The sequence below is a fragment of the Cnephaeus nilssonii genome (assembly GCF_951640355.1).
Source record: "Cnephaeus nilssonii genome assembly, chromosome: 6".
Taxonomy (NCBI): domain Eukaryota; kingdom Metazoa; phylum Chordata; class Mammalia; order Chiroptera; family Vespertilionidae; genus Cnephaeus; species Cnephaeus nilssonii.
Genome location: NC_137077.1, coordinates 58,358,516 through 58,480,411, shown reverse-complemented (window position 1 = coordinate 58,480,411; position 121,896 = coordinate 58,358,516). Strand labels below are relative to the sequence as shown.

General features: G+C 37.0%; 1 protein-coding gene across 5 annotated transcripts; it reads right to left on the bottom strand.

Annotated features, from left to right (window-relative positions):
* Positions 1 to 4,139: 4,139 nt before the first annotated feature.
* Positions 4,140 to 107,588, bottom strand: USP15 (ubiquitin specific peptidase 15). 5 transcript variants are annotated; one of them, XM_079775915.1, is made up of 21 exons: positions 107,214 to 107,588; positions 104,144 to 104,274; positions 85,963 to 86,089; positions 81,032 to 81,177; positions 79,224 to 79,285; positions 67,154 to 67,240; positions 59,219 to 59,363; positions 31,781 to 31,954; positions 30,562 to 30,720; positions 30,258 to 30,482; positions 26,041 to 26,124; positions 25,855 to 25,949; positions 25,567 to 25,758; positions 24,599 to 24,714; positions 24,145 to 24,417; positions 23,039 to 23,109; positions 22,573 to 22,688; positions 21,811 to 21,960; positions 19,482 to 19,585; positions 16,475 to 16,563; positions 4,141 to 13,257 (listed from the first exon to the last, which is right to left on the bottom strand). In XM_079775915.1, the coding sequence occupies exons 1-21, from the start codon at positions 107,266 to 107,268 to the stop codon at positions 13,075 to 13,077; spliced, it is 2,784 nt and encodes a 927-aa protein (XP_079632041.1). In that variant the 5' UTR covers positions 107,269 to 107,588; the 3' UTR covers positions 4,141 to 13,074. The 5 variants fall into 5 exon arrangements, with proteins under 5 accessions (XP_079632043.1, XP_079632045.1, XP_079632044.1 ...); XM_079775916.1 differs by lacking the exon at positions 67,154 to 67,240; XM_079775917.1 differs by lacking the exons at positions 67,154 to 67,240; positions 79,224 to 79,285; positions 81,032 to 81,177; ... (1 more) ...; positions 104,144 to 104,274; positions 107,214 to 107,588 and adding an exon at positions 55,231 to 55,330 and having other exon boundaries at positions 4,140 to 13,257; positions 59,219 to 59,350.
* Between the last annotated feature and the right edge of the window lie 14,308 nt (positions 107,589 to 121,896).

The following is a 121,896-nucleotide window of genomic DNA, read 5'->3' as shown; positions in this document are numbered from 1 at the left end:
GACTAGTTGATAAAGGTCAGAAAGTCCTGGAGAATATGCCCCCAAAAGTAATCTGAATTGTGTAATCTTTTTTTTTATGGTTCAGGGAAATCCTTTATCATATAAGGCAGGTTGAGACCAATGCTTAAAAATTACTTATGGAAGGACAATTGAGGTCCTTCAACTTTCCTTCCTTGAGGTCCAAGTACCAGGGCCAGGGTGTTGAGTAACTATAGAAAGCTGGGGAGCCAGGAAAGCAGGAATAGGTTTGGGGAAGGGTGGGGAGATAGAGGTGGGTCAGGACATGGTAGAAAGGGAGCCAGGAAGGAGTTTGGAGTTGCAGATGGAGGAGGGGAAAGGAGGCAGGTATGAATTTCTTGGAGGTTGGAATAGATGATGGAGTAATGATTGAGGACAAGTGGATCCTTGAGAGGTTAAATAGCTTCAGGTAAAGTAGACTGAGATTGTTGAATGGCCTGATAAAAGTAAGACCGAGTAAGCTACTTTTCAGCTTCTTCATAGCAAGAGTAGACCATCATGTAGAGGGGGTTTTAGATACTTGGATGCCAGGGCCTCCCACAGATGAACCAACCTGGGGAGATACCAAGAACCGCAGAGAGAGGTCACCGTAGCTGCAAACTACTCTTTGTAAACTTTTGACATTTTTGGAGATATTAGACTGTATTAGTGCCATAGTGGTGGAACATTTAATCAGGAGGAGAGGAGCCTGGTGGAGTGAGAATTACTCATGGAATTCGGCTCTTATTCAAATAAAGAAAAGAGACCTCACAAAAGATCTAGGAGGATTCCCACAACTCAACAGGAAAGAGCCAGGAAGATCCACTCAACAGAAAAAGGGATTGAATTCTCACTTAAAACAAACCAACAAAAATCAACCAAACGAATAAAAAAAAATCAAGATGACTTCCATTCAGGAAAATTCTCACTCAAACAGAGAAGAGCCAAGAAGAATTTCTCTCCAGGATTAAATCCATACTCAAAAAGTGCTGAGCTCAGCTGGTGTGGCTCAGTGGTTGAGCATCAACCCACGTACCAGGTTGTGGTTTGCTTCTCGGTCAGGGCCACATGCCTCCGTTGCTGGCTCCATCCCCAGTAGGGGATTGATGATGCAGCCGATTGATGATGTTTATTTCTCATTGATGTTACTTTCTCTCTATCCCTCTACTTTCCTCTCTCTCTAAAAATCAACAAAAACATATTTTTAAAAAGTGCTGAGATGTTTCTAAGGAAAGGTGTAGCAGTTCTTCAAAATATTAAAAATTAAATTACCATATAACCCAGCAATTCCACTTCTGGGCATATATCCAAAAGAACTGAAAGCAGGGTTTCAAAGAAATATTTGTACATCCATATTCATAGCAACATTATTTATAGTAACCAAAAAGGTGAAAGAAACCCAAGTATTTATTGACAAATGAATGAATAAACAAAAGGAGGTATGCACACACAATGGAATCTTATTAGCCTTAAGAAGGAAATTCTGACACAACATGGATGAACCTTGAGAACATTATGCTAAGTAAAGTAAGTCAATCATAAAAGACAAATACCACAATACTCCACTTACATGCGGTGTCTAGAGTAGTCAAACTCATAGAAACCTAAGTAGAATGGTAGTTGCCAGAGGCTGGCTGGGGAGCGAGTATGGGGAGTTATTGTTTAATTGGTACTGAGCTTCAGTTTTTCAAGATTGAAAAGTTCTGAAGATTGGTTGTACAACAATGTAAATATACTTAATACTACTGGACTATACACTTACAATGGTTAAATGGTAAATTTTATGTGATGTATATTTTACCACAATTATATTTCTTTTTAAATTTTTAAAAGGAGCCAACATAACTTTTGTCCAGGAAGATTCTTAACATGTTAAGCGCCAAGCCTGTTTTGTCTTCCTTTCCATTTAGCCCGCGATATCCGATTTCACCGATTTGCTGGTGGCCAGAGACTGACCAAACGGAAAGTATAGTGTCAGTTACCGGTGACTGACAAGGCGCTTAATGTGTTAATCAATCCGAAAAGAATCAGAAGAGCCCCATTCAATAGAATCAAAGTAATTAATTACTGTGTTACAAGAGACAAATGTCTGGGTGACCAAATTAGTTGTGACTTACCCTGTGTGTCATTGGGCTGAATAGTGTCCCCTCAGAATTCATATGTTGAAGTCCTAACCCTTAGTATCTCAGAATGTAATGATATGGAGATAGGGCCTTTAAAGAGGTAATTAAGGTAAAATAGTCACATAGGTGTGCCATAATCCAGTATGACTGGCATCCTTATAAAAAGAGTTTAAGACTCTAACACAACAGAGGGACAACCATTTCAGGACATAGTGAGGAGGCAACCATCTGTAGGCCTAGGATAGAGACCTCAGAAGAAACCAAACCTGTGGATACCTTGATCTGGACCTTCCCAGCCTCCAGAACTGTGAGAAAGTAAGTTTCTCTTGTGTAAGCACCCAGTTTGTATTATTTTGTATGGCAGCCCTAGCTGACTGTGGATCTCAATATCCTCAATAATACATCTTGGATCTCAAGTTCCCCAGCCAGAAAGGACACAAGGATTTGAGAAGCCAGCATGAATACCTGGCAAGAATAATTCTTCAAAGTCTTTCATTCATAGTATCATACTTTTTATTTTTTTTTACTTGTTGATCCATCTTCTTGTTGGGCATTGCCCTTTTTTTCCTTTTTTTGCTATAATTTTTTCTTCATTACGAGAGGCAACAGTTTCCAACTAAAAAAAACCTATAATTCATGTTCTGGAAGAACATTGCAAATTAGTAGCTGCCTCTTTTATTTTATTTTTTAAAATATATTTTATTGCCTCTTTTATATTTGCCATAACTTGGTGACCTTTTGGTTTTGAGGGGTGGGAGGGATGACTACCCTCCCTGAAGAATTTGCAAACTGACATGTGATAATTTTCTAGTATAGAATGCAATCTGGCTTTACATGTAGCTTTGCAATCTGTGTTTATATATAGTTGTTACCATTCACTACTTTAAAACCACCACGTCTACGTGTAACTGGACAAACCATTCTGAGGGCTAAGATTTATGTAATGTAAAATTAGGAGTACTGTGAGAGCTTTGTCAGTGGAGAAATTAAACCAAATTGACAAAATACATCATCTGCCAGATGTAAACCAGTTGTCTTTCATGGATAATTTGCCTTACAGCCAATTTTGTGCAGCGAAAATGCTTGTAGCAAAGATGTTTAAGGTGAAATTACCTAGAAGCCAGTCAACAACTCCTTTGTGGGTGCCCCCTAACACTATTGTATTTGACAATCTCTTGACAAGAGGTGCCATCATCACTGACTGCTCTGTCCTCTTCTTCCTCATTTTATTCTTTTCTCATTCCACCCTTATTTCACAGCACCCTCTGCCCTTACATCTTGGTTTTCATATCTAGCCTTAATCCTACCACCCCTCTGACCCTGGCCCCACATTCATACTCCCATTCTTCCTCCTCACATCCATAGTCTTATCTTCTCTTTTTCAGAGGTATCCCTTGCCTTGTAGCTCTGTTCATTTTCTACTTTTTAAAAAAATATGTTATTAATTTCAGAGAGGAAGGGAGAGGGAGAGAGAAAGAAACATCAATGATGAGAGAGAATCATTGATCAGCTGCCTCCTGCATGCCCCACACTGGGGATTGAGCCCACACCCATGCATGTGCCCTGACTGGGAATCTAACGGTGACCTGGTTCATAGGTCCACACTCAACCACTGAACCAAGCCTGCTGGGCTCTACTTTTTATTATCTTCTCTATCAGTTGTCATTTTTGCCACCAGAGTCCTCTTGGTCATTAGAGCCTGACTCTCCCCATCTTTCTCTTTCTCAAGCCCACGCTCCTCTCCATTGCCAGAGCATTTGTTGCTTCTGGGCGTGACCATGCCCTCACTTTCTGTTTTTATTCTTACCTCTGGGAACCTGTCTTATAGCAAAGTGCTTTCCCCACTGATTCCACTTTTGTAATGGACTTTCACTTACCTTCACAGCCTGCCTCTTCTCCTCTCCCATGAAGGCACACTCAGATTCTTGGCCCCTTCCCTTACTAGAACTCAGTTTGTCTGTGACCTACATCTTCTCACCTGATGACACCCTTTCTCAGAACATAAACACCTACCAATCATGGCCCAACCTGTGAATCTCATTGGTTCATTGATCTTTTCTTCCCCAATTACTGATCTTCTCTACACCATCACAAGCAGCCTCTATTTCTTTATCGTGACTCAGTCTGAATTAATCCTCCATATTAAATGGAGGTCAGCTTCACGCAATCTTCCTGACTGGCCTCTTCGCTCCCAGCCATCTCAGACACTGGGGGCTAAAGCCTGTCCCTTTCAGCCCCATGGTCAAGGGAAGCATTTCTATTGAGCTCAATTTTCATGTCTGGAAGAAGTTGGTGGAGATGGCTTTAAATATTTCTACCATGGTCAAAGCATCCAGGAAAACGTTGGGGAAAAGATCCCCATGCTTCTCAGCCACAATCATAAGGCATCCCAAGAGTTAATGAACGGGAAAACTCAGAGGAGGAGGAGGAGAAGAGAAAGAAGAAGGAGATGAGAAGTTTCCTGAGATATATATAGGGTGCAGAAAACTAAACTTAACCTCAAAGACTGTGGGCTTACTTCCATCCAGGAGAGCTGTTTCCATAAACATCTGAGTTTTTTTCTTTAGAGAAAAACATGTTAACAAGAAATTGAGGGATTTCAGGGGTCAAAGAGACCCAAGAAATAGGTCCAAATAGACCCTTGCTTCTCAACAACTCTCAGGAGACTTTGTAAGAACTAGTGACCTGGAAAATTATTGTATGGTAGATAGGCATCTATGTGGTTTAGGGGCTTCAGTAAGCAAGGAATTCCCCACACCACTAAGCAGGTTGACTGTCCAAGATCTAGATTCAGGATAGGCATGCTTTAAAGAGCAGCTTCCTGGAAACACTGGACACTCAGCCCAAGAACCAACCCAGGCCTATTTGATTGCATTGTCCATAGTTTCAGACAGTTTGACTTCTGGGTCTCTGACTGTCATCCCAGAGTGGGGCCAGTAGAGACCCAGCAGCTTCCCAGGTACTTGCCATTGATAAGGAGGCCAGAGAAAGCAATCTGTGCCTGTGGGAGCATGCTCAACTTTAGGCTACAAGAAAGAGCCAGAAAAAGAATGCAATCTCAATGACGGAGTGAAAACTAGGCGTCCCAAAGCAGGAGAGCATGCTGGGGGGTGGGATAGGACAGAAAGAAAGGAAGGATTCCCAAAGTCAGAGAGAACCAACCTGCCCAAGCAGTGAATTACCCGAGATTTGGTAAGACTCAGCCAGTTCTGCCACAGAACACAGGGTTCTTCCGAAGGAAAATGGGGAAAAACATAAGGAGCTATTTTCGGTGACAAACTGGAAGGGGCAGGAAGTCCCACTGCCAATAGCCAAGTCAGTACCAGCTTCTGTGCAGAGCCCAAGTTCAGATAAAAATAGAGTTGACCTTCTGGGCTTTCAAGATCCTGAAGCTCAAGAGGCACATGCAAGTCTTAGGGTTAAGTCATGGAAAGAAACAGGGTATTAGGCAGAGCTTTCCAGCATCTGAGAAGTCAGAACAAGGAGGAACTCCAGGTCTAGGCTTGGTTTTTCATGGGAAATCCCACATCTACAAGGCCCTTATCTATCCAGGTAAAAGGAAAGGGACAAGGGCTGTATCATGCAACTATCAAGCAAGCCCTGAGGATGGGAGTAGTCCTAGCAGACACAGGGGTGATGAGAACCCTGAGAGTCATTCTGACAAATATGTCAGATTTCCATGGTCAAACAGATAAATTTCCCTGGAAACATACAAGAAACACAACTTTTTATCACAGTTGAGTTGGGTCTGTCTTCTGGGAATGCATGGCCTGTTATAACAGTTGTGAGTGCAGGAAGTCAAGAACTCAGAGAGCAAAGTGATAGATACCCTTTGCCTAGGCCTTCAATATCAACTGGACATGCTCCCATAATGTCCACAACCCCTGAGGGTGTGGTTCCCTCGGTTGTCCAATATGACCTTTACTGGTCTTTTCAAACTTAAGCAAAAACTCAGGGATGTTAAATAATAAGCCCAAGGTTGCCCATTTGGTGAGGCCTGATGTCTTGAGAGTATATGGCTTTCATTCCTATTCCTAGTTGAGATTGTATGCTGAATGTAATGCTAGAAAATTTTGTTATTTGCAGTTCCAAGAAGCCAAATCTTTGTGGGAAAACAAAATGGAGTTGTATCAGTAGAAACTTATTCCAATTTACCTGTTTTTATTTTAAATATTTTTCTTTATTGATTTTTACAGAGATGAATGGATAGGGAGAAAGAGAAATACTGATTGGCTGCCTCCTGCATATCCCCTACCGGGGATCAAGCCTGCAACCTGGGCATGTGCTCTGACCTGGAATCATACCAGCAACCTTTTGGTGCATGGGATGACGCCCAACCAACTGAGCCACACCAGCTAGGGCCCAATTTACCTGTTTTAACATGACAGTACAAATATTCATTTTTATTATGCATCAGTTATAGAGCTTAAAAATTAAAAAGACTTCACACATCAAATTGAAAGCACTTCTTTAATGTGGGTCTTGGAAAAATCAAAATAAACTGCAGCATACAGCTGGACAATCCTCTCCCCTGCTGGCTAGAACTGACAGCAACCAGACTATCTCAGATTGTGCTAACATAATAATTCTTCAATTTTTTTTTTTAAAAATTGATTTCAGAGAGGGAGAGAAATAGAAACATCAATGATGAGAATCATTGATTGGCAGCCTCCTGCGCACCCCCCACTGGGGACCAAGCCCACAACAGGCATGTACCCTGACTAGGAATTAATCAAACCATGACCTCCTGGTTCATAGGTCAAGGCTCAACCACTGAGCCACACCAATCGGGCAGACTCAGATGATTTATGAAATTGGAGAAAAAAGACAACATAATCCATATCTGCTGAAGACAGAAAAAAGGCTTTAAGTGTAAGGCTGTGAAGTTATGCTCATAAACACATGTAAAAGTCCTATTTGTTAGTATATAACTGGATTCTAGTATCCAGTATGAAATTTTAATTTTCAAGCTTACCATCACACCAAGACTTCTGCTCCAAGTCTTTCATAGGAGCTAGGGAGAAAATGTACACAAATGAGCAAGTATTAATTTGACTTGTACTCCTCATTATTCTTTTGCTAAAAATATGTAAATATATACCTTATAATAACTTCAAAAGCTGAATTTGAACCTTTCATTGAAGAAGTATTTTATGGGCTTATAGAGCACTCTAGTTGTCCATACTAGAAAACACTACCTTATTTTGCAAAATCTGGAAGTTTATACCTCCACACCCATTAACTCACCGAATCCTTGCAAGGAAATGATATCATTTTATGGTTGAGAAAACTGAAATTCAGAAGCAAATGTCTTGTTTAGAGCTAAATGTGGTGACATGGTTCTAAATATGCTTCCTACCATATTTTAGTCTGCCAATATACTACTCAATTATCTATGATTATTGATGTTCACTGTTTGAATCTGCAGTATTACTTCAACTTATGCAAAAGACACATGGCTCAAAATTGAATGTAAATCTGAATTTTATAAATTGAAGTTTTATCTTATTAAAACCACTTAATACTTAGAAGTCCTATGAGAATTCCATTTCAAATTAAAGAGAATTGTAATTTCTCCATATTTACAAAAAAAAAAAAAAAGTTTTTCCCCTGAATGAGAGAAATTCTAAAATCCATATTAGTAGGTGGCTTTCGCTTAAGTAATTTTCAGGACACTGATAATTCACCACAGGAATGAAGGAATTCAGGGGATGAACAAAATACCTGAGTACCTTGAGCTTCCTGTGGGAAATGAGTTAAAAGGACATGATGCGATTAATGCTGATGAACTCAGAAAATTAAAAAAATACCCACTTGACATAATAGAAAGATGGTTCTCACTATAAAGAATTAAATACTTTCACTACTTACAGGGAGAACTCAAGGTCCGAAGCAAGCAGGCCCAGGTGAAAGAGTGAAGGCTCACAAGCAGAACACTTCAATACATGTCTAAGTTATTTAAAACCTAGTGTACCTAAGAATCAATACACAGAGGAACGATTACAATGTCTGTTAATGTACAATGTTCCTTTATGTTTTAAAAGAAAATAAATACTATAAAGAAGTTTTAAGGAGTGGCTTCTGTTTAAGGTGTTACAAAGTTTAAGAATCCTGAAAGATTTTAACTAAGAATTAAAAAGCAAGGAATATTCAAGGTTTAAAACAACAGTTTGGGAAATGTTAAGTATTTTCATTATTTAAAAAAATGTAAGAATAAACATGATGGGAAAAGGCTGTTGGGATGTTTCCGTATTTATTATTTTCTTTTGTGTAGACTTAATTCCATTGCTTCACCAAACTATATAGAACAAGCCAAAAGTTCCTGATATGAAGGAAAATTCTGAGCAAAATGAGCACCAACTTGAACCATGATTTTCTACAGTAAACATAGTTAATCAGTAATACAATTTAAACATTCAAAATATGATTTTGTGCATATTAAAAATATGCACTTATATTTACAGCATTTCCATTTAAAAGAACAATTTCCAGAGATAACTGTATTCTTAGCTGCTTTGTACGATCACATTTAATAGACATTTCTAGAAAAAAATGACATTAAAAACCCACTTGATTTTCCCCTTTGAAAGTCTAGTCTGAAATATTATGTCGTTTTAATTTTAACAATTTACACATTTTCTGGATTCCTTTAATAACCTTTTTTCTTTTCACAACCCTGGCTGTTTCCAGGCTCCCAAAGGCAGAGCTGGGATATAATTATACCATGGTAGAATGTGGGATGAGAATGCATATATTTGTTAAAAATAATTTTTGTACTGTCTGTTTTACATTACCAATTTTAAAATTCTTTACCCCATCATTAGTGCAAATAAAGCTTGATCAATATTTTAATTTTGCCATGTATATTTATCTTTCCAATTCTGATATTTAAAAACCTATCTATGTAGCTTATAAAAATTTGAATATACTAATTCAGTTTTAAATGAAAGTTTTGTTGCCTGAGCTTTTTGGAAATTCCTTTAATACATAGTAAATATCAATTAAGCACATGAAAAATATACAGATTGAATTGAAATGCCCCCCCAAACTAGAATAATGCTCATAAAAAATCATATGTATTTCTCATTAGAAAAGTCTGATAAAACAATATAGTATAGTTCTGCAACTTAATATATGTCAGCATGATGCAAACAAACTCTTTTTTCTTTATCCTCTGGTATTTGAAAGAATTATTTGGGAGTTATCAACAAAATTACATTTTGAAGACAAGCTGTTTAAAAACAAAAACAACTTTATTTTATTGTAGAGTAAAAAAATATTTTTTAAAATTTCCAGTTCACTTCTTTGGCTCCAAAAATGAAATTTTCCTTTCCTGCTCACTCTTCTGAGATTTTAGCAAACTTGTTTTTCCTTCCCCTAACGTAAAAGAATTCTTCACATTTCTACCTTAAAAAATAAACTGGGAGACATGTGTTCGTCTACACTATACAAGTAGGGAGGGTGGGAAGCAGGCAGTAATGAAATGCATTGTCTGTAAAGAACTTAATAAAACAGACTCAAAGTTAGCCTGCTTTTGATTATCATGATGCACCAGTGACAGTACATTCCTCCTCTCTGGGGTAGAAGGCTTCTACTGGTATGCCTCCCCCACCCTCTTTGGTAAGCCACTGAATGAGCCCCCTCTCCCCGCAATTTCTCTTCTGGTTTCTTATGTCTTCATCTCAATGAAATTACATACTTGATGAAAAAGCACTGTATCAATGGCTTTAGTACTTACTGATCTTCTTTATGCCCAAATCAATGGTTTTCATATCTAGTTGCTAGGAAAGCAAGAATAAAAGGACTACTGAAACCACACAGATTATAAATCAAAGTGAGACATTTAAAGAAAAGATCAGGCTACTGCTTTTTCATAGTTTAATTAAAGCTAAAGTATAGGTGAAGGAAAAGTCCTGAAAATAAGGGATGCATTTGGGAAAATATAAAAAGTACACTTAAGTTAGATGGACAAGATAAGAGGGAAACTGCCATATAACATTTAAATTTAGTAAAAATGGTAATAAATGTACATAAATTGAATTTCAAAAGGGAAAGGTTAATCAATATTCCAGCTGGTATCTTTCTTATTCAAAACTCAAATACTGAGCTGAAGGTACTTTGGAAGCAAAGTTATTAGACTGAAGAAATCAGTAATGAGTATACCACATAGTTCACAAAGTACCGTCCCATAAAATACATGAGCTCATGTGAGCACTCAACAATCTTGGGAGGCTCTAACAGTGGGAGGTAGTACATACATTTGAGGAAAAATTATTGACTCCACCACATCATAATCATGTGAACTTGGGAGTATTATTTAACTGCTTTGTACCTTGGTTTCTCCATATGAAAAATGGGATGACTGTCCCTACCTCATAGCTATTGTGGTAAATGAGAAAACAGATATAACACTTTAATATAAAAGCCGGTCCTTGGTGAGTACTCAATAAATGCTCCTGTTATCATTATTTTTACGGGTAAAAAAACATACTTGGAGAGATCAAAAGTCATATGATAGTAAATAGAAAAGCTAGAAGAAGAATTCTAGAATGGATATATCCCTACTACCCTATATTACCGATGAAGATGTAATTTTAGAGTATAGATTAGCCTTTTGCACATTTTTTACAGTTTATTTTTTGCAGTTGATCATGTCATTTGAATTTGACAAATTCCACTGAATTAACAACATCATTTCCAATGAAAAAACATACTTCTTTTAGTGGTAATAGTTAATTACAGGCATTAAAAAGAAATGGTCTCTATGGACAATTAGGGTGGAGACTGGAATCTAGGGCTAGAAAAAGTTAATTTTAGTGTTGTTTTTTTCAACCTCATAAAAATGGAAATATAGTCTATTGGTTGGTAGAGAGCAGAAAGACTGCAAGCTTTGTAACTGCAGGGATATTTGTTTACTCTCAAGACTCTAGAAGTGATTAGTAGGTACACAAACACTGGTTTAATGAATGTTTACATTTAAAAAACCAACTTAAAACATGTCCTTAAACAGTAGGATTCACTTTGCTCTGACATGCTTTCCTTTCCATCTTTAACTATATGGTAACTATAAAGTCTTGCATATAATCAGTCACCTACCCATAAAATAGGGGATTTTTTAAATCAAAAGATTCAAAGTAAGAAATAAAAGACTAAATAAGGCCTTGAATAGCTTTATTGAAATCTGTATAAATAAACATGCGCATTTCAAATGTAAACTCAAGTGAACTCAAGTGCAGACAAAATTTTAACCTCTGTCATGCAGGAGGTTAGTTTACATTTAAAAAAAGTAAAGAAAAAAGAAAAAGAAAAGAAAAAAAAAAAAAGAAAACCACCCCTCCCTCAAAAACAAAACAAAACAAAAAACAAAAAAACAAAGCAGCTTTTAAAATACCAGGATGTAAAACCAGCTTTAATATCAAGGTATAAAGCAAAGCCATGATCAACATACCTCATTTATTTTTCCTGGTCAAATGCATTTCTTAAAACTTTTAAATGCTAACATAAATAAATAATTTACCAAAATGTGCACTCACAGAGTGAACTTTTATTTACAATACACAATTTATAATCTATTGTATTTGATTAGTTCAAGTGAAGAACATTATACTTTTTGCTTTAATAACAGTAGGACACAAAGCAATTTCTCAGGTAGTCGATATGTGAAATGTGCCCCAGCATTTAGATTTTCTATTAAAGGCAGTATTGTATGCCAATTTACAATACATTCTTTTCAACTAGATCAAAGGGAAAGCAGCAAATGAAAAATGTTTCAAATGTTCACACATATTTTTGGCATCCTGGATCCTTAAATGTGGTGAACTAAAATCAAATTCAAGGTTTGTATGCTTTATATGCTGTACAGGTTCTGACTCTGGAACATGCAAATGCCAATTCTCTTATAGCAAGTTACCTTCTGAGAAAAGCTGTAAGGCTATGGTGAATTCCATCAGGAACACACAAAGAAAGTTAACAGACCTACCTTTAAAGCCAATTGTCCAATAATGATTTAAAGGCCAGTATATGAAAAAAATTTCTCATCCTAAGCTTGGTGTAATTATTACTATGGATACAGAATACTATCAAGTCTGTTCTTATATTACAATAATTGGGAGAGCTAAAAGTTGCCAAATGACCAAAATATGGGGTAGAGAAAAACAGACAGCAAAAATTTTAATTTGGGACCAACACCAGATTAAAAATATGCATTTTAATACTAAGCAAGTAAAAAAGAATTTGAATGTCTAAGGAATAGATCCCAATAGCTGCAAAAAACACATTTAACTGAACAATGACTTCAGATGGAGCATGAAATTTAGAACCTGTTTCCACAGTAGCAGTAAGATGATTTTAATGATACTACAAAAGGAAATAACTTTTTCAAGATAGTTTCTTTTATCGTGATTTGGTTTTTTAATAGGCCCACACTGATTACCAGGGATAGTTTGAAAATTTGGTTTTCCAAGGATACTACTGCAGTATTTATGCCACATTGATACTGCAGCTAAATATTATAGTAGTATATGTGGCAGCCTAATGCACATGAACTAGATTATTCAAAAACTAAGTTCAGCCATAGTTTTCTTGCAGTATTATTAGAGCAAACAATGACCAACATCCACAAATTTAACATTTGTCATCAATTAACTCACATCCAAAAAATTAAAGAAAACATAATTCATCAAAACAGCAGCAAACTTAAAAGGGATTTATTTGTGATTTCCTATATATATTTAGCTTGTAAATACAAGACTGTAAATGTATTAAGAGACAATTTCTGTTAAAGTTTTCATTGTGTTTCACTTCAAGTACTGCACAAGTTAAAATCTGATAAAGGATTTACATTCAGTTATCTGAAACTCCCCATCTCAGACGTTTGTTTAATGTGGTGGATAACTTCATTTCAATTGATACCACCAGCAAGAAAGTCTCTCTTTTATGGCTTCTAGGACTTTCATTAGTTAGTGTGCATACAATTTTCGTTTTCTATGTCATTGTCATTATCATTGCTATCTTCATCACTTTCTAACGGGATGCCTGCGGCAGCTGAAGCACCTTTAGTTTCTCGGTCAAGAGGGAAAAAGCCGGTTCCACTGAAAGTGTCTTGCCTCTGGTAGAAGAGTACGTATGCTGCTTTGGACTGTTAAAACAAGCAAAGGCTGTTAAAAAGGTCATGATTCTCAAAGGTCACATTACATATAGTATGAATTTTTACCTGGCAACCAATTTTGGTGATAGGGCATACATCAAATATAAAAAAACCACACAGTCAGATGGAAGTTACAAAAATTGATTAAACAGAAGATTACTTCTACTTATAAAAATAGAATGGTCACTGGAATTTTAACTTTTTTATTCTCTTCTAAGTTAGTTGGACAGGTGAATAAATACAACAATGTAACAGATTAACCTAGTTACTCTAATATGAAATAGAATTCTATGCCTTCTTCCCTCCTGTCTCTAAGGAGCTTCTTTCTAATACTAATCACATCATTCCATGTTCGCTATAGAGTCCAACTTCTGTCTTAAGGCTTTTGTTCCATCAACCATCACTGTGTATCCTGAAGGAGTCCTTATTTATCCGACTTCTTGACATTAAAATTCTTCCTCAGCCAGAATGGTAGTCTAATATTTATCATTTACTCTCCTGCACACTCAATTCACTATGACCTAACTGCTGCCCCAACCATTTTAATGAAATAGTTTTCACTTGGGTCAATAGCCTCCTATAAACAAATTAAATAAGTGCATTTTTTAGTTCTTTTAGTCAATCTCTCTGTAGCATTTTATGCTCTACTACTACTCTTCCCTCCATCCAACCATTTTTAGCTTCTGTGATACAACTTAGATTTTCTCTCTCTATGGTTTCTTTTGACTTTTCTGTGGGCTCATTAAATCCTGTCCTTTAAAAAGAAATTACGTTCTGTCCTAAGCCCATCACTCTTTCTCAATCTATATCTTCTCACAAGGTGACTCATTCAACATATGGCTTCAACTGCTACCTAAGACCCACAACTCAAGCTTATAACTTAAGCCAGTTCTTACCCCTGAACTCTAATCCAATTAGTCCAAATACCTAAAGAGTATTCCACATAGCTATCATACAGGCACCTCAAACTTCAATGCAAATTTTCTTTCTTTAGTTCCTATTTTGGTAAATAGTAATTTTTTCCTCTTTGCATCTCTATTCATATTTGTATCTTCATTTATATCTAATCTTAATCAAGTTCTTTTAACTCCATCTGGTAAATCTCATAAATCCATTCTCCCTTTGTCTATACAGTTACTACCACTAAAGTTGACACACACTATTATATTAGTTTGAGGTGGACAATACAGTAGATTTAGAAGCTTTTACTGCTTAAATTACATGACAGCCTCCCTTCTGCTGGAGGCAGAACATGGCCTTTCTGCTTTTTTCAGTGCCTTTCAATCTATCTTCTATAGTGTTCTCAGACAGATGTTAAGATGCAAATTTAATAATGTCCTATTACTTAACAATCACCCAATGCTTCTCACAGCCTTAAAAACAAAAGGGTCTAAATAAAAGAAAGTCACCTGTCTTAATCTGAGTTTCAAATTTAGCTAATTTCTGCCCCATATCCCTAACAAGAATCTTTTCTTTCAGTAATACTGAATTATTTGCTGTTTCCATCTTCTGTCATGCTTCCTTACTGTTGTAGGTACTGTTCTTTTTGCGTAGAATACTTTGTTTCTTTTGTCTAATTTACTCTTATTTGTACTTGCAGACTCAGGTTAAACACTACTTTCTCTAGGCAAACTTCTCTGCAGTGGTCCTGTCTCCTTTAACCCCAAATCACATAAGACAGCTGCCTCCTTTCAATGCAGTCAAAATATTTCATAGCAATTATCATATATAATTGTTAATTTACTTATCTGTCATCTCTAGATTGTAAACCTCTTGAAATGATATTTGTCTTTTAACCTAGCTTAAATAGTTTTAAATATAGAAGGTACTCAAATACTTGTTGACTAAATGAAGAACCATTATTATTAAGATGCAAGGAAACATCTAACGCATCTATTATATATAAACAAAATATTTATTTGAAGGCAAGATTAGAGCAGTGTTGTCAAAGACTTTGAAAAAGGATGTAAGCTATTTCAGGATTGAAAAGTGAGAGACATGACTTGAAATCAGAAGTCTAAATATGAACCGGAAGTACAGTCAATTTAGGCATATACACATTTTAAAAAATATTAGAGTTCAAGTCTGTTCTCTATTATAGCTATAAGGAGATAAGCAACAGTACATAATTTACATATATATATATATATATATATATATATATATATATATTTTACATATACATAAAAAATAAAACATTTGTAGGGAAACAATTCAAAATTATGTCTCACCTGTTCATCCAATGACAGGTTAAATCCATGTCAAATAAATGGGCCCAGAATTTTATTAGTTTACAAAGTTGAATAATTTAGGTTGAAGGATTTTAAAGTATTATAAACTAGAACAAATGCTAGTCTCTGCCCTCAAGGAATATATAATTTAAACTTAGAAAAAAAGGGAAAGCAGTCAGCACTTTACACATCAACAGAAAACTTCTGTATAGAAAATATCACATGAGTAAATACTATATTTCTCAATTTTTATAATATTGTGATCAATAAATAAAACTTATAGAAAGGCAAAATTCATAGAAAAATAAGCTTTTATCAAGCAAATCTTAACTTTCTTCTTAGAATATACAAGTCATCTTTTTATCAGTCAGTATCTGCTCTGATGGGAAGCAAAACAAATCCAGTATTTTGGCTCTGGCTATAACTGATAAACTGATGCAAGTGTGACTAGATGTAGCTTCCTAATTTTTCTGCTATTTAGAAAATATTAAAGTAACAAATACGTAGGGTTAATTTAAAATATATATATAAAACTTCTTTTACCTAATTATGTAATTTTGAGTTTAACTGTCATAAAGGATAAGATTTTACTTTTAAAATCATATATATAGGAAGACCCTTAAAGGACTTTTTTTTCCCTACTTTAACATTCTGACTTTAAGTAGTCTAGAAATGTCTGAGCCTATTTTCTAGAGAAAATTTCTTATTATAAAAAGAAGTTATTATTTTCCTTAGAAAACTCCAATTTTCATGTTGAAAACTACCAGGAAAATTTTCACGTTGCAATTTGTACTTTTAAATTTGTTAGTGGGCAAATTTAGAAAAGAAATTTTCACTTAGGGGACAATTTTACATTTCTTTAAATCAGAGCAAGTCTCTCTTAGCTATTAGACTTGCTAGAAGACAGACTACAGTATCCCATGGGCCTTTTAAAACAGTGGTTTTCTTGATTTTCAGAAAATAAAAGACATACTTACCACAATCTGGTCTTCAGATGCAGTTGAGACACTACTGTCATCAAAGTAGTACCATTTTCCATCATCTTTATTTTTTGCAAAAGCAGTATCTAATGAAAAAATATAACCACTTCCATAACTGAAATGATTTATGGTTTCCTGGGGGAACCATTTAAACCTTAAAATCATATGAGTGAGGAACAGCTATTAAAATCATATGATAATCATCTATGTAAGGCCTATCTGTTACACATTCAACTGATTTCATTGATTAAAAGTTTTTAGAATAATTTCCTAAAATCTACATGCCTATGATACTTTTCATAAGATGAATTTATAACTTTTTTTCATCTCAAGGACAAACAGAACAGATTTGTTATTTATTTTTTTTAGATTTGTTATTTTTTTTTAAATTCACAGAGTAACAATACTAATGACAACAAATGGTAATTAGCACTTATCACGTACCAGGCAGTGTGGCATGCACCTTTTATGAATTATTCATAAAGAAAGCATTGTCATTATTATTGTTCCAATTTCAGAGATGGAGAAAGGGAGGCATCTTGCCCAACAGTGTAGCTGTTAGGTAGCAGAGTTAGGATTCAAAGCCAGGTCTGTCTCTGACTTCAAAGTTTGAAACTTTAACTATAATTTAAATTTTCTATGACAAAATTTTCCAACAATACTAGCCCACTAATTTATAGTGGTTTTTACACTAGAATAATTTTCATTCTTTAATAAAAGTACAGAGCAAGAGAAAGGTAAAAAGTGGTTAATTTGCGTAAGTTTCAAAGTTTTGCTTCATCTTGAAGTTAAAAAAATTGCCCCTTCCCCATTCCATGTTTTGTATAAACTATTTAATAACTGAGGAAACAAAGTTGCAAAATGTGCCGAAAACAGTTATCTGCTGTCATAACTTCTAAAAAGTGACACTTTATAGGCCACAACTTCTAAATAATTCTGCCCATCACAAAACAAATGCATTGTTCTTCTGAGTGGAGCCTATTGTGGGCCATAAATTTGTCAATCTGAACTCACAACTGCTACCCTCAGAAATGAAAAGAAACATTGTTAGGCTCAATAAAAAGACAAAAATCTAACAATATAGTTTATAAGAGAGGCAAATCCTACAAAAAGGCACACAGAGTTTGCAAATTAAATGATAGGAAGCTAGATTAACTTTTATAATTCTGAGAAAAACAAAAGAAGCTCAAATCCTGGTAAAAGAAACAAAAGAGAAAGTAGAGCTACCCATTATTAACATAAATACAATTAATAATGTAAAACAACACTCTGTAGAAGTCCCGACAAATTCCTCTCAAAAACAGAATAAGCATAAAAAATGACCAGAAATAGTAATAATTTGAATACATTTGGTAAGCATAAATTATTAGAGAAGAACTCTATGTTTAGATAGAAAAATACCTATTTTTCAAGCACACAAACATTAAGGAACAGACCATTTATTAAGCCACATGAAAGCCTTAATAAACCCTCCTATGGATTAATATAATACAGACAATGCCTGTAACAAAATAAAATTCAGAACAAAAGAAGAGTTTTATAAAAACCATGCATTTAGAAAAGCATATAGCTGAAAATATGACATTCCAAACTTAATGGGATACAGATAAAAGCAGTATTTAAAGGGAAATTTAGAACTTTTATTATAGCCTTCAAGGGGGTTGGGGATGGGAGGTGGGGGGTATAGAAAGCTAAAAGCATTCAACTCAAAAAGCTGGGAAAGAACAACAGAGCAAACCCAAAGTAACAAGAAGAAAACTGTACTAAAGGGAAGAGAAGAAATCAATAAGATAAAACACATACATGTAATAGATAGAAAAATTAAATAAACTGTAAAGCTAATTCTTTGAACAGAGTAATAACAAAGACTTGAGAAGACCAATTAAAAAAAGAGAGAAAAGACAAAGGAAAAAAAAAGCTTAAGAGTACTATAAACAACTCTTCTCAAATAAATTGGAAAACATAGATATATTTTTAGAAAAATAGAAAATGCCACAATGTGCACTTTTTGGAAAAAGGAAACTGAATAGACTTCACAAAGCATGGCATAAATAAAAAGTTTAAGGCTGTAAAGCCCAGGTAAGAGAATTTTTACAGGTTAATTCTACTAGACTTACAGGAATAGTTAATTCCTATACAATGCTAGCTGCTTCAGGAAACAGATAAAGTATCCCAGCCTGTTTTATTAGGGTAGACATTTCATTTACACATTAATTATTACAGCATGCAGTTCCACAGTGTAGTGGTTAGCACAAATTAATTGTAACAATCCTAAATAAAATTAGTTAACCAAATCCAACAGGGTATATACAAAATACTAAAAGATAAGTTGGATTTTCCAGGAATGCAAAGATGGTTCAATGAAAACTCTATCAACTAAAGTGTGTAGACTGGTACAACCATCCTGGAGAGCCATCTGGAAGTACTTGAATACTCATGACCCAACAATCTCACTTCTGGGTATGTAGCTCAAAAAATTCTCACAAAGGGGAGCATAAACAATAATGTTTATCAGTCTTATGGTGTCAGAATGTTAAAAGGCAATTTGAATATCCATCATGAAGTAAGTAGAGAGATAAAATATGATACATGTAAGTTATGAGTGTTTAGGAGCAATGGACTACATGGACATTTCTTATGTTAAGAGAAAAAGATGAGATTTATAGCACAGTACCAATCATGTCATTTAATAATGATGCATGATCTACAGGAGCACATACATTAAACACATTAGAGAGGGAAGGGAAAGAAGAATGGGGAAGGATAGTAGCCCTGAATAGACAAGTATAAAAGTATGAACTGAGTATGAATAATTCAATCCTCTATCCTGATGTCAAAAAACATTCAAAAGCAGATTTGTTCATTAATCAATATTTATTGAACAACTACTACATGTAAGACACACCTCATATTTTCCCCTTAAGGAATAATAAATATCTTAAGGAAAAAAGTCTGGAGTTTTCAAACAACATAATTTTAGCAGAAAGGTAAACTGTCAACTTACAGTGTCCTCCTCCCATCCCTCCATAGTGGTTGGAAACAGCAATCAAATTATAGCGGCAAGGACCTGCATTTGGATTAATTAGGAATTCCGACATATCCAAGTCACTGTTTTAAAGACAGATCAAATTAGTCTTATGTTCTCCCGACATGTAATGAATTCTATTCCCCTCAGTCAGTGTTGTTTGACATACATATCTCTAAAGAAATTATTAAGAGACAAATCCTATCTAATAATAGAGTAACATGTAAATTATCATCACTCCGCTATGCCCACGATTGGGTGGCGGGAGGCTGGGGGGCGGGACTTGGGGTGGCCTATCCGGCCATTGAGAGGCACGGATCCGCTGCCACTGAGGGGGGCTACCCTGCTGTTGAGAGGCGCAGGGGGCGCGACTCCCGCCCCCTGTGCCTCTCAACGGCCAGATCCGCGGCCGCTGAGGGGGCCTGCCACGGACACCCAGCTGCGCCTCTCAACGGCAGGGCAGCCCCCCTCAGCGGCCATTGAGAGGCGCAGGGTAACCCCCCTCAGCAGCCGCGGACCATCAAAAGTGGGGGAGCTGGGTGCCTGTCTGCTCCGGCACCAGCGGACGGGCACCCAGCTCCACCGCGAAAAGCAAAAGCGTGTAGGGGACCCTACACGTGCATCATTCAATCATGCACTGGGCCTCTAGTAACTTTATAAAGCAAATCATGTATATACTCCCGAGATTTGAATGTTTTGGCAGAGATTTTCTTAGGGGATGAGAATTTAAAAATTCTCCAGTGATTGTTGTTATTCAGATTAATGTTTTTATGCTAATACATTTAATTTTTGGCACTAGGAAAAGTATTCATTGCTATTTACCTACCATCTGAGTCCTTTTTGTTTTTTGTATTTTTAAAGTCATTTTAAGAAATGAATTATTTAAAGAAAAATAAAGGGATAGCGAAAAACAACTTTCTTGGAAATATTATAATAATTTAAATATATCTAACCCCCAACATTTATTCTACATTTCCTGGTTCTGATAATCTGCATATCCCAAATGGTCAACATTCTGTGAGATGTAATCAGCTATTTATTATCTGCCACTCATGAAACTGGAACATGACCATGTTATAGCTTACCATTACTTCTGGTTACACTTTTTGTACGCGCCTCATTGAAAAACAATAATGATTCTAAACTTCTTTCTCTAATAGGTTCTAGATTATCATTACTTCTGGTTATGTTTCATTTTCCATTTTATTTATTGTTATTATTTTTAATCCTCACCCGAGAATATGTACCCATTGATTTTTGAGAAAGAGGAAAAGAGAAGGGGGGGGGAGGGAGAAGAGAGGGAGAGAGAGACAAGAGTGGGGGGAGGGGGGTAGAGAGACAGAGAGAGAGAGAGAGAGGTGAGAAACATTGATTGGTTGCTTCCTGTGCACTGTGTTTGAACCTGCAAACTGGGTATGTGCCTTGACAAGGAATCAAACCTGAGACCTTTCAGTGTATGGGATGATGCTCCAACCAACCGAACCACATCGGCCAGGGCAACATTTTAAATTTATAATCACCAATTAGAATAAGCAATCCACAGAATGTTTTTAATCCTTTATCATTTATTTCCTTCCAATCACCTTTATATACCTGCCTTAAACATTTGTCTAGTTATTAACTATATCAAGTAAATTTGGTGCAGAAATATCATGGAATGTATAAAAATACTATTAATGTTCTTTAGCAAAATGGAAAAGTATGAAGTTCTTGTTGCATAATTTTGTTTCATAAAGTCCTTCCTGGAGTACATGAATGAGATACAATATTCCCTTTTTGTCCTTCTGAATTCTCCAATTATATTCAGTGAAAGCTTAAAAAGAGAGGACTACAAAGATGCTATATATCCAGACCACTTCATACCTTTCTACGAATATGATATCATACTCTGGACAATACAATAAGAAAACTGAAGGTGGGTGACACAATAATACTACTGTGTTATCCTTCTAAACAATTTCATTATTGTTTTTATATATTATTTTAATCTTTTAAAAAAAGGATATTTAGGAATAATTGATGATTGATTCCTAGGAAAACAAAATCACCAAGGTCACATGAGTATCTTAGATTTATAAACAGGAACAATGAATCCATAATAATGTAATACAGAATGAGTTTTATTCTTTTTAAGTATATTTTTTTGTTCTCTGAAAAACTCTCTAAAGTAGGAATAAAAATTGTTATTGTTATGAACTGTTAGAACTACTCAAAAATACACTCAAAAACTGAGACTGTGTCCAATGCTACCTGATGCTTAAAAAAAGTTAGAGCTGTCTGATGTTTATGAAGCATAATCAAAACTTACGTGATAGGAAAATCAACTAAGGTATCCAACTTGTCTCTCATGTATCGACTATAAGAAAATCGCTTGAGATGTACCACAAGTACTGGAGGCAGGGACCATAAATCCAATTTCTTTGTGGCTTGCTGATGTTCTTTACAATTTGGGCAATACCTAAAAATGAAGGGAAACACTTAAAGCTTGATAGAGGCAATTAAAACAATATATATTAAAACAGTTGGAAAAGTTCTACATTTTTTTTAGTGAGCAGTTATTGTATGCCTAATATACACCAGACTGACAGAAATTCCCATTATTTTTATATTCAATACATATTCCAAATAGATTTAACTATTATTAACTAATATGTAAGTAAGTATTCAAATAAATGATGAAGGCTAGGTTATTTACATTTCAGTATGCTAACTCTACTGAAATATAGGTATTAAAAAAATCTAAAAATTTCTGGGCTATAATGAAATTAATAATACCACAAAACATATTACAATTTTCCTAAAACAGTTTCTCTCAAAATGGCAGCATTGCTAAAAATTCTCAAGAAAAAGTAACTATTATGAAAAATATAGCAGTGGAATTAAAGCTTAACATTATAATACTTTTAAAGACATATTCATCTCTCTTAATAAAATAATGTAATATAAATAAATACTTATTATTTAAAATCTCAAAGGGAATTTAGTTATCACCTTTATAACTTGATGTACCACATACCTCAGTATAAAGCCTTAAAAAAATTAGAAACAACTATTTAACTTTGTTTCTTACCAGGGATCTTCAGCACCTAGCTTTTCTTTTGTTGTAAAAAGCTCAATACAATCTTTTAATTTCACAAAGGGTTTTTTAGGCGGTTTATATTCCACACTTTCATGTTTTTCAAAATCCTAAAGAGAAGTATTTCTTGAGTTAAGAGAACAAATGAGACAAAACTCATTTTAGTGATACCATATTACTATGAATAGTAATGAAAAACTCGCAAACTTCCTCAAAAGAATCATAAAGCTTATTTCAGCTGAGATTTACACCACACTTCTAAATAAGTTCTATATACACACCTAAAAACAATTAAAAAGTATAAACAGAAAGCATGTTTAAAACCAATAAATATTTTCTAGTACATAACCAACCAATTTTATACTGGCAAAATAAACACATTTGGTAGAAGCAAAAAAAAAATGCAACAAAACAGTGTGATCAAGATGGAAAATATAAAAAAGTAAGAGTGATGACTTACCTCAGCGGCATTTTCATCAAAATATCTTTTTTTCAAATCAGGATCCCAATCCAAAGCAAGAAAAGATCTTTCTAAGGTGGAAAACATATTTTTTTTCTTAAAAATTTATATGCCTTAATGTTAAAATCCATGTATTTTAATGTTCAGACATATATGAGAATAAACAATCCTTTTTACTTTGATTAGGTGATCAGGGTAAATCACTGTTTCTAAGCCATTATAGTATTTTAGGAAAAAACCAAAACAAAACTTAAGCATAAGTCCAACCTCTATTTAATAAACATTAACATTTATTTTAGTACTAGAGGACTGGTGCACGAAATTCAGGCACGGGGCGGGGGATGGGGTTCTTTAGCCCAGTCTGTACCCTCGGACATCCCTGTTGCAATCCGGGATGCTACATGCACTAGTGACCATACTTTTCATACAGGCGCAAGGCATCTTGCTGTTGTATGGGCAGCTACATTTTTTTGCCCTGATTATAAAAAGTAGTACATCACATGATCCTTCTGAGGCAGTAGTACCATTTCCCCATCTTATGGGTGGGAAAACTGAAGCAGAGAGAAGTTAATTGGCTTTGTCACACAGTTATAAGTGTCAGAATCAGGCTGACCACAAAATGTGCAAGCCAGAGTCCATGTATGTCATCGCTGCATCTTCCTGTTTTTTCATGTTAGAGTAGCCTTGCCAGGTTTTAATTTTTAAATCTAAGAGACTGTTCCCAATATATAGGGTAGGGTCCCTAGGCCTGGCTGGCAATCAGGGCCGATCTATGGGGTGACTGGTGGTGGTGGTGGTGGTGGTGTGTGTATGTGTGTGTGTGGAGTGGGGGGGTCCCTTGCTGGCACCTGCCTTGACTGGCGGCCTGGCACTGCCCACTTACTGGCCCCGCCCCTCGCCACCACTGGTCACCTCCCTCTGTGGTCTATTTGCATATTAGGGTTTTATTATATAGGATACTTCGAAATTAAGGCTTTTCATTTAAGATTTTAGATAGGTAAGTAAATATCAAAATTAATGTGTTGAATTTTATAGTTTCCATCTAAAAAAATAACATGCTTTTTGCTAAAGTTTAGTTTTCAAGCCGTTTTTTCACAAATACTTACCATCTAGCCTAAGCTGCCTATCATCAAATCTTATATGCCTAGTATCGTCTTTGATGTAGTTGGTATCAGTATTGCCTAAGTTGTTAAACTGGAATGTAAACAATCGTTTTTTGTGTCCCGTGAGTTGACCTTTGCAAGTTTCTTCGGTACATAATCCATTTTCAGAATCATTATCTCCTCCAACTGAATCTTCAGACTGACTATTTTCATTCTCAGAGGGAAGTTCTTGATCTTGACTTGATTCATCATCTGGCTCATCAGTTTCCATTTCACCTAATTTTAGATATTAGAAATCTTTAAATAAACTCAATGTTGCATTTAAAAATTATTAACACTAACATTATGTTTCCTAGGCTTGCTTGCTATCTTTTAGTTCCTTAATCCCCATCCTCTTGACTTTTCTGAGGCAATAATCCAAGTGAAGAGTTTTCACAATTTAGTAGGAAAGTCTTACTTGGTGAGCCTTCTTCATGTATACCATTTGGGCCATTCCCATTAATATTTTGGTCCTTACAGCAATGTAGGGATCCTTCAGTGTCTTCAGTTTCAGTAGATATTTTGACATATCGGCTTAAATAAAATTAGAAATTAAACAAGTTCAGTCCTATAAAGGTAAAAACTTAAAGTTTTCTATTCTTTCAATAAAATAAAACAAAACTTTTAAAGGCAATAACTGGAATTCAACTCAAGATAAAGTTCCATATGTGCAACTGACTAATCATTTGTTTTGGCTGTCTTCATAAAAAGTTAATTTGTTCTTCTTGGGTTTTAACATATTTTTATATGTTAAAAGTGTGTGGTAAATAATTTCTCCACTTAAAAATTCTCAGTTAGGTTAAGTATATATATTATTGCTAAGATCATTTATAGATGTGTAACATGATCTTTATGTATGGGTTATGAGACCACAAGGATTAAAATAAGTATTTAAGAATACTAAATATGTCAGCGATAAAGGACAAAAGAAAGGGATCAAATGACATTCTTGATTACCTTAAAATTCAATTCAAGGTTTTAGGAAGACAAAGAGTGTTTGTCTTACAATACTACCAACCATGACAGTTTATCCTTTTAAATAAAACTATTTATTTGTATGAGTTCTTGAACTAGCAGTGTGTATAAAGAGATGAAACATCTGACATTCGTTATGATTTTAGAGTGTATATACATGATACATTTTTATTATTTTCTTCCAACTATTAACATTTGGTGAAAATGGCTAAAAGAATTCAAGCTTCCTGGGTGTGAAATTACCTCAGTAATGTTTTACATGATCAAGAAACTGGATTAGACTATACTTTGATTTTTAAATTGCTACCTACCTAAACAAACTAGAGATAATACAGACTTATCAAATGTACTATGAACCTTTTCTTTCTCTATTTATTTATTTTATCTAATGCAGAATTATCTGACACTTACCACATTCTCAAAAGTAGGAGATTGTAGAGTTTATCTTCAGTATTGTTTCGTGGTACAGCCATAAGAAAAGGCTGACCAAAAAGTGAAGAACCAGTATGGTGGGTATAACTTGAGTGTCTAAACTTTTCTCGTAGGCAAACAGGAATAATCACATGCTCTGTATCTTCTGTCCTATTAATGTTAATTTCAAACCTATAAAGACAAAGCTGAAAATAAATTCTGAAAACTTTTGTTATTCTTTTGAATATTTTCTCAAATGATATTTTGCAAAATGAATTTTATACTTACACATAAATATCATCTCGCTCCATAATACTACTAAGATTTTCATCTGTTGTGAATATTCTGTGAAATCTATGATTGTATATATCAGTAACTATCATCTAAAAAAAAAATAAATTTCTATTGAGCTGGTTTTACAACACTGCAAAAATAATCTCCAACTAACATTCTTCAAACCCAGAACCATCTTACCTTATCTGCAGGTACTCCTGATAAAGCAGACAATGCTGTACAAAGATCAAGTATGTTTCCAATTTTGGGGACAATCACTTTGTACTAAGAAATAAGAAAAATTTTAATGAATTTATTACTTTGCAAAAAATATTTAATAGGTAAGACCAATGTCATGTTTGCTTCCTCACATTCTCTTGGCATTTGGCTCACAGTGTCTCCAATATAACATCATCCCGGGTGACAATATCCATATGATATCTTAAAACTCTTAACAGGATACTGTCTAAGTATACTTACTTGTCGAACTGGAAACTCATTATTTCCTATTCTTGGCCTATTCTGAATTTTTCCCCAGTTTACTAGCTCCCTGTCTTCAGACCCTTCCATCTAGACCTCACATGATTCCTCACTTCAACTACTCCATTGCAAAACCTTTAGTTACTTGTTATTCAGTTTTATTCTTGCTATACTTTCTTAGAGAGCTGTTCACATAGACTGGAGAAAACTGCCCAGCTTTAAAGATTGGTACACTACAAATTCATTGCCCTATCTCAACTGGTTCCTCAGCGCTAGCCAGAAGTCTGTGTGTATCCCTTATTTACTTATTCTCTCAGTAACTACTTAAAATCTTCAGCATTCCTTAGGCTTCCTATTTCACCACTTCTCCCTTCATTATCTGGAGAAAATTAGATGCTACTGGAGAAGAAACCTCCAACTTTCTTTCCCCCTACAAACTTGAGTCCTTTTCTGTCTCACTCAACACATGGAAAGAGAATCAGGTATTGTTCTTCCAACTCAAGACTAACCCTACCTTCTATGCTCTGAATCCCATGCTCTGCTGCTTCCTCTGGAACCTAAGCTCAGCAATTTCCTTTATTTCATTTTATTGTGAGCAGTACACAAACACTGGACTATATACACATCTCTAAAAAAATCAGAACGAAATAGTCCCTCATTGTTTTCCCCAATTTTAAAAAAAACCAACCAAACAAAAAACCCAAAACCAAAAACACCTTGTTAAAAGCAATGTCTACACCAGTGATGGCGAACCTATGACACGCGTGTCAACACTGACACGTGTAGCCATTTCTGATGACACGCGGCCACTGAGGCGGCTGCATGCCGAGGATGAAACATTTGCTGCTCCTGAGGGTGAAACATTTGCGAAATAATGTTTTTTCCTCAAAATGACACACTACCCAAGTTATGCTCAGTTTTTTGGCGAAGTTTGACACACCAAGCTCAAAAGGTTGCCCATCACTGGTCTACACCGACTATCATAACATCCTCACCTCCCATTCACTTATCAACCAATCCACTGTAGCTTCTGTCTTCACCTCTTTTTTTTAATCCGGTTACAAATGTTGTCAATACTATCATACAACCAAGACTTTTTCAGTCCATATATTATTGACTTCCCTAGCATGACTGCTGAACACGCCCTCCATTAACTACTTTTCCCTACACTACTACTTTTTTTAAAACAATTTTATTGTTGAGATTATTACAGATGTCCCTCTTTTTTTCCCCCATTGCCCCCTCCAACTGGTCCCAGCCCTGCCCCAGGCCTTTGCCACCCTATTGTCTGTGTCCATAGGTAATGCATATATGCATAAAATATGTTTAACCTCTTCCGGCCCCCACCCCCCCTTCCCTCTGAGAATCATCAGGCTGTTCCATTTCCATGCCTCTGATTCTATTTTATTCACCAGTTTATTCTGTTCATCAGATCTCTTATTCGTTTATTTTGATTTTTAGATTTTATTGATAGGTATGTATTTGTTGCCATTTTATTGTTCATATTTTCTTTTATCTTCTTCCTCTTCTTACAGAATACCCTTCAGCATTTCATATAATACTGGTTTGGAAGTAATGAACTCCTTTAGCTTTTTCTTGTCTGTGAAGCTATCTGACCTCCAGTTTTAAATGACAGCTTTGCTGGGTAGAGTAAACTTGGTGGTAGGTCCTTGCTATTCATCACTTTGAATATTTTTTGCCACTCCCTTCTGGCCTGCATAGTTTCTAGTTAATAAATCAGCTGACAAATATGTGGGCATTCCCTTGTAGGTAATTAACTGCTTTTCTCTTGCTGCTTTTAAGATTCTTTGTCTTTAGCCCTTGGCATTTTAATTATGATGTGTCTTGGTGTGGTCCTCTTTGGATTCCTTTTGTTTGGGACTCTGTGCTTCCTGAACTTATAAGTCTATTTCTTCCACCAGGTAGGGGAAGTTTTCTGTCATTATTTCTTCAAATAGGTTTTCAGTATCTTCCTCTTTCTTCTTCTGGCACCCCCGAAACGCAGATGTTGGTACGCTTGAAGTTGCTCCAGAGGCTCCTTACACTATCTTCATATTTTTGGATACTTTTTTCTTTTTGCTCTTCTGGTTGGGTTTTTTGCTTCCTCAGATTTTAAATCGTTGACTTGATTATTAGAATCCTCTACTCTACTGTTGAATCCCTGTATATTATTCTTTATTTCAGTCAGTGTATGCTTAATTTCTGACTGGTCCTTTACATTTTTTTTGGAGGTTTCTAGAATATTTTTGAGTAATCTAATAACCATGGTTTTGAACTCTATATCCAGTATTTTGCCTTCTTCCACTTGTGACGTTTGTCTCCGCATTTTGGCTGCTTTCCTGTGTTTGTTTCTATGTATTGGATAGAGCTATGTCTCCTAGAATTGGTAGAGTGGCCTTGTGTAGTAGGTGTTCTATAGGGCCCAGTGGCTTAGCCAGTCTGAGCTGGGAGCTCTAGGTGCACCCCTTTGTGGGCTGTGAGCACAGTCTTATTGTAATTGAGACTTGTTGTTGGTGTCACTGGGAGGAATTGACCTCCAGGCCAATTGGCTATGAGGACCAGTTGTGACTACAGTGGGAGAGCTGCTGTGCAGGAGACACCTCTATAGAGCAGGACTTGCTTCAGTGGGGCTTTGGTGCTTACTGAGTCTGCCCCTTGAGTGTGTCGCTTATGGATATGTAGAGTTGTAATCTGGTATGGACTGACACTGAACACTGGCTCTTGGGTCTCCAGGGAGATACAAAGTCAGCCATTGTCTGGGGCTACCCACCAGGAGTTACAGAGAGATCTGCAGATTACTCCTCTTTGTATCAGGTTTGGAAGTACACAGATGAGGCCCATATATGAAGCAAAGCAGGCTGGTGTTGGTGCCGGATTTGGGGCATTTTATTGATAGGTTTGGGGCTCCCAGACCCAGCTGCAGCTTGTTTGAGAGATTTTAGCCTGAGCAAGGACAGGCTATTTATATGCAAAAGCTGCTGCACGCAGCTTGGGTGGGGTTGTAAATTGGATGAGGCAGGGTCTTAGAGAATCAGCAGGGTGGAGCACACAGAAATGGCTGCAACCAGGGAGGTCCCAGCATAGGAACAATGAACCCTGGGAGCACCTCCGTCTGGGAGAAAGCTGCCCTTGAGTTCCTGCCCCGATGCTATACAATCCAGTTCCGCCTCGTCCTGGTGCTGGAACTCAGAGGAAGCGGGACCTTGCAAGTTCAGTTCATGGTGCCAGCCTTTTAAGAGGAACAGCTGGGTCTCCAGCAGCTTCTGTGTCACTGAGCCCCAATTAGCACTGGTTTTTACAGTCCATAATTCTTACTGCTCATAGGGACTTCTTTTCCAAGATCTGCGACCCTGGGGTAGGGGTCTGGGACCCCTTGCTCCTTCAAGTGGCCTCCTCCGAGATGATCTCCCTTCTGATTAAAAAAGCGGCACACATGGGTGCTGGACCAGCTCGTTCCTCGCTTCTGCACCTCCTACCAGTCTCAGTGTACTTTCTTTTCTCTAGTTGTAGGTCTTCTATTCAGCCAACTTTCCAGCAGTTCTGAATAAAGGTTGTTCTGTATTTTAGTTGTAATTTTGATGTGGTTGTGGGAGGCGGTGAGCACAGGAGTTTACCTACGCCGCCATCTTCCCCCTCTCCTATACTACTACTTCTTATTCTTTTCTACTTCCCTGGTTACACCTTCTTTTGAGGCTCTCCTCTAATGTCCTTGGATAAGAAAAAGCCTTTGAGAATTTTGTTTTTACATGACAAATTATGATACTTTGCACATCCCTCATGCTTTCAAGTTTATAAAAAGTTGTACTAATTTTTAAAATATTTAGCTTATAAAATCTTACATAAACAAACTTATTATTATTAGATTGTTCTTGAGGCATAAGAACTCAATACTAATTTTTAATAAAAATAGCAAATGCAAAAAAAAATCCATTACTTACCTGAATAGGTTTGGTAAGTGGATCCATTCTAACTAAATAAACTTCCAAGGTACGTTCTTTTTTCATGGGCAATGGAAGTGTCAAGTAACAAAAAGGATCAAATGTTACTGAAATCTTATCACACTTAGGACAAACTAGAGTAGATTTGAAAAGGCCATGAAATATATCTACTATGATAGAATCATTTCTTTTTAAATGGTTTTCCCAGGCTTCTTCAGCAACTACCTATAAGAAAAACAGACACATATTACACCGAGATATTATATTATTAAAACAATGGTGACAATAACATAATTAAATTTACCTTATCTGCCCTTCCATCAGCATCTTTTAATTGTATATATGGTTTTTTCCTAATTCTATTCAAATCCTCATGTAGTCCATCTAACAGGAAAGCTAATAGTTCTTGACAGTCCTGCTGCTGGTATCCAGAGAACTGTGGTGCAAAACGTCCTACCTGAGTCTGTAAGAAAAGCAAAACTATAAAATCAGTTCTAGGGACAAGATTGATTAAAAAAATACATAGCTAATTCTTATTATTCATGGATTTCTACTTGTGAATTCATCCACTTGCAAAAATTTATTTAAACCCAAATCATCTATGGACACTTTTTATCATTTGCAAATATGGTAATTACACATAGAAATACATATAATTACATATCTAAAACATTTTAAAATAACTAGTCTGTAAAACAGAAATGTTGATCTGACGAAAGAACAAGGAGGAAATATGGTAAAGTTTTGTAAAAAGAATTACTAAAATTCAAGATTTCTGGGTCACTAGAAAAAATTACATAGTTCTCATTTTGTTTCTGTGTGTAAAAAGAGGATGAAATCTCATAGAGATAACAGGAATATGCATGTTCACATATAATGTTCCTATTCTTTGCAGTACTAAGTATTTCTTTGATGAGACTAAAAAGAAATGTGAAAAAAGAGTCAGATATAAAAAGCCTATTTACACAGCAATATTTAACAAAATGAAACTCATGAAACTAAACGTGGGAAAGGATTGGGAACTGGTTTGTCCAAGGTTTAGAAAGTTAAATGCCAGAGACTTTTTTATTGTTGTTTTTTAGTTTTAAAGAACTATTATACAGATAATAAAATGTTGCCTACATGTCCTATATAATTGTCATTCAAGATGTTTGTATAAAAATTGTTGAAAACTGTTTAATTAAAAAAAAATTTTAGTAACAAACTAAACTACTTTAGATTGTATTGATTCTAAGAAGTCACTACTTTATAAATTAGAATAAATTTAGAAGTTTAAGAATTACACATAAAATTTCATTTTATCATTACTTTCCTCCCCACTCCTCAGAGCCTTTAAAGACATTTTTAAATTAATCACTTGTCCCATCCCCCCAGCTGGAAAATTTAATACCAGAAACAATACTCTTTATTTATGGTGCTGTGTCCCTTTGCAAGGCTACAAACCATTGTAATAGCCATGAGAACCAATTTTGTCCTCTAGGAGTGGAGACAGCCCTCATTGAAAATGTATGTACTATACTAACCTTAAAAGCTCTTGGTGTGACATAGCTAAATTTTCCAGACCACATTTGCTTGATCAATTCAGCATAAGATTTAGCTATTTCACCTCTCATTCCTAAGGGATTGTCAAAATTCAATTCTTCTTGATACTTGTCATTGAGGAAATATTCAGTAAGCGGAGGTGTGTTGCTCAAACACTGCAAAGAATAAAATATATTTTCAAGTTAAAGTAACCACACATGTTAAACATATTAAACATGAAGAAAGAAACAAACTGATTTGCTACAACATATAGAGAAAATTTTAAATGATGGCCTCTTGCACCGATAAATAACTGGTTAAATACACACTCAAAATATGCACTCAAATATTCATTTCCCAAATTTCAAATCAATTTCTTATAATAAATGATAATGCTAATATTTGTTGCTGTAAAATCTGCATTAATTTTAACCACAGCAAACTACCTTGTTAACTGGGAGGGTAGCTCAGACTTTTCTTTCCTTCTTTTACTTGATTGGTAGATATTATGGCTTGTCTACTCATCCCAGGCACCTGCAAATTAGCCTGAGTAGGTAAAAACTGAGATAGAGTGCAAGCACAAAATTAACTTAAAAGAGTATTTACTGATTTCATTGTCAATTCCTTATCACGAAAGAGCAGGCTTTAAATTTTTCATTTGGTCAGACATTTTTAGCTGGAATAATACTGATTAAATGAGTCTGAAAAAAAAAAGTTATGTGAACTTTTTTTTTAGTTATGTGAACTTTGGCTAAGTGTGTTTTTACTTCTTCAAGCTCTTCTTCAATATCATAACAATCAAATTTTCCTCTATGGCAAGATTAAAAATATGAATAAGTTACTTCTCCAACTATTTTCTATTTTGAATTAAATAATCCAGGATTTAAAATAAAAAGCAGAAGTATAATTTTTGCACAATATTTTATCTCAAGATGGAATAATTTTAAGCTGATAATACCATATAATATGAACCCACTATAACTTTATTGATTAGAGGCCTAGAGTATTAAGAATATATAATGAATGACATAGACATATAGGTAACTTTTTTTTTTTTTCTGAAGGAAGATATTTTTCTTGGAGGAAAAGTGGCATAGTGCTTTAAGTGAAGCTGGTGGTATGTAAAGTAGTGGAAATCCACTCTTTTTAAAAAATATATATTTTATTGATTTTTTACAAAGAGGAAGGGAGAGGGAGAGTTAGAAACATTGATGAGAGAGAAAAACATCAATCAGCTGCCTCCTGCACACCTCCCACTGGGGATGTGCCCGCAATCAAGGTACATGCCCTTGACTGGAATTGAACCCGGGACCCTTGAGTCCACAGGCCGACGCTCTATCCACTGAGCCAAACTGGCTAGGGCTAGAAATCCACTCTTTTTTTTTTTTTTAAAGAAATCCACTCTTATGAGAACTTAGATTTATATGAATAGAAGTCAAAGTTTTTCAAAGCTTGCTCACCACTCATTTGGGTTAACTTAGTCTTGATAGCTATGAAAGGTCCAGACTACTGGATTCATGGTGATAACTTGGATGCTATAATCTATGACTATATACATGTACTGTTCAGCTAAAACCCCAAAATTAGGCATATTCAATTAAAAATAAATAAGTTATGGTATTCTACTTTGTGGTTTCAATTATAAATCAAATTATGTTTACTTAAGTAACCATAATATCTATGTTGGGAAGTTTTTTATATAATAAAGATAATACTGTCCAAATTGGTAGTCTAGCCCCCATGTCAAGGCAAAAGGAGTGACTGCCTATACCATCATGGAATTTGTTATATTAATTCTTAGGCAATGAAAACCATATAAACAGTTAAAAATATTTGGGGTTGGCTATATAAGCTTTAGAAACATTAATATGCCATTTTCAGCAGAAATTGTTTTTTATATGAGCAAAAAGATAGAGGTAGGTTACAATGCAAGAGGCAATTAGGGAAAGGATCCCTTTCTACCTTTCTGCTTAACTCTTTTTAAATGTCAACCTTTCATAATGTTACACACCTTCTGAGTTTCATTTTCTCTTTTCCTTTAGATGGTCCTTTTAATTATAAACCAAGCACTGGAGTTAGGGCGAGGCAACCAAGACTATACCATGGCTATACAGAATAAAGCCATCACTTAGTAGTATCATCTGAGTTAGTATAAATAGAATCAACACTAGTCATTGAGGCAAAGGGGAAGTCAGACAACATTTCCAGCAATTATCAATTAGTTTTCAATTCCTTATATCTGATCACAACTCAAGGTTGTACTAAGAATATTCCACTACTGTCTGTAGTACAGTTAGTTATACAAAGAACCTAATTTATAGCTTTATGAAACACCTCAAATAACCAAGTTGTGCAAACATAAATTTTTGAATATTGTTTGTACTTAATTATTCACATATATCCTTATCTTCCAAATATAACTGAAAATTTCTTAGTTTACTAATAGCATCAGAGTGATCTTCTATACATGTTCCTTGCTATAAATTCTTTAATAGCAATTTCAGATTAAAGTCTTAGATCTCTAAAAGAGTCTATCTTTTGCCCACCCATGTAGCCTCATCCCTTACCAATACCTTTTTTTAAAAAAACTCCATCCCAGCCTTACTTGATTACTTGTGGTTCCGTGACCTCCTTGCATTCTCTCTGTAAGTTTGCGACATTACTCCAGCTATGTAAAATGTTCCTTCTTTGCCTTACTTCTACTAAACCATCAAGATTCAAAAATCCTGCCCAAGTGGGTGGCTCAATGATTGAGCATCGACCTATGAACCAGGAGGTCACAGTTCAATTCCCAGTCAGGGCACATGTCTGGGTTGTGGGCTCGATGCCCAGTGTGGGGCATGCAGGAGGCAAGCAATCAATGATTCTGTCTCATCATTGATGTTTCTATCTTTCTCCCCCTCTCTTTTCCTCTCTGAAATTAAAGTATATTAAAAAAAAAAAAAGATTCAGGAATCCTGTCTGGGAAGCCTTCCCTGACTCCCTTACATTGTTTCCTCATAGATGTTTCCACAGTGCTTAGCACTCAGTTTTATTACTTCACTTATTTTATGACATATTGTACCTTTAATTTTTAGTTTGTCTGTCTTGCCGAATGGATTGAGACCTCCATGACAGGAGGAATCATGATACACTTCATATCTCCAGCACCGAGCACCCATGTCACTTGGCACTTAGCACGCCTACAATAAACGTATGCTTAATAAAAATGTTTTTGCCTAGCCCAGCCAGTGTTGCTCAATGGTTGAGCTTTGACCCATGAACCAGGAGGTCACAGTTTGATTCCCACTCAGGGTACAGGCCCAGGTTGTAGGCTTGATCCCCAGTAGGGGTGTTCAGGAGGCAGCTGATCAATGATTCTGTCTCATCATTGATGTCTCTCTCTCTCTCTTTCTCTGAAATTAATAAAAATACTTAAAAAAAAGTTTTTGCCTATGTTTACTAATGTATTTATGCTCTTTTAAGAAAAAACTCCTTTCACTGTTTGGCACAGAGTACTCAAATTTTTGTTGAAAAAAATTACTAATTGAGGCAAAAATATATTTGCTTATAATAAATAATACCAAATTTCTCCAAGCAATTGTACTTGAATACTAAAATCAAAAGAAGAACCACCACCTATTACACCCCTTTGTCTGACTTTCATTTAGTTCACTATCTGCAGTGTGTCTCTGAATGGATTTTTAAAAAGTCCCTGACACAGAGACCAGTGCTCATTTTCATAGTGACACATGTCAGTTTGTAACTGAATATAATTCAATGTCAACAAATTAAACAACAAACACAGTTTTAAAGATAAGTAACTGCCTGTCAAGATATCATAACCAATATATTTTGAGATAAACCTTATATTTAAACCATTAAGTCCTAAATGGCCCCCCAAAACATACTATTCGTTGAACATAATGTTTTAAGAAACTCACAAGCTAGATTTTCTAAAAATTTGTATAAACACATATATAAATACAGAAATTCAATAGCCAGTTTAATTGTTCTACTAATGCACATATAATAATAGTTTAAAAACTAAACTGATGCCAGACTTTTCTACCTTATCCTGAAAATACCATGCTTTTCTACTTGAAAATAACATTATTCTAGGAGTCACTATATTCTTGACATAGTATAAAAACCAATTAAAATATTATAACTTCTGATATAAATTTATAACTTCTGATATAAATTTATAACTTCTGATATCAATTATAACTTCTGATATAAATTTCAAGGCATAACTGTAATAGAGGTAAAACAATTAAAATATTTTCACACTCCAGATGATATCAGTATTAAGTGCCATCACTCTGATTGAAGAAAAAGACAGTTTCTTAAAGTTGGTCAGGCAGCTTGATTTGTGATTTATGCAACTCATTATTCAATATGAGGCTATTTTAGAAAAATAAACATCTTTGACAAATATAAGAAAATTTGATACATGGACTGGCACCAGTAAATATATTTTTAAAATAATTTTCATTAGTTCAATAATAAAAATCAAAACCAGAGTTCTGAAGCATCTCTCTCAAAAGTTCTACTACAAAAAAAAAATATATCACTTTCCTATCTGGTTAGGACTGTTCCTAAAACAATTCCTTTCTTAAGACACACATGTATTAAGATTCATACATGTGCTGACATAGGAAATTTCCTTCTTAACTTGAAAGATACTTTACTGAGTAATGTAATATGGACTAGAAGTCACACACAATGTATGTTGTGCCTATGTAGATATATCTCTTACTTTCAAGGATTCTTATACTGTAAAATAGAACAAACTCATCCTTCCATAATATACTTGGTTTTTCTTAGCAAAACATAGTATATGAATGTTTCATAAGAACAAAAGAAATTATATAGACAGTATTAATATGCTATTTTTGTGGTTATTTAGGAGTTTTATGACACTCTACCAGTCACTTGCCATTTTGAACTTTACCTCTCTTAATTTGATTTCAACTGTCTGACATTGACATATGCTAATACTTCAATATTTCAGGGAGAACTATCTCTTACAATTAATCACCAAAAAATGAGGTCCATATATGAAGTAATGTGCTTGATCATTCAATACATTACCTTAAGTCACATTTGTTTACATCATAAGTGTGCCTAGAGTTGGTCCTAAAATTGAGAATTTTGTCAAATACCATGTTAAAAATAAAGCAATAATGAGAAGAAAAATATTATGTACCAGTATTTACAATTCTTAATGCAAAAGAGAAAAGGTGAAAGATTTACATTAATGAAGAGTCAAATGCACTCATTAACTAGGCTAAATATTTCTATATTTAAATATATTTTATGATTCTTAGGCAAGTTAAAGTGTGCAAAATTGACAAGAGCATTTAAAGACCTAAGGATTAAAAAACTACATTTCATATTATTTGGTAGGCTTTGGGTATTCATTAATTTAGCCTTTGTGATATAATGACTAGCTGCCTAAATGGAAGGTTTTGAGACATAAGCTGTTATAAAAAGTTGTTGATTCATAAGGAATGATGAAAATGGCCGGTGTATGTGTAAGCCAATCATTTTGTGAGCAGACAGTACTGCTAAGTATTTATTCCTCAAAGTGGCTTTGTGGTTCTCTATTTATGCTTACATATGCATTTAAAATGGAAACTATGAGTAATAAGAGTATTCTTGAATGTAAATCTGAATTAGGATCTTAAGACATATTCTTAGGTTTAATGATTTAAACTGAGCCTTAGCATGTACTCCTCCCTTCTTAGAATATCCTTCTCCTGTAAGATTACTACTTATTCTTTAACACTCAGCACCTCTTACAAACATTACATCTTCCTTAGCACCTCAAGGAAGAACAATAATACTCTTTCCTCTGGACTAACTCTATACCTTGAACTCAATTATATTAAACTTGACAGCAGAGTCCATGCCTTATTCTCCTTTGTACCTCAGGGTCTAGCACAATGCCTGGCACATACCTCAATAAAGTGTACTGATTGAATGAAAACCTGTATGGTAGAAAGATTAGAAGCAGTCCTTACAGAGATTGAGAGTAGAAGGAAAACACTTGACTAAAGAAATCTGAATTGCACCCTGTTATATAATATAACCTGTCTAAAAGTCCTACAACTCAAAAATAAAGTCCAAATCCTGTAATGCCTAAAGAGACTTGCCTAATAAGGAAGTAACTATTGTGAATGCCCCAATAGCTATCAAGCTAAATACGTATAAGTAAAAGATAAATGAAGGAAAAATAGTTAGAAATATATTTTTATGAAGGCTTCTTTCCCCCAAATCTTCAACCTGTATTGTAATAAGATATAAAAATTCTAGAGAATTCTTCTAAATAATCAAATGTCTCATCAAGTAGACATTCTGCTATATGGTTCAATGTGTATAGACCTTTAACCACTGCCACAATGAAAAACTATTTAAAAAAAGAATGCATAAAGTTTTAATTCTCTATGAGAAACTCTCATTATAAATTTTCATCCTTAACCCAACTTCTTAAAATTAGAATACTATATAAAATAAACTTTATTTTTTTATTATTTGGAAAGACTACAATGCTTTGCACATAACTTTTCCTTATATACACATGCACAAATTCTATTGCTCTTACATTACTTTTAAAAAGTTCTCCTATTAAATATGTTCTCATTAATAAGATTGATGTTTCTAGAGCTCTCTGAAAAACTGACTCATAGGAGTCTAAATTTGTATTTCACTATAAAGTTCTACATAGTTTTAAAAAATTGTTGAAGTGAAATAAAGTTCGACTATATTACCAAATCTCAAGTCGGTAATCAACATGTTTTAGGAAATGAATAATTAGTAGCAATCCCAATAATTTGTAATGAATCTGGAATTTCCCCAGTACCTGGAAAATAGCCAAAGTAATCCCCTTCAAAAAGAGAAAGTTGTCTTTTGTAATGCTGATTATGAACCACTCCCTTTCTGTTCAGGTGCTCCAGAAGCCCAATTTTCAAGTGATCATGTATGCTCACTATTTTAGTAAACCGGTAACTAGAACAGGAAAGAAAACAAACTTAATTTTTGATTACCTAAAGCCTTTGAGTTGTATAACTCATTCTGTAACTGATCAAAATGTAAAGCCCCTCACAGTCCTTTAATAAAAAGTAGCTACACCTTCAAACCAATCAATACTAAAAATAAAAACTCAACCTAAAATGAGAAAACCATTTCATTATGATTGAAAAAATATGAAGTAATCCATGGTTCAAGTAACCTTAGAATACCCACCCCCACAATTTTTTTTCTTTTTGGATTTTAATATTAGATGGATAAAGAATTTTCATATTTGCCATGTTACTGTTTTTCAATTAGTCATGACAATAGTGAAAACATTCTAAAAAGGTACTGTATAATCCTGAAGCATTCTGTTAATACTGGAATACTGACTATAGTTGAGTAATTAAATAGATGAGACAGGAAACTGTAATAAATACTTTTACAATGAAGAACTACAAATATAAGCCTGCCCCTTCATCAAGTAGATTTAAATAATGAGGTATTTTTAAGACACCTGATATTTTATCTTTTCTCACTTTTTTCCCCTAGGAAAGGAAAATCTCATGTCAATTCTGAAGCTTTGCCACCTATTTTGGGAAAGCAAATACAATTATATAGCTTTTCCATTTTGCATTGCCATTCTCTCTTCAAGCTTTCTTTAAAGAACATATTTAAGTAAATGAGATATAAGGAGATATAACTTTCCTTTTTTTTTTTTTTTAAGTTTAAAAAACTTATTGAACTAGGTTCCCCCCACTCCCAACTAGTCAGTTAAGACTAGCATATACTCTACTTAAAACATTGGAATTTTATGGCAGCATTTTTGAACTGGACAGTAATGTTCTAGTATTTTAACATACATCATTATTATGTTATATATTAATAATATTATTATTAATACTAGAGGCCCATTGCAGGAAGATTCCTGCAAGAACAGGGCTCTGGCGGGCTTCTCTCCCGCCACCACCACCCCCCCGCGCTTTCCCTGCTGCCTCTGTCCCCCCCCCCCCCCGACGCTTTTCCTCCCGCCACCCCCCTGCACTTTCCCTCCCGCCGCCACCTGGTGCTTTCCCTTCCCTCCCACCGTCTCTGGCCCCCACCCCACGCTTTCCCTCCTGCAGCCGCTGTACCCCCTGCACTTTCCCTCCCGCCACTGTTGCCCCGTGCTTTCCCTTCCGCTGCCGCCCCGCACTTTTCTGCCTCCTGCCGCCCACCCTGCCCGCGCTTTCCCTCTGGCAGCCGCCTTGCTTTCTTTCCCTCCCTCTTCCTTCTATGCTGTCTTCAGTCTTCACTCCTCCCTCCCTCAGCATATGCAAATTAACCACCATCTTTGTTGGGTTAATTTGCATACTCGCTCTGATTGGCCGTGGGCATAGCGAAGGTACGGTCAATTAGCATTTTCATTTATTAGTGTAGATGGTCAATATTTTTAAAGCATGAATAAAATTAAACTGCACTTAAAGTCCTTGCTGTCACCCTTTCCTTTAAAATCTATGGAAGTTCTTCTTTACACACAACTTGAATTAAAAAAAAATTCCCAAGAAGTATGAGATCTAATGGAAAACATTTTGTTGGCTAGCAAAGAAATGTTAATAACTCCCTCCCCTCCTCATCTACAGAATTGAGTAAAAAGAATTCTAAGATTGTCAAAAAGACTGTTACTTGCCACGAGTAAATCTGTAACTAGAGCTATTGGTGCTAAAAGAGCCAAAATTATGTAAACACCATTGATTTTTATTTATTTGTTTATTTTTAAAATATATTTTTATTGATTTTTTACAGAGAGGAAGGGAGAGGGATAGAGAGTTAGAAACATCAATGAGAGAGAAACATAATCAGCTGCCTCCTGCACAGCCCCTACTGGGGATGTGCCCACAACCAAGGTACATGCCCTTGACCAGAATTGAACCTGGGACCTTTCAGCCCGCAGGCCAACGCTCTATCCACTGAGCCAAACTGGATAGGGCAAACACCATTGATTTTTATCTTAAAAGCTAAACGCAGAAATTGGATAGAACCACTTGCAATATAAATATGAAAGCTTCTCGGATACTGACAATGATTACACAAAGAAAAATGCTATAAAGTTTCTGGTATGTGTATTTAAATGAAGTTTCAAAACTACTAGACTATAATAGCAAATGTCTAATTTCTTAAAGTAACAGGGTATTTAGTGAGGGATTTTGTTTACACATTCACTTTATGGGAAGCATGCTAAAACCAAATGGTTCTAATAACATCAATAAACATTAGTATAAGTTATATTTATTTTTAAAAACTAAAGTTTATGAATTAAATTTTAATGTTTAGTGTCTTATCTACTACCTGATTAATAATTCAAAACTGGTTCATAGTGAAATAAATGCCAACATTTTAGGCAAGCAAAATAGTTAAAGGTCAGTTTAAGAAAAACAATAATTCTTCATAATTTTGTATGTGATCAGTCCCTTGCACTAATATTCAGTAAAGAAACAATTTTTAGTAAATAAAGTATTAAGAACTGTGTGGTTTATTGATCTTTTGGTTCTTCTGCAAAGGCATACAGGAAGAAACAACAGAAAAAAATTATTTAAAAATTTAACTGGTTCAACTACCAAGTCACATATTACTCTGTATCATTTCATTATCCTAGGCCCACATTCAATAAATACTTCAGGTGAGTTGCAACAGAAATTTAAAGACTGTATGTGACAGTATGAAACATGAAGGTTTCTAGTTATCTCTATCTCTATAGATAAAAGCCTAAGTAACCATTACAACAGAACAACCGGTTGACTAGTCGCTATGATGTGCACTGACCACCAGGGGGCAGACACTCAATGCAGGAGTTGCCCCTGGTGGTCAGTGTGCTCCCACAGGGGGAGTGCTACTCAGCCAGAAGCCGAGCTCAGGGCGGGCGAGCGCAGCTGCGGCGGCAGGAGTCTCACCTGACTGCAGCAGCACTACCGAGTTGCGGCAGCAGGCACAGTGGGCAGGGATGAGAGTGAGCAGTGCAGCGCCCAGCCCTGGTTCTGGCTCCTTCCTGGCTGCTTGCCACTTGGTGTACTGCTACATCCCTTGGGGGATGTCCGACTGCTGGTTTAGGCCTGATTTCTGCAGTTGGACATCCCCCAAGGGGTCCTAGACTGTGAGAGGGTGCAGGCCAGGCTGAGGGACAACCCCCCAATGCACAAATTTCTGCATCAGGCCTCTAGTCTTTAAAATAAAAACTTTAAATTTATCTAAATAATCATCCAACATATATTTATTAAGAACAGATTATTTTAAGAATCTCCAGAACTATAGAAATAATGTTCTTAAAAAAATTTTTTTCAATCATTCACAGAAGTCATTCAAGGAACTATTTGCATGGTGGGGGTATGCTTTGCCAAGCTGTGATTAACATGGCAGCCTAATCTAAGTGCTACAGATCAAATACATTGGAGGGACATAAACTGTAGTATTTCTTGGCCTTTATATATATTATAGGTCTCTGACCCTTTGGTTGCAAGGAGTAAATCCTATATAATAAAAGCCTAATTTGCTAAGTGTCTGGTTGTCCGTTCAACCAACCAAAGCATAGTCCTATCCAATAAAGAGGGAATATGCTAATTGACCCCCACACCATGCAAAGATGGCGGCGCCCACAGCCAATAAGGAGGGAATATGCTAATTGACTGTCACACCCTCAAAGATGGCGTCACCCACAGCCATTAGATGGCGGCGACCAGTCCCCTCAGCCCTGCTGGGGCACCTGCCTCCAGAGTCCCCCAGTCCCCTCAACCCCCTAGCTGCCCATGGCTGGCCCAAGGCACAGGCAAGCCTTGGATGGCAGCTGTCCAGCCGCCCAGGGCCATGTCTGGTAGGTTTTCCTTTTTTAAATTGAATTTACTGGAGTGACACTGGTTAATAAAATTATATAGGTTTTAGGTGTACAATTCTAAGATACATCATCTGTATATTGTATTGTGTGTTTAACACCCCAAATCAAGTCTCCTTCCATGCTAACTTTTCTAATGCAGTATATTCTCAAACCATCTATGTGAAGAAGTACTTAAAAAAATTTTCACCAAATTGTCACAAATGAATCATTAGAAAAATGAAATAAAAACCACTGCCCCATGTTTATTAGATTTAAATGTAAACTTTTCCTGTAAAAGTTTTGGGCCACTTACTCTTAATTTCTATACTTATTTTATTGCCGACCAGCACTGTCTCATTCATAGACACATTGTGAGAAGCACTGTTCCAATGTACTTACTGAGAGTATACCAAGCATTGGGGATATAAAAGAAAACCAAAGATATCTCTACTTTCATGATTCTCACTATATAATAAGTATTTGCCAGAATAAAACAAGAGGGAACAGGAGGTGTCGGAAAGACAACTAGTGAAAAGGTGACAGTGTACACAAAGAGGTTTGAAACAAGGAATTTCAAGGACCTTCAATTTTGGCTAAAGAGGTAAGTAGGGTTTAGTTTGGATTTTATCCTTTAGATGATGGGAAATGGATTTTAAGCAAGGAGATAACATAATCGTATTTGCATTTTAAAACAATGACTCAAAGCAGTCTACTAAATGGACTGGAAGAGGACAAACCATGGAACCAAGAGTTGGGTTCTAAACGAGTATTTTAACACATTGTAGATGATCACGAGAATTCTCTCTTCATATTACATAGTGTTTGTTACAAAGTAATATACTTTAAAAAGATATTAGCTTGTAAGAACATGCAATAAAACTTCAAAATGCAAGTGAACCTTTACAAAAACATTTTACATAATTGTTAAAGACTCATTCAACAGAAATTTATCTGGCCACTGGGTAAAGCTAGCAATAAAACTACTGGTCTGCAATGTGTTAATAGTTCACATAAAAGATGTTCAAGTACTGAGACAGTGTACTGACAAGAGAGTGATATTTAGGAGGCAGTAGAATGCTCAGGATTTGGGCTAATAAGTCTCACGTTTTTTACTTGAGTTACTAGATGGATGGTTTACTTACAAGAGAATGTAAGAAAAGGATGAGGTTTCTGGGGACATACGTTTAGTCTTGTTGAATTTAAGTTGTCTATAATATATAAGCTAGGCATAATGTCTATCTAATCTATAGATATAAAAGCCTAAGTGACCATTACGACCAGACAACCAGCCAGTAGCTATGACGCACACTGACTACCAGGGGGCAGACGCTCAACGCAGAAGCTGCCCCCTGGTGGTCAGTGCACTCCCACAGCCAACCTCTTGCAGCTGGCCAACCTCCCGCGGTCCCTGACCCTGGCTGGCCAGCCCCGATTGGCCCTGATTGCTGGCCAGGCCGAGGGACCCCACCCGTGCACAAATTCATGCACCAGGCCTCTAGTAGTTATATATTGGAGGGACATTCAAGAGAAATAATTATGGTTGAGACAGATTTGTGACTTGTCAGTTATAAGGAGATGTTAACTTCTCAAAGATAAAGAATACAGCAAATAGGAGGTCAAGAGTAACCTTATAAAAATCAATTCCTATAGTATGATATGATAGTGAAAATAATTACATAACAGCAGTTGATACTTTAATGCTGCTTATTATGTGCCAAGCACTTTGTAAGAACTGCATCTTAATTTAACAGATGAAAAAATTAAAAAGCTTTTAAAAAATTTTTAAAGAAATATTTTTATTACTGATATCAGAGAGGAAGGAAGAGGGGGAGAGAGACAGAAACATTAATGATGAGAGAGAATCATTGATTGGCTGCCTCCTGAACACCCCCTACTGGGGACCAAGCCCAAAACCAAATCATGTGCCCTGACTGGAACCAAACCATGACATCCAGGATCATAGGTAGACATTCAACCACTGAACCACATTGACCCAGCAAGAAGCTTCTTATTTTTATCCAAGGTCACATAAGTTATAAGTGGCAGAACTAGGATTTGAATCCAAGTTGTCAGTTTCCAAAAATCCATGCTTTTTAAAAAAATTTATCTTTACTTTTTAAAATATTACAGATATTCTCCTCCCCACTCCCCCATTGACCCCTTCTAGCTCACACTGTCCATCTTCCACACCCCAGGCCTTCAACACACTACTAGGTCTATCGGTTAATAATGCGGATTTTGTAATCAAAGAAAACACGATTAATATCAAGAGAAACATCAAAAGTGCTTTATTCAAAGTAATGTCCATCGCTAGCTACACATTTCCCCCATCTTTCAGGTAATTTGTGCATACCGTCCCAATAGAACTTTTCTTGTTTTGAGGCAAATCATTGAGAGACCCAGTTTTCCACTTCTTCGTATGATTTAAAGTGCTGCTCAGCAAGTGCATGTGCCATCGATCAGAACAAGTGGTAATCTGAAGGAGCAAGGTCTGGTGAATATAGCGGGTGGGTTAATACTTCCCAGGCAAGATCTTTTAATGTGTCTTTAACTGGTTTTGAAGTGTGTGATGGTACATCATCATGAAACAAAATTACTTTGCTGTGTCTTCTGGCACATTCTGGTCATTTTACGATCAAAGCGTGGTTCAAATTGATTATTTGTTGTAGGTAGCGATCAGTATTAACGGTTTCACCTGGTTTTAGAAGCTCATAATACACCACACTTCCTGATCCCACCAAATGGAGAGCACTGTCTTCTTTCTGAAGCAATTTGGCCTTGCAGTGGATGTTGATGGTTGACCTAGTTCAACCCATGATTTTGTGCATTTGGGATTCTCAAAATAAATCCACTTTTCATCGCCAGTCACAATTCGATGCAAAAAAGACTTTCTTTTTTTTTTTTAAATATATTTTATTGATTTTCTTACAGAGAGGAAGAGAGAGGGATAGAGAGCCAGAAACATCGATGAGAGAGAAACATCGATCAGCTGCCTCCTGCACAACCCCCACCGGGGATGTGCCCGCAACCAAGGTACATGCCCTTGACCGGAATTGAACCCGGGACCCTTGAGTCTGCAGGCCGACGCTCTATCCACTGAGCCAAACCGGTTTCGGAAAAAAAGACTTTCTTTTGTGCCGTTGAACCAACATTTTATTGATGACTTTTTAGTTTTCCATTTGTCTTTCGTTCAGTTGATGTGGCACCCATTTTCCTTCCTTTAAAATCTTTCCCATTGCTTGTAAACGATCGGGAATTGTTTGCTGAGCAACGTTTAATCATTCTGCAAGTTGTTCTTGAGTTTGTCGCGCATCTTCACCCAATAATGCTTGTAATTGTTGGTCTTCAAACTTTTTTGGCTGACCTGGACGTTCTTTGTCTTTCACATCGAAATCATCACTTTTAAAGCATTTAAACTAGCGTTCACAAGTATCTTGAGATGGAGCATGTTCACCATAAGCTTCCCGAAGTATTCAGCAGCATTTTTCTTCAAAATAAAGTAATGAATTAAAACTTCCTACAAATGCTTTTGTTGGCATGAAATTCAACATTTTTTTAAGTGTAAAAATATCTATGATGTTAACACCTTCAGAAAAATTGACATATGTTTTGAAGTTTGTTGTCAATACAACAAAGTAGCATACATATCAAATCACATATATATCAACATATGTGTAACTCCATCTACTGAAAAAAATCCGCATTATTAACTGATACACCTAGTATATAGTCTGTGTCTATGGGTTTTGTATATATGCATATAAGTTCTGTGGTTGATCTCTTCCCACCCATCCACAAAATTTATGCTTTTAACTTTTATACTATGCCGCAGAGATAAGAACTACTGAATGAGAGATGAGAAAGGAGAAGACCACCCTTTTCAAGGTCAAGGCTCCTCTTCATTCCACCCCTCCTACCCAGTTAAAAAAGACTTAACGCCCAGCTGGTGTGGCTCAGTGGTTGAATGTTGACCCATGAACCAAGACATCACCAGTTTGATTGCCACTCAGGGCAAATTCCTGGGTTATGGGTTCAATCCCCAGTAGGGGACATGGAGAAGGCAGCCAATCAATGATATTTCTCTCTCATTGATGTTTCTATCTCTCTACTCCTCTCCCTTTCTATCTCTTATTAAAACAAATAAAAACATATTAAAAAATAGAAAAATAAAAAAGACTTAACCATGTATGTATGCTGAAAGAAAGACAGTTATCAGGTGAGGCTAAACATATAGAAAAAGAAGAGTTGATTAATGGAACAAGTCTCAGGAAGATGACAGAGACACTTTTGGTATGGTAGTTAATGAGTATAAGAGGAATCTTAAAGTATACATATCTTACTATCAATAATTTTCTTATAAATAATTAGTAATATTTTTGTCAAAAATTTATTTTTAGTTTCTTTTAAAAATAGATATTAAAAGCCTTACTGAAAGTTTATAATGCTCAGAAAAGCCCCGGGCAATTATTGAAGAACTAGAGGCCCGGTGCACAAAATTCGTGCACGGGTGTGTGTGTGTGTGTGTGTGTGTGTGTGTGTGTGTGTGTCCCTCAGCCCAACCTGAACACTCTCCAATCTGGGACCCCTCGGGGGATGTAAGACTGATGGTTTAGGCCCGATCCCTGTGGCAGTCGGACAACCCTCTCACAATCTGGGACTGCTGGCTCCCAACCACTTGCCGCCTGCCAGCCTGATCACCCCCTAACCACTCCCCTGCCAGCCTGATCGACGCCTAACTGCTCCCCTGCTGACCTGGTCGCCCCTAAGTGCCTCCCCTGCTGGCCAGATTGCCCCTAACGGCCTCTGCATCGGCCCCCACCACCGTGGCTTTGTCTGGAAGGACGTCCGGATGGATGTCTGAAAGATGTTGGTCTAATTAGCACATTACCCTTTTATTAGTATAGATAACATATATGCCCCTAAAAAGTTATATTATTTTACACGCTTTAAATTATACAGTACACATTCACCCTCTTTTACCCTTTTTTCCCCTCTAAATATATCTTATTTATTTTTTTCATGGAGAGAAAGGGAGAGGAATAGAGTTAGAAACATCAATGAGACAGAAACATCAATCAGCTGCCTCCTGCACACCCCCAAATGGGGATGTGCCTGCAACCAAGGTACATGCCCTTGACTGGAAACTAACCTGGGACCCTTCAGTCCACAGGCCGATGCTCTATCCACTAAGCAAAACTGGTTAGGGCCCCCCCCCCCCCACTTTTTTTTTTCTTTTTAGATTACCCACATTTGTACATACGACATTAATTCATTTTCCATTGATTTTTAGAGAGAGTGGAAGTGAGAGGGATAGTGAGAGAAACATCAATGTAAGAAACTCCCTTCAACTGCCTTCTTTAGGAGCTCTGACCAGGGATCCAACTTGAAACCCAGGTATATTCTCTGACTTGGAATAGAACCTGCAACCTTTCCGTGCACAGAACCATGCTCACGCTCAACCAACTATCTACTTCAGCCTGGCTGTTATACAATTTCTGGAATTTTATTTCAATTAATTCTCACAAAGTCTGTGGTTTAGGTAATATTCAAACGTTGCTAATGAGAAAAAAACAACCCAACCTCTTCGTTTTGAGACATTATTCTTCCCTCATTGCTGCGTTTTCCTGCCAGCCATAGAAAGGCGCTTGACAGTGGTTTCACTGGATTCTCCTCACCACAAACCTCTCCAAAGCCTCCTCTGCACTGGTACTGAGGCTGTCCTGGAGGGCCAAGAGGCTAGGTAACAGAGACAACAGGATTTGGACCATTGGATCCACCGTATCTGCCTCTCCTCTCTCAGCCTTTCACCACCATGCTGGAGAAGGCAGGGCCAGCAACTTCCAGCAGCACCAAGCTTCTGGACAGGCCAAGGTTTGTAGGGCTAGCTCTTTGAACACCCCAAGTCCTGCAGTCTCTCCCTCTCAAGAGCAGCTGTCGCCCCTGAGGTTATAGGGCTGCCCCGGAAGTCCTCTGTGCACCTCCCATCCGTGGCAAACATGGCAGTGGACTCGCAATGGAACTACTATTTTTAGATACTTTTAAACACCCCAACACTGATGTAAGACTTCGCTTCTTGATTCTGACTCTGCTTCTCGACTGTGGGACAGAGACAAAAAGTCCTTAGGCATGCTTCCCTCCAGCCGGTGGCCTTAAACTCTGCACGTACACACCCCTTCCCCCCAGCTGGGTGTGGGCACCACGTCTGCGGGAGAGCATCGGTGTCCAGGACATTTCTATGCATTATCTTAGGCTCCTGCATCTTTGGTTGAGTTGGCTGTTCTGCTTGCTTTGCTCCCCTGCTCCCTTACCCATGTCAACTTTGAGCCTTGAAAATATCTTGGTTCTCAGGTTTAGCTCAGGTGGTGTTTGGGAGGGTCTCAGACTGCCTGTGTTTGACAGCAGTTTCAGAGACCGAGCACGTCGCGATGGCTTTGTGATTCCTAAATCCCTCCTCTCAGGTCCTTTTTCTAACGGGCGTTAGGTTGCCCAGATGTGACACTCATTCGGTTTAGGATTCACCATTAGGACATACATATTTGCACAGAATGGCTTTTGCGTGGAGGATACCTGCAAGGAGGGGAATTAGCAGTGAAAGGAACCAATGGCAGATTTGGAACCCTCAGACAGGGAACCTCGCTCACTCCCCGCATGTCTCCCGACTGCACTCCCTGCATGTCTCCCGACTGCACTCCCTGCATGTCTCCCGACTGCACTCCCTGCATGTCTCCCTCAGCGGCCGGCCTGGGTGTGCAGGAGGCTTGGCTTCCTTCGCCGCCGGCCTCCCGCCCGCTCTGCCGGCTCCGTGGCTCCAGCCGATGCTGCCATCTTTGTGGCCATAGGAGTGGCCATTTTTGTTGCAGAGTGATGGTTAATTTGCATATTACCCTATTAGATAGGATTACTTCTAATATCTCATATATAAAATCACAAACACACATATATATTCATACATATAGTGGTATACATAATGAATATACATGTGTGTATGTGTCAATAATTCAGTTTATATTTTTAGCAAAATCTCTCTAAATAAAGGCCATAGACATATTTTTAATTATATACGAGGTGATTATAAAAGAGGGTCTTCCAGTAAATCCTTCAAATTCAAATAGACATCATCATTGATGTAATTACTTTAGGAGGCTATATGTTTGTTCTATTGATATTGTCATGGCTTAAAATATTTTAGGTATTTCTCTTTTTAGTGCTGGCATATATATATGAAAAAGCATCACTATGTAGCCCACAGGAGGTGCCAATATGTGTTTATTAGGTGTTTGAACACTTTTTTGCTATGGCAAAATAGATTTCTGATTAAGGATTTCTGTGATAGAAAAAGCATTACGTTATGTTATAGTTTATCTCTGGTAATTGCTATTTTCATGAGTACACCTGCAAAACATAAGTCATAATGAATAATGTTCTCTACCAAATGAAATCAAGACCCAACTGAAATGTCACTTCCTTGGTGAAGTCTTACTTATTTTCCAGTGGCTCTCATCTCCTTGGTTCCACATCTTCTCTTTGGCTGATCATGTGTTCTACCATATCTTATTTATTTATATGTCTACCTCATTCACTATACCATGAAATTCCTGAGGATAGGCACTTTTTCAACTCTGTATCAACAATGTCTAGAATAATACTTGACACATAGTAGAGACTCAAAAACTGTTTGTTGAATTAGTTAATGAATTACCCTAATAAAAACAAGAAAACTAATTTAGTTATTCTTTATTCCTTTGCCCCTTTCGCTCTCCAATCCTAGATAAACCCAATTATTTATTTTGTGAGTTCAGTCATCTATTTTATGGACCATGTAGCTGAACACTGTTAGAGAACATCTCAAGTAAACAAATTTATATAATTGTAAATTGATCTCCAACTTCAGACGAGATTGCAATACTGCCAAGAAATTTACTCTTTCATCCTTAGCTAATGATTTGGTCTCATATTTTTAGATAATGGAACTACTTGCATCTAGAAATTACTTGCATCCATAGTTTCTTTTTTTTCCTGCTGCAACAGTATTTTCCTCCATTCAAATGTTGTATTTGTAAGACTTAATTATGGGATCTCTTCTTAATAGATGTCTTCATTTAGATGCAATCATTTCACTGATTTTAAATACAATCTACAACAGCCATATTTCTATTTCCAACCTAGGCCTTAGTCTGTATTTTATACTAGAACTAGAGGCCCGGTGCATGGATTTGTGCACTCGTGGGGTCCCCTGGCCTGGCCTGCGCCCTCTAGCAATCTGGGACCACTCAGGGGATGTCGGACTGCCAGTTTCTACCCGATCCCTGCGGACCAGGCCGAGGGACCCCACTGGTGCATGAATCCGTGCACCGGGCCTCTACTATGTATATAAGATCTTTGGTTAATCTCTTCCTGCCCTCCCCTCTGAGATTCATAAGTCTGTTCCATGTTTCCATGACTGTGCACTGAGTGTCTGCCCCCTGGTGGTCAGTGCATGTCATAGCTACCGGTCGAACGGTCACTTAGGCTTTTATATATATAGATACTAATCTGCCTAGGATGTATTTGTGTCAGGAGTGAGGAACATCTGGCCCATGGTCGTATAAGGCCCATGAAATCATTTGGTCTGGCCCTGCCAAGACATTAGCGGTGAGTTAAATGTTTGACCAAATATAGCAGTCTAATTTTTAAGTTGATAATTTTGTATGGCCCTTGAATGATGGTATAAATACGCAAATAGCCCTTGGCAGAAAAAAGTTTCCCCACCCTGATCTATGTGGATGTTTCATGGGTGTCACAAATTGCATAATCCTAAAATTAACTTATCTTCTCCCCACTACAAACCTACTCTTCTAATTTTGTCCCTTCTTCTACCACTCCAATTTCATTAAATGGTTATCATTTTGATGTATAACTCAGAAACTAGAGACACACTTGTGGTTTCCTTCGCTTTTCATTAATTTGAGTGCCTTCTACATAATGGGGACACTGTTCTAGATAATGGGGCAATAGTAATGACTAAAACAAAGCCCCTGAGTTCATGGAGAGCATGTGTGCATTCGAAGTAGGGGGGAAGCAGACAAACAAAAACCCAAATAGATATAGGTCATGATTGATATATGTAATGCAGGGAGGGTAGTACTATTGCACAGAATGATTGGGGAAGAATTTGATAATAGAGACCTGAAGGAAGTGAGAGAGCAAGGATATAAATATTTGGAGAAAAAGCATTCCAGGTATAGGAAATTTAAAGTTGAGAGACACTCAGTCTAGAACATTCTTGGCTAGTGAAGATGGAGAAAAGTGAACACAGAGAAAAGTAGGAGAAAATAAGATAGCAGGGGGCCAGATTAAATATAGCTTATAGTCTCTTTTAAGGACTTTATCTTGAGCGAAATGAAAAGGCATTTAGTGTTATAGACAAAGAGTAACAGGAAATGCCTTCGGTTGGAAAGAATCACTCTGGCTACTCTTTTTAAGACAGACCAGAGGGATTATGGGTATAAGCAGAGAAATCAGCTAGGAGAGAATTACAATAAACCAAATGAAATGATGATAACCTGGAACCTTCAATGCTTTTGTAATACATTAAAATTCAAATTCCCCTTATATGACCTGGCTTTTGTCTACTTCTTCTAATTCATTTTATATCACCCCCCTTCAAATATTATTCCATAGGTTACTCACCTTTTTGTCCTCAAACTTGCCCATGTTAGGGTCTTTGCACAGTTTGTAGCTCTAGCTAACATCACTTCTCCTCTGCCTAACTCATACCTATTCTTTGGTCATAGCTTAGGATGATAACAATTCTAAAAGAAGTTCTTGAATTATTTTGAACTTCTTACCATCAAGTGAATAAGGATGTATATAATAATTCTTAGGTAAACTGTTTATACAACAGTAATATTAATTATGGAAGCATCTTGCATTATGGGGGCCATATATTTGGCATAAACTTAAAAATGTTTTAAAAGTTTGCACAACATGTTATTATACTTAATCCCACTAAACTATACATTTAAAAATGGTTAAAATGGTAAATTTTTGTTATGTACATTTGACCAAAAGAAAACATTTTAAAGGGATTTCTTCTAAGTTGATTAGTATAATTTTGAAGATAGACGATCTCAGAATATTCTCAATAACAACCCAGTTTTAATTTATTTATTAAGTTGTCTAAGTGGGTAACATGTTACTTAAACTTCTCTTGCCTCAATTTCATTACCAGTAAAATAAGGACACCTTACTCAAACACATCTGGGAAGAGAAATTAAGAAAGAGACAATGATGGAAAACAACCTGCGCTATGCAAAGAAGGGTACTATTATTATCAGAGGCTGTGGGTTTGTTACTGGGCTGTTAATATATTAATGAGTTTATGAGAATTACTAATTTATTTTTAATATTATTATCAATTAAAGCAATGATTTTCAGTGACCAAGTCACTGACCTGCCTGGTATAATTTACAATTTATGTAAAGAGATTATTGATAACACTGAGCAATTGATTTCCATACGTATAGTACTGAAATAATATTGCACTAAGCATCCATTGTTGGCAAAGTAACAATACTAATAAAATTAGTCATGGATAATGAGCATCACCATAAGTATTTATATTCACAAACTAAAATAGAAAGAAGATAATCTGAAGATTTAAAAAAATCTACTAGGTGAGGGCCTTTTGATAACATATACAGCTTGGCTTCAACAGACTGGAATTTAAATGTATACATTAAAGACAACAAAACAAGCCCTTAATAGGGATTTAACCTGGCTTACTACTTTTTAAGGCTCTATTAGTACGTTATACTTTCTAGTGACACTAACAATAACAATTTGTGATTTAGAGGATAAGCCTGACACACTTTAGAAATGTTTAACCATAAAATGTTAATGATATAAGTATACATTTTAATAAAGGAGAAAAATATAGAAAGATTTTGACATCAAGAAAATAAACTGTTTGATTTTTAGGTAATAAAAGTAAATCCAGAACCATTTTTTCTTTCACTTTGGTTTTTTGGAGGGGGGCATATTTGTAGTTACCATTATAAATTACAGATTTTCCTTTCAATTACAAATAAAAATCCTTTAAACAGTTATTAAAATCAACAGAAGATACTTCAGTCTAATCATATTTATAACTGCTGTTATAAGATGTGATCTCTGTAAGTAATCCTAATGAGCATATTTATATTAAATTAGTGTTGATCTTTTATAGCCAGAGTAATGTAAAACCATTCTTTATTAGAACCAGATGTTCTTATTTACAACTCCTTCAAATAACCTCTCTATTTCCCTGTATTCTATATTCCTTTTATAGAACTAGGGACAAACAAAATATTTAAGTCATTAAGCAAATTAAGTTATCAGAAATAGAAGCATTAATCCTAAAGGAACTTGTATATATTAATTCGGAAGAATGTGAAGAGCAGAAAAATAAGATTGCCCCACCCTATATCTGAGGTTAAGGATTTTATCATGACAAAAAAATCATTATTAACCAAGTTACACAGGTGCAAGGCATTCTTTTAGATACCATTTCTCCCCCAGTTATAAAAACTAAATTCTTAGAGAACTGTTATATATACTCTTCTCCAAAATAATTTTCCTGAGAATTCAAGGTATCTTTTCCCACTTCTCCTTCTGTGTTAAAAGGGATACTTCTCAATGAGAAAAGTTTTAACAATGAGAAAAGTAAAAACCCTAGTTTTAACAATGAGAAAAGTAAAAACACTGGTATCTGTGTTGAGAAAGTGAATGGATCTAATACAAGTAAGGGAGTTTCCATATCTTTATTTTTATCAAAATGGAAAGAACACCTGACGGAGTTGTCATTTGATAGATGATTTAACATATTTTTGATGATAGCATGCCATAAAATTTTTGGCACATAATATGGGAGGAACTCAAATAATTGAGTTTAATTTTCTGAATTAGATAAAAATTTGCCCTAGGAAGAACTATTTGAATTTTTAGTCAGTCACATTCTCAGTTTATAAGAAGTAATTTTCTTTAAAATCCTAAGTATTTTTAAAAATTCTTATGTCTTGGGGTTTAAGTGTTCCATTTTTTGATGGAAACCACATCATTTATTTAACTATAACTTTGGTTAATTTGAATAAAATTAGAAAGCTTCATGTTAAACTGGGCTTCCAAGAATTTGTGTTTCAATAAAAGGAAAAAGAATGTCTAAGGTGAGAGTAGAATAGCATTATATTTAATCATATTCAAAGCTATGAAGTACAGGAACATAGAAATAATAGCTTCAGTAATGATTTTCCTCTCTGTTTTTATAATATAATGAGAATCTAGTTTCCTAAAAGAATGTTATCTCTGGGTAGTATTGCTCATTCTCTTTAATTAAGTCTTTAAAAAAAAAAAATCGCAACCCTAAACTTTCTATTAAACATTCTTTTGAGTTTACTGAATAATTTTTTTCCCAACCCAAGAGATCACAGAAAAAAAGTGACCTTAAAAAGGTTGGAATTCACAAATGATTTTACATTGTATGACAGGAATAATGGACAGGTCCTCGATTACTATAAAAATTTTCAATGACTTCCCAGAGTCTATTTAAAGAGCCCTACTATTTCCAAGAAAAAAGTTTGAAAACAACCATCTTACGCCATGCTGCTTTCCAGTGGAAAAGACCATATCACTCCCCTGCTTCAAATCCATCTGAAGAGTTGCTTCTTCCAGGAAGCCAATCATGAGCCTCCTAGGCCTTGACAATGAAAAAGACAAGGTTGGAGTGCTCCTGAATCTACTCAACTAATGCTAATTAAAATAACCTCCAATAAAAAAACTAGACATTCTCTCAATGGAGTAATATATATTTAAGGCACTAGAAGAGTATTTTGTTAACTTAGCTGTACCACCAGGACATGGTAGTATATGCCTATGATCATAACTACTTAGAAAGCTGTGGACAGGGATAACCTGAACTCAAGAATTTTGAGTTCCCTGTGGATTGAATATTCATACATAGTTCCATGTTATTATACCCCTTTGGGAGATGATAAATACCATTGTTGAATAATAATACAGTGAAAAATAAAAGTACATTCAATTCTTTCTTCATTCACCAAGTCCAGCCAAAGTGGAATAAGACTTGTAGGAAAGAACAAATATACAAGCTATGGAATTTGGAGTTTTTCCAGAGTCACTCTGCTTGAGTCCTTGAATTTAAAAACAGACAAAATAATATCAACCTAATACGTACCTAATTCTTTTATGATGTGCCAGTCACTGTCCTAAGATCTTTATATTTATCAACTCACTTAATCCCCACAAAACTCCTACATACAGGTATTATTTTCCTCATCTGATAAGAAAAAATGAGTATTGGAAATTACTTGTATAGGATAACACAGCTAATAAGTAGCAGAGATGTGTTTAATCCAGGCAGTGTAACTTCATAGTGTGCTCCTAACCTATATTATTAATTTTTGATGTGTTCTTTTATTTTCTTTCTGGCCACAATATGGTTTTTAAACAGTTCTTGGTATCCCATAAGAATGCTTCTGGGGCCATTAAGTAAAAGAAAGCAGATGGGACTCTGGACACTTTACCCAATTAAAGCAATTTCACTACATCTATTTAAATACTGACAATACAATTAAACTTTTCACAGTAATAATTTACAATCTTTTTATGCTAAACAGCAAAAAAGTTTGAAAATCACAATATCTAGATTATAATCTCCATAAGGTCAGGATTTATGATCAAAAGTATCTCACATTAAATGAAAATTGACTTAATAAATTAAAACTATATGACAGTCTAGACTCATCAGAAAAATTTAATGCTCACAAATACCATCACATCAGAGAAAATCTTAAACACCAATATAATTAAATTGAGTAACAATAACGTTAAATCACACAGATTGGTGTTGTTTAATCTTTAATCATGAGCGATCAAAAAGATTTCACTATTTCAAGGCATAAATCATGATCACATACTATAAAATGCCCACTCATATTTTTAGGATTACTGAATATAAGAAACTATATTAAAATTTAAATTATCAGTATAAGTGTTATTTCATAATATTTCCTGATGTTTATGAATTGTCTTCTATTTCACAGAAGTTATAAGGAAATTTGAAAAACAAAAAACCACAACAACCCAAAACTACTCTATTAGTTATCTTTTATCATTTCCATCTGTGGACCTAAGAACTTACACGTGTGTTTATAAAACAGAGGAAAAAAGTTACTGCTACAACTTTGTATTCCCTATTAGTGTGACTTTAGGTTGAGAGCTTATATCTAAATCAATTGAAAATCACAGAAGATTTTAAAAAATAAAACTGAAGCACTAGTTTTTTTAATTCTGGATTTGGATTAAAAGTCCAAAGTAGCAAAAATATAACTCGTATTTGTACTCTACAATTTTCTTGGAGAGTTTTATTTTTGAGAAAATACAGTTTCCAACCAACCAAGATACAGACATGAAATATATCCACTGCTTAAAATACTTTATTGAAATTTACATCAAAAATTTTTCATACTTTATGATTACCAGAAAATAAACATACTATCACCCTAACAAACCTCACCCTCATGACTGCATCTCAGTTGAAATAGAATATGTGAAGGTGAAACATATTAAGAAGGAGTGTCAGCATTACATCTACCAATTTTTTTGGTAATAAAATTGCTTTAAACAGTTGCAAAAACTAATAAAATGAAGTTTCTGACACCTTAAAACATACACAAGAAAGTTAAACAAATGCCAAACCTAGCTCAATATAGCTGATTCGAAGATTTAATTTTAATACTCATTTTTGAGAAATTAATTTAACCATATGGAGACAAACAGTAAATGGACTACATCAAAGGCACAGGAAACTAGAATGTAATATTGCCTTAAAAGGAATGCAAGCCAGAGCCTCCCATGAATCACAGCATTAATAATCTTGCTTTCTTCTGAAAGACCCAAATATTTATTGCCTATGCTGTTAAAATATTTTCTTAATCCTTATAAAAGAGCACCAACGTTGTTTTTCTATACTAGAATATTTTTAAAAAAACCTCAAGCTATATCAAACTTGGACTGTTTATATAAAACATTTTTCAGAGATGGTATTAAGGATAATTTTCAGTGATCAGTAGGGTAGTCCAACACATATACAGACAAAATTGCAACTTGTCTGCCCAATCCCTATCTCTGAATGCTCAAAACTAATGCACTGTAGTTTGTTATCTAAGTAAAGATAAGGACAATGTGCTTTGTGCTTGCTCTTCTCAATGAGTTTCATTTCTCCTCTACCAGAAAAATAAAAATGTAAATTGTTCATTAGTGCTAACATACTAGAAAAGCAATTTTGAATAAAGTAATTCACATTAAAGTGAATAAATATTATTCATCAAAGAAGGTTTAACGGAAGAGTTTACTAATCGTCATAGTATCTGCAACAGACACTGAGTAGCTCAACTCTAAACCAAGAAATCAGAAACTAACCAATTATGACCCCTTGTACATTTCTAAAAGATTGCCAACTCCTCCAACTCCTGATCTACAGAGTGATGACAGTTTAAATCTAATTTTTCCAAGAATGCTATAAAGACAATTACAAAAGGATTTATTTATAATTTTGGATGGTGAACAGTCCTATGCTTTTTTCAGATAGTAAAAAAGATATGCAATAATGTCCTTATCAAGCCATATTCTGTATTTAATCTTTATATTTGGGGGCTACCTCCTAGGCAAAGGAGATTCAGTATTAAATATGAATCGAGAATAGAAAATTGCAAATTTAAAAGTAAAATTCAGAATTTGCAAAAAAGGTTAAAATTTAAATATAAAAAACAGTATGTGCCATTATTTCAGGGACTTGAAAAAATTTTTATTTGTAAAAGGGGTAGTAAATAACCAGCTCTAATTTTATACACAGTGACAGTGATATTAATATATATATATATATATATAGATCTTGTTACTTCAAATTCAAGCAAAGACATAAATATTTAACAAGTTAAGTTGGAAGAGGGTATAGAAAGAGTAGGACAAAAAGGGAAGCTCCATGGAGAGACAGGGGGAAAAAGCAGTGATCTCTTATATCCCCAAATTAAAGATCTTTAAGGAAAAATGATGTGCTAAAATATGTACACAAAAGGAGGTTCGTAAAACATTTTTTTAATCTTAACTTCACATTAAGGTTAAAAAAAGATTTAAAAATAATTTTATTTAGAATTAGAAAATTGGTGACCATAAAATATTTATTCTCTAACATTCCCATCCATGTCAAAACAAAAACAAACTACCAAGAGGCTTCTACTGAATATTGTAGAGATCTCACTAGCTTTCTTTTCTTCTCAGAGAGCCTACGTTTTCTGTTTGGAATTACATTTTTGCATGAAGTGATATTTAATCTTCTACTATGTGGTAATCAATTATATGCCACCTAATTGAGGAACATGATAAAGATATTCTATTACCAGCACTAGAATGAATGAGTCAAATGTGTATGAGTAAATATTCCACGAAAAAAGAAATTCTCAAAACACATATAATACTCATGTTCTGACATACAAAACCCAAATCTACTCTTGTATTACCGACTCTCATAAAACACATGAGTTTCACATTGTTTGGAAATACCTACCTGAATAGCTGAGTTCATGAAACACGTATTTCCCAAGTTACTTAGGCCACAGAGGCCTGGCTGTTCATTGTTTCTTCCAGGTTCTGAATAATCATAGTTCTTATAAGCAGTATATGATGGGAGACAATAATTTGAGTTTTTCACACTGGAAGAAAACAAAAAAATATTTTTCACAATGCAGTAATGATTACAATATAGTTATAATGAACAGAGTACTTTCAACTTATTTGAATTAGGTGGTCAGTCATTAAAATTTTTTATAAAGCACTTAACTCAGGATCTTTTTAATACTCCCTTAATTAAGACACTCCTCATCCAATCAACAAATGACTGCATCTTATATCACACAAACAAAAACAAACCATTGTATCTTTCTACCCTTGATTAACTGGAGCAGCTTCACAGCTTGCTCCATCCTCCATTGATCCATCAAATTTAAAACATTTAGATTTTAAACACCACCCGCAGCAATAAATCATCTCATTTATGTCCCTTTTACATCCTGCTACTGTAAGAGAATAGTAGAAACATGAAGGGGTTGTACCTTAGTTACAGATCAGACCAGAATTTAGAAGGCCTGTGTGACATCACTGTACTAATGCACTGAAAATTCCATTTATAGTTTCTAGGCTAGACCAGCAAAATCTGGTATTCAAATGTGAAAAAAGCCAGGGGTGATCAGGAATGCAAAAATGAAATGATTCTAAGCAAGTACATTCCAGGATTATTTGGCTTTTCTTTCTTTTAGGTTGTTAGAATAATGCAGTTTATTTAACTAGATGAATATAACCTCAGGATAATTTGTACTATCATAATAAATTCTAATCTTGAAAAGATATCAATCTTTGATAATATCAAGGTAATTTTAGAAAGAACTAAGAAAAGTCAATAAATAAATTAAATAATGCCTCTTTCTTTTTATATGTAATAAATGTTTTTCTGGAAAAATATGGATTCTGCCTTAATTTGTAATAGGTTACCTTATAAATTATATCCAAAGTATTCAATATAATGGATACTTTGGACATAATTTAAAAGCATATTTTCAATCATTAAAAAAGGTTCATTAGTACAAACCTGAACAAGAATCAAATTTTTAAAATTTATTAATGTAAATTTTTTAAAAAACTGCTACAAATAAACATGACAACTTCAATGGGCTTACAATTTGTTGTTGATATTTTTAAAAATTAGTTTTTACTTATAATTTCAAATACATTATATTGTAGCTTCTATACTTCCACTTTATTATTTTAACAGTTTAAGTGGACTTTGCCACAACCTGTTCTAACAGTCTTTAGTACACACACACACACACACACACACACACACACACACAAGCTAAATAGGTAAAACACACAAAACCACATCAACTAAAATTATATACACAATGCTAGCCTGATATTTTTGCATTTTTAAGAAAACACCCCCCTTCATCACAAACAAAAAGACCAACTCCCAGACTAAAAACAACAACAAAACAACCCACCCCAAGACTGAACAAAAACAGCAGTGCCCAAAAGAAATACAACCTTGATCAATTCAAATTCAGAATTGCTAGCCTTGTGGCTATATGCTTATTTTAAACTTTAAAAAAAGTATGAAACAAATAGAATTCAAGCATCTTTTGTTTTTTGCAGATCAGTAGCCTTATAATTAATATTTTATATTCCCACTAATAAAGTACAAGGCACCTATAAGCAATTCAAATAGGTTCACTCAATGACTGATGACTAGATTCTTGAATCTAATTCGAAGACATGCAACAAAAAAACTTAATCTCTTTTTTTTCTTTATGTGCTATATATATAAAAAAGCAAGGTCTATATTTTCCACACATTCTACACATTAAAAAACTCATATATTCTGGCTATAAATACATAACATTTTAAGCAATCTTAAAATGTACAGGGACGGTATGCCCAAATGCAAGCTCATGCCTACACCTACACACACACACACACACACACACACACACACACACACACACACACACACAAGCGAAAAGACTAAAAGCATATTTACATGCTTATTCCATAAGTATATATTCAGATATGTCTGTCTCTCCTACACATAACACAAATGGATGTTGGAAGCTCTATTCTTCTCTGTGGCAACAGGATGCGATTTGCTGGAATAGTTTTTCCTAATTACTGAGAAATGAACAAAAACTTATTTGGAAATTCTGATTTATATTTTCTCTTTATTTAAAAATTTGTTTTAAAATACATTTTTATTGAGTTCAGAGGGGAAGGGAGAGGGAAAGAGAGAGACAGAAATATCAATGATGAGAGAGAATCATTAATGAGCTGCCTCCTGCAAGCCCCATACTGGGAATCGAACTGTGACTCCTGGTTCATAGGTTGATGCTCAACCATTGAGCCATGCAAGACAGATTATCTTGTCTTTTAAAATCTGAATCCTCAGGCTAGGCTATTTTGTCTTTAAAAATCTGAATCCTTAAAGGACTTCTACATTTTAAGTGTCAGGGTAAGGCTTTACCAAAGATTGAGGTAGTCTAGATGCACAATGACAATCAAAACTGATCAACTTAAAAAATACTTTAAAACTATCATGATTGGTCACTTATAATCCACATTTTATGTGCTTTCTAAATCAAGTATTAAAGTTTGCAATGGGAAATACTAAAACCAGCAGTTCTTTAAATGCTTTGACAAAGTACATGGAAATCTATTTTCTCATGACTATTTCTGCTTTTTTTTTTTCTAAAGAGAGTAAACTAGTCCTTTATCCTATAAAGCTATGCTACTTCACAAAAATAAATAAGCCTGCCAGTAATCTTAATGGGAATTTATGTACTCCACTAGGTTAATTCTGTACTATAATTCTATCACCTTAAATATACATTAAAAATGTAACATTTTTTTTGTAAAATTGAGCCCTTATACTGGCTAATAATAGTATGCAAATTGACCGTCACTCCAACACACAGGATGGCCACCCCCATGAGGTAAAAGATGGCCGCCACAAGATGGCCTGCAGGGGAAGGCAGTTGTGGGTGATCAGGCCAGCAGGGGAGGGCAGTTGTGGGGAACACCAGGCCAGCAGGGGAAAGCAGGTAGAGGCAACCAGGCCAGCAGGGGAGGGCAGTTGGGGGGGACAAGGCCTGCAGGGGAGGGCAGTTGGGGGGGGCAGGCCTGCATGGGAGGACAGTTGGGGGGGGGGCCAGGCCAGCAGGGGAGGGCAGTTGGGGGGGGCCAGGCCAGCAGGGGAGGGCAGTTGGGGGGGGATCAGGCCTGCAGGGGAGGGCAGTTGGGAGGGACAAGGCCTGCAGGGGAGAGCAGCTGGGGGGGGGGGGGAACCAGGCCAGCAGGGGAGGGCAGTTAGGGGCAACCAGGCCAGCAGGGGAGGGCTGTTAGGGGTGACCGGGCCAGCAGTGGAGGGCAGTTGGGAGACAAGGCCTGCAGGGGAAGGCAGTAGGGGGGACCAGGCTGGCAAGGAAGGGCAGTTAGGGGTGACCAGGCAAGCAGGGGAGGGCAGTTAGGCTGACTAGGCTGGCAGGGGAGGGCAGTTAGGGGCAATCAGGCCGGCAGGGGAGCAGTTAGGTCCCCAGACTGGCAGGGGAGTGGTTATGGGATGATCAGGCTGGCAGGCAAAAGCGGTTAGGGGCAATCAGGCAGGCGAGCAGTTGGAAGCCAGCAGTCCTGGATTGTGAGAGGGATCCCAGATTGGAGAGGGTGCAGGCTGGGTTGAGGGAAACCCACGAATTTCGTGCACTGGGCCTCTAGTCTCTTTATAAAAATTTCAGTCTGACTTTTTAATTAGTACTTACATTTGACATTATAAACTTTATACATTATTTAATCCTCATATCTATAATTATGCTCACTTTGCAGTTAATGAAATGATGCTTTCAGCAAGTAACTTGTTAAGAACCAGATGGCTAGCTAGCTCTGGCAGTCTCCAAAACCCAGGTCCTTTTCCTAGTTTAATGTTCTACAGGGAGTCATTTACATTTCAAATAAGAGCTTTAAATGTATTAACAGAAAAACAGAAATATATTCTGAGGTGGAATGCCAAGAGTTGAGACAATAAATACATTAAACAAAATTTTTAGCCGAAACCGGTTTGGCTCAGTGGATAGAGCATCTGCCTGCGGACTCAAGGGTCCCAGGTTCGATTCTGGTCAAGGGCATGTATCTTGGTTGCGGGCACATCCCCAGTAGGGGGTGTGCAAGAGGCAGCTGATCGATGTTTCTCTCTCATCGATGTTTCTAACTCTCTATCCCTCTCCTTTCCTCTCTGTAAAAAAAAAAAATCAATAAAATATATAAAAAAAAAATTTTAAGGTAGTATTGTATCAAGACAAATGTAGTGAGAGAGAAAAATGCAGGAAATAAAAAGAGAATAAATTTGGTACATATTAAAAATGTACTTAAATTATAATTAGGACAAGAACAAATGCTGTATGGACTAACAGGGATAATAACTACATATGGTAAAAAGTATAATATTCCAGCTACTGGTTCTTCATAATATTAGTCCTCAATAAAAACTTAAATAATTCAAAATTTACTTTGTATTACCTTATAACTAATATTTTTATTCCTGAAGATAAATAAAAATGGTCTACTTAGTAATGTAATAGTTTAATTCAAGTCTTGAATTTGTAATAAACTTCATATAAACCTGTGGTCATAACTACTGATTTTAATATATACTTTATACTTGTAGAATATCTCCACATATATCAAGTTTCAAAAATGCACATAATTCAAAAAGGTCATTACCCATCCTATATAATAAAAGGCTAATATGCAAATTGACCAAATGGCGGAACGACCAGTCGTTATGACGTGCACTGAACACCAGGGGGCAGACGCTCAATGCAGGAGCTACCCCCTGGTGGTCAGTACGCTCCCACAAGCCGGGCTCATGGCTGGTGAGCGCAGTGGCGGTAGTGCGAGCCTCTCTTACCTCTGCGGCAGCGCTAAGGATGTCCGACTGCTGGACATCCCCTGAGGGCTCTGGGACTGCGAAAGGGGGCAGGCTGTGCTGAGGGACCCCCACAAGTGCACTAATTTCATGCACTGGGCTTGTAGTTTTATATAAAATGGGTAATGATGCTATTTCCATCTGAAGTCTTAAGCTGCTACTTATTTCCACAAGTTGACTGGAAAATTAAGAAATAAATTTTATGTAAAATAATTGTTTAGATAACTATGATCATATTAAAGTTTTTAAGAATGAAAAAAAAAACCTTTCTGTATTATAAATGTTTAAATTTTGTTCTTTACTAAGAAGGGTAAGCTTTACTAATCGGGGTGATAACCTCCGTAGCTATTTGCTTAAAGTTTCCTAATATGAAAGGACTACTTTACTACCCAAAAAAGATAAATATAAATAGTTAAATATATAATCTAGTATAGGAGTAAAGTCATTAGTTAATCATGTTTTAAAAATAAGAAAACACACCAATTCCTCTCATTATTTTCTGCAGTCAGAGGTTTGAGATCAGATTTTACTGTCATATTTTTACCATAACAGGGAAATAAGACAAAAAGAGAAACACAACAGATCACATATACTAACATAGTGACTCTAGTAAAAATATAGCCCATGTTTAATACATCCTATATACAAGGTTAAAAATATCTCCAAAGAATAACTATAAATACATGTTACACCTGGAACTGAATTATTTTATAGTAAATATGGGAGCCATCTGCAATTGCAGAAACACAAGTAATATTTTACCTCCTATGAAAAAATTATTTTTGATGAATTTAATAATAAAAAACAAAACATAAGCCAGATTAAAGGGCAATATTTCATTTTACTTTTACCTTTGGATAGACATTTTAAAATAGAAAAGAACATAAAATACTGCCATTTTGGATACTCATCGTGTCTTCGATATTTCACTATTACATTACAATGTAATGCTATTAGACTATGGTGCACATATTTTTATGAATACTGAAAGAAGGGAATGAATGTTTTAAATCTTCTTAATACATACAACAAACTATTTTCTAGAAAAGTTGTACTAATAGTTCAATTACTCAAACAGAATCCTCATAAGAATAGATATTCATCATTTAATTTTTCCCAATGATATTGAGGTAGGAGGAAGTAGATGAAGATTCTTATGGTTTTAAATTTACATATTTCTAGTTAGTAGTGAATTTGAACATTTAAAATATTAGTATATTTTAATCCTTTTATTTTTATTTCCCATCTACATCATTTGCATATTTTCATAATAGAATATTTCTCACATACTCTTATGAACGTGATATATTAAGAATATTAACCCTTAATTTGCCATTTGTAACAAGTCATTTTTCCATTTATTTACCTTTTAATTCTTATGTACCTAACAAAAAGTAATTAATTTAAAGTTTTAAAGAAAAATTCTCAATAGCTATCCAATTTTCTCTACATATCCTGGATAACCTGCTCCATTCTCCATCCGTCTAGAATCCTTTCCGATCACATTAAACTCGTTTATACATAAAGTTCTGTTTCTGGGCTGTCTTACCTAGTCTGTTGATCTGTAGGTATATTTCTGGGTCAGCACTATGCTGTGCAAATTCTTTTATCTTTATAATAGGTTGTGATATTTAATTAATACTTTCTCATGATTTTTTCTTTCCAAATTATTTTGGCTATTCTTATATATTTATAATTCAGATGCATGTTAAACAAATTTTGTCAAATAACCCAAATATGAATTTTAAGGGAAAACTAATTAAACCTATATATTCAATTAATGGTATTATTTTAATGATTATTTCACACACAGCTTTAGTCTTTTTGAATTTATTCTTTGGGATAATCAGATGCCATTTATGAACTGGACAAGTAGTTTAAATATTTAACTACCTAAATACTGTTAACCTAATATATAAACCACAATGTATATAGCCAAGAAATGAAAAAGGATAATCATGTCTGGATTAAAGTTCTTCCTATAATTTGAATGGACTAATTAAAATAAAAGCTTTCTTTTTATCCTTTTCTAGAATATAAAAACAATGCCAATTTTCAAGGTCATACACCCATATCAGATGATCTGGTGAAGTCCAAGTTATTTTTAATAGAGCACACAATTCCACTAACTTTTACAAATTCCAAGATTCTAAATATTATTCAGGATGGGGCAAGGGAACTGTTTCTCTGAACTTTTTAAAGAAACATGGATTGCCTTTTTATAATAAACGTAAAAACATGTGTGCTTTACAGTTGAGAATCACTGATACACACTTTTTAAAAATACTATTTATATAATAGAGGCCCGGTGCATGAAATTCATGCATTCAGGGGGGTCCCTCAACCTGGCCTGCGCCCTCTCTCAGTCCGGGAGCCCTCGGGGGATCCTTAGTGCTGCCTCGGAGGTTGGAGAGGCTCGAGGCTCCACCACCGCTGCTGTGCTCGCCAGCCGTGAGCCCGGCTTCTGGCTGGGTGGCCCTCCCCCTGTGGGAGTGCACTGACCAATCGGTGGCAGCTCCTGCATTGAGCATCTGGCCCCTGGTGGTCAGTGCGCATCATAGCGACCTGTCGTTCTGCTGTTTGGTCGATTTGCATATTAGCTTTTTATTATATGAGGATTGTAGGTGATTACATATTTAGTTCTAAAATGACATCTGAAATTTATACTTTCTAAAAAACTGAATTCTAACAAATTTCTATGTATTAGAATGTAAATCTAACAGATTTCTGTATTTACAATGTAAAATTTTAAAAGTGCTTTATTTCACTTTTAGTAAATTACTGTAGTATTATATCAAGCAAAGGGTTGTAACTGTGTGTTCTTTCCTGTGAAGTTACTCCTAGAAAATCCGACCAGTAATTTTTAAAAATTCAATTAGTGCATTAAGACTTTTATCCTAAATTTTGGATACAAGAGAATTTTTGCAACCACAATAGGGCGATCAATTAAACAAAGAGTTTTTAAGATTCAGTGCTTACTTTCTGTTGTTGATGTTGTTATAATTATTTGATAGAGATGAAGGAGAGATCTTTGGTAAAGTTGAAAAATTGGATGCACCTGGGGACCTTTAAAAATATGAAAATGTTAAATTAGATAAAAAATGCTGAATTTTGAAATTAATTATGAAATAAAGAAAAGAACCAACAGATGATAATGTATGTAGTAAATGAATGCTGGAAAAGAAATTCATGAGCAAAATCACTATATATATTTTGGTTTTCAATTTCCAATGTATTCTTTTATATAAAAATAATGGTACAAAGGGAACTACTTTCAAAAGAAATTTATGAAATAAATATGCAACTTGATATTACTCTTATAGATGTACTAACCCAATAACACTAATTTCTACTTCAGGTAATCATTATGAATATTTTACAATCAACAATTTGCTTAAATCCATGGAATTAAAATATTATTTTTTAAGGAAGTATGTAAATAAAACCACTTGTGTCTCAAGTTAGAATGCCACCATGGATTGAATAGCATAAGAATTCAAAACATAATCCCCAAAAGTAATTTTTGGGCAGCTATCTCTGCAAAAAAAGAAAAGACATAAATCTGACTATATGTTACAGACCTCACTAATTCAGAATCTTTGTGGAGAAGTCTCAGTTATTAGCTTTTAATTAATTACTAGCTCTTAATCAAATAAAATGCTTTAAAAGCATAATTTATAATCAACAATTCCATTATAAAGTACTTAAAGGTCTATGAAAGATTTAATTTGTTTTAATTTTATAAACAACTTTAATTTACTGGCAACATCTAGCCTATAGTCTGTAAAAAGATACCTTTCAGTCTAGTATCTCAATCATCATAAATTCTAAATTAGTGAGGTTCAATGTGATTACTTTTAAAAATTATTTTACTTCCTCTACGCAGATGCTAATGAACAATGAAATGGTCAATATGCAGGAAAGTATAATCTATAAAACTAGCTTTTAGTAATCTGGATTTCACTAAATCTACATAACTGCAGAATAAATGGTGGGTAATAAAATTTCTTACATACAGACATTTTAATTTAACTTTTGAAGTTTTATATATTATAAAATCTTGGTAAATTTTTTTCTTCATTTTAAAGGAGGTTCTTTTTGTTGATACAGGCTGTTCATAGGTAGGTTACATTAAGTGAGAATTAGGTGCCTTTCTAACAGGAGACTCTTACAAGATTTTATTTTACTAAGCTCAAGATACAAAATATGACCAACCCAATTTTAATATAAAACAAAGTAGAGAACCTATTTAAAAGGTAATTTTGTAGTCCTAGTATTCTAAAGCATACTAGTTTTAAAATATTAATAAAAATATGGGAATATCATGGCATTTCCCCCTTCATGTTAAGAATGCTAAATTAGGAAAAAACTAAATTTATTAGACATTGAGGCATAATAAATTAAAGGAGGTTAATTTTTGAAAATGCGACCCATTTGACTATAATTTAATTCATTACAACTTTTCAGAGATATAAACTGAAATGTTCCCTTGAATTTTACTTACAGCAAAAATTATGGAAATAAAGATATATTCTGTCATCCAATAAAGTGGCTGAGACACATATATAGGGCAGGGCAAAACAGTAAAAAGGCCTCAGATGGGCAGAAAAAGAAAATAATATACGGAGTGGGGCAAAAGTAGGCTTACAGTTGTATGAAAAATAATACAATAATTAATGAATAAAAATATAAGAATAAACTTGTTTTGTGTACTCACAACTGTAAACCTACTTTTGCCCCACTCCGTATATTATTTTCTTTTTCTGCCCATCTGGGGCCTTTTTACTGTTCATCAGCAACTCTACCTAAGGATAGTATTATAAGTTTTTATGAAATTCATTAAATCATTCAAACATTGATTAAATGATTACTAAAACGTCACCCTTGGCAAGTACTAGGAGTTTAAAGACAGAGCTCTTCCTGACCACAAACAGCTCACAAATTAATGGTAGAAAATAATACATAAGCAAAATAACTGTAAAACAGTATAAATTCTATGACAAAATTTAAAATTATAACTAACTATAAAATTTTTGTGGGTAGTAATATGCAGCAATTTTTAAATGACATGCACAGATGGAGGTGTAGGATGGAAATGAAAGTGAGAATATTCCAGGTAATAGAACAGCACATGCAAATGCATGGAACTGTAGATATTATGATGTTTATAGGGGATAAATAAATTCAGCTTGAATGAAAGAGTAAGTATATAGTGATAGGAGTAGAAGTTAGTAAGGTAGGTATGATAACATAGGACCTTTTATGTTCTATGAAGGAATTTGGATTTTATCCAGTTGTGTTAGTACAGTCCATGGTCCCTTAAGGGACTCTAAGATCCTTTCAGGGTGCCCATGTATGAGGTCAAAACTATTTCCATAATAATACCAAAGTGTTATTTATGTAGTTATTTGATCCCTTTTACTGGGTGGATATTTGCACCGACAGCTTAAAAACAATGATGGGTAAAACTGCTAACACATTAGCACCAAACCATGTACTAGAATCATTATATTCTTCACCACACCCCCATGCTTACACTAGAAAATATGGTTTCACTTAAGAATATCTATGTTGAAAAATAAAAATTACTGATTTTATTAAACCATGACCCTAATTAAACTTCTTTTAATATTGAGTAATAAATCAGAAAGTTCATAAAGCACACCTGCTACATACTGAACGTGGTTGTCATGAGAAAAAAGACATTTATCTGAATTTCAAGTGAACTATCCACTCTTTTCACTCTTTTACATAAAAGGCTATCTGACAGACATTTTCTCAAAAATACATGAAGGGAGCCTGTTACTTTAAGGGAAACAAAACTTGAGCTTGATAGCTTCCTACTACTTAAAAGTTTTCTCACTAAAACTGGTGATGTTTTAACAAGTGTAATTAAAAAAAACTGTATAATAATTTATGTCAACATTTGGAATACCTGTAAAATTCAGTGATCAAAATTTTCCACTGCATGAAGTTATACATGACAGATTTCAATGTAACAGAATAAAAAGTTCACTGACATGATATCAGATTCCACATCACAATTAACCTTTCATCATTAAACCACCATGGGCTGAGTTCTGACGTGGTATCAACTATCAAAAAAAAAACCTCCTCCCTGTTCTAGCTATATATTTGAGTAATGCTGAATTTACACAAACAATATATCACAATAAATTCAATGCAGAAGCACTGAAGAGAATTTAGCAAAAATTTAGAATAATTCTATTGTTCTCAGTACATCTTTTGTTTTAGAAAAGTTATTTTCACAAAATATTACTTATGTCAATATATAATAGTGTAATATTATTTATAAATAAATAAACATTTATTTTTAATTTCTAAAATACAGGCATCAATAGATATAACACATATGACAAAAGTTCTTTGGGTCCTTAATAACTTTTAATATAAGGGGGTACCAAGATCAAAACATTTGAAAACTTTGGGTTAGGAGGCAGAATCTGTAAGACTAGTTGACTAATTAAATAAAAGAAATAAGGTTAAAGGAAGAACTCAAGATGGCTCTCAGATGGTACCTGAAATAAAGAATATAGGATATGGATAGTTTAGGTTGAGAGGATGGAAGAACATGGGTTAAAAAGATTTTAAGTTCAATCTGACATTGTGAGCTCTACCTGACTTTTAGGGAAAAATATGAAATCCAGCAGAGAGCTCTAGGTTAAAAATATGGAAAGGCATATCAGTGTCAGTTTGAGCTAAAAAACAGGATTAGCATAGAGTCCATCCATTGATTTTGAGAGCCTATTATGGTATGAAAAGAGAGGTCCTCAGATGGAAATGTGTGGAATATTAATGCATTTAAAGTGTGAGAAGAGATGCTGCGTATATTCAGTGAAGTTGTATAATGCACAGTGCCAAGGAGGGCCTTTTACATATATTACAATGTGAACAATACCCTCAAGATCTGTGTAGTATACAACCTGTACAACCAAACATAGCAGCCCAGGATAGGAAGAGAGCCAGCCAGCCAGAGGATTGGTTAGAGAGGTAAAAATAGTGCTTGAAAAACTGGAGTGTAATAGATTCAAATGAAGATAAATTTTTTAGAATATAGTTACTAAAAATAAGTTTTAAAGAGAGGTCAAATAAACTAAGTTACAAAAAAAGTAAAATAAGGACTTTGTTAAATTTTGAATGGGTAGTAAGAAATTTTACTTTTTAAAGAAATTGGCTATCAAAAGAAAAATTAAAGAATCATATTTGGGGGAAGTTTATGGCTTTAAAAAAAGATGGGAGAGGTTTATTTACATTTATAGGCTTGGGAAAGATGATTCTAGACAAGAAACAAAGAATGAATGAGTATTATTTGAGTATCTACTGTATTGTGGCAGTATGCAAGGCATTTGTATAGATAGGAGAGAAAAGACAGTAAGAGAAAAAACAAGGTCTAGGAAGCATTGGAATAAACAACTTCACTGGAGAGATTGCCCTTAAATAGCATGGAGATTAGAAAGGGAAGAATGGATGTGGTCCACAGGTAATTTTAAAATACTTTTTAAGTGCTGTTACAGACATTATTGACCACTTAATCTATTCTGATTTCCAACTTCTGACCTAGATTACACATAGCCCAATCTAGTTAACATTGTGGTGTGTTTTTTTAGGGGTTGACTAGTCAGTCTGTGCATTATAACCTGAGCCCTTTAGCTCTCTTCCATTGATGTAATTTGGATATTACACTGTTCATTAGCAACTTTGCTCTAGTGGCTTTCTAAAAAGAAGAGAAAAACGTTTAGAATATTACACATAGATATTAAGTCATAGATACTAAATTTAACTAACCTTGTGTTAAACTAATTTTTGATAGACTGAGGCAGATGTAACATAAGGCAGTGACTTATCTCTTAAATAAGACAGAAAAAGGTAAAACATCAACATAGCTAAAATAATTTTATAAAGAGAGAAAATTAAACTTTATCCCTTACAACTGAACGCAGTATTAGAATTTCCCTATTCCAATGTTACAATGAAAATCATGCAATTAAGACTAAGTTAAACTTCTGACTAACAGAAAAAGAGCTTATTCTTGATAAATTAACTGAATATTTAATACATTAGAAAATCTAATACCATATTGAGCAACCAAAATATAGAAAAGTCAAGTCTGAAAGTTGACATAGCAAAACAAAGATTTTAATAATTACTTTCAAATCTGACATAAACTCAACTTTGTAAAATTTAACACTATAAAACATAAATTACCTTTAAAAAAACAAGAGCAACCTTAAACTTTGCTCTTTTTTTTTTTAATCCTCAACTGAGGATATTTTTTCCAATGACTTGAAGAAGGAAGGAGGGAGGGAGGAAGGGAGGGAGGGAGGGAGGGAGGGAGGGAGAGAGAGAGAGACAGACAGACAGAGAGACAGAGAGAGAGAGAAACATCGATGTGAGAGGCACACATGGATTGGTTGCCTCCTGCACCTGCCTCAACCAGTGCCCAGGATTGGCCTGCAACTGAGGTACATGCCTTTGGCCAGAATCAAACCCGAGACCCTTCAGTGTGTGGGCCTATCCTCTAACCACTGAGCAAAATCAACTAGGACTTTTTTTTTCTCTTCTAAATCCTCACCTGAGGTTATGTTCAGATTTTAGAGAGTGTGGAGAGAGAGAGAGAGAGAGAGAGAGAGAGAGAGAGAGAGAGAGAGAGAGAGAGAGAGAGAGAGATATCAATGTGAGAAAACATCGTTTCCTTCTGTATGCCCCAACCAGGGTTCAAATCGCAATTTAGGTATGTGCCCTGACAGGGAACCAAACCCACAACCTTTTGGTATACAGGACAACGCTCCAAACAACTCTAACTGAACCACACTGGCAAGGGCATAACATTATTTCTTATTCCTTATTTTGACTGCTAATTATGGCATTTATAACATAAAATATTCTACTATGAAAACTAAAATTACTTTTCTTTAGCCATTATGAATCTCAGAACCAAAACTACCATTCATTTTTATTTTCAACTTCAATTTCCAAACATACACAAGCTCTCATGTACTTAGTATCAGTCACTCAGCTTCAGGAATTAACGTTCTGTCATTCTTGTTTTATCTATCATTTCCTCAGTGTCCCTTTCCCCATGTTTTTGCTGGACTATTTTAAAGCAAATCTCAGACATTCATAATTTCACCTGTGAATACTACAGTACACATCCCTAATAGGTAAGAGATTTAAAAACAATTTTTTAAATTGATTTCAGAGAGGAAGGGAGAGGGAGAAAGAGTTAGAAACATCAATGATGACAGAGAATCAATGATTGGCTGCCTCAGGTACAGCCCCCCATCAGGGACCAAGCCCACAACCGGAATTGAACAGTGAACTGGTTCACGGGTCGACACTGGCTAAATGGTAAGAGATTTTTTATTTTATACTACTGTTGGTCCCAATCTAATACTCAGTTCATGTTCAATTTTATACCAATTTTCTCAAAAGTATATTTTCTCCTCCAATTGGTTTGAATCAGGATCTTAAAAACAAACAAACAAACAAACAAAAAAAACCCCATACATTTGCAGATTAATTTTAATAGCTTCAAAAGCCCCTACTGCTCTTGTTAACTAAATTCTTCTCTGGCTTCAATATGTAAATATGCTTATTTTCCACTTGTCCTGATTTCTGTATCTATTCCTATAGTTAACTTTGACTTACATGTGTTACTGTAAGTTGCTCAATTCCTTTTTGGATCAAACCAGGAGAAAAAGGAAGAAATAAAATACTCAATAATTATTTGTGAGAACCTGTGAGTATCAAGCATCTATCTGAGAACTACACACTTAAATTACATTCATTTATGATGAACAGACTGTCTAAATTTTCTAACTGCAATTAAATTTGGAAATGGCCTTTATATATTTGAATCAAATAGTTAATGAACTTGACTGTTACCATGCTCTCTTTGGTAAAACTTGGAGACAGGGTACTAGATTATACATTATCTTTCCACAAAAGCAAGTAGGTACAGTGTTTAGATGAAGGAAAGATATATAATTAGTCAATGTGCACTTTCAGCATTTCAAAGGAAAATCTGCATATCCACTCAAGATCTTGATGAATGTTAAATTGAGAAATCTCAAAGTACAGAGTTATAGGGAGTGTATTTATGTACAAACACAAGCATTTCCAAAAAGGATATGGAGTTAGGACAACTAAAAATAACCGGGGAAAAACAGTTTATGATAAATAGCAGTATATAGGAACTTCATTCTAACATTATTATGATGCCTTTATCTTTAGATATCAAATACCTAGGAAAGGATGTGTATATTTAATTAACAAAATAATTTATATGTACTTTTCCTCTCCAAGAATCCTGCCTTTCCAACCAAGTACCACCTTGATTATCTTTCTTCTTTCAGTACCTTTCATTATGAATGATTTATGTGAGTTGTTCCATTCTCTACTACAGTACTTATCCCCTCCTTCGCTATAATCTACTTATTTCCATTATGCTGTCTCCACTTGTCAAATACATTGCATTTCTTCTGTTCTTCCTCCAATCTCTGCAACATTCAGTACTGCTGACCATTCCCTTTCTTCTAGAAGCTCTTTTTCCCTTAGCCTCTAGGACAAAATATAATCCAAATTTTCCTTAACCTTTAAGATTATTCTACTTGATCTTTTTGTCATATATCATTATTTAGAGACATCTTTTAAGGTTTAACATATAGTTTATTACATGTTTTATTTAATAATTCATACATGCTTACGTTTCTCACTTCTTGGAATATAACTCCATACCTACAGTTCTCACTACACTCCCAGTTTTGGTTTCTTATCTTTAACTGCATCCAAGGCGGATTTGTTGGTACCATTACCTCAAACTTTACATTCTCAGAAAAAGTCACAAATGTCTTTTTCTTAATGGGAATAATAACAACAAGATTAAAGGAGATAATGTGTGGGGAAATTTATAAAAATTCAAAATGTCTTTTAAAATGACAAAACATTGAAGGTTTGGGGATATTACCCTAGATTTATGGCTCATAGGTTGTATTTCAAATTAAAGATATTATTATTTTTAAATTTTTTTTTAAAAAATATAATTTTTATTGATTTTTTACAGAGAGGAAGAGAGAGGGATAGAGAGTTAGAAACATCGATGAGAGAGAAACATCGATCAGCTGCCTCTTGCACAGCCCCTACTGAGATGTGCCCGCAACCAAGGTACATGCCCTTGACCGGAATAGAACCTGGGACCCTTGAGTCCGCAGGCCAACGCTCTATCCACTGAGCCAAACCAGTTTCGGCAAATTAAAGATATTAATTTAAAAAATCTAAGTATGAATGAATGAAAATGAATGAAAAACTTGCTCTTGAGCCATCCTCTCAACAACCTCAAATCAAAATCATTTAATTCCCTCCCTCCAGTATTTGAACAAGGTTAAAATTGGTAACAAATTTGTATACTTTCATAGAAAATTTTAAGTGCATTTTCTGTAATCTATACCTCTTTAGTACCAAAACAAAACAGTCATAACTAAATCTACTAATGTTCCAAGGAAGCAGAGAGTATCATGCTTATACTTAAAAAGTATCAGCATAATTTTTGTTAAAATGAAATACATGATGTTTCCTAATATGTATTTTAATAATTTTAAATTAAATACTTTTATTTACTATTTCTACATCCACTTATACAGTTAATTTACAGCAATTATATATACAAATTAGAAGCCCAGTGCATGAAATTTGTGAACTAGTAGGGTCCCTAGCAGCTGCCGGCCGGGGCCTCCCTTCCTTCCCCCGGCCAGCCTTGCCCCCTGGTCGAACTCCCAGTCGAGGAGACAATTTGCATACTACACTTTTATTATATAGGATTGTACATAATTATTATCTAATTATAATGTGGGGTCCCTTGGCCTGGCCTGTGGGGATCGAGCCGAAACCAGCAGTCTGACATCCCCGGAGGGGTCCCGGATTGCGAGAGGGCACAGGCCAGGCGAGGGACCCCACCGGTGTAAGAATCCATGCACCAGGCCTCTAGTAAAACACATATAACAATCTAAAGATAAACTAGCAAAGAACAATACTAGTTCTAATCTAGAGACTAAATGTGAATATTCACAAAGAAATTATTCCTAACTTCTAAAACTTCATCAATCAAAAAATCTACACAATTCTATGTGCTTTTATAATCTTCTCATATTAAGTTCTACCCTTGTATTATATGCAACTAAGTGGAGTAAAAATAAATTGTAATATACTCAGGCACATTCTCATGAAATTTAAATAGAACAACTTTACACAAGATAAAAAAGGTAGAGAACCATTCATTAAAGGTGCATTTTAGTTTGAAGAAAATTAAGTACCAGATCATTCTTCTCTTTTATTTACTAGGTTAGCAAATACAAAAATTATCATTAACTTATTGAAGAGTCATTATTTTAAGCATTTTAAAATACAGGTCAACAATCTCTTATTAAAAAACCTGGAATTCCCAAATCTCTGAAAACTTAAAAAAAAATTTCACAATTCATTTGAGGGTAATCTAACCAATATGAGGATATTTATAGTTTTTAGTTATCCTATCCAGTGTAAATATTTGCTAAATATTAATATGTTTGATTATGACAGATACCCCTGGACTCTACTGAAATATAAAATAATAGGAGACATATGTACCATATTTTCTCCTCAAAGGTATAAGAGTCTACGGCCATACCACCCTGAACGCGCCCGATCTCGTCAAAGGTATAAGAAATCTGAATATTAAAATACAACTAGCCCTGTCCCGGCTGGTGTAGCTCAGTTCGTTGAGCCTCCTCCCATGTATCAATTCCTGGTCAGGGCACATGTCTGAGTTGCAGGATCCATCCCCAATAAGGAGCATGCAGGAGGCACCAATAGATATTTCTCTCACAAGTCAATAAAAACATTAAAAAATATATAACTAGCCCTAAGAGTGTGTGTGTGTGTGTGTGTGTGTGTGTGTGTGTGTGTGTGTGTTAATATATCTTTACTGATTTCAGAGAGGAAGGGAGGGAGGGAGGGAGGGAGGGAGGGAGGGAGGGAGGGAGGGAGGGAGGGAGAGAGAGAGAGAGAGAGAGAGAGAGAGAGAGAGAGAGAGAGAGAGAAAGAAACACCAATGTGTTTCGAACTGCAACCGCTTGGTTCATAGTTTGATGCTCAAACACTGAGCCACATCAGCCATGTCCAAAGTGTTTTTGATAATGGAGTGAGGAACTGATAATTCTAAAACCATTCAAAATATTTTTCCTATCCTGTATATTATCTTTTCACTATGTTAATTGTTTCTTTCTTTAAAAAAAATTTTTTTTTAAAATTTTACAGAGAGAGGAAAGGAAAGGGGGAGACAGAGAGAAACATCAATATGAGAGAGAAACATTAATTGGTTGCCTCCTGTTATGTGCCCCGATTAGGGATTGAGTCTGCAACCTTGGCATTGTGCCCTGATTGGGAATTGAACCAGCAACCCTTCGGTGCACCCAATGATGTTACAACCAACTGAGCTGCATCATCCAGGGCTTGATTGTTTCTTTTAATGTGGAAAAACTTTTTAGTTTGATATAGTCCCATCTATTATTACTTTTGTGCCTATGCTTTTGGTGTCATAATCAAGAAATCACTTCCTAGACCAATGTCATGAAGCATTTGCCTTAAGGTTTCTTCTAGAAGTTTTATGGATTCAGGCTTTATTTTTAAATCTTTATACCACATACCTGATAAAGAGTTAATATCAAAAACACATAAGGAACCCCTACAATTCAATAGCTAAAAACCAAATAACAGATCAAAAAATGCTCCTATGACTCGAGTAGACATTTCTCCAAAGAAGGCATACAAATGGTCAACAGGTATATGAAAAGATGCTCAATATCAGTAATCATAGTAGAAATGCAAATCAAAACCACAGGATTAACTCCTCATACCATTATCAAAAGAACAAAAAATAAGTGCTAACAGGATGTGGAGAAATTAGAATCCTTGTATGCTGTTGGTGAAAATGTAAAATAATGCAGCTGCTATGGAAAACTGTATGAAGGTTCCTTAAAAAATTAAAAATAGAAATACAATATGATCCAGAAATCTAACTTCTGGGTATATATCCAGAAGAACCAAAACCAGTATATTGAAGAAATATCTGCACCCCCTTGTTCATTGCAGTACAATTCACAATAGCTAAAATATGGAAACAACCTAAATTTCCATCAACAAATGAATGGATAAAGAAAATGTGATATACACAGAGAATGGAATACTATTCAGTCTTAAAAAGGAAAGAAAACCCTTCCCTGTGAGATAACATGGATAAGCCTGGGGGATATTATGCTAGGTAAAATTAACTTCGCAGAAGGACAAATATTCCATAATTCTAATTATATGATGTATCTAAACTAGTAAAACTCATGGAAACAAAGTAAAATGGTAGTTGCTGGGGGAAGGAAGAAATGGAAAGTTAGTGTTCAACAGGAATAAAGTTTCAGTTGTACAAAATGAATAAATTCTAAAAATCTGCTGTACAACAATATGCCTATATTTAACAACACTGTTAAAAAATTGTTTAGAGGATAGATCTTACCACAGTTTAAAAAAATGTTTAAAAAGATTTCTAATTTTTTTTTCAGCCCTCATTTACTATGAAAAGCAATTCTTATACTCATGTATCTCTACTTGTGCTTTCATATTCTAAAACATGTTTTAACAAAAATACTTTCACATCAAAATCATTGCGATAAAGAACATTTTTTAACAGACACTTGAGAAATATCAAAAGCCTGAAACAAAATATTAAAGAAAATGTTTAATAGTGATTTAACTGTATTAGACAATATAACATAACATTTATACTACACCTCATTCTGTAAGAGATTTGAATTGGAAGCCTTTTTAGTAATAGCACATTAATTTAAATGCAAATTTAGATAACTTCTATACTGAGGGAAAATATTAAAATATAAAGAAGGTACGCACAACACACAATTACATTCATCTATCATTCTGGACTTCATTATCTCAAATCAAAGGCTTCTAAATCATGTAATATGCCATAAAAAGTGGGAGCACTTACTTAGGAGTAGAAGGACCCCTTGGCCATGTTCCGTCTTCATTTTTCTGTTCTATCACTAACACCTACAAATATGACACAGTAAGAGTGTTTGTCTTAACCCCAATGTTAAAAATAGTTTTAAAAGATTAGCTGAATTCACTAAGAAACTAAAGTAACCCTGTGATTAATTAAAGCACAGTATATAAGGTGAAGAGATATTTGCATTTTGATTCCAAAGCTAGGCAAGGAAGACAAAAATTTAAGAAGCAAAATATAAAAACTAAGCAACTGAACACACACACACACATACACACACATGAGAAAGATAAGGACCACGCATTTTGGGGAGCAAACTCTTCAATAATATATCTTTGTTTCACTTCCTAATAAGGGTACTTTCAATTTTAGTAAAAAAAAATAAATACATTAAAAGTTCAGGATAGTGTTTAGTTTATTTATCAGTAGTTAGAACTCATAAAATCTGGAAAAATATTTTTTTAAATACTTTTATTGACTTCAGAGAGGAAGGGAGAGTGAGAGAGAGATAGAAACATCAATGATGAGAGGGAATCATTGATTGGCTGCCTCCTGAACATCCCCTACTGGGGATTGAGCCTGCATCCTGGGCATGTGTCCTTGACCAGAATTGAACCTGCCACCCTTCAGTCCGCAGGCCAACACTCTATCTACTGAGCCAAACCGGCTAGGGCTAAAATCTGGAAAATTTAATGCACATTTTGGGAAACATTTCTATTTCAAAATCTGATAAATGCATTCCTAGCAAGAAGATCAAATTATTTAAATTCTCGAGGCCTCAGTTTTTCCAATGTACATAATAAAAAGAACAATAGTCATTACATAAAACCAATCACTGAAAAGAGTTAATGAATAAAACTACATATTTAAAATTGCCCCTCAGAGCTACCTCAAGGCCTGCTAAATGGTAACCAAGGAGAGAGGTGGTGGTCTATTGATAGACAAGAAAGAGAGTTTGCTGGTTAGGGAGGGGAGTGTTGATGAACTAGTAGAGTTCCAAGTTCCTCACTCCAGCTTCAACCAGGTAACTCTACTTTTAATTGTATTACATATTAAAAATTTAAGATTTCACTTAAGAATATAATGGCTAAAGTAAGTATCAAATAACTATTTTTATAGTCTATTACAGAAATATGGAAGATTGAAAGTGGATATGCAAAACACTGGAGGCAGAGAAAGCTGTTAAATAAGGGCTGGGAATGACACAGAGATTAAAGAAATATTTAGAAGGCAGAATCAGTAGAATTTGCTGACTGTATTTAAATGTCTTCATTTTTCAACATATTAATTTCTCTGGATTATATCATAAAGAAAGAACAAATAGGGGCTTGATACCTTCTAGCAGGAGCTGGCAAATTATAGTTCACTTAGTTTACTGACTGCTTTTGTAAATAGTTTGTTGGAACATAGCCATTTCCATTTGTTTACATATCTTCTCTAGGGTTACTTTCATTATACTAACAATGGCAGAGTTGTAGTTGTGATGGAGACCATAGAGATAGCTGAACCAAAAATATTCACTATTTAATCCTTTATAGAAAGTTGACTGGCTCATCTTATTTAGCTGTTTTGTTTTTTTTTTAATGAAAACTTATTTCTTTTTATATTCAAGTTCAAAGAGGGAAACAGAAGTTATTGCTAAGTGTCCAGCAAGGACAAGGAAGACATGAGTTAGAAAAAGGAAGCGAGAGCCAATAGGACCCACTATAAATGTCAGGATGTCCAAAAAGTTTGTGACTCATGAAAGCTTCATGTATGGTATGCTTCAAATAAACAGTATTAGTAAACAATACCTGTCCTTGGTATAAACCAGCATCCTGAATGGTGCTGTCTGGTTTATTCAGTGGTTCAAATGTATTGCTCATGTATTTGTTCCACAATCTGGTCTCCTTTTCATCTGGAATATTGAAGATTTTTCTTATTTCCTTTTCAATTGTATCTAGATTTAAGGAGAAAAGATATGTAAATATAGTATTTAAATATATACCACGTAGACCTAAGTGCTCACCAGCATAAAAGTCCCAAATTTAAAATACTGATATGATAGTAAGGATAGGTGAACGAATATGTAAAAAAACCCCACAATAAACAAGATTTTTAAGACCAGGTGTGCTTTTTAAGAAAATGGTAATTATAACTCTCACAGATGATTACTTAGGGAAATTGAGATCTCAAAAGGTAAAGGAGTTCAATCATATTAACACCAAAGTACAATTTACGTCATATAGCTTAAATTTTAACTGTTTACATATTATAAAATCAACATAAATTTTCTGATGATATGTAGGAGTTAGAAAATAAAGTATGACTCAGAGATGTTACAAATGGAAAATATTTTTAATTATAACTAATTTCAGAACAATTAATATTAAATTAAATATAATTTACAATTTAGTTTGTTTTTAAATATATTTTTATTGATTTCAGAGAGGAAGGGAGAGATAGAAACATCGATGAGAGAGAATCATTGATCAGATGTCTTCTGCACACCCCCTACTGGGGATCGACCCCGCCAATGGGGCATGTGCCTGTGACTGGAATCAAACCCAGGACCCTTCAGTCCACAGGCTGACACTCTACCCACTGAGCCAAACCAGCTACGGCTGAATTAATTTTAATAGACTATACTCCTGGGATAGATTTATAGATTCTTATTGTACAGATTTTAATGTCATGATTAATGTAATATTATAGTAGTAGTATCCCCCCTCCCCCCGCCACAGTTTTGCTTCTTGCAGTTTAAGTTACCTGTGGTCAACTGTGATCTAATAATATTTAATGGAAAATTCCAGAAAAATGCAATTCATAAATTTTAAATTGCCTGTGTTCCGAGTAGCAGGATGAAATCTTAGCTCTCTGCTGTGTCCTATCATGGACGTGAGTTATTCCTTTGTATGGCACATCTATGCTGTATGTGCTACCTGCTGCCAGTCACTCAGTAGCTGTCTCAGTCACAACTGCCATAGTATAGCAGTGTTCAAATAACCCTCTTTTTTTTAATAACTAGAGGCCCGGTGCACGGAATTCGTGCATGGAGGGGGGTTGTCCCTCAGCCCAGCCTGTACCCTCTCCAATCTGGGACCCCTCAAGGGATGTCCGACTGCCCGTTTAGGCCCGATCCCTGGGATCGGGCCTGATTGGGCCTAAACGGGCAGTCAGACATCCCTCTCACAATCCAGGACTGCTGGCTCCCAACTGCTTGCCTGCCTGCCTTCCTGATTGCCCCTAACCACTTCTGCCTGCCAGCCTGATCACCCCCTAACCACTCTGCTGCCAGCCTGTTTGCCCTCAACTTCCCTCCTCTGCCAGCCTGATTACCCCTAACTGCCCTCTCCTGCAGGGTTGATCACCTCCAACTGCCCTCCCTTGCAGGCCGGGTGCCTCCCAACTGCCCTCTCCTGCTGGCCATCTTGTGGTGGCCATCTTGTGTCCACATGGGGGCAGCTATATTGTGTGTTGCAGTGATGGTCAATCTGCATATTACTTTTATTAGATAGGATAGAGGCCTGGTACAGGGGTGGGGGCCAGCTGGTTTGCCCTGAAGGGTGTCCCGGATCAGGGTGGGGTTCCCTTGGGGCGTGGGGCGGCCTGAGCGAGGGGCCTGTGGTGGTTTGCAGGCGGGCCACGCCCCCTGGCAATGCAAGCGGAGGCCCTGGTATCTGGAATTTATTTTCCTTCTACAATTGAAACTTTGTAGCCTGGAGTAGAGCCAAGCCTGGGGCTCCCTCCGAGGCCCGCAGCCATTTGTGTTGGGGTTATAATTGAAACTTTGTTGACTTAAGCGGGTGGGCCCAGCCAGGGTGTGAAGAAAGCTCTGCTTCCCCTGTTGCCGGCGGCAACCTGGCCTGCTCTCTCAAGCTCCATTCTGTCGCCATTTGTTTGAATTTGTTTACCTTCTATAATTGAAACTTTGTAGCTTGAGTGGAGGCTTAGGCCTGCAACGGCTGGCGGAAAGCTTGGCTTCCTCTGTTACCTAGGAAACCTTGATCTCTGTGGCTGTAGCCAACTTGGTTTGGGTTAATTTGCATACTCGCTCTGATCGGATGGTGGGCGTGGCTTGCGGGTGTGTCAGAGGTATGGTCAATTTGCATATTTGTCTATTATTAGATAGGATGGCCCCAGAGTGCAAGAATAGTGATGCTGGCAATTTGGATACGTTAAAGAAATGTAAAATACTTCTTTTAAGTGAAATGGTGACTATCTATCTGTTCGATCACTCACTATGACATGCGCTGACCACTAGGGGGTGGTGTGGAAAATGGCGGGTGACCAGAGGCAGCAGTGGGGTGCTAAGGGAGCAAGGGAAGGAGGAGGTGGGGAACCTAATCGGCCCTGATCGCTGGCCAAGCCTAGGAACCCTACCCATGCATGACTTGAGTGTACTGGGCCTCTAGTAGTACAATAAAATATTGAGACAGACAACATTCACATAACTTTTATTATAGTATATTGTTCTATTAAGTTATCATTTAGTTATTGTTATTAACTTAGAGGCTCTGTGCACAAAATTCATGCACGGGTAGGGTCCCTAGGCCTGGCCGGCGATCAGGGACGATTGGGGCCTTCTGGTGGCTGGCTGGGGCCTTCCTTCATTCTGCGCCACCCCCTGGTGGTCAGCGCAAGTCATAGCAAGCGGTCAAACTCCTGGTCAGTAGAACTCCCAAGGGGACAATTTGCATATTAGCCTTTTATTATATAGGATAATCTCTAACTGTGCCTAATTTATAAATTAAACTTTATCATAGATATGTGTGTATAGGAAGAAACATAGTACAGATATAGAGTTTGGTACCATCCTTGGTTTTAGGCATTCACTAGGGGTCTTTGAACATATGCTCCATTAATAAGAGCACACTACTGTATTATATTGAAAACTTTCAGTATTTAGTATGTAGAATTGTATTCTTTTCCTAACGATATTCCACAAATCTTGAAATTCAAAAGTTAAGTAATTTTTTCATAATATGAGAGTTACAAATGGAATTCCTAATATTTTAAGCATTCAATTTAGAAAAGTGACTGTGAGTTTATTGAAATGTCCTAGCTAAATAAAGAGGGTAAAAATAAAAAAATCACACATTAGGATTAACAAGCACAGGATATTGAAAGATGGTACTATTTTATGAAAAGTATAGATTAAAAGTATTTTCCTGTGGTGAAATGGGTGACTGGTAAAAGTCAAATGACATATAAAATTCAGAAATACTTTTATTTACTTGTAAGCAAAATGTACTTAATGATTGCTTCCAACAAGGAAAACTAGACAGTGCCATAATTTATAACCTCTTTTCCTTGTTGAGGAGTTCTGCATTAAGTGTTATCTCCAATGTGTCTTTATATTTTCCAAAAAGATCAAATTATTACTACTAACCTTGTTTTCTAGTAACTTTATTTGAAAATAACTAGTTTATGATTTTTATTTTTAGTTGTTTTAATCAAATGTACTAAAATTAGTGACTAAATTACTAATTGTTTATTTAAAAAACTTTTCACTCAATAAATTCTTGGTAGTATATTACAATGTGGCCTTTATATAGAATGAAAAAATTTACATAAATTTCAATGTACATTTATAGATATATATACAGATATGTAGACATAGCCTATATAATAAAGAGGTAATAAGCAAACTGACCGTCATGCCTTCGCACAAAATGCCGCCCCCATGTGGTCAGAAGATGGCCAGCAGGGGAGGGCAGTTGTGGGTGATCAGGCCAGCAGGGGAGGGCAGTTGGGGGCGACCAGACCGGCAGGGGAGGGCAGTTGGGGGCGACCAGGCCTGCAGGGGAGGGCAGTTAGGGGCTACAAGGCTGGCAAGGGAGGGCAGTTGGAGGGGACCAGGCCTGCAGGGGAGGGCAGTTGGGGGTACCAGGCCTGCAGGGGAGGGCAGTTGGGGGAGACCAGGCCGGCAGGGGCGGGCTATTAGGGGCAACTAGGCCGGGAGGGGAGGGCAGTTCGAGGTGACCAGGCTGGCAGGGAACGGCAGTTTGGGGGGACCAGGCCAGCAGGGGAGAGCAGTTGGGGGCGACCGGGCCGACAGGGGAGGCCTGTTGGGGGCAATCGGGCTGGCAGGGGAGCAGTTAGGCATCGATCAGGCTGGCAGTGGAGTGGTTAAGGGATGATCAGGCTGGTAGGCAGAAGCGGTTAGGGGCAATCAGGCAGGCGAGTGGTTGGGAGCCAACAGTCCTGGACTGTGAGAGGGATGTACGACTGCAGTTTTAGGCCCGATCCCTGTGGCCTAAACTGGCAGTTGGACATCCCCCTAGGGGTCCCAGATTGGAGAGGGTGCAGGCTGGGCTGAGGGACACCCCCCCGCCCCCCCCACACTGCACGAATTTCGTGCACCGGGCCTCTAGTAAAAATATAAAGGGAGTTAGGTACACTTCTTTTGAAACTTTAATTCCCTAATCTACTCATCATTAAAAGTTCTTTAATTTATAATCCTGTTAGAAACAAAATATACATTTTCAAATGCTAAACTCAAAATAAATGATTTGATGTTTTTAAAAAAGTAAAATGGCACAAATATTAAATTCATCTAATAATGTAAAGTGAATTTAGAAACCATAAATAATTCAACATTAAACTAAGACACAGTGCATCAAGCTTGGAAATCTATAATGTTAAATACAGGCCCTTATAATCGTTATCATCCTAGTAACATTTAACAAATAGAATATTAATTAAATTTCTAATAGCAATGATTTAACAGATCTTGCATTACCTATTGTGTCAGCTTTGCTAAATCTTCGAGTAACAACATTGTTCATGTTTCCATTTTCACAGAGCTTCAATTCTGTGAGGTATACTTCTACTTTGCAGTGCTTTACAAACATACCCTGTTCAACCACCTGAAAAAGCAAAACAAAATAGTGTCAGCTATAGCTCAATACATTTCACTGTCTCTAACAGAATACATTTTCTAAAGAGGCTTAGAAAAAAGCCACAGATCTCCAATGGAAAACAATAACTACTAAAATCTACCAATATAAAAGATATTAACTATTTGAAAAGGCAAGAAACATTTTTAGAAAATTTAATATTTAACAGAATATGAATAATCACATTAAACACTAACAGTATGGAAAGGTATTCTACTGATCTAGGAAGACACTTAAGTACACAATGAATACATTCAGTACTTATAGTAAAAAAGTTTACTCAAAATGTAAATACAACTCTGACTAAAGGTACAGACATACTTATAGTTTTCAGTACTGATCTCAAGCTGAAAACCTTTTAAAATGATTAAGTTTTATACAATTTCAATTAGCAAGAGCTGTCTCACTCTGTATGTTAAAATAAATATTTTAAAATAACTGCTGCCAAATTATTTAGCTATGCCCTATTCCCGATATGTTAGTTTACCATTCTAAGATGACTTTGATCTTTAAACACACACTTAGTAATTCTACGCAACTAATGGAAAAAAAAAGCTGCTTAAACATGCAAGCAATAAAGCAGAAAGATAGAAAATATGTGTACGTTAGGGTCACCTTTTTAATAAGTATATTTCCTTTTGCTCTTCTAAAGGTTAACTGTAGGGTTTCAGTCATGAATACTGTTGCTGAAAATAGTAATCAGCCTGATATGTGATACATTAGACAAATATGGCAAAAGGGAGGCTCCAAATGACTCTTGCACTCACATGCTTAGCATCACTTTAGTAAGGGATTTAAAAATTTCTCTTTCACTTGTAGGGAAACTGTTCTAGCTCAAAAACTTCAAATGTAGTTTATCTAGCACTTAATGTCTAACCCAACGTAATTTTTATGATACTTTGTCATATACATTCTCCTACTGCATTTATTTATTCATTTATTTATTTCATTGGAGTGACATTGGTTAACAAAATTATACAGGTTTCAGGTGCACAATTCTACAGCACATCATCTGTACACTGTATTGTGTGTTCACCACACAAACTCAGGTCCCCGCTCATCCCCATGTATTTTCTTTATACCCTCCTCCTGCCCCAAAACCCACTATCACCTCACTGTAGTCCTCCTATTGCATTTCTAAAACAGGTTAACAGCCTATGCCTCTACTTCTATTAATTAACTTAATTCATTTTACAAACCAATATGTAAAGTTATCTAACTCTTAAGTTAGACAATGTTTTATCTCTTTATGCTAATTTTGAGGTTAGGAATGTAGCAAAAGATACCACATCATTTTATTTTATAAGATTGCTTGTAGCTATATTTAAGTAGAAAAACTAGGAATCAAATATCACTATCAATAAAAAATTTCTGTTCTAAAACTCAATATCTGAAAAGAATCCTAAAATAATATTATATTAAGATAGCTACTAATCATTGATAAATTGCTATAACAACTACAGGCTTCATTTTTATGGGGGAGAAAATGGGATGACCAACAACAGATCAGGAAATGGAATAAAGAAACAGGATGAAATAATAAAAAATATGAAAATTCCTCATAATGTATATGGAGGTATATATATTTTAAATAATCATAGTTCTTTTTTTAAAGGCAATTAATTTTAATAACACTAACAGATATTTTTCTGAAAGAAAAAAAAAACACAAAAAAACCCCTGGTGATTTAACTGTCAGAAAGTCATTATAAACAGTGAAAAAATTACCATCCAGATTATTTCAAAATCCACACTTTATTGGGATTCAGAATTTTTCTTATTTTTTTCTTCTGACAATATCATACATTACTAAAACACTCAATATCACTACTTAGAATACTATGAATATATTTATAAGATATTATAGTACTTCTAAAAGTAGTGTATTAAAAAGCTATTCTTGTTTGGGATGATGAAAGATTTTGGAAATAGTAGTGAATGTTGCACAACATCCTGATTGTAATTACTGCCACTGACTTTTGCACTAAAAATGGCAAATTTTAGGTTTCATATACTTTATAATAAAAAAAATTTAAAGGAAACAAAAACAAAAAAGCTGTTCTTTTAAAGAAAATATCTGTCTTCCAACTATTTCTGATTTAAAAGAACCATACTATATGAGTGATTATAGCACTACAGGACAGAAAATTAATGATCATATTTATGTATTCATGTTATGATCATATGTAAATTATTTGCTTATATAACATTGACTTTATTTTTATTTATATAAAGTTTCCTATGTTCATTAAAAATGTTTGCACTGAAAATAATCATTTAAAATAATGGCTATGAAGACTAACAGAAAGAAACAGGCTTATAAAAACAGATTATAAAGTTATATTTATCTATTATTATAACCATTAAAACATACATTTGAAATTTAAGCCTGGAGGGTTACTATTCAAAAATAATAGTTATGTTTCAGAATTAGAGGTGACAGTTAAAATGGTTTTATAAGTAAATTATGTTATGTTATAAATAAGGAGCAAGCACATGGTAAAATCTGGCTCCTTGTCCAAAATATAAGACTGATGGCTATATAAAAGTATTTCTGCCCTGGCCAGGTACTCAGTTGTTAGAGCATCATCCTATACACTAAAAGGTTGCAGGTTCCATCCTCAGTAGCAGTGAGTACAGGAGGCAACTGATTAATGTTCCTCTCTCACATCAATGTTTCTTTCTCCTCCTCCTTCCCTCCCCCCTGCTTCCTCTCTCTTTAAAATCAATCAAAACATCCTTGGGTGAGGATTAAAAAACATATATTTCCAATAATTCAAGGCCACATAGGAGGTAAAGCCTCTTTACTAAGTTAGTGAGGGAAATACAAGTTTATGCTGAATTAAATAAATATAAATTCCATTTGTTCATTTTGCTGTGAATATTAAAAAACATTTTGTATAAAGCCATGAAATATACTTAATAAACTTAATGTATGAAAATTTACAGAAACTTTATTTCATTCCAAATAATGTCTACTTCCCCCTCTGGATACAGAAAGTAATTTCTAAAGAAATCCGTTAGGCCTGAATGGACACGTATACTATTTTTGAGGAGTGAGCTACCTTCATTTTTGTAGCATTTACTAAGCAACTATACTTAGTGCTAGGTGTAACAGGTGAATTAGACTTAGGCTCTGGAGTCAAGAATGAGAACAGCTAGTGGTAAAGACTGACAAGTAGAGAAGTATAACACAAAGATGAAATCATACTAGTAGTTGTTAATACTAACAAATCCTACATGTTATTTTCTACCTACAAATATTTAAGGACACGTCTTTTCAAAAACAAGGACTCAAACATAACACCATTATCACAACTAAAATAATTTAAATGAATCCCTTAATATCAATTATCTCGTCAATGTTCAAATTGTCTTTCTTATTTTTAATGTATTGTTTGAATCAGAGTCCAAATAAAACTGACATATTACAATTAATAAAGTCTCTTCAATATATTTTAACTGAAAAGTAGACTATCTTTTCATTTTTGCAATATTTATTGACTACTTCATAAATGTTGAGATGTATTCTAAATAAGAGGCAATTAATATTTAATTACCTCCTTTCTTGTTATGTAAGCATAAGTTAACCAGTGCCTAGATTGAGGTGGGAAAACCCACAAGCTAAATCTGACTCACCATCTATTTTTGTAAATAACATTTTACTGGAACACAGCCATACTCATTCATTTATGCATCATGTATGGCTGCTTTTGCACCTAAAATAATAGAGATGAGTAGTTTCCACAGAGACCATTTTGGCCCACAAAGCTAAAAATATTTACTATCTAGCCCTTTATAGAAAATGGTGACTCCTATGGCCATTAATTCATTAGGTCTTTTAAAAATTTGCTAAGTAATATTTTGTATTTTTCAGTAGAAAAAGTTTTTATTGGTTTATTCCTAAGAAGTTTGATGCTACAAGTATTATTTTAAAATTACTTTATTTGCTACTGATATGTAATTGACTTTTATATATTGACCTTATATCCAGCTATCTTGCTAAACTTAATTATTAATCCTAATTGTTTTTTTAAAAAATATATTTTATTAATTTTTTACAGAGAGGAAGGGAGAGGGATAGAAAGCTAGAAACATTGATGAGAGAGAAACATCGACCAGCTGCCTCCTGCATGCCCCCTACGGGGGATGTGCCCGCAACCAATGTACATGCCTTGACCGGAATCGAACCTGGGACCTTTCAGTCCGCAGACCGATGCTCTATCTACAGAGCCAAACCGGTTTTGGCAATCCTAATTGTTTATCAGTACAATTTTTTGAAATTTTTAACATATATAATGTCTTATATTTTTATTTTTTAACCTTTATTCTTTTTTTTTTCCCCCTTGGATCACCAAACTGGCTAAAACCTCTAATATAGTTACCCTTGTCTTGTCCCTGATCTGAGAGGAAGAGCTTTGAATATTTTACTAATAGTATATTTGCATAGCTTCTACTCCTAGCTTTCTATTTCTATGAGTTAAAAAAAAAAAATCATACATGAATATTGAGTTTTATTAAATGCTTTTTCTGTACCTATTGAGATTATTTTTCTTCTTTATTCAGCTGATACCAAAATTATGTGATTTTCAAAGTTAAATCAAAATTGCATTTAAAAACCCAGTTTATCCATTTTTATTTGTCCTTTTTACTTATTGATGGATTTGCCTTGCTAATACAGTGTTTAGAAATTAAGTATCTATGTACACAAGTAAGAATAGCCTGTAATTATTATTTTATAATGCCCTTCAAGGTTTTGTGTCAAATTTATGCTAGCCACAAAATAAGCTAGGAAGTATGCCTTCTATTTTTGGAAAAGTTTGAATAGGATTGGTATATTTCTTCCTTAAATATTTGATAGAATATAGTGATGAAACCGCCTGGACCTGCATTTTACTTTGTGGGAAGGTTTTCATTTAATGATTCTATTTCTTTAATCACAAAGTGCAATTCAGACTTTTTATTTCTCAGTTTCAACATTAAGTTGTATTTTTGTAAAAATTTGTCCATTTCAGCTAAATTTTCAAGTTATTGCATAAAGCTGTTCAAAAACACAATCTTTTAAAAAAGTATTTAGGCTCTGCTATGATGTTCCCTTTTCATTCCTAAATAGGTTATTTGTGCCTATTCTCTTTTTATTCTTGACCAGTCTTGCCAGGACTCATCTTTATTTTACTGGTCTAAGTTTACTGTTTTTGTAATGAGTAAACTTTGTTCATTTAGTGTTTTTTTTTTCTTCTGTTTTATAAATGCGTACTATACATTATTATTTCTTGATTAGGCTTAATTTCCTTTTCTCTTAACTTCTTGAGACAACAGATTTTCAGTATTTCTTCTTTTCCAACATATGCATGTAACTATAAAATTCCTTCTAAGGATGGCTTTAGTCACCTTAGTCACCCTTTTATGTTGTATTATTTTATTATTCAGTTGAAAATATTAGACAATTTTAGAATACAAAATAAATTTGTCTTCTGCACTAAGTGCTATGCATGTCATTAGGTGGTTAATCACGTTGTTCAAATCTGCTTCCAAGCTCACTCATGTGATTGCTGGCAGGCCTCAGTTCCTCTACAGCTGTTGACAGAGACTTCAGTTCCTCATCATGTGAGTCTCTGTAGGCTGCCTGCATGGCATGCTGTTTCACTCAGAGTGACTGATGCAAGAGAAAGAGAGCACCCCCAAGTTAAACCTACCCGTATATTTGTAAACTAATCTCTGAATTGACATACTATCACTTCTGCCATATTTTAACAGTCACATAAACCAACCGTGATCCAATGTGGGAGGTTATACACCAGTGTGAATACGCTGTGGTGGTGATCAATGGGAAGCATCTTTCAGGCTGGCTACCACAGTCCACCCTCTAGCCCCCAATATGTCACAGTCTCTCCCTGCAAGATGCAAAATACACCCAACCCCTACAAAGGCTCCCACTAGTCTCATTCCATTATAACATCAACTCAAAGTTCAGAAACCTGTCATCTATAACTAATCCAGGTATAGATGAGGATCCTTGGATATAGCTCCTTAAGCATCTTAAGTATAGTTCCCCTTGATCTATAGGCCTGTGAACTAATTTGTAAGTTATCTGTCACACATACACCCGGAATAAAATAATGGGACATGCAGAAGGTAATCTTTTAGATATTCCTGTAAAAAAGGGGAAAAAGAGGAGGTACAAAGGAGACAATGGCCCATAGAAATTCTGAAATCCACCTAGGCAAATATTGGAAGACTTTTGATTAGGAGTCACTTCTGCCCTTTCCTGAAAATGACTCTTCATAACATTTGGTTCTGTTTTCTGAGTCATGCTTTTTGTGTGAAAGTTAGCACGTGTTTACTGTTGAGTAAACTCTTTGTCTGATTCCTGCATGTCTGGGAGGTAAAAGGCCTTTCATTTTATACTGTCTCTTCAGTTCAAGATGGCAGTGGTTCTTGAAAACACTATAGGTCTCCAGTGGATTTCACTGGAGTTCATTCCATTAGACAAGTCACACACACAAATGTCCCCTAGGTAAGTCCTCTCTACCTTGGGTTTAAGCTGAGGGGCAATGCCCTTAAACTTCTCTTAAGCCTTATTTTTCTTAGAAACCCAAATGTTGAAAGGTGGTGTGATATATATTCCAAAATTTGTTTTTCTGCCAATCAAGAAACCCAATTTATTCAGTAAGTAAAAATACAAGGTGAGAGAAGAGGTGGGAAACTATAGGTTAAAACAGACTTAAAAAATATATTTACCAATACTTATTACCTTTATTATTAGCAATTTTTTTTTCAAATTAAATGTATTGGGGTGACATGGCTAATAACACTATGTAAGTTTCAAGTGTACAATTCTTTATTATATAATTGGTATACTACATTATGTGCTTATCACTCATAGTCTAGTCTCCCTCTATCACTATATATTTCACCTCCTTTACCCTCTTCATCCTTCCTCTCTGGTAACCTCATATTGTTGTATGTGTCTATAACTTTGTTTTGTTCATTTGTTGCTTTCTTTTTTAAAAACAAGTAATAAAGATTTGTTCAAGGGTCTTAATAGTTTTTACAAACTGGGAAAACAGCTAGGCAAAAACCCAGAAGTGTTCTAAAAAAGAAAAAAAGTTAAGAGTTCTTATAGTAAAAAAGTACACTCTAAATAAACTGCAACTCCAGTCAGACTGCTCCAAAACCACCAAAGCCCAAGCAAAGAGGAGAAAACTGTAGTTCTTGCTGTAGCTCCTGCTGGGTGGCCTCAGACAGTAGCTGACCTGCACCCCATTGGAGATCCAGACACTAGGGTATCTAGTGGTTGGTGTGAGACAACACCAGATTTCAACCACTCTCATAAGGGACACATTCAAGAGGCAAACTCAGTGAGCACCAAAGCCCTACTGGAACAAGTCCTGCCCCATAAACGTGTCTCCAGCACAGCAATTCTTCCATTATAGACACAGCGGATCCTCACAGCCAATTGGCCTGGAGGTCAATTCCTCCCAGTTACACCAACAACAATCAAGACTTAACTACAACAAGGCTGTACACACAGTCCACAAAGGGGTGCACCAAGAGTGTCCACCTCAGGTAACTGGGAGGCTGACCCGTTGAACCAATAGGACACCTAGTACACAAAGCTACCCTACCAACTCAGGGAAGCAGCGAAAATAAAGAGGCAAGGAAACAGATCACAAACAAAAGAAATGGAGGAGAACAAACAAATGGACATAGAGTTCAAAACCACAGTTATAAGGTTTTTCAAGAATTTCATGGAAAAGGCCGATAAATTTAATGAGACCCTCGAGGATATGAAAAAGGACCAACTAGAAATTAAACAAGCACTGACTGAAATAAAAAATAATATACAGAGATCCAACAGCAGACTAGAGGATCGCAAGGAGCAAGTCAAAGATTTGAAATATAAAGAAGCAAAAAACATCCAACGGGAAAAGCAAAAAGAAAAAAGAATCCAGAAATATGAAGATAGTGTAAGGAGTCTATGGGACAACTTCAAGCGTACCAACATCCGAATTATGGGGGTGCCAGAAGAAGAGAGAGAGCAAGATACTGAAAACCTATTTGAAGAAATAATGACAGAAAACTTCCCCCACCTGGTGAAAGAAATAGACTTACAAGTCCAGGAAGCGCACAGAACCCCAAACAAAAGGAATCCAAAGAGGACCACATCAAGACACATCATAAGTAAAATGCCAAGGGCAAAAGACAAAGAGAGAATCTTACATGCAGCAAGAGAAAAACAGTTAGTTAACTACAAGGGAGCACTCATACGACTGTCAGCTGATTTGTCAACAGAAACTATGCAGGTCAGACAGGAGTGGCAAGAAATATTCAAAGTGATAATAGCAAGAAACTACAACCAAGACTATTCTACCCAGCAAAGTTATCATTCAGAATTGAAGGGCAGATAAAGAGCTTCACAGATAAGAAAAAGCTAAAGGAGTTCATCACCACCAAACCAGTATTATATGAAATGCTGAAAGGTGTTCTTTAAAAAGAGGAAAAAGAAGAAAAAAGTAAAGATAAAAATTATGAACAAATACATATCAACAAGTGAATCTAAAAATCAAGTGAATTAAAAATCTGAGGAACAGAATAAACTGGTGAACATAATAGAATCAGGGACATAGAATTGGAGTGGATTGATAATTATCAGGGGGAAAGGGGTGTCTGTGTGGGGGGTACGGGAAGAGACTGGACAAAAATCATACACCTATGGATAAGGACAGCGGGGGGGAGGTAAGGTCAGAAGCGGGGGTAGGAACCGGGTGGAGGGGAGATATGGGGGGGAAAAAGGAGAAACAACTGTAATAATCTGAACAATAAAGATTAAATTAAAAAAAAAAGTACATTCTAAAGAAATATTAGACTTGCAGTCTTAGCCCTAAGATTGGTCCAGGCTGGTTATCAGTCAGATGACAGGTAGTTTTAGCGGTCACCAACCGCTGTGAGGTCCGAAAGACTGGTGAACGCTGGTCTAAATGATGCATGTCAGGAGGTCTGGCTATGTCCAGTGGTCTAGATAACAATGTCAGATGGGTGTCAGGTGGCTTAGATACCTGAGTCCTTCAGGGGATAATCAGAGGGTTATTTGATGCACGCAGACGTACTATATCTAGGCAGTGATGCAGGACAGCTGTGCGCACTGGGACAAATCACTCAACCTTCATGAGCCTCAGTCTTCTCATCCAATGACATGCTCAATGGTGAACAGACCAGGCCTTAACTTGGAGAACTCAGATGAGGTATTGTCTCTGTTGCTTTCCGTTTTATATCCCACATGAATGTAATCATATGGTTCTTATCCTTTTCCGTTTGATATTTTCAGTTAGCATGATATTCTCAAGATCCATCCATACTGTCACAAATGGCAATATTTTATCCTTTCTTATGGCTAAGGAGTAATTTACCACAACTTCTTTATCCAATCATCTATCAAAGGATTTAGGTTGTTTCCATGTCTTAGCTGCCGTGAATAATATATTTTTACAGTATATGTTTTCAAACATTTCAGATACCCTGAAGAGGAATTGCCATACTGTTTTCCATAGTGGCTGTATCAGTTTACATTCTCACCAGCAGTGTCTGAGGGTTACTTTTTCTCCACACATTATCTCCACCTCTTGTTATTTCTTGTCTTATTGATAATAGCTATTCTAACAGCTGTGAGGTGGTATCACACTGTGGTTTTGATTTGCATTTCTTTTATAGCTAATGAAGGTGAGCATCTTTTCATAAATTCTCTAAAGGCTTTTTGTGTGAACAGAGCTGTGAGGTACCACCATTAACTTTTCTGAGGTTTAACAATGAATTTTATAATCACATCCTAGGCTTCAACTTCAGACCATACTTTACCGAGAGTACTCTAAGTTTGATCTTTGCTCAAACATTTCTTAGTTTTAGCACTGTCTCTCATCTGGAGAGGCTAGAAATCTTCAAAACTAGGAAGTCTTGCCTCCTTTTTATGTAACACTAGAGGCCCGGTGCATGAATTCGTGCACCAGTAGGGTCCCTCGGCCTGACCTGCAGGATCAGGCCGAAACTGGTTCTCCAACATCCCTGAAAGGGTCCCAGATTGCGAGAGGGCAGAGGCCAGGCCAAGGGACCCCACTGGTGCATGATCAGGGCCGTGGAGGGATGTGGGAGGTTGGCCAGCCAGAGAAGGACCGCGGGAGGGCTCCAGGGCATGTCTAACCTGTCTCGCTCAGTCCCGGTAAGCAAGACCCCAGCAGCAAGCTAACCTACCGGTTAGAGCATCTGCTCCCTGGTGGTCAGTGCACTTCATAGCGAGCAGTTGAGCAGCCTTAGCATATCATTAACATATTATGCTTTGATTGGTTGAACGGCTGACTGGACAACTGGACACTTAGCATATTAGGCTTTTATTATATAGGATTCCTTTCTTTACCTTCTCTTTCTCTTCTCACATCTGACTATATAGTTCTCTCAACATTTTGGCTTATCGTTCAGTTCATTAGACATATTTTTTTTAACCTTTCAATTTACTGCAATGTATTGCTAACCTTTCTGGCACCTTACACCAAAGACCACTTTCTTCAAGGCTTTCTCACTTTCTTTTAGGCCCTCACTGGCAACCTACTCAATTTCTGAAATTCCACTACCAATTTATTCAAGGCTCTGTAGACTTTCATTAATACTCTTAAAAGTCCTTACAGCTTTTACCCACTGCCCGGTTCCAAAAACACCATCACATTCCAAGTTTTTTAGGCAGCACACTCCTTTAGATATCAAAATCAGTATTAGATATCTACTGCTGCATAATAAATTACCCCCAAACTTAGCAGCTTCACAAAGCATACATCTCAAACAGTTTCTTGGGTTAAGAATCTGGAGCCGCTTAGCTGGGTTGTTCTGGCTTGGGGTTTACATGAGATTGTTGTCAAGCTTTATGAGGCCTGGGGCTTCAACTATTTGGAAGCTCAAATGAGACTGGAGGAGTCACTTCCAGGCTTATTCATGATTGTTGGTAGGCCTCTGTTCCTCTCTTGTCCAGTGATCTCAGTTCCTTACTCTGTGAGGCCCTCCAAAGGCTGTCTTAGTATGCAGTTGAATTTCCCAGACTAAGAAATGAGAGAGCATAAGGGCATGCACACCCAGGATGTAAGCCAAGTTGTCTTTCATAACCTAGTCTTTTCTTTTTTAATAAGGTATAATTGACATAAAAGATTGTTAGTTTCAAGTGTACAACATAATGATTTGATATTTGTATATATTGCCAAATGAATGCCACAATAAGTCTAGTTAACATCCGTCACCATGCATAGTTACAAAATTTTTTCTTGTGATGAGAACTTTTAAGATCTCTCTCAGCAGCTTTCAAATATGCAATACAGTGTTATTAAGTATAATCACCATACATTATATCCCCATGACTTATTTTATAACTGGAAGTTTGTTCCTTTTTACTCATTCACCTAATTTTGAAAGTGGCATGCCCTTATACATTACACTGAGTGGCCAGATTATTACAATCTCTGAACGCATAATAATCTGGCGACTCAGTGTGTGTGTGTGTGTGTGTGTGTGTGTGTGTGTGTGTGTGTATTAGAGGCCCGGTGCATGAATTCATGCATGGGTGGGGTCCGACCAGCCTGGCCAGGGGGAGGGGACATGGGCGGTTGGCTGGCCTGCCTGCTGGTCGAACTCCTGGTCGAGGGGACAATTTACATATTAGCCTTTTATTATATAGGATATACACTGAGTGGCCAGATTATTATGTGTTCAAAGATCATAATAATCTAGCCATTCAGTGTATATCCTCATGACTTAATTTTATAACTGGAAATTTGTTCCTTTTTACCCCCTTCACCTAATCTTGAAAGTGGCATGTCATGACATCCTACATAATAAAAGGGTAATATGCAATTGACTGAATGGCAAAATGACTGGTCACTATGACATGCACTGACCACCAGGGGGCAGATAGTCAATGCAGGAGCTGCCCCTGGTGGCCAATGCGCTCCCACAGGGGGAGCACTGTTCAGCCAGTAGCCCTGAGCCGGGCTCACGGCTGGCGAGCGCAGCAGCAGTGGCAGTAGCCTCTCCTGCCTCCGGGGCAGCGCTAAGGATGTCCAACTGCTGGCTTGGGATGGCAGTGCTAAGGATGTCCTAAGCCAGCAGTTGAACAGGACATCCCCCCAAGGCTCCTGGACTGCGAGAGGGCGCAGGCTGGGCTGAGGGACCCCCCTTCGCCCAGTTCATGAATGTCGTGCACCAGGCCTCTAGTCTACTATATGTTACTAGCTACCCAGACTAATACAATACCAAGACTTTGGTACAATATGGAAGGCGACTACCCAAGGATGTGGATATGAGGAGGAGGAGATGTAGACTGGGGATGTGCCCGCAACCAAGGCACATGCCCTTGACTGGAATCGAACCCGGGACCCCCCAGTCCGCAGGCTGACACTCTATCTATTGAGCCAAACCGGCAAGGGCCATCTGGTTGTTTTTCTTAAATTGAATGTCTAGAAATGAAACATTTTAGAGATAATCTGTGGTCCAGGAAGATGATTAAATTGTTTCTGGATAACAGGTAGGGGTATTACCAGCCCTAGATTCCAATCAGAGACTAGTAAAAGTCAAAGTTGGGCTTCAGACCCAAAAATAGACCAGTCAATTCCTCAACTGAGATCCACTAGTATCAGAGTCATGTGGGACATAGTTTAAATGGAAATTCCCAGACTTACTGACTTAATTTTGGAGGAAGACACATTTTAATAAAAACTCCAGGTAATTTTATGCATACTAAAGTTTGAAAATTACTTTATAGTTAAATAAATCCCAACTACCTTAGTAAAAAAATAAGTGTATGATCTCCTAGCAGACTTATTAAGCTTATTTTCTTTCTACTTGTGTAAATTTTCAGTGATTTTCTTTTTTGTTTTACTTTGCTTATCACACATCAATTTCAAAAAACTCCAACAAAACCTCTTTGAAAAAGCAATGACAATGAAGTTGTTGGTTGATCCATTTACCATTAATAACAACATTTTGTCTGTATAATATGCCACAATTATTAAGGAAAAAAAGTATACCATAAAGGTTCAAGTAATATAGTTTTAACATATTTGAAAATATTTCAGACACAGATTTTCCTTTACAACAGAAATAAAGTTCTGCTTCAGGACAGTTTTATAGCTAGTCTATCCTTCAAATGGTCAAAATATTCAATTCTCCAGCAATATAAGTAAAATGAAAGAACTTTTTATACATATAAGGCTAACATTCCTAAAAGAGAAGAATCCTAATTTTGAAATGACTATAAGAAAAGGCTGAGTGAAATTAAGGAACTATACTTAAAGTAAATTAATTCAAAGGTACATTCACATTCTATTTAGGAAAGAAGATTCAATTGTAACCTAAGCCATAAATATACAAATACAAATAGTTAATATAGCAATTTCATAACATCTGTTCCAAATAAATTCAAATATGGTTTGGTTACTAGAGGTTTATACCCTTGTGTTACATAAGTCACCTTTTTAATTCTTTCAATGTAGAAAAAAGAATCCCCAAATAATTATGCTCAGAGATCCTGATTCTCCCCCAACTTTTTCCCCATGCTCCTCTCCACCCAAATACACTATCAAAAAACTGTATAATATTGACAGATCTACTTTAAGTATTGGGTATTATTCTACTATCGGATGACTTTTTAGTTCCACAAAGTAAAGAAAATTGGTCATTTTTAATTCTTCTAGATTATAATTGTAAAAATTTAAAATAAGGAATAAGAAAGATATCTGCCTATCATCAACAAGTCAACAAACAACAAGTGCTGGCAAGGATGTGGAGAAAAAGGAACCCTCAAGCACTGCTTGTGGTAATGCCGACTGGTGCAGCCACTGTGGAAACCAGTGTGGAGTTTTTTCAAAAAATTAAAAATGGAACTCTCATTTAACCAAGTAATTCCACTTCTAGGAATATATCCCAAGAAATCAGAAACACCATTCAGAAAGGATATATGCACCCCTTTGTTCACAGCAGCACAACTTATAATACCTAAGATTTAGAAACAGCCTAAATGCCTATTAGCAGATGAGTGGATTAAAAAACTGTGGTACATCTACACAATGAATTCTACACAGCTATAAAAAAGAAAGAAATCTTACCATTCGCAACAGCATGGATGGACCTGAAGAGCAATATGCTAAGCAAAATAAGCCAGTCGGACAAAGATAAATATCACATGATCTAACTCATTTGTGGAATATAATAAACAAAAATAAATAGATCCAGAGACAGAGACGCATCGAATAGACCGTCAAACCTCAGAGGGAAGGCAGGGAAGAGTTGGGGGAGAGGAGGAGGCGTGATAAAAGATCAACCAAAAATCTTGTATGCATGTATATAAGCATAACAAATGGACAGACAGTAGTGGGGGTGAGGGCATGTGCTGGGGGATGGGAGCGGCTGGGAGAGGTCAATGGGGAAAAAAGGAGATATATGTAATATTTTAAACAATAAAAAATTTAAATTAAAAAAAAAATTCTTGATTGGAATGGACTCTAAAGAAATGCCACACTCAATTTTTGGGCTGGATAAGTCATTAGTGGTGGTGTTCTGGCCGTTTGTTTTTATTTTCTCTCTGTATGTGTAGTTAAGAAGCTTTTTGAATGGTTCCTAGAAATCAGAGTCTTCATTAAGATGGAAGTTGCCAGAAAGCTCCAAAGTACAATGATCTTCATTCATATGATCTAATGTTTTGGGCCTTTGAAGTCGTTTGGGATGAAACTGGTTTAATCGAAAATGTAAAATGTGATGAAAATGTAAAAAAATTGACTTTGCTTATTTGTAAAGAATTCTATGCATATACTAAAAACAACTGAATTTTTCACTTTTAAAAGGTGATTTTTATGGTAAGGAAAAGATACGAGCATTTTCAGGTTTTAAAAAAATCACATTGCAATGTATTTTTTCAAGTTTTACTTTCTTATTTTCTACCTAGAGACCAGGTGCACAAAATTTGTGCACGGGGTGGGGGGTCCCCTCAGCCCAGCCTGAACCCTCTCCAATCCATGACCCCTTGAGGGATGTCCAACTGCCGGGATGGGGCCTAAACTGGCAGTCGGACATCCCTCCCAAAATCCTGGACCACTGGCTCCTAATTGCTCACCTGCCTGCCTGCCTGGTCACCCCTAACTGCCCCCCCCCATCCCGCCAGCCTGATCGCCCCTCACTGACTCTGTGTGCCGGCCTGATCACCCCTAACTGTCCCCTGCTGCTGGCCAGGTCGCCCCCAACTGCCCCCTCCCTGCTGGCCTGGTCACTCCAAACTGCCCCCCCTCTGCCGGCCAGGTCGCCCCCAACTGCCCCCCCTGCCAGCCGGGTCGCCGCCAACTGCACCCCCCCCCCCGCCCCGCCACTGGCCTGTTTGGCCCTAACTGCCCCTCCGCTGGCCTGGTCACCTCTTATTGCCCCCCACCCTGCTGGCCTGGTCGCCCCCAACTGCCCCCCTGCTAGCCTGGTCGCCCCATGCAGCCTGCTGTTCAGTTGTTTAGTCGTCCCTCACTAACCCCCCTGCCAGCCGGGTCACCCCACGCAGCCTGCTTGTTCAGTCATTTGGTCATCCCTCACTAACCTCCCTGTCGGCCTGGTCATAGGGGCATGAAGGTCAATTTGCATGTTACCTCTTTATTATATAGGATTGTTTTGCCAAAAAAGCAGTGCTGCACAGTGATTAAGAAAATAGGCTGCTTTAGTTTGTAAACTGATATATCTCTCTAAAAGGTCCTGAATCTCTCTTACTTCTGTTCTCATTTCCTCATCTATATAATGGAGATAACAATCCTTCCTCACAGGGTTTTCTGTGAGGATTAATTTAGTTAATAATGTATAGTAACCCCCTCTTATCCATGGTGGATATGTTCTAGGACCTTCAGTGTATGCCTGAAACAATAACTAGTACTGAACCTACACACTAGTATACTATGTTTTTTCCTTTATATACAGACCTATAATAAAGTTTATTTATAAATCAGACACAATTAGAGATTAACAATAACCAATATAAAATAGAACATATAACAATATAATGAAATAAATGTTATGTGAATGTGGTCTCTCTCTCTCTCTCTCTAACCCATCTGATAACTAAGACGGCTACTAAGTGATTTAACAGGCAGGTAAAAGATACAGCATGGATATGCTGGACAAAGGGATGATTCACATCCCAGCAAAATAGAGCAAGAAGGTATGAGCCCTAGCTGGTTTGGTTCAGTGGACAGAGTGTCGGCCTGCAGACTGAAGGGTCCCAGGTTTGATTCCAACCAAGGGCACATGCCCAGGTCGGCTGGATTCCCAGTGGGGAGCATGCAGGAGGCAGATGATTGGTGATTCTCATCATTGATGTCTCTATCTCTCTCCCCCTTCCTCTCTGAAACCAATAAAAATAAAATTACAAAAAAAGGTGTGAGATTTCAACACGCTACATAGAATGGCATGCAACTGAAAACTTATGAATTATTTAATTCTTGAATTTTTCTATTTAATATTTTTGGATAATGGTTAACTACAGGTAACTGAAACCATGTAAAGCAAAACTGTGAGTAAAGAGGGTTACTTTTATGTGCTTGTAACAGTGGCTGGTATATCCTATCTAATAAAAGAGTAATATGCAAATTGACCATACCTCCACTACACCCACAAGCCATACCCACCAGCCAATCAGGGGAGAGTATGGAAATTAACCCAACCAAGATGGCTGCAGCCACAGAGAGAGCAGGAGGCTTGGGTTTCCCCAGCAATGAAGGAACCCAAGCTTTCCGCACACCCTGGCCAGCCTGGACTCCACTTAAGGCTACAAAGTTTCAATTATAGAAGATAAATAAGTCCCAACAAAAATGGTGGCAGCCACGGAGTTGGAGACAGTAGGAGGCTTGAGTTGCCCCCGGCAATGGAGGAAGCCAAGTTTGCGCAGCCCTGGCCTGCCTTGGCCTCCACTCAAGGCTACAAAGTTTCAACTATAGAAGATAAATAAATCCCAACAAAAATGGCTGTGGCCCCGGAGCAAGCATGAGGCTTGCCTCCACTGAAGGCTACAAAGTTTCAATTATAGAAGATAAATAAATCCCAGATACCAGAGGCTCCGCTTGGGTCGCCGGGGGGCGTGGCCAGCCTGCAAACCACCACAGGCCCATCGCCCAGTCTGCCCCACACCCCAAGGGAACCCCACTCTGATCCGGGACACCCTTCAGGGCAAAACAGCTGGCCCCCACCCGTGCACCAGGCCTCTATCCTATCTAATAAAAGAGTAATATGCAAATTGACCATCACTCCAACACACAAGATGGCTGCCCCCATGTGGACACAAGATGGCCGCCACAAGATGGCCAGCAGGGGAGGGCAGTTGGGAGGGACCAAGTCTGCAAGGGAGGGCAGTTGGGGGTGATCAAGCCTGCAGGAGAGGGCAGTTAGGGGTGACCAGGCCGGCAGAGGAGGGAAGTTGGGGGCGACCGGGCCTGCAGGGAAGGGCAGTTGGGGGGGACCCCGGGCTGCAGGGGAGGGCAGTTAGGGGTGACCAGGCCTGTAGGGGAGGGCAGTTAGGGGCAAACAGGCTGGCAGGGGAGCAGTTACGCATCAATCAGGCTGGCAGGGGAGTGGTTAGGGGGTGATCAGGCTGGCAGGCAGAAGCGGTTAGGGGCAATCAGGAAGGCAGGAGGGCAAGCAGTTGGGAGCCAGCAGTCCTGGATTGTGAGAGGGATGTCCGACTATTTTATTATATATCAGGTAGGATCGGCGTAAACGGGCAGTCAGACATCCCTCGAGGGGTCCCAGATTGGAGAGGGTGCAGGCTGGGCTGAGGGACACACACCCCCCATGCACAAATTTCGTGCACCAGGCCTCTAGTAGTATATGATAGTTGTTATTGCACAACATACAGTAACATTTTACAGTTCTTTATCTCAAAGATAATTGACAAGGCTTCACAAGTCACTGAATTAACAATAAATTGTGAATTGTTCAGGAAAAACATTTCAAATCAGTTATTTTTAATATGTACCTTTCGTGCTATTGGTTCCTGACCTTCCATCAATGTATACCAGCTGACAAGTTTATTCCAGCCCTCAGTTGGCAACAGTATGTAATCCAATTCATCAATAAGATGCTCCTTAAGTGATTGGGCATCACCATCTGTAAAAGGAAATACAAATTCAATACATAAAAAGAAACAACAATACCTACCTCTAAACACTCTGGTTGTATACATTACAAATTACTTAAACTCATGAAAACTAATTAAAATATCTAAATAAGTTTTGAAGAAAGCTCTGAAGAGGCTCACATCTAAATCTATATATTCCAAAATAAATTGTTGCTTTAAAAAATTCCAATGTTTAACATTAGTCAAGCAACAATGTTTAAAAACATAACTTTTCTTTTATTAGTCTCTAAAAAATATAATAATGTATAATTGTTAGCCAAACGGCCTCAAAAAAGAGTGTTTTCCAAATATTTTCAGTATCAGAGATCCATCACATGGTAATAGTGGTCATTCTAGCATTAGCTGATGAAGGAAACTCAAAAAACAAATCAATAACCTTTCACAATGACTCCAAAGCACATGGGGCTGGAAACCACGATGGAAATCACAAGAGAGCATCCTGTGAACCAGCTCATTATTCCAGAAGGCCCATAATCTAGACTCTTCCCTAGAGCTAAAGTGGAAGTAGTTTTTCAGATGTGATTCTAATTCTATGATCCACTTGCAAAATTCTTTTTAAACTAAAAATTTAATACAGGGCAGGCCAGAGATCTTGAATTATACCTACATCACAGACCTACTCGGAGATTCACTTATTATTATCTGGTCCTTTACATCAATTTTCAAAGTATAGACACAGAAATAGTTTATTAAGTTATAGACAACATAAAAGGGATTCTCTCATTCTGAGCCAGTCTTAAATGATCAAGCATGGAAAACCAAATTGCTCTTGGTAGAATTTCAATAATAAGAACATACTATTCTTATTAGATATAAAAATATAAATTAAGCAGGAAGCAGGAAAAATGCTGAAGGGAATAAGAGAAGGTTATTTATTCTATCTAGGATCAACCTAGGTCACCACAGAATTATACTGAATTTGAGAAAGTATGTTTTATATAGAGCAGAAATGGAAAATCTCTGGATTTTATAATATGGACCTCAATAGTATATATAAATGAAGTATTACTTTTTAAACTCAATTTTTTAAAACCTTACTTGTCATTTTTAAATTCTTGATGAAAACTGAAATTTGCAACACAGTTTCAGAACATTCTGAAGATGAAAAACAACACTATATGGGTAATGTACTATGATATATAATGCAATAGATAACCATGTTATCTCAGTCACTCCTCAAAGCAATCCTATAAAATTGGTATTTTCCTTTTAGATTCGAAAATATATTCAGGGAAATTGAGTAACTTGCCCAAGATCCTATGTCCAGAAAATTGCACGTATAGTAAAAAATGTTGTTATACAAAATTCTTTTATTTCAATTAAATGAAATTGAATATTGCCTGGCCCCCAATATTCCCAAATTAATACTTTTGTAGTCTCTTTCATTTGTGTGCGGCCTCCTCCAGAACCTGAACTCTGAACCCGAACCCTAAAGAACTCTGAACCTGAACCCTAAACCACGTGGGACATGAAAGGGGTTCCCACACATATCCATCACCTGCAGTTTTCCTTGTAGCCTTTTGTAATCTCTCCTTTCTGTCCATCCAAGTCAACCTTCCTACTGTGAGAAAACCACTTATTTGTGCTTTGCAACTACAGACTATTTTGCATGTTCTAGAATTGTATATGAAAATTGTGTGTGCTTTCTGCTACCATAGGCATATCTGCATTTTCTAGAATCTTAGCTAAAAATACTATGTACTGTTTTATACAGCTTCGTTTATGCTGCATAATTTTCTTGAGACCCATACATGATTTTATGAATCAACGAGAGGCCTGGTGCACGGATTTGTGCACTGGTGGGATCCCTTGGCCTGGCCTGCACCCTCTTGCAACTTGGGACCCCTAGGGGGATGTCGGACTGCCAGTTTCCACCTGATCCCCATGCACCAGGCCTCTAGTATGCATATAAGATCTTTGGTGAATCTCTTCCCACCTTCCCCTCTCCCCTTTCCCTTGGAGATTTATCAGTCTGTTCCATGTTTCCATGCCTGTGCATTGAGCATCTGCCCTCAGTGGTCAGTGTGTCATAGCGACCTGTTGACCGATCACTTAGGCTTTTGTATATATATATATAGGTAGTTCATTCCTTTTAATTGCTCAGAATTTCATTATATAGATATATTTGTTTATCCATTCAGCTGTTGATAGGCATTTTGGGTTGTTTCCAATTTTTTCTATTACAAATAATACTGCTATAAACATTTGTATACAAGTTTCCATATGAATATATACTTTCACTTTTCTTGGGTGAATGCCTAAGAATGGAATGGTTGGTTCCTATACTTAGTGTTTTAGAAAATTGCCAGACTATATCATTCCCAGAAAGTGTATTAAAGTTCCACTTGCTCCACATCCTTGTCAACACTTGGTATGGGGTCAGTCTTTTAAACTTTAATTAATACATGTATTGTGGTTTTAATCTTCATTTCTTTAATGACTAATAATGTTGAATATCTTTGCATGTGCTTTTTTGAAAACTTCTCTGGTGAAACATCTGTTCAAATCTTTGTCCACATTTTCCACTGGGCTTTATTAATGCAAAGATCCAAGAATGTAAACATACGTTAGTGCTCCCCAACTTAAAAATGTCTGTATCCATTAGGAAAAACAATATACAACACAACATTCCCCCCAAATAATAAGGTAGCACTTTCTAACTTACATTCTTCATTTAAAGGTTTAAATAATAATAACCCTATATATCATCATAAATGAAAAACAAAATTTGTCATGAAACAAGCTAATTTACAGAATAATCTGAGTTCATTATATCAAATCTACAATACAAAGAAATTTCTAGTTTATCAATTTATGTACTAATGTACACATTTCTGTGTTCCATATGTTGACTATAACTATTTGAAAGAAACATATTTAAAATTTGATTGAAAGAAGAAAATAATACCTTTGAGAAGTCCCGAGTTATCAATCGGTCCAGGATATACATTTTGATCTCCCATCTGGTATTTGTCCCAACTGTCAAAGCCAACATATTTTTTCCACTGTTTGAACCAGCGACTATCAACTAGGTACCTAAAAAAGAAAAATTGGTAAAGGAAAATCTGGAACTATAGGAACAGCACAGAAACTATTTTTGATACAGTAAACCCTCATTTTAACGAACTTTGGATTTTAATGGACAAAATTTGTGGTCTACATATCATATGTGAAAATGAACACTTTCTTAATTTTAAAATGCTTTTACCCAAGATTTGCTTATAATTAAATTAACAGGTTATTTTTATTATTAATTCACAGTTTTAAAAAATATATATTTTATTGATTTTTTTACAGAGAAGAAGGGAAAGGGATAGAGTTAGAAACATTGATGAGAGAGAAACATCAATCAGCTGCCTCCTGCACACTCCCTACTGGGTATGTGCCCACAACCAAGGTACATGCCCTTGACCGGAATCGAACCTGGGACCCTTGAGTCCACAGGCCGACGCTCTATCCACTGAGCCAAACCAGTCAGGGCTCACAGTTCTTTTTAAGAAATTTTAGCGAACCGGCCATATGTTGGAAAAAAAAAATACTGTAGCAATTTCGCTGACATAAATATTACATATCTACAATTATAGTCTACATATTTAAATCCAAAAGTCACCGCTTATAAATGTTCGGTTAATTATTGCATCACCCTCAGTAACTGGTTCTGTTGTCACCTAGCCTAATTTTCTGCAGCAGTTTGAACACATGCTGGGTGCACTAGCCCCAGCCCTGTGCATTTGTATACTGGGGTGACTGGTGAATGCATGTACTTACTAGACCTATTCATATAAATTTAAAATTACTATAATACATATAGGAAAGTTTTCTGTGAAATTAAGCTTTTCATACATACTTAATTTTAATTACACACAAGTCTACACAAGTAAAAATAGGTAAACTAATTAGTAAATTTTTTAACATATGCATTCTGAAAACCTACTTTATTATATAACAGACGTTTGGCTTTAATGTACAAGCCCTCACCTGAATTAGTCTGTTATACCAAGGTTTTACTATATTTCATTTTATATATATTAAAGTATGTACCTACTTCAAAGATGATTGAGAATAATTTTAATGTCACAGTATTTTAAAGAAAAATATTTCACTTGTATAAATATTATTTCTATTATTCTATATATCTACTATTAGATAATAAGTATCGACATACACATTTTAAAAAATTCCTTATAGCACTTTTAAAAAAATGCAAGTAATATCTCTTCATTAAAATATTTGCCAGCCGAAACCGGTTTGACTCAGTGGATAGAGTGTCGGCCTGCGGACTCAAGGGTCCCAGGTTCGATTCTGGTCAAGGGCATGTACCTTGGTTGCGGGCACATCCCCAGTAGAGGTTGTGCAAGAGGCAGCTGAGCGATGTTTCTCTCTCATCGATGTTTCTAACTCTCTATCCCTCTCTCTTCCTCTCTGTAAAAAATCAATAAAATATATTTAAAAAAAATATTTGCCAGCTGAAAATTCAAATGGTAATCATAAAGATCAAAACAAATTTTTAAATGTAATGTGATAAAATATAACAAGAAAAATGGTTCTTTTGCAAAAAAACTTACAAATACCATCTGTTAATTACATATATTTTAGTGTATCTTTTAGGAGTAAGAAAAGCAATTATTAAAGGTTTGCAAGATTGATTATTATTATTATCAAAGTTTTTTTTAACTTAACAAATAATTAGTTTCTTTGCCAAAACTGTTAATAACAATTACACTGTCTCCAACTGTTTCTCATACATTAGTATAATCTACTAGGACAAGCAGGATTGATATATGATTGATTTTTGTAAGTGTGACACACCAAGTATTTAACTATATTTATCTTATTTTCAAAAAATTAGATTCTCATTAGGTGACCAGTGACAGAAAAAAGTAAAATAATGGTTCTCTAGTAAAGAGAGTATAAAAAAGTCATAAGCCTAAAGAACTTTATAAATTTATTCTGACTATATTATACCTACTATGAAGTATTGCTTTGTCACTGGTTCATAATTAATTCTCTTCCAAAAACATTCCCCCCACATTTAACCAAGTTCAATCACAAACAAAATGAAAAGTAAAGGTTAACAAGACATGTAAATAAGTTTTTAGATCATCATTCTGATGTTTTTTTGCTTACTATATATAGCACTTTAAGAATGTCTGAAAATCTCTGAAGCAAATACATCAACCTACAAAACACCACTATTCTTAAAGAATATTCATCAAGTTTAATTCCTTAAAGTAGATATGAAAAAAAAAAGTGGATATGACAGAATTTCTATACATCAATACTCCAAACACACTATTAGGGTTGTGCAACTAAGAGCCTCCAAATCATAAAATTTGAGATTTATGAGGGAAAAAATGTTATGAGACTAACTCATAAGAGAACCCTATTTCTAAAACAAAATAGTTTAGAGTAGCATTGAGTTTATGTTAAATTGATAATAAACAAAATTACACTAAATTGTATTTCACCCATCAAAAAATTTTTACTTTCTCCTTTGAAATTTAAACAAGTGTTTCAGACATTTCATTTGCTTTCTCTGCAAAAAAATGTCACACAAAATGATCTTTCCCTTATCCCATTCATCTTCATTTCTATCATTGTTCCAATTTCACAGTGCCTTAATTAGTTTAATCCTGATATATTTTAAGGCAAGTTCCCCCAACTTGTTTGTGTTGCAAATTGTCTTAACTATCTTTGGCCATCTGCTCTTCCATATGAATTTTATAAACAGCTTATCAAGTTACACACACACACACACACACACACACACACACACCATCAAAAAACAGTTTAAGATTTTGATTGAAATTGTGTTAAATGTAAAGATTAACAATCTAACTATATATATAAAAGCCTAAGCGACCGAACGACCGGTTGCTATGACACGCACTGACTGCCAGGGGGCAGACACTCAATGCAGGAGCTGCCCCCTGGAGGTCAGTGCCCTCTGACAGCCAACCTCTTGCGGTCCCTCCCCTCAGTCAACCAACCTCCTGTAGTCCCTTCCCCCAGCTGGCCAACCCCCCACAGTCTCTCCCCCTGGCAGTCTGCCAACCTCCAGTGGTCCCTCCCTGGCCAACTTCCTGTGGCCCCTCCCCCAAGTCATTCCCCCTCTCCAATCGGCCCCAATCACTGGCAAGGCCAAGGCACCTACCCATGCACGAATTCGTGCACTGGGCCTCTAGTCATATTATAATTTAAAATGCAATTTATAAAACTTACTTTAAAAACTATTAGTGTAATAGTATCAAAATTATATTTATTTAAAAGGTATTTCTAAATGATGGAGCTCTATCTCGCCAAGTATTTAATATATTCTTCACAGTTATAGTGAAGGTTTGCACTAGGCAGTGTTCATCTGCTGCCATACATAACATGGCATCATTATGAGAGGAGACTCTCCCATTTGATGACTATTTGGCTGTTTTCAATACTATCTTCAATTGCAAAGGGGCATCATACTTATATTACAGACCATCTATAGCTTACTTATTGTAGTAAAGAAATACGAGAGAAGTAGAAAAAATGGGAGCATCTATTACAGAAACAATGTGTAGTCTTCTTAGGTTTACTCACAAAAGACAATTATTAGATAAGTAGTCAAATTAAAGTTTAAGACATTTACAAAGATTTGTTGTACTGTAAAACCTCTACTTGTAATCTATGAATCTGCTAAAATCCCAATTCCTCAACTTAACCTGACAAAAGCCTAGAACGAAATCAATAGCTCACCAAGATTACAAATGAATGAACAAAGACCTAAATTTACACATTCTTAATAGCACTCTTAATCTTGGTATACAGATAAGCCCAATTTTAGCTTCTGAGTTTCTTTTTTGAATAGTTATAACTATTTGAAAGATTGCTATTTCATGACTTTTATTCTTCACAAATAGTCATAACTATTATTTCAGGATGAAAGCTAAATTCTTGACATTGCCTAACAGGTCTTTTAAAATAATAATTTAATAAAGCCATAATAATTAAAATTATGCTATTTTAATAAAGTAATCAACATATAAACCAAGAAGACAAAACCAAGTCCATTAGCAGGGCCAAAGGATACATAAGAATTCAATCTATCTATATAATCTATCTATATAAAGAGGGATTATGCAAACTGACCGTCACAAAGATGGTGGTGCCCGCAGCGGAGGCAGGGTTTCTGTAACCCAAGATGGCTGCGCCCACAGCAGAGGCTGAGTTTCCGTAACAAGCCTTAACGAGCCATCAGTAGGGACCTGAGCCAGCACCCCCCAGCCCTGTGGGGCTTGATGGGGGACCTCAGGCCGCGCCCCCTGCCAGGCGGGGCTTGACGGGGGACCTCAAGGTGCGTCCCCTGTCTTTATGCTGGGCCAGGGGACCTCAGGCTGCTCCCCCTGCCCTGGGCTGGGGCCCTCAGGCCACGCCTCCCATCTCAGGCCGGGGGAAATGAGACCACGCCCCCTGCCCAGCGCGCCTTGACAGGGAACTTCAGGCCACAACCCCCACACGGCAGGGCTTGATGGGGGACCTCAAGGTGTGCCCCCCGACCCAGTGCTGGGCTAGGGGACCTCAGGCCATGCCCTTGACCCTGGGCTGGGGAACCTCTGACCACACCCCCCACCCAGTGGGGCTTGATGGGGGACCTCAGGCTGTGCCACGCACCCTGGCGCCGGGCCAAGGGGGCTCAGCCACACCCCACACCCCAGCGCCGGGGGACCTGAGGCTGTGCCCCCCACCCTGCGGGGCTTGAAGAGGGCCCTGAGGCTGCACCCCCCACCCGGCGGGGCTTGACAGGGGACCTGAGGCTGTGCCCCCTGCCCGACACCGGGCCAAGGGACCTGAGGCTGCGACCGCTGCCCAGTGAAGACAGGGTGGGGCCGACCGGGTCTGGACCTCACCCAATGGGAGTGGGGTCGGCTGGGTCTGGGTCTCACACGATTTTGAGGCGCTGCGTGTGGGCAGGGACTTGGCTCTGGGTCCCACAGCAAGCCCCAGATTCTAACAGGAGGAAGATTTTCATATATATTTTACTAATTTTCTTTCATCTCTGACAGTTCTATTATAGAGAAAGGGCAAATAGCAATATTAAAATATTTCCTCTAATTAATTCCCATTTAATGTACACAAATTTCGTGCACCAGGCCACTAGTATAGGATAAAGGAGGTATAATAAATTAAGGTGTCATAACTTATCAAATGGTGTTAGAGAAAATGGCTATTTGAGAGTTAATTCTGGATGGATAAACTAGCTTATTAAAGTTAATACTATCTAATAAAAGTGTAATATGCAAATTGACCATACCTCCCCTACACCCACAAGCCACGCCCACCAGCCGATCAGGAGCGAGTATGCAAATTAACACAACCAAGAGAGCTGCGGCCACAGAACGAGCAGGAGGCATGAGTTGCCCCCGGAGATGGAGGAAGCCAAGTTTGTGCAGCCCTGGCCTGCCTTGGACTCCACTTAAGGCTACAAAGTTTCAATTATAGAAGCTAAATAAACCCCAGATACCAGGGCCTCCCTTTGGGTCACTGGGGGGTGTGGCCAGCCTGCAAACCACTACAGGCCCCTCACCCAGGTCGTCCCACAACCCAAGGGAACCCCCACCCTGTTCTGGGACACCCTTCAGAGCAAACCAGACGGCCCCCACCTGTGCACCAGGCCTCTATCCTATCTAATAAAAGAATAATATGCAAATTGACCATCACTCCAACACACAAGATGGCTGCCCCCATGTGGTCAAAGATGACTGCCCCCATGTGAACACAAGATGGCTGCCACAAGATAGCGCAGTTGGGAGGGACCAGGCCTGCAAGGGAGGGCAGTTAGGGGTGACCAGGCCGGCAGAGGAGGGAAGTTGGGGGCGACTGGGCCTGCAGGGAAGGGCAGTTGGGGGGGACCCAGGCCTGCATGGGAGGGCAGTTAGGGGTGACCAGGCCTGTAGGGGAGGGCAGTTAGGGGCAAACAGGCTGGCAGGGGAGCAGTTACGCATCAATCAGGCTGGCAGGGGAGTGGTTAGGGGGTGATCGGGCTGGCAGGCAGAAGCGGTTAGGGGCAATCAGAAAGGCAGGCAGGCGAGGAGTTGGGAGTCATCAGTCCTGGATTGTGAGAGATATGTCCGACTGCCCGTTTAGGCCCGATCCTACCGGAGTCAGCAGTCCTGGATTGTGAGAGGGATGTTCGACTGCCCGTTTAGGCCCGATCCTACCGGTAGGATCGGGCCTAAACGGGCAGTCGGACATCCCTTGAGGGGTCCCAGATTGGAGAGGGTGCAGGCTGGGCTGAGGGACACACACACCCCCAAGCATGAATTTCGTGCACTGGGCCTTTAGTATGTTAATAATCATCCTATCTAATAAACAGTGAATATGCTAATTGACCATCACTCCATCACAAAGATGGCTGCACCCACAGCTGAGGCCAAGTTCCCATAAGGAGCCTTAATGAGCAATCAGCAGGGACCCTCCCCCACCTGGCAGGGCTTGACAGGGGACCTCAAGGTGCGCTTCCCGTCCTGGTGCTGGGCTAGGGGACCTCAAGCCGCACCCCCCGCCCCAGCACCGGGCCAGGGGACCTGAGGCTGCGCCCCCCACCCAGCGGGGCTTGATGGGGAACCTCAAGATGCACCCCCAGTGCTGGGTCAGGGGACCTCAGGCCGTGCCCCCCTGCCTGGCGGGGCTTGACTGGGGACCTCAGGCCATGCACCCAAACCAGCGGGGCTTGACAGGGTATCTCAGGTCATGTCCCCCACCTGGCGGGGCTTGATGGAGGACCTCAAGGCATGCTCCACACGCTGGTCTGGGCTGGGGGACCAGGCCACGCCCCCCCGTCCTGGTGCCGGGTCAGGGGACCTTAGGCTACACCACCTGCCCAGCGGGGCTTGACAAGGGTGGGGCTGGCCGGGTCTGGATCTAGACCAACGGGGGTGGGGGGCGGCCGGGTCTAGGTCTCATGCGATTTTGAGGTGCATGTGGGTGGGCGGGGACTTGACTCTGGGTCTCGTGGTGAGCCCCAGACACTGACAGGAGGAAGGTTTTCATATGCATTTTACTAATTTTCTTTCATCTCTTACACTTCTATTATAGAGAAAGGGCAAATAGCAATATTAAATTATTTCCTCTAATTAATCCCCTTTTAATGTGCACGAATTTCTTGCACCAGGTCACTAGTATTTCTATGAATAACCATTTATTAAGCACTTAAGCTGTGTGCCAGCACTGAGCCAAAGAAGTTACTTTCAGTACCTCATTTAATTCTGACAACTTTCTACAAAGTGGGTACTACTGCTTCTTTTTTACAAATATATGTATTTTTTATTTGATCTGCTCCTCCCTACCTTTCTAGTCTCAGCTAGTACCATTTATCTTTGTGCTGAGATCTAGCTACAAGAGCATTCTTTCTGTTTCTGGAAACACAATTTTCTGCCTCATGGCTCCTTCTGCCTAGAATATTCTATTGCTCTCAACACCTAGTCAACTATCACCTTATAGAGAGCCTAAATGTCACTTTTTTGGAGAATCCTTCCATAAGCTTCTATTTCCTCTCAATTTGGAAAAACCTCAGATTATTATATATCGAAACTTTTTCTTACATTATAGAAATTACTTAATAACAAAATAATTAACATTTGAACTTACTCTTGTGCCAGGCACATACTTTAATATATTGGCTCATTTACTTTGTCCAAGGAGGTAGGCGTTATTAAAATTTCCTAGGCACATAGAAATTAACACCCAAGGTTACAAAGCAAGTGCCAGGCCTGTGATTAAGAAAATGTGATATTGGCATAGGGAGAAGCAAAAAAGACCAATGAAAACAGCACAAAGAAACAAAAATCAGAATCATATATGTGGAATTATGATGTATGCCAAAAGCATCATTACCCACTAGTGGGGAAAGATCTGGCTATGTATTTGAGAAAAAATTGGAGCTCTGCCTCCCAGAATATTTTCTTTTTTTGTTTCTCACCAGCATATAAAAGGGCCATTTATTTCCTCCTTTCTTCCCAAACCACTTCCCATCTCCCATACTTATTTATCTACTCCCATTTTTCTGACTTGTCTTTGCAGCCAAGCTAGTCCTTCTCCAACCCTCACTTACTTTTTATTTTCTTTAAAAATCTTTATTTTTGAGATTATTACAGATGTCTCCTCTTTAACCCCCTCATTGCTCCCCCTCCCTCCCCCACTGACCTGGATCCTGCCCACCCCAGGCCTTCACCACCCTATTGTTTGTGTCCATGGGTTATGCATACTATATAAGTTCTTTGGTTAATCTCTTCCTGTTCCCACTTTCTTCCCTCTGACCTTCTTCAGTCTGTTCCATGTTTCCTTGCCTCTGGTTCTATTTTATTCATCAGTTTATTTTGTTCATTAGGTTCCTTGTTCATTTATTTTAATTTTTAGATTCAATTGTTGATATGTGTTTACTGCCATTTTATTATTCATATTTTTACCTTTTTTCTCCTCCTCCTCCTCCTTCTTTTTAAAGAAGACCCTACAACATTTTATGTAATACTGGTTTGGTGGTGATGAAATCCTTTTAGCTTTTTCTTGTTTGGGAAGTTCTTTACATGTCCTTCAATTCTAAATGATAGCTTTGCTCGGTAGAGTAACCTTTAGTGTAGGTCCTTGCTTTTAATCACTTTGAGTATTTCTTCCCAATCCCTTCTGGCCTGGAAAGTTTCTGTTGAGTAATCAGCTGTCAATCTTATGGGTCCTCCCTTGCAGGTAACTAACTGCTTTTCTCTTGCTGCTTTTAATATTCTCTCTGGCTTTAACCTTTGGCATTTTAATTATGATGTGTCTTGGTGTAGGCCTCTCTGGGTTCATCTTGTTTAGAACTTTCTGAACTTCCTGGACTTGTATGTCTATTTCTTTCATGTGGTTGGGGAAGTGTTCTGTCATTATTTTTTCAAATAGGTTTTCAATTTCTTTCTCCCTTTCTTCTCCTTACAGCACCCCTATGATGTGAATGTTGGTATGCTTGAAGTTTTCCGATAGGCTCCTTATACAATCTTCATATGTTTTGGACTATTTTTTCTTTTTGCTCTTCTGATTGGGTATTTTTTGCTTCTTCATATTTCAAATCGCTGATTTGATTATTGGTGTCGTCTACTCTACACTTGATTCTCTGTAAATTATTCTTCATTTCAGTTACTGTATGCTTCATTTGTGAGTGTTCCTTTTTTATGTCATTGATATTCTAACTTCCTTGAAGTTAATCACTAAGTTTTAAAGATATCAAGTTCCTTGAAAATTCTTATAACCATTGTTTTGAACTCTGTATATGGTAGTTTGCTTGCTTTCATTTCATTTAGTTCTGGAGATTTCTTCTATTCTTTCATTTGTGACATTTTTATTTTTTTTTCTCTGCATTTTGGCTGTTTCCCTGCGTTTGTTTCTATGTATTAAGTAGAGCTGCTATGTTACCTCAAATTGGCAGAGTGGCCTTGTGTATTAGGTGTTCTGTAGAGCCCAGTGACTCAGCCTCCCCAGTCACCTGAGCTGGGCACTAGGTGCACCCTTGCGTGGGCTGTGTGTGCACTGTCCTGATGTAGTTGACCCTGTTTACTGATGGCATCACTGGGAGGGACTGGCCCCCAGGCCAACTGGCTGTGAGGACCAGCTGCAACTACACGGAAGAGCTGCTATGCAGGAGCCACCCCTATGGAACAGGACTTGCTTCAGTGGGGTTTTGGAGCTATCTGAGTCTGACCCTTGAGTGTGTTACTCATGGATATGGTAGGGTTGTGATCTGGTGTGGTCTGAAGCTGACCACTGGGTAAACTGGCTCTGGGGCCTCCTGAGAGATGCAAAGTCAGCTACTTCCTTGCCCTGCCTGCGGCCACCCAGCATGAGATACAGAGTGATCTGCCACTGGCTGCTACTTATGTTGGACTTGGAGGTGCCCAGAAGAGGCCAAGCTGTGAACCAAGGCAGGCTGCTGCCAGTGCCGGGCCTGACGCCTCTTATTGAGAGGTATGAGGCATTCTGAGGCCAGCTGCTGCTTGTTTGAGATATTTTTAAAAAGTCTCTAAGCCAGGACAGGCTATTCATATGGGAAGACCACTACAGACAGCTTGGGTGAGACAGCAAATTGGGTGGGGTGGGATCTCCGGGAGTCACCAGCTACAGGGCAACAGTATGATGGAAGCTCAGATATGGCACCTGCCAGTTGTCTCTGTGGCAGGAGAGGTCTCAGCATAGGGACAATGACCTCTGCCAGCACTTTTGTCTGGAAGAAAGCTGCCTCTCAGTTCTTGTCTTGATGCCAAACAATTTAGTTCCTACTCATATGGATCGTTTCAAGCTGTTGCCCCAGTGCTGGAGCTCAGAGGAAGTGAATCTGAGTAAATCTGTGCACTGGCCCTTTAAGAGAAACACCTGGGACTCCAGTATCCTCCAAGTCACTCAGCCACAATTACCACTGGTTTTTAGAGCCCAAAGTTACAGGGACTTCTCTTTCCAGCACTGGAACCCTGGGCTGAGGGGTCTGGTGTGGGACTGGCTCTTTACTCTTCACATAGACCTACCGGAGGCAAGACAGCCTTTTCAATTAACAAAACACCACACGTGGGTATCTGACCAGCCAGTTCCATGATTCTGCAAACAGCCTCTGCCCCTCCTACCAGCCTCAATGTGGTTTCTTCTCTAATTCTCTAACTGTAGTACTTCCATTCAGCCAGATTTCAGATAGTTCGGATTTATTTGTAATTTTGATGTGCTCTGGGAGGATGTGAGTGCAAAGTTTACCTATGCTGCCATCTTGACTGGAAGAACCCTCATTTACTCTGCAACCGGGCACAGTAGGTCTTCCTATCCCAACGGGCCCTTGAAAAGGTTCTCACAAATTCACCAACACTCACCCTAACAAATCCAAAGGATCCATAATTTTATGTACCTTATCAATATTTTTTAGAAAGTGATTCCACTTTTCTTGAGTGGAGGGATACTCCTTTCTTTTTAAAAAAAGAAACTTTCTTTTCCTCTGTTTAAATGTTAGTATTCCATAGAGCTGTTCTCTACTTTCTGCTTCTCTGACTGTTTACACACTCTCATACCAATGATTCCAAAATCTGTATTCCCGGGCTCTTACTCAAGTTCTTGAACCATATTTCCAATTCCTACTAGTCCATGTCAACTTCCATTTTTCAAACATTTAAACCTTGAGTTGCCAATCATATCCATAACACAAAATGTATTATTCTCTAGGATTTCTTTACACTAGGTGATGTCATCAGTATTTAACTTTCCAAGCCAGAAACCAGGATTATCCTATACTAGAGGCCCGGTGCACGAAATTTGTGCACGGGGGGTGTGTCCCTCAGCCCAGCCTGCACCCTCTCCAATCTGGGACCCCTTGAGCACAGTCAGACATCACTCTCACAATCCAGGACTGCTGGCTCCAAAGCACTCACCTGCCTACCTGCCTGATTGCCCCTAACCACTTCTGCCTGCCAGCCTGATTGCCACTAACTGCTCTCCCCTGCTGGCCTGGTCACCCCTAACTGCCCTCCCCTGCAGGCCTGGTCGCCCCTAACTGTGCTCCCCTGCTGGCCTGGTCACCCCTAACTTCGCTCCCTTGCCAGCCTGGTTGCCCCTAACTGTCCTCCCCTGTCAGCCTGGTCCCCCCCAACTGCCCTCTCCTGCAGGCCTGGTTGCCCCTAACTGCCCTCCCTTTCCAGCCTAGTCGCCTCTAAATGTCCTCCCTTGCCGGCTCGATTGCTCCTAATTGCCCTCCCCTGCAGGCCTGGTTGCCCCTAACTGCCCTCCCTTGCCAGCCTAGTCGCCTCTAACTGCACTCCCCTGCAGGCCTGATTGCCCCCAAATGTCCTCCTTTGCAGGTCTGATCCCTCCCAACTGCCCTCCCCTGCTGGCCATCTTGTGGCGGCCATCTTTGACCACATGGGGTCGACCATCTTGTATGTTGGAGTGATGGTCAATTTGCATATTACCTCTTTATTATATAGAATTCCTCCATAACGCCTTAATATCTAGTAATCAAATATCTCATCTTCATTTTCAGAAAAGTATCTAAGTTTTATATCTCTTCTTCCCCATCATTTTCAGTGTCATAGATTACTGTAACAGCTGCCTAACTTGTCCCTGATTAAGTTTGCATGCTTTTAATTCGTTCTCCATTCTGCTGCCACATTTTTTTTTTCATCACAAGTTGCCAATAGCACTTTATTTCTCCTTTTCTTTTCTTTTTAAAATATATTTTACTTATTTTTTACAGAGAGGAAGGGAGAGGGATAGTTGAAACATCGATGAGAGAGAAACATTGATCAGCTGCTTCCTGCACACTTCCTACTGGGGATTTGCCCACAACCAAGGTACATGCCCTTAACCGGAATCGAACCTGGGACCTTTCAGTCCGCAGGCTGATGCTCTATCCACTGAGCCAAACTGGTTAGGGCTATTTCTTCTTTTTAACATCCTGTTCTGCAGCTTTCTTGGCTCTTTTTGCCTGGACGCAAAGAGCAGGGCAATGGCACAGGCCATGGGAAGACTGGCAAATACCTTGAAGTTCTCCTTATCTGTGATGGCCCTGGCTTTCTCCTTCTTGTAGATATTCTGTATGGGCATGACTGGGTCCTGTCAGTTGGGTAGCCACTTTGAGTTCTTCAGCTGAACTGTCTCCCTTCTTGGGGGCCAAAGGCTTTCTGGAGAATAGTATGAGCTTTAAGGGTTATTCCTTCAGCTGTTCACATTGGCCTGAAGAGACTTGGTGGACTTATTCTGCCTCCTCAGATCCACTGACATCCCAATGGTCTGTGGCACCTTTCTTGGATGCCATCCACCCTTAAACCCTGCTGCTAGCAATTGATGTGGTACCTCACCCTAGGGCATCTCACTACGGACTGGATGGGTTAGGGTTAGGGGTCAGGGCACAGAGCGACACACTGCATTTTGGCTTGCTGGGCCTTCTTTCATGCAGGATGGTTAAACCACGAGGAAATATGCCACTGCTAGTCCTTATGGAGGTGGGACTTTAGGATCATGCCATTTCAGCTGGGCACCAAGGGCTGCTGCCTATGGGGCCTTCTTCAAAGGAGAATGTCCACCGGAGAGGCCATAGACATTTTAAAAACAAATAGGATTGCCACTGCTCTGTTTAACTTAAAATTCTAATATCACAAAACAGAATATAAATGCTTTATCTCTATCTCTATCTATATCTCTATATCTATATCTATCTATCTATATATAAAAGGCTATATATATATATATATATATATATATATATATATATGAAAGGCTAAGCAACCGTCCGTTTGGTAGGTATGACACGCACTGACCACCAGGGGGCAGATGCTCAATGCAGAAGCTGCCAAGCTGCAGTGACTTGGCAGCGGCAGTTCTCGGGAGACACACCACAGAACCAGAGAGGAGGGAACCTGATTCTTCACAGGGCCACGAGATTCCACCTTCAGCAGTGGGTTATGTTGTTGCTGGGGCATTTTTGACCCCAAATCTGGTTTACTGCACACTTGTGTTTGCATTCCACACCCTGTATGACAGCAACTTTGCAGAGTGCCCTCTTGCACTCTGGGACCCCTTGGGGGATGTCGGAGAGCCGGTTTCAGCCCGATCCCCACAGGCCAGGCCGAGGGACCCCCACCTGCTAAAAAGACCCTGCTCACTCCGTAGATGCCCTTTGAGCTGTGGTGCTGCCCCATGTGCGGCTAGCCGGGGAGGGACTGCAGGCTGCAGGAGGTTGGCTCCAGGGCATGTCCAGCCCATCTCACCCAGTCCCACCCCGCCGGCCACCTTCTAATTAATTTCCTTTCAATGTGCACGAATCCATGCACCAGGTCACAAGTATTTATATAAAGTGTTTTGTACCAAGTGTTTTAACATTAGTTTGTCATAAAAGTTACTTTTTTCCTCTATAACTGATGGGGAAACCAAAACTTAGAGAGGCTACATGACTTACCAAGGTCATACAACACTAATGAGTATGCAGGGCCAGCTTTCAGTTTGTACTGTAATTTTCATATTCTCAAGTTCAATGCTCTTTCTATTGTATTAAACTTAATTTTAAATCCCAGTTATTTAACCAAGATCTAAAGATGTAACAGATGCTAGGTAAAATCATACATTATTATTACCCTCTTTATGAAATGGTAAGGATTCTCTTTTTTAAAAATATATATATTTTTATTGATTTTAGAGAGGAAGGGAGAGGAAAAGATAGAAACATTGATGAGAGAGAATCATTGATCAGCTGCCTTCTGCACACCCCACATTAGGGATAAAGCCCGCAACTCGGGCATGTGCCCCCGACCAGAATCGAACCCAGAACCCTTCAGTCCTCAGGGCTCTATCCACTGAGCAAAACTGGCTAAGGTGCTAAGGGTTCTCTTTATAAAGTGTGGCAGAAAAATATCATGTTATCACCAAGTTATAAGAATGAAAATACTTATCTAAAAGGCATAGTCTAGCAATTTTTATCCATTTTACAGATGAACAAAACAAGTAATTTCAAAGTGGGAAATCTTCGGTAAATGCTAGACCTTTGCCCATCAGGGATTTGCAGTAAAGCCTGAGCATTTGTTCACATTAATGCCTATATTAGAATCATGTTTTCACATCAGTTA

Excerpts from the sequence above, each read along its gene's own strand:
- USP15 (XM_079775915.1), bottom strand. The coding sequence starts at position 107,268 with ATGGGAGATCAAAATGTATATCCTGGACCGATTGATAACTCGGGACTT. Across the intron at positions 25,759-25,854 it reads GAGCGAGATGATATTTATGT|GTTTGAAATTAACATTAATA; the intron begins GTAAGTATAAAA and ends TTGTCTTTATAG. Across the intron at positions 24,418-24,598 it reads ACATGAAGAAGGCTCACCAA|GTGAAATGGAAACTGATGAG; the intron begins GTAAGACTTTCC and ends ATCTAAAATTAG.